At 44.7% G+C, this 144,179-nt stretch overlaps 1 protein-coding gene and 2 long non-coding RNA genes across 3 annotated transcripts in view; 1 reads left to right on the top strand and 2 right to left on the bottom strand.

Moving 5' to 3' along the window:
• Positions 1–28,119: 28,119 nt before the first annotated feature.
• Positions 28,120–119,832, bottom strand: NIPAL2 (NIPA like domain containing 2). Its single transcript, XM_084751330.1, has 11 exons — positions 119,362–119,832; positions 90,420–90,488; positions 88,695–88,866; positions 70,362–70,421; positions 55,606–55,727; positions 47,582–47,678; positions 38,651–38,786; positions 36,715–36,803; positions 31,702–31,765; positions 30,504–30,598; positions 28,120–28,982 (listed from the first exon to the last, which is right to left on the bottom strand). Exons 1-11 carry the CDS (start codon positions 119,509–119,511, stop codon positions 28,870–28,872), a joined length of 1,167 nt encoding a protein of 388 aa, XP_084607456.1. The 5' UTR covers positions 119,512–119,832; the 3' UTR covers positions 28,120–28,869.
• Positions 119,833–142,714: 22,882 nt separating this feature from the next.
• LOC311578633 overlaps positions 142,715–144,179 on the top strand; it is a 9,651-nt gene continuing 8,186 nt past the window's right edge. Inside the window, exons 1-2 of the long non-coding RNA XR_014772918.1 lie at positions 142,715–142,855; positions 142,977–143,057. This is a non-coding gene — a long non-coding RNA (uncharacterized lncRNA). The remainder of the gene's footprint in view (positions 142,856–142,976; positions 143,058–144,179) is intronic.
• LOC311578566 overlaps positions 143,552–144,179 on the bottom strand; it is a 1,271-nt gene continuing 643 nt past the window's right edge. The window contains exon 3 of the long non-coding RNA XR_014772898.1: positions 143,552–143,708. This is a non-coding gene — a long non-coding RNA (uncharacterized lncRNA). The remainder of the gene's footprint in view (positions 143,709–144,179) is intronic.

The raw sequence follows: 144,179 nt of genomic DNA, 5'->3' as shown, positions 1-144,179 counted from the left end.
ACCAACCAACCAACCAACCAACCAATCAGAAAACAAGCCTGGTTCATTGCTCCTGTGAATTCACTATCCCAGAGTACCAAAGGATTTGTTTTGATGTTTTCCTCTCCTACTGAGAGTGTTCCAAGGCCAGATGTTCTCAGCTTTGACTGCCCACTCCTAGGGATGTCGCTTTAACTCTAGTCAGGGTTACCGTCTGGACTTAGGGATGCCCAAGAGGCCCCAGGTTAAGAACCACTCTTCTGACTTTTAAAATGAGGCTCTGCCGTGATTCCCCAGAGATGTGCCCGTGAATTAAGAGGGAAGCAACAGGGCAGCCAGCCACAGACAGACACAGGCTGTCATCCGAGTCCCTGACTGAGATCCTGCTGGGGCCAACCAAGTGGCCAAACTCAATTCAAAGTCTTTCCAACCTCTCCCTGCCCCTCATCAAAAGTTTAAGTTGAACCAGACTCTGCCCTGGAGGACACCCGCATCCCCAGTCTGTGTGCATTCATTTAAGGACACTCCTAGCTGTAGTAGTCCAGTCTCATCACGGTCCCCTGGATGGGCCTTGCTCTGGACAAACTAGACTTTCTGGTCCTTCCACAGCCACTTGAAGCCTTGTGCCCTTGGTGACTTTGCACAGACCTGCTTTGTCTTCACAGTGTGCAGCTTCATCTCACCCTCTGAGCTTGACCTTAATGGTCTTATCTGCCGTTCCATAAAACACGGTGCTTTTCCAGACCATGGGAGTGCCTGCCTACACTCCCAGCACTTGGGAGGCTGAGGCCAGAGGATAAAGAAGTCAAGATTTCCCGGAGCTACTTAGTGAAATTCTGTCTCAAAACACAAAATCAAAACCAACGCCATTCTGATGCCTACATCATCCTCCAGCGCACGACAGCTTTCTTTCCAGGTGACGTCACGATGTGCAATAATTAATGCCTGCATGGTGTGCTTGCCTGACCTTTGCACTTAGCCTCAGGAAGGTGAGACCAGGTCTTTGGTCCTAGCCCAGCTTCTGTCACAGGTCTTAATTCACCACTTCTGTCTGGTACATTTTGTTGAGTTGAAACATTAATCAATCGGAGGGTGTTTATTTTAAAGTGTACCAACTTGAAGCCAGGTTGTAATGAACAAATGAGCCACTAGGTGGCACCAAGATATCATGAATAAGCATAGGCTGTGGTTTTTTTTTTTTTTTTTTTTTTAAATCCAATTAAAGTACAATTCTGTTGTGTAATATCCTTGTTATTAAGGGCATTTATGAGGTCTTAGATTAATCAATACTTCATATTTTAGAGCATAGACTCATTTGATCAGAGTCCTAACTGACAAGGTTTTGTTGCTTTTTTTGTTGTGTATTTGTGATGTGTATTTGTGGTGTGTTTGTGTGTGTGTGTGTGTGTGTGTGTGTGTGTGTGTGTGTGTGTGTGTGTGTCTGTAGCTGTCAGGGAGTTCCTGAAGTATACTTTGTTGGTTTTTGTTGTTGTGGTGGTTTTGTTTTTGTGTGGGTTGTGTGTGTGTATATGTGTATGTGTGTGTGTTTTTTGTTTTTTGAGACACCGTTTCTCTGTGTTCCAGCCCTGGCTGTCTTGGACTCACTCGTAGACCAGGCTGGCCTTGAACTCACAGATATCCACCCGCTTCTGCCTCCCAAGTGCTGGGATTACAAGTGTGCGCCACCACGCCCAGCTCTGAAGTGCACTTTGGGACACTCTAATGCCAGCTTGCCAGATGCCGAGCTGTACCCTGAGATGTCCAGCAAATTCTCAGGCCCAGGGACCTACCTGTGCCATTTGTGACTACTTCCCGTTGTATACCTACAGTGGTCATTCGGGAGCTAGGGTCAGGTCTATCACCTGGTCAGAAAATGACCAAGAGGAGTTCCCCGCTGGCCTCGGGCTGCACATCACTCACTCTTACCCAGCCTCCTTGCAGCTTCCGTTCACCTCGTTCTCTTTCCTTCCTGCTCAGTGGCTTCCCTCTGGGCTTTTTTCTCTGTTTCTCAGTAAAATGGGGGGGGGGGGCGGAATTGCAGAACAGTCTGGTTGGCACGTGCTCCTGGGATCAGCAGCCTCCGTGATGGGAAGTTAGACTCTCAGGTGCCATCCCCAGCCCTGGAGGAGACAGTATCTGAATCACTGAGTCCCCTGGCAGGAATATTCCGGGGCTGGTCACAGAATCCCAGGTGTCCAAACATTGCTATCACACCACCCAGCTATCATCACAGCTCCTGGGCACTTGCCAAAGGCACACATTTCTGAGGATCGGGCCCCCAGAGAGTCCCAGCTGCGCCAAGTCTGTGGGTGGCCTGCGGTTTCACTAGTTCCAGGGGTGATTTTGTGGGGTGGAGTCAGAATCACCAGGCTAGACCATCTTCTGAGTGTTTCCAACTTCTGGGATTCTGATATTTTTTGCCATTGACTAGTTTAACTGTCATTCTTTTCACTCTTGGGGTGTTAGAAATCAAGGCAAGGTTTTTGTTTGTTCTGAGGCTGAGGTTCTGGACCATTGTGTGCCTCCTCCCCACCCCCCAACGCTCAGTGAGCCTTGGTTTCTAGCTGCTGACTTTTGAAGATTCTGCTCTTTCCCCAGCATCATGCAGGTATCTGTTTTACGAAGCCATGTAGCTCCATGACTCCCCTCACTGGGGACTGAATAAGTTCTGGTGGACTGGGATGGCCAGATGTTAGGTGCTAGGGGACTCGGGACTGAGCTGCAGGGTCTAGACTCTCTGGTGTTGCTATTGAAAAAAAAAAGTCAGTGTCTGCTGTGTCTGGTCATATCAAATCTAGAGTCATGTTAATCATCCGTGGCACATCCCCAGAAGCACTCGTGGATGCTAAGAAAGGACTCTGGTCCACAGCCCTATGAATCTTGGCTGAGCATCTGCAGAGGTGCACATCTTCATGAGGTGAAAACCCCAGTGGGTAAGGCAGCAGCTGGCCAGAGGTGTAGATCACCTGGGGCATACAAGAAGGCAGAAGACCTCCAGGGCATCCTACCAGGCCATTGGTTAAGAAGTAGCAGAAGGCTCCAAACAGAGCAAAGATTTCCTGGGACGGGAGTCCTCAGACCTCACCTTCCAAGTTTCCCCGAGCCCACTCCTGGGAGGTCTGTCTGTGGGCCTCATCTTTGAAAGAGGAGAAGGTAGACTAGTCACTTATTCACCTGCCCTTTCTTCCACAGGGCAAGCTGTGCAGTAACCCCAGAAGCTGGCCTTGGCATGGGGCCAGCCAGTCTTGGGGTTGGAGTTTTCCTTTTCCAGCCACTCCACTCCCAGATGGCTGCGTGGCTCTGCTCTTCCTACTCTACCCAAAGGCTGCGGGAGAGGGTAGCTGTGAGCAGAGTCCTCCATGGTCCCAGGTAGAATGTAGGCACAACGTTAAGTCAGGAGGAAGTATCCATGACATACAAGAGTCCGCAAACCCAGCATGTGACCTCTTTTATGTAGCCCCCCTGTGGCTGCTCATCTTCCCTCACTCTCAGTGGGAGAACAAAAACATGTTCTGCCAGCTTGGTACGCGGAATTGTTCTGTACGGCTTCCAGTGACCTCATTCAGTCTCTGTTCTGTCAAAAGCAGAACACAGGGCGTGTGATACCCCCTTAGGGCTTCCTGTGCCATGTTCCATTTAGTGCAAGCCCACTCTGATCAAGGCCCCTAGATTCCTTTTATAGACGAGGAAACCGACAACGAGAGAGGCTCACTGACTAGCCAGCTAGCTGCTAAGGAACATAACTCAGACTGACCTAAGTCACATGCCCACCGCGAGCTTGTCCCACCCACCCTCTGCATCAGCGCCATGTTAGTGGTTCTGCGTCGTCGGGTACGCAGGGCTCAGAAGCACCACAGGAGAGTCAGACATAGCCTTGTTCCTAAGCAGCTCAAACTTTGGTGCCCTGTGAAGACAGTTCAGGAGTTGGGCACTCCGGCTGTCGGTGAAATCCGGCCTCGTTCATGCTGGTGTTTTTCTGGAAAGATGACTGTGGAGCCCTGATAGATTTATTTTTCTCGATTTCATTTTGCCCTGATATGCCGGTGATATTTATGACTTCAGCACCACCCACACCATTCATCTTGGCCTTGTTAGGCATGTGTGTGTGTGTGTGTGTGTGTGTGTGTGTGTGTGTGTGTGCGTGCGTGCGTGTATGAAAGGCCTATGATTACATCTCCCAGTTGGCCCGCTCACATTGAAAACACCAGCCGAAAGCAAGACAATAACGCACAGCCACCCAGATCCTGAGAGGAAGCAGGCTTTCTCCGTCTGAACCCAGGGTACTATGGAGCTGCAGCCTCTGCTCAGCCTGACCAGTGTGGGTCTTCCATGCTCACTGGAATCTTCTAATCTTACCCATAAGCCATTGGCCTGGCTCCCAGGCCTCTGAGGACATCAGTACTCACTTCCAGTGGGGATCAGGAGCAGTCTCCCGCTCATGTGACAGAACCCAGTCATTCATCACCAGCACTCCCCAGGGCAGAGTTCTGGTTCTCCCCTCCCCCCCCCCCATAGCCAGGGAGCATGTAGGGTACAGATTACTGGATGGCGAGATGTAGGGCTCTCACGTGGCCGGGGAAGAAGCTGGGTCCTGGAGAGCAGTCAGCATGCTCTCAAGTCACTCAGCCACGTAATGTAGCCTCTGTGTATGAGCAGGGCCTGAACCTGGCACACCGGGTACTCCTCAGGATCCTGCTGGGAAAGGATGCTCTGCCCCCAGAGGAAGGATTTCATACCCATAGTGAAAGCAAGTTGCCTGCTGTGCTAGACTGCTGTGTCTTTCCTTCCTTCCTCTTTGGGTCTTTCCAACTTTCTCCCGGTGGATCTACACTCAAGGGGCAGAACTTCCAAGGGCTTGCTTTGGGATGCCGGCAAGATCTAACAAGATGGGCTGCAAGTCCCGCCATTTCCTGACTGAAGGGCACTGGGGGAAGTCCCTCGAGCTCTCTGACCCTCAGTGTTCTTTTCAGCACAACGGAGGAGGTGGCGGTGCTGATACTCCCTCGTCCTCCCGCAGCAAGACTGAGATGGAGTAACAAACAAACACCTCAGTGCCTCATGTTTATATTTGCTGCATGCTTGCATGTGCCTGCCAGTGAGCTTTAGCTTATTTTATATGGGTTATTTATTTTAACCCCCAAAGCAATTCTGTAAACTGTATAATCTCTTATTTTGCAGAAAGGCTGCAAGAGATGTCTCACTGAGAAAGCTTACTGAGACAAGGTAACTGTCCAGGGCAACACAGCGAGAGAGTGACATCCAACACGTGTCTGTCATCATCCTGGACAGTATGCTCCTTCGGTAAAAGCTTGTCACATCCTACCATTTTCCCTTTATCTCTCCCAAATGTAACCTCTCATTATCTCTCTTGGGAAATGGAGGCTTAAGACACAAAGGCTAAGATAGATAGTTATTCTGAGATGTTATTGAGGAAAGAGGGGGGTTGAACATGGCCATTTGGAGGACCCCCCCATTTTCCTTAGTACTGCTGGCATGACAAAGTCCAGAGTCATCTCAGGAGAACAGGCAGTTCCCACATATGACCTCAGGGTGGCAGTGTGGACCAACAGTAACACCCCCAGAGTTTTACGGCAGGCCTTCAGCCCTGGAAAGGAAGAGGATGCTAGTAGCCCTGAAGGGATGGTCCTGGGTGCAAGTGCGCGGGGCACAGGTCCGCTTAGATTCAACTGATCTTTGAGGAGCTCTAGCTGCAGACTCCGGGAACCAGGAAGTGTATGATTGGTTGTTGCTCAGAGAAACGTTCTGTGCATGTGGGTGAGGTGGAGGGCGGGTTGGGGGAAGAAAGTAGGGTACTATTCTAGAGCTATAAAAATAAATGAAATTTTGAACTTGCTTTACTAAGAGCAAAGGAGACTGTCACGTCTTCCTAGATCCTCACACCTTCTTTACCTGTTCTCAAAGCAAAGACTCAGAGACCTGGACTTTAGGGATGCTCTAGTGATGAGCATAACCCATCACTCACAGCCAGTCCCTTCTCATCTGCCTGGTCCTTTCTTCCTCACAGGGCTGCCAGGTCTGTATTCTCTACAACGATCTCTCCCGACTAGAACCTCCTATGCATTTCCCATGTGACACAGAAAATGCCCGTTACACAAGTGCCCCTCTGCACTGAAATGGTGCCGAGGGCCGAGTCCTTGCGCTCAGCACCTACAACCTGTCAAGTGGGCAGAGCATTGTGTAGGCACCTGTTTGTTCAGTTTAACTGACTTACCAGAGAGAAAATGGACATGTTGTTACTACCTAGCTCAGGCCTAGCAGCATCCTGTGCCCTGGTGTTCTAGACATTACTTCATAGAGGAGGGGATGACAGATACACAGATGCCATGCCAGACAGACCTGAAGGCCGCGATGGCTCAACGTACCCATAGGAGTTGGGCGGCCTTCTCCCGTCTTGATACTACCACCATCCAGACGACACTGTTCAGAGGCTGCTGCCTGGTTGGCTCTGGCTGCTGTGACAAAATTCCACAGGTTGATACGTGGCTTAACAGACATTTGTTTCTCATCATTTTGGGGCCTGGAAGATTGAAGATCAAGGTGTTAGCACACTTGGCTCCTGGTGACAGCCCTCTTCCTACCTTCCATGCCCCCAAATGTAAGCTGTGCTGTGTCCTACTTGGAAGGAAATGGGAAAGCACACTTCCTGCAGCATGCCCGAAGACTCTGCTCTCCTTTCCTCTCCCTCATAGGCCTCACATCCTCATGACCTCACCTGGACCCAATTGTCCATCAAAGGCCTCGCTCCTCACGCTACCACATGAGGGTGTTTCGGGGCTTCAACACGTATGTATGTGTGCACGTGCGTGCGTGTGAAAGCTCACAGATGTGTAGTCAATAGCAACTTCAACTTTCACAGCATGCATTCAGTCACAGGCAGAGGTGATTTGTTTACAATTAAGTTACCCAAACTAGCCATGTCGACCAACCTCCTTTTTTTTTTTCTGAGAAAAGAACATGTGCGCAGGAGGGACCCCAGCAAACCGCAGTCCACACGTGTGCGTACGAATGTGCACCCTGCAGACCGTGCTCCAGCACAAGTATAAATAAACGTCCTGTAAAGAAGCACAAATGTAAAAGAAACTGTTATTTTCCCAGTCCAATTGTTGTCTTGTGGGGGTGGGGGGGAGGTTTACTGTCTCCTTCTGCTGGCCTAGGCCTAGACCTGGAAGCTTCTAGCCTCAGCACAATCTAACCCAGGCCTAGAATGTTTTCAGCCTCTGAGACTTAATGCTTAATAAGCTCACCTTTTTTTTTTTTTTTTATTACTGAGCTCTGGGCTGGCTGGTTCAACTCAGCTGTTCTGGCTCAAACTCCTCTCCCAGCTGACTTATTTAATCTGGCTTCTCTTTCAGCCTGGAATCGCTCTGCTTGGCCTCAAACTAACTCAGCAATCTGCTCTAACCTTCTGGCTTCTTCTCATTTCATGGTTGTTCCGTCTTCACCTGAGTTCTTTCTCTGTAACCCATCTCTCTATTACTGTCCTGGTAAAAACTGCCTCCTTTTTCCATAAAACTGCCTTTTAGGTAGGTAGCTTCCCTTTCCTCTCTCTTTTCCTGAGAGTTGGGCATATCCTATTCTGTCAAATCTTCTGATTTGTCATCTTTTATGTCATTCAGTTAGACATCATTTTCAAACATGGGTGCTTCTTTTACAAACGAGATTTGCCTTCATTTGGACCTAAGCTTATCTCTCTTCTTTTTACTTTTATTGAATGTCTATGATTTACACGTCATGCACCAAAATCCCTCTCCTCCCCCCAGTAAAATAAAACAAATAGACAAAAAAAAAATCTTGTCACAGAAGCTGTAGTGTATCACGCAGTATAGCCTTTTGTCCACATATGTTTACTTTCAAGTGTTCATTGCTACGAGTCATGGGTCTGGTTTGAGGCCTACACTATCGTTACCACATCCTCACTGGGACTGCTGTTGGATATCCCGTTGTTGCCGTGTGTCAAGGAGATTCTTAATCTTTGACTCTGCAGGTCTGGCCCCTTCATGTGTTCCAGCAGGTCGTACATAGGGTAGACGTTGGGGTGAGGTCCACTCAGAGCCCTGGATCAAGGCCTGCTCCCTTGTTCTCAGGGCAGGGCCTGCTCTCCCGCTCCCATGTCATCATGATGGGGCCTCATCACCCACTTCCATGTCCTTGAGGCAGGGACAGCTCTCCTGCTCCCACTAAGCTTTTCTTTATCTGATACTTGCTCTATACCAGGCTGGCCTTGAACTGTTTGCCTCTGTCTCCTGGACTAAAGGCATGCTTGTATTTCAGCCACGTCACATAGACATAGATTTTGAGATGTGATCTCTTGCCAGAACAGCCATGTTCTGAATGAACATTCCTCTACACACAGACCCTGCAAGCATACTATGGGTAAAAACCTGACACAAGTGAAGTAACCATCCTAGAAAATGAAATACTTGTATAGCTTTAAGACTCCTCCCCCCCCCCCCCCCCCCACACACACACACACTTCGGCTTAGTGAAGTGTTATGCTTAGGTTTGGGGAGAGAACTTGGGCATCAGTCAAGGCACTGATGACAAAGTAGAGATGCTAATGTTCTCACTGGCTCCAAGGACAATTGTGTTCTGGAGATGTGTGGTTCCTGGGAGGCGCTTCACAGGGAGCAGTGCAAGGCTTAGGATCCCTTTCTTTGGGGGAGCTTGCCTATTTATACAGTGCAGCACTAGGCCTCCATGGAAGGCTCTGCTGCCCGAGGTTAAGCCCAGCTCCAGGGGCTTACTTCATAATGTTCTGTCATGGTGGAGACTAGAGGTGATAGGTCTTTTTGGGAATTAAACCATTTGAATAAAGTGTAATAATAAATGTACCTTAAAGGAAAACAAAATAAGAAAAAGAAAAACAGTCTTGATTTGACGCCTTCAGAAGCTGCACTGCCCCTCTCCTGGGAAGCGTTAGTGAAGATCTGGGACACAGGGTGGCCCTTCTTCCCAGGCTGTGGGGACGAAGCTCAGGCGGCCATGGGCTTCCCTTGGAGCTCTTTATTTTGCTCCAGCAATTCAACCCGCATTGGTGAACAGCCACATGGCAGCGTGTGCCAGAGCGCCAAGCCGCCTTCTGTCTGTTTGTCCGGCTGCACAGGCTCAAGAGAAGCCTCCTGCCTTCCTTAGATGTGGACTCACACCTGTCCTGGGAAGCCCTCCTGAGCTCCCCCAGTGCAAGCTTCTTCTCTGCACTCCCAGCAGGCCTTGGAATGCACCCCTTGAGGATGCAAAGGGTGGGCCTAAAGTTCAGGTGGAAGTCTGAGTCACCACAGCTGCCTAGCACACTGTTGGTGCAAGTAATGTCTATCCGACACATGGATGAAAGGTCGGGGAGCTGAGGATGTGGTGGCGAAGACCCTGATGCAGCTTTTCTTCTTTCTTGTCTCAGCCCCACTTCAGCCAGCCCATCGCTCATTCCTTTAGAATACTTGTCCTTATGCTTGGGTGCGTGGGGGGTGGGGTGGGCGGAGAATGTGGTAGGAAGGGGTCTTGTGGTGTCTGGTCCAATCAGATGAGGCAGGTGAACAAGAGGTAGCTGCTGCTCCACCCAGTGTACCCCGTCTTCAGGCAATGATGTGATGTCACAAAAACCAGTCAAACCACTGGGCTCTAAGCTGGTTCCTGGTGATCTCACGGTACTCAACCCATTCCACACAGATGCAGTAGTGGCCTGGGTGATGGGCAGAAGTGATGGTGGAAATATACAAGGCTAGGTCAAAGAGCATTGCAACAAAACCAAACAATGAAAAGGACCCTGGGACCTTGGCACTTGTGGCGCAGGAGGCCAGTTGCCACACATGAGCACACTTCTCCCGTGGAAGATCCCACATGGACAGCAACAGAGACCAACAGCCAGCAAGCATAGTACCCACCTGCCAGTCATTTAAGTGAGCCGCCCTGAAGTGGCCCTGCAACCCCAGTCCAGCCTAGGTTTTGTGTGTGCGAGTGCTCATGGAAGACAGAGGACAATCTTGGGTGCCCTTTGCTAGGTGTCCAACTTGTTTTCTGAGACAGAGAGCCTCCCTCTTTCTCCCCTTTTCCTCCCTCCTATGAAGATTTTATATATGCAGATATACGGAGAGGGTAGATACAAATTGTGAAACTAGAAATTGGGCCACAAAAGGGGAAAAGTAGGTTTTAAGAGAACAAGGGAAGAAATAATAAACACAACACAACAAAACAAAACAAAACAAAAAAACACCCAGGGTCACAGAAGACACATGACGTGGAAGAAACAAAGAACCACAGACAGGTGAGGCACACTGAGAGCCCCCAATCAGTTATCAGCTCTGAAACTGTATAACGTACAAGTAAATGTATGAAGTGAGGGCATGGCCCCTCTACGGTACAGTTGAGGGGGAGGCTGTTATTGTAGATATGAGGGAGACGCCAGGCAGAAGCATCCAGAAGAGACCAGAACTGGGAGAGAAAGTAATAAACCAAACATGGCCGGCAGATTGGATTGGACCACGGAGGGGTGTGGGGTGAGAGAGGGGGATCAAGAGAGGGCGAGGGCTCGGAAAGCACGTGGCCAGAAAGGGCAGCTTTATGAGAAGGAGAAGCTGGAGGAGGGAGTCTGTGGGCTGAAGCCGGTTAGGGTAGGGGTGAGGTGAGAAGAGCCAGGATGCAGCACAGACTCTGTAACAGGTATTTGCAAAGCTGAGAGAGCCCAGAAACCAGCATGAGTTTTGGTATGCGAATGGGCATCACAGGTAGCCCTTTGTCCCTTCTGTCAGATAAGGAAGTGGCTCTTTTGGTAGGAGGGAAATGGGGCACCAGAATTTGGGGGGAATGGAGTGTCTTTTGGACCTGCCATTCCAGCCTTTTTTTTGTTGATGATAAGGGTCAACGTAATCTCTTATGAAACTGCTTCTTAGCAGAAATTAGGGTGTGGAGAGACAGGGTCCCGCAAACGGCCTGGGTCCCGGGGGTTACACCAGGTCCTCAGGCTTGGAAGGCAGTTTACTGTGTGAGCTGTCTCCAGCCCTCCAGCCCAGGCTCTGCAGCCTTTGTTCAGTTCATCCCTATAACTTCACCCCAAGTCAGAACTGCCCAGTCAACCTGGCCTTCACTTTCTGACCCACAGAAATGACACTGGCTAATTAGGGGGTTGTTGTTCAAGTTCCCACGTTTTGGGGGGTGGTTTGTTACGCAGCTTGAGTTAGCTGGTACAGACAGGGACTCAAGCGGTAGGACTGCAGTTGCCCAGCCTGAGAGTGCCACGTGGTCCGTGTGTATTAAAATCACTGTGCTCTGTGCCTTGTGCTGTTTCCAGCCCCTCTGCTTTGGTGGCATTGGCATTTGCTCCCCACTCGCGACCGTGGGCGCCATCAGCACAACAGCTACTGCTCTGGTTCAGGACCACACAGTCACAGGTGATTTCCTCATGAGACCTTGCAGAGGCTTCAGTATGACTATGGCTATTTTCTGTGGGGGGGGGGGGGGAAGGACCGAGAGAGATCAGTTTTTCTGCTTGGGAGCTGAAAGGGAGAGCTGACCGTGTTGAAAAAAAAAAAGTCGGTTATTTTTATTTAGATGTTGATTTCATTTTGTGTGTATGGATGTTTTGCCTGCCTGCATGTATGCACACCGCATGCATGCCTGGTGCCTTAAGACAAAAAAAAAAAGGGGACAGGATCCCCTAGGACTGAAGTCATAGGTGGCTGTGAGCTGTGCGATGCCATGTGGGTGGTGGGACTGAACCCAGCTTCTCTGGAGGGGCGGCCGGTGGTCTTAACAGCTAAGCCACAGCTAAGATCGCAAATCTTTTAAGAGGAATGTGTTGTTCTTACATTAATTTATGAAAGCCAGAGACTGTATCTTTTCCATTAATTAATTAATCATCCACCCATTACTTGACCATTCAGTTGACCATACATTCACTTACCCATCCACCTGTTAATTCATTGATTGATTGATTGATTGATTCACTCACTCACTCACTCAGCAGAGCATGTAGAAGCAACATGGTGCTAAACTCTGGGAGGTCACACCCGGATCCCCCTCTTTCAGAAAGCTGGCACTCTAATTGGAAAACGGACAATAAACAGATGTATAACATACTGATTTTTCAGTCAGAAGTAGTGTGAGGATTAAGGGAAGGCGAGTGCCAGCAGGTGACTGCCATCTTAGGACTGAGCCCAGGGCTTGCTGACCAGTGACAGCTGACAGAGGTGAAGGCTGAGTCCTGTGATTCCGTGGAGTAGGCATCAGTGCAGAGGCCCCTCCGGAGAGACAGCATGGAGTTGCCAAAATGGAGCAGACGGAGCAGCACAAATGAGCGGCAGAGCAGTGTGCTGTGGCCACAGGGCAGGCGGGAGATGAACGCTCTGGCCTTTACCTAGGGGAAGTGGGGTTTCTGAGGGCCAGTGGATCTTGCTACAAAGCATACTTTGCCTGGGTCTCCTTTCTCCTGTGGCTCCCTGACACATGCAGACAGGGATCTGAGTTCTCACGAGGGGCCCTCAGCCCTTCCCTTCCTAAGGGGGCTGCAGGTGTATTTATATTTTAGTCCCGGCTGGGGTTGCACATTAACATGAGTGAGGTATGATTCGGCTTACGGCCTCCCTGGCATGCCCTTGCCACAGGGCCACTTGGAGCCACCCACTGTGACTCTGCTTGCTTCTCCAGCAGAAACACTGACGTAGCTCTGTGCCCAAGCACACTGCCAGGGGACCCAGATGACCCCGTCTCCCCCAGTAGGCAGTGCTCCTCCCCACCTATCTGCCAATCCTTCCAGCCCACTTTCACTTCACTATCCTTTGGCTCAGCGTGAGCTCCACCCATCTCATCAGATATAGAAAGGCCTGGAATCTGGGAGGGGCTGTCATCAGCATCGAGGACGGAGGCCCAGCCAGCTGGCCAAATGTTTTGGACACGTGCATTTGGACACTGTTGTAGCTGCTTTCTGAGGTCCCTCCCTCTTTCATCTCCTCTGGTCACATTTCCTGTTCCTGTCATGGATCTGCTGCTCTTCAGGTGTCCTGACATACGAGCCTCCTCCTAGGCTCTTCCTGCATCTGCAGTCTCTGCAGGACCCTATTTGGTTCTTCAATTCAACATCACTGTCCGAGGCACAAACAGGTGCCATTTCTGAAAATAGCCCAAGGCACCTAACTTGTGATTTCTTAGACACATTGAGAAGGCTGACTCTGTGCTTATGACTTTCACATTACGTGTACGTATCTCCAGTGACATGGGCTACCCAAGCCTCTTTGAAAAGTCATTTGCAGGCTGGATTAATAATGTCCTGCTGCAGTGACATGGAATCCGTTATTTTCTTTACCCTGCAGAGCTCAACAGAGATACATTCGCAAGTGCTCTGCCCCTCCCCAGGCACATGGGACTCAGAAGCTGCACACTGGAGAACAAACAGGCCTCCCCTACGCCCCACCTCTGCTCTGCAGCTGCCTCTTTCTCCCCAGCGATGATGAGTCTTTATTGCAGTGATGGTCAGGGCTTGGTCCTGCGATGGCGGTGTTATTGAAAACAGATCTAGTAATGCATTATGCAGTTAGCCTGCCTGGCCAGAGATGGTTCGTCATAGTCATAAAGCTAAGCGGGGCCACTGGGGTCAGCTAATCTCTGCTTTTAGACATAACCACACCTACGTCATTGCAGAGAGATGGATTATTTTTCATTTGTTATTTCTTAAAGACTTTCAGAGGGCTGAGCTCAGAGTTCAGCCTCCTTCAGAAATCAGCTCTAGGGTTATAATGTTTCCATGGCTATGCCCAGTTTGTGTGTGTGTGTGTGTGTGTGTGTGTGTGTGTGTGTGTGTGTGTTCACACTTTAGGGTTTCCATGGTGCCTTCTGTCTGCCCCAACATGTCCCCTGCTGACCTTTTCAGGCAGGACTCAGACAATAGCAGTGGAAAGGGTGTACCAGCAGCAAACGGTGGGGGCTCCAGAGCTCAATGTCACTTATGTTTCCTGCTCTGTGATCTAAGGTGGGCTGTTGCCTCATTGGCCTTAGTTTCCTTGTCTGTGAAGGGGAAATAAGAGCTATGACTTTGCAGTTCTGCACGACTTGAGAGGCTGCATGCCATGTGGCTTGTCCATTGCAGGAGCTCTGGCTATGCCAGGGATGCTGGGAATATGGAGAAAGACAAGAGAGTGGAGGCACCAGGAACATTACAGCTCGAGTCTCTTGAGAAAAGACCGTGTGGTCTCTGTGGGCACTCGTAGATAGAGCTAGTCTCCAGGGTAGCCCCTTAGCACAGTGCAAGAGACTCTTGAGGACCTCAAGGCCACCTGGACTGCAGGGTACTGGGCTTATAGCCATTTGCATCTGGGATACTTAACTGCAGGGTTGGTGCTTCCCAGACCCTCGCTGTGGAGGACATGGGCACATGTCCCTGTCTTCTGTGGGATGCAATATATGTTGCCTGACTTGATGCAAAGCAACCTGTCCCTGGGCTGTTGGTTTCCATGGCAGCAGAGGGAAAAGGAACCAAGCAACCAGGAATTATACTGAAGGAAAAAAAAAAATAAGACCAGAGCTTATGATGGGTGAACTTAGTGACTGTTGAAGCTATGGGTACACAGAACTCAGAGATGCACTTACATAACACATGTTTACAAGCACACCATGCTTTCTTGTGACTTACAGATATTACATTATAAGTCAAATGCATATGGAGCTCTCACTTTAGCAATGTTCTCAGTATTGTATTGGTTGTGATAACCCAAGATCAATGATCTTCACTACTACTATTGAGATTTAATCTGTACATTCTGTGGTGTTTTGTCTGCCCCTGACTGGCTATTCCCCATCTTTCTCCCTCTACTGGCCCTGCTTTGCACTCTGAGATACAGCAATATTGAAACCAGGCCAATTAATTATCCTACAGTGAGCTTGCATGGAAGATTTTCACAGGGAAATGATGAGGAAGGCATGGTGATAGGCTGAGATAGGCCCAAAGCAGGGCCTTTGCACCAGCCAACCAGCCATAGTTAGTACAAAGTGAAAGTTCTTGAAGGAAACTAAAAGTGGATGCATACTTGACAACATTCCTTTCAGCCAAGAGCCATGTCCTGGTTTCTTCTGTTCTGCGAAGGCTGACAGAAGTACAGAAGCTGCTGAGGCCGAGTCTGCAGCCAGCAAAAGTTGGCTCACCACACCTAAAGAGAGCAGCTGTCTCTAAAGCACAGAAGACTCAGCACAGCCTGGGGAGAAGCTGGGGCCATCAGGGAGAGTCAGCACAGTCCATGGAAAAGCTGGGGCCATCAGGGAAGAGTCAGCACAGTCTGCGGAGAAGCTGGGGCCATCAGGGAGAGTCACCACAGTCTGGGGAGAAGCTGGGGCCATCAGGGAGAATCATCACAGTCTGCGGAGAAGCTGGGGCCATCAGGGAGAGTCAGCACAATCCGGGGGAGAAGCTGGGGCCAAGTCTAGAAGAGAGCTATGCTAAGCAATAGTCAAAACAGCTTTTCCTGGAAGAAGATGCCATCGGGGCTTTCAGAGCTGGAGAAGAGACATCAACGCTTGGTTTCAAAGCTTCAAAGGGCAGGCTGACTCCCCTGGTAGAGCTGGTGCAGCTAGTGGCTGTTAGTGGAATCTAATGCTCATTTGCTATTCCAAAAATGCTGGGCCCCTAAGAGTCACCCTCAGCTCCTCCGCTTGTACTCTATAAACCTAACAACAAAGCTTGGACGGCAGCACATCTGTTTACAACATGGCCGTCTGAATATTTTAAGCCTGTTGTTGAAAACTACTGCTCAGAGAAAATGGGTTCCTTTAAAAATGTTACCACTCATTGGCAGAGTCTCTGGTCACCCAAGAGCTCTGATGGAGACACATGAGATTAGCATTGCTTTCATGCCTCCAACACCGCAGCCGCTTTGCAGTCTACGGATTGGGGAGTAATTGTGAACTTTCAAGTCTTATTATTTAAACAAGCATTCCATGAGCCTGGAGCTAGATCTGGGTAAAGGAAAGCTGTTCAGAAAAGGCTTCATCATTCTAGATGCCATTAGGAATGCTTGTGGGGCTGTACAAGCTTGAATTCCACAGTGTCTACAGCAAAGCTGGGCACAGAGCACACATCCGTAACCCTAGCACTATACAGGTGGGGGCAGGCAGACCCCTGGGGCTCACTGGCCAGACAGTCTATACGATGACGAGCTCCAAAATTAGGGAGAGATCTTGTCTCAAAAATAACAGGGAGGGCATGCACGCACACATGTACATGCCATATGAATAAAAGAAAACAAGAAAGACGAACATTGTGGCTCGTGAAAAGAGGTCAAAATATCAGTATTAACAGGAGCTTGGAAGCAGTTGGTAGCCACTGTCATGGGTGAGTTTGAAGGTCCAACACTTCAGAAGAGAAAGGAGCTAGTTGTCCATGCCGTGGGAGTAGCAAGGAGCTCCAGTCAAAGCTGGGGAGGGAGCGCTTGCCTAGCACACAAGGCCCTGGGCTCAGCGCCTTAAAGCACCTCAAGGAAATGTGAAAAAGGACCAGTGAATGAAAAGAACAGGTTAGAACGGCAGCTGCAGCTTACTTGCTGTCATCTCTTGGTAAAACCCTGTGGGAGGAGCAGTTGCTTCCTGTGGACAAGCAAAGAAGTGTCTCCTGGAGACGGACTCTACTCCCGGTGAAGATGGGGGGTTACTGTTGAAAGGGCAGCAGCCTTACACGAGGACCATCACCTCAGGGGGCAATGCAGCCTCCAGATGAGAGACTGACTTCAAATTTGAAAGAAGTTCTGCTGTACACGAATTGCTACCAAATGGCACTTCAGGCTGCGGAGACATTCCCCAGGAGAGGAGGAATGTGGGGGCAGCCCACGTCGCCAGTATGGCTTTCTCCAGCCACCCACCACTCTGACCAGCTAGCAGCTAGTCCCATGGAGGCAGGACCTTCTGTCACCCCAAAGATTATAGCTCAGTGCAGGCGCAGGGTGCTGTTGGCATTTTTTTAGTAACAGAACACTATTAGTATTTTTTTTATTTATGTGTCTGTGTGAGTGTATTCTGCGTGGTGTGTGTGTGTGTGTGTGTGTGTGCCCTTAAAGGCCAGAGGAGGATGTCAAGAGTCCTTGGAACTGGAGTTACAAGCAGTTATAAGCTGCGTGACATAGGTGCTGAAAACTGACCTCTGGTCCTCTGGAAAAACAGCAAGTGCCCTTAACTGCTGACCCATTGCACTAGTTCTGCAACCCACTATTTTTAAAGCATGCTACCATCTTTTAGAGGTATTATATTACAGATGTAATAAACTATAGTGCAAATACAACTGCATGCACTGGGGAGCAAAACATAAAAACTGCTTGCTTTACTTCATTATTTGCATTGTTGCCACAGTCGGAATGGAGCCAGCAACATGTCAGAGGTAAGCCTGTATTGAACAGCTAGCAGCTAGCAGCTAGCAGGCACAAGGACACGGCAGGGACGATTACAGACAAGATGGCTGGTCTTAAGAGGCTGGTCATAGGGCAGGCAGGGATAGGAGGACACGGAGACAGTGAACACACAAGAGATTGAGCACACCAATTGTACCCCGAATGCACTGCGGGTGAGTATGGCTCTCTGCTGATGAGCATGAGGTTGAGTGTTTGCTGGGAAACTCACAGAGTCAGTGAGAGGACTGTAGGATTAGACTTAGGAAGGGGGCGAGCCCAATGGCTTCCTGAGGGCTGGCTTCTGGCTACACTGTGACGGGACAGGTAGGCTAGAAGTGCGTGTGGAATGTCACCACTGCTGGTGGCTAATGACACATCAAAAGCTGCCTCACACTCTGACTTCAGTGTTTTGGGAACGTTAATGCCAACTGCCCAGGGTTGGGAAGAAGGGGAGTTGTGTTTTCAGCTTGCACAATCGAAGGGAGCAGGGGGTCTTCTCTCTCCCTCACAGGTGTCCCATAGGGGACCCCCAACACTGCACCCAAGCACAGCCAACTGCTGAGTGCTCAAGGAGACAAAGGCTCTTCTGTTAATTTGCCACACCTACTGTGACAAATTAGGGCACTCAAAAACCAACATTTATCATCTTGTGGTTTTGAACCTAGAAGCTTAAAATCAGGGTAGCATTGAGGTTCCCCCTGCTGAGGGCTGAGGGGGTACCCTGCTCCTCGCCTCTCTGTCACCTCAGAGACTTCTTTGCTTGGTGCTTGGTGCTACTGCCTTATGTCTTCACATGGCCTTTGAGTATGTATGTCTATGGCCAAAGGTCTCCTTTCTGATGGTAAGTACAGCAGCCATGCCGGATGAGGGCCCACTCTAAAGCCCCACCTACACCAGAATCACCCCATTAAAGGCCTTACATAAGTTCCCATACAGAGGCACTGTGGGTTAGGGAGGGCGTGCGTGTATCCTTCCTGGGGATGCAGATCAACTCATCGAGTCCATTTCGGTGGCGCTGGTTGGCATTCTTGTGCCCTTGCTTTGTTTCTCCTCCTCACAAGGACAGGATGGCTTTCACACTGACGATTTTTTGAAAGATATTTATACCATTGTCGATTTTTAAATTATGAAAATTAAGTAAGTCTGCCTTGCTGCTTAAATCGTTCATTAAAAAAAAAATCGGCTAACAGGCTTGGGTTTGCTCTCAGCAATTTTCAGTTGATAAGTTGTAGTTCTAGTGTTCAGAGTGTCCCTGGCCACGGGGTAAATGTTTTTCCCATTATTACCTTCGTTGTTGTGGTACAAAAAAGCCAGTGAGGAAAGCGAGGCTGTTCTCACCGCTGTGGGAAGGGACAAGTGCCAATTTGCAACAAAGCCCTGTCACCCTTGGCCACCCAGGAATGGCTCGTTCATCACTCGGGCCTTCTGTCCAAGCATGTTTGACATCCCATGGGTTATAAGAAGGGACTTGCAGTCATGCATATGTGTGTTAGACCCGATGCCTGGGACACTGCTCGGTCCTTTTGGGTAGCTCTTCCTGCCTGGCCTGGGTATGTCAGAGGTTAACTCGGATGTCACGTGCCCACATTGTTGTGAAGGGAAAGGAAGTGTTGGTGCCAGGCACAGGTCCCAGGTTCCCTGGATCCTTTCACATTTGTGTCATCTCTCTCCTATGTCATATTCAGAAACTCTGAAATAATTAGCTGCTCTTTATAGATGGGACCAGTGGGAGGTCAGCAGGGGCATATAAGCATATAAGCAGTGGCCTGTCTGTCTCTGAATGGTGCTGGAAAAAGAGTAACTTGGGGTTGTAGCTAACAAAGCCCCAAGTAAACTTGTATAGAAGAAAAAACTCCAGAAAACCCAACCTGGCTTTCCGTGTTCTCGGAAGAGGGACTTTCTAGACCCTGACCAAGGAGACCCTGTGGAAAGAGCAAACAGGAAGTGCCAGGAAGCTATCTTTGTTTGGTGCCATCTTTACTTTCCCTTGTTGCAGTGGAAAATGAGTCCAGCTTCCACAAAACTCCTTACAGAACAGCAAACACAACTGGGGCAGTGCCAAGACCGTCGTTCCTCAGCTGTGGTTTGGATGAAGTTTCGCTCTGTGGAGACCTTGGAAGGCCAGGGGCTGAGCCCAGCAGGAAACAGGTGGTTTGCTTTAGACAAGGCCTGTAGCCTGGCTAGCCAGGCCACTATGCCTGCAGACAGATTGCTGTCCTTTCTACATATGTCCTATAGGCTGTCATGACCTGGGTAGCAGCAGTGTCCTAGGCTGGCCCTGTGAGTGCCCATCCCCCAGGGGCAACATGGCTGGACTGTCCAGCTCCCTAGAGGTGGTGGGGAATAAGCCTGTGGGAGTGATGACATAAGGAGAATGTTGTCTGGTCCTGAAGGCAGAGTTTTAGAGTTCCCAACGTGGCCTAGTTGCTTTCTAGTTGCTTCCAAAGGCTCGCCTTTATTTTCTTTCTTTCTTTCTTTCTTTCTTTCTTTCTTTCTTTCTTTCTTTCTTTTTTTTTTCCCCGAGACAGGGTTTCTCTGTGTAGCCTATGCTGTCCTGGACTCACTTTGTAGACCAGGCTGGCCTCGAACTCACAGCGATCCACTTGCCTCTGCCTCCCGAGTGCTGGGATTAAAGGTGTGCGCCACCACGCCCGGCCTCGCCTTTATTTTCTTGTCTGAATACTGCCTCCTCTGGTGTGTGAGTCCCACTGACCAGTTTGCACTATAATCTGAGACAATGGCCATTTTTTATGGTGCGTGAAACCACACTTAATTGTTGAAACCTTTTTGGCGTCCAGTAGTCCCCTCCTGGCTGGCAGGGGCCTGGAGTGGGTACTATAAACATGACCCTCAAGTGAGCGGCTGAGATACACAGACCTGTGGCCTCCCAGAGCTAGGCTAGGTTCCCACTAGCTCCCTAAAACATACGCTGTCCCTACCCGACCCTTGCAGTCTGCTTTTCCTGCCGATTCCCTTTGGCTGACAGCTCTGAACTCTAATGTTGCATTATCCCCACCCCTCCAAGCTCAGTTTGCTAACACCCTTGGCATGGCCGAGGTCCTCTCCTGACCCCTCCTCCCTTACGCTGTGTCACCATGGCCGAGGTCCTCTCCTGACCCCTCCTCCCTTACGCTGTGTCACCATGGACTCCTCATTCTGTGGCTGTCCCCGTGCGTCCCATGTTCTGGAGGGTAAGGCTCTGGTGGGCCCTGCACATCCCTCCCAGTGCGCATGAGTTTTGTCCTGAGGCCATCTCAGGAGTCCCCACCCAGCTGCAGCCCAGGCACACTTGCTCGGTTCTGGTAAGATGGGCTGCAAGCACACATGTTAGTTAAATGCCCACTTCTTGAGCACCCGTTGCGCCTTCCGATACACGCAGGGAATAATAGCTAAGGACGCAGGGAAGTTTCATTCAGTTTTGACAGGGAATCTGTGAAGATGCTGGCAATGTCCTCGTGGTTCGAATTCTGAGGTGTCTGCCATAGGAGCATCTAGTCCGTAGCTTGTGGCATTATTGTGAAGGCTGCAGCATCTTCAGAAGCAGGACTTGGCTGAGGGAAGTAGGCTACTGGGCACAGACCTCTCAACGTTGCACTTGCTGCTGGTCCCGGTCCTCCCCTTCCTTGCCTCCATGTCTACAGTACCATTACATTTCCACTGCCATGGGGGGCGCCACCCCCACCGCCGTGCCTCCCCCACTGTATTTACCACAACCTGTGAAATGGTGAGTCAGACCAACCTTCCCTTTTGGGTTGTTTCTGCCCTAGGTTCAATGACACCAATCAGAAAGGTGACTAATGAGGTCCTTTTTTTATTTTTATTTTTTATGTGGGGTGAATGCTATGGAGGCCAGAGGCGAATGAATATTAGGTTTCCCTTTCAGTCTTGAGGAGGTACATTGTCTGGCTGATCCTGGAGCTCACTGGTAGATGGAACTTAGGTCCTCATGCTTTGTTGGCCAGGCCACCTCTCAGCTGGTGAAGTCCTAATACAATGTCACGTTTACATAGCGTCCTTAGGCACAAAGCAAATGCCACCATTTTCTTCTCAAGTCTAGTCCAAAATCTTAAATGTGTACCAGACCAGGCCACTCTAGGCCTTTGGAGGCGCCTCCGCATGTTACTGGCTTCTGCGGAGCTTGCTTTGAGCTATTCAATCCGTCCATTTGGTGGGGTTTTCTCCTGTGTCCTGATGCTTCAAAGACCATGTTGCTCTGTATCTTCACTTTCTGGGTCACCACAACAAATTGTCACATGCTTGGGGGCCTTGATGCAGCAGAAATAAATATACTTTCTTCTGGAGAAATAAGTGCTGCTTAAGGGGCCAGCTGAGCAGAGCTCACTATGAAGTCCCTAATGTCAAGCTCCATGAATTCTCCCAGGTTTGGGTGGCTCCAGCCGTTCTTTGTTGTGACTTCAAGACTCTCATTTCTGCCTCCATTTTCAAATGACTAAGTCTGGGCTTTTTTCTATTGTTTTAAAGGATACCCACTGGCTTTAAGGGCCACCCAAGAAATCCGGGTTGATCTCCCTCTAAAGGACCTCTGTTATTAGCTCCAGGCAGATTCCTCAGTGGCCAAAGCTCCTGCGACACAAATGTCAGAACCAGAGTTCAGATTCCAAGACCCCATGTAAAGGCTGGGTTGTAATTTAGTAACTTGAGCAATTGGAAGGCAGAGATGAGGAATCCCCACAGCAAGCTACACAGCCAGGCTAGGCCAGTCCAGGAGTTTAGTTAAGAGACACTGTCTCAACAAATAGGGTAGAGTGTGACCAAGGACTCCTGATGTCAACCAGGGCCTTCCATGTGCACGTGTGCATCCATGTGCTTATACACATGTGGACTGGAACACAAACATATTATGGGAGGGAGGGAGGGAGGGAGGGAGAGAAAAAGGGAGAGGGAGAGAGAGAGAGAGAGAGAGAGAGAGAGAGAGAGAGAGAGAGAGAGAGAGAGAGAGAGTTAATAATGTTTTCCCAAGTAAGGCTGCACCCACGAGTTTTAGGGCCACAGAGAGGCCATCCATTTTGTGCCACTCACCTACTGGCATCCCTGTTCCTCCGAACATCACCTAACCTACAGTGACCCTTTTCTCCTTACAGCTCCCAGGTTATTTGTTCAAGTGCCCCAGGAAAGATACTTAGGACCTGTCATTGTGGCGATAGTGGTAAGAATATGGCAAGTTATATGTCTTGGGCTCAAGTCCAAGCTCTGCTACTTGACAGCTGAGCAATGCTGATCAAGTCACTCAATGCCTGTGCAGAGCTGGGACACAGCAGGAATGTGTAAGACTAGACCTAAGGACTGACTTCCTCTTGCTGTGCTATAAGCACAGGCATGGCCTCTCACAACCCCAAAAGGAAGATTTTCATGACTCCCTTAAATTTTATGCTCCAGATGCCACTTCTGCCTTACCTGACTCTAATCTCTGTGTTGTTGCTTCACCAGATTTTCTTTTTTTAAAAAATATTTTGTTAATTTGTTAATTTATTCATATTACATCTCAGTTGTTATCCCATCCCTTGTATCCTCCCATTCCTCCCTCCCATTTCCCCTTATGTCCCTCTCCTATGACTGTGATTGAGGGGGACCTCCTCCCCCTGTATATGCTCATAGGGTATTGAGTCTCTTCTTGGTGACCTGTTATCCTTCCTCTGAGTGCCACCAGGCCTCCCCATCAAGGGGACGTGGTCAAAAATGGGGCACCAGAGTTTGTATGAAAGTCAGACCTCCCGCTCCACTCAACGGTGGAGAATGTCCTGTCCCAGATTTTCTATTATGGAAAGTATAAGAAGATGTCCCCGTTGGATAAATTGTAAGGATAAAATGAGCAGCTCAAACAGAAGATGAAGCATAGTGCCCGTCACACACTACAGCGCACAACAGTGACTAATACCTGCTATTTCTGTGACTGTAGAGAAAGATCCCAAGATGCTGGTCTTCGTGTCTTATTCATTTTACATTTGTAAGGACCATAAGCTGTCAAGGTTGGAAAGCCACCAAGATGCCCCTTCATAGGTGAGGGAAGAAGCTGTGGTGCATCCAGAGTGGCACCTGGTTTAGTACTAAGCAGAGATAGATTACCAAGCCATGAAAAGATGCAGAAGGAAGATGGCGACTAAGGCATGAAAACAGCCAGGCTCAAAGGGCTGCATATTGTATGAGAAAAGCTGTATGAGGTTCCAGAGACAGCAAAACTTCCATGACAGTCAGAAGGCCAGAGGTTAAGTGAGGGGAAGGAAGAGTTGGAAGAGCACAGAAACTTTAGTGTCTTTGCTGTGGCACTGCAGTGGCGGATGAGTGCCACAGGATACACACCTCCCAGAGCACTGTTTTAGCTACGGTTTCCGTGGCTGTGATGCAACACCATGGCTATAAGCAACTTGGGGAGGAAAGGGCTTGTTTTGCTGTACTTCCATATCACAGTCCATCACTGAAGGAAGTCAGGGCAGGAACTGAGGCAGGGGCCACATGGGAGTGCTGCTTCCTGGCTCACTCAGCCTGCTTGCCCCCCTCACTCCCTTCCTTCCCCCTCTCTCTTTCTGTCCATCTTTTTCTTGTCGTCTCCTCCTCCTCCTCCTCCTCCTCCCCCTCCTCCTTCTCTCTTGTTTTTTGAGACAGGGTTTCTCTGTTGCCTTAGCTATTATGGAACTCACTCTGTAGACCAGGCTGGCCTCAAACTCACAAAGATCCACCTGCCTCTGCCTCCTTGAGTGCTGGGATTAAAGGTATGAGACACCATTCCCAGCCCCAGCCTGCTTTCTTATAACACCCAGGATTACCACCCCAGGGTGGCACCACCCACAATGGGCTGGGCACTTCCACATTAATCACTAATAAAGAGAATGCTCCACAGGCCTGTCTATAGGCCGGTGCTACTGAGATGTTCTTCAATTTCACCTCACAGGTAACCCTAGCTTGTAGCAAGATGACAAAGAAAAAAAAAAAAACAACAACAAAAACACCCAAACCAGAACAGGTACCCTAATGAAGATGAGGGGCAAGGCATGATAACAATGCAACATCAGTGTAAGTTCATTGATGGTACTAAACATGCCACTGTGAGGAAGAACGCTGATAAGAGGAGAGACTGTGCAACCATGGGGACTAGGATTATTTTGGAGATTTCTGCACTCTCTGCTCAGTGTCCAAGAAGCAAAATCAAAACTGCTCTAAAAAACCAGCAAGCCAAGCACACATTTAAAATAGTAGGCAATCAATTTTCATCTAGTGACTTCATGAGTATTTGCCAGTTTGAGCCATTTGGTATCTGTGTAAGTATAATCAGGCAGCTACCTTAAGCGTTGAGTCTCTAGATTAGGCATTCCCAGGCAGAATCATGTCCTCATAGGTGCATTGTGCTCAGAAGGCTTAGGTGAGGTGCTCTGGATGGAGGGCGGAGAGCCCAAACCTCAGAAAATGTCTCAGGTTCATTTTAAAAATTAGAACCATGAAAGGGAAGGTTCTGGAAGTGGGATGTGATGCTGGAAGGACTGTCTCATGTCTGCATAACAGCAGCTCAAATGTGCAAAGTGGCTTTGGTCCACACAAGCTGCTCTAACAGGACAGGTCAGCTGTGTCCCTCTGTACGCTTGCCAGATCCCTTGGAAGGAGATCTTTTCCCGGAACACAGAGAGTATTTTGGATCTTGCCTGGAACTCTGAACTTTCTAGCAAGGGCTTGCTTGGCTGGGTGCACCTTGAAAAACCCATTTATTTGCTATGGGGTTGATATTCCTCTTTCATGCTGTGGTTGGGACTTAGTAACTCCCAGTAAGGACCCAGATTGAAAGAGTTTTCCTAGTTGGGCCATAGCTCCTGTAACTGATTTGTTCTCCTGGCACAGGACAGAGTGTTGTGTGGCACCCTCAGGCTGGTAAGAAAAGGGACAGATGCAAGAATTCCTGGGCAGGGAGGGGGAGGCGCTTCCCTGCATTTACATTGCTAAAGCACTATTTAAAGCACTGTGTTCAACAGCCCCAGACTGGTCCGTGTTTGAGGCTGTGTATGTGTGGATTTTTATCTTTTTTTTTCTTCTAGATGGCTGTGATAAGAGCCAGACTGTTGATGAGTCTAACAATTAGAAGCAGTCTCAGAATTCCTGACACAATCATGGTAGGTTCAATTTTTAGCTCTTAGCCATACAAAATGTGTGGTGTTTAGCGATCTTACTAAAAGACTATCAAGCCATAAAAGACATGGAGTGCGTGTCAAGAAATGAGGAGTCAAGCTCCAAATTCTTCATATTATATGATCCCAGCTATACGACATTCTAGAAAGGCAAAACTTTGATGGTAAAAAGACTGGGTTGGGCAGAAGGAGGGATGGACAGGTGCCAGGCACGTGCATTAGGTTTGTGGTCACTTATTTAAGGACTGTCTTAACAACAAGCTCCAGAGTTTGTCTAAAGCAAATTGGACGGGTGCTGGGAAGGTTCATTTTACTAACTGTAAATTGGCATCCCAGAGGCAACCTTCAGAGTGGCTGAGCATGTACAGTCACTGTTCCTGGATATGCTGTGAGCCTGGAAAACAGAGAGTACATGGAGGGTTCTTGGCGTGAGGGACTTGGCTTGACGTCTCCATTCACTTGAGTCATGTCACCATCACAGTTGCTTTCTTTGGAGCCACTGAGACTCCAAATGGGACTTAGACATTGTCCCATTACTCTTGAGTAGCAGTGAGATTGTACTCATAAAAAACAAAAACAAAAACAAAAACAAAAACAAAAAAACAAAACAACAACAACAACAACAACAAACAACTGCCCCTTTTCTTTCTATTTCGATATAGAACAGAAACCCCAGGACTGCATATGGGACATGTGAACATGTATGTGTTATTATCATTGATGGTGGTGGTGGTGTGTGTGTGTGTGTGTATATGTGTTTAAAGAATATTCTGAATCACTACTTAAAGATCTTTTTATTGTGTCAGCTTTCAAGGGATGTTGGTAGTGTTAGAGTGTAGGGTAAGCAAGCATTTGAACAACGCAGTCAGATGGTAGTGACTTCGGCCTTCGTCAACTGCATGAGAGATACCTTCACAAAGTTACTATCACGGTGGTGCGTGAGACTGGAGAAATTATCTCAGCTTGTTTAGTGGTGTCCATAAAAGAGTCACTGCTTTCCAAAGAGACAAAGTTGGACTCTGAGAATAAATGTATAAGAAATTCATTTATTTCTTAGATAAACAAAATGATCTTAATGTAAATATCAACTATCTGATTTTTCACAAACCATGAAGTGTCAATTTTTTTTTAAAGCTATCTAAAGCTCAAGAAACAAGAAAAGGAATTGCGTAGCAAGGGCAAGAGTCCGGACCAGGGCTTGGCAAACTACAGACATGGGTTGGTTATTATTTTTTGCTTTGTTAATAACTGCTGATGTGCGTCCACTTTATTTGTTTACATATTGTCCATGGCTACATTTGTGCTATGATGGAACAGATGAGTAGGTGGGGACAGATACCATATGGACAACACAAAACCCCAAATGTTTACTTTGAAAGTTTTTGCTGAAAAAGTTTGCCAGCCTTTGGTCTAGACAAATAGTCAGATGAGCCAAATGTTGGCCAAGGGTTCCCATCTTACAAAGCCAGAAGGAATGGGTTAGCTTTGGTTGTCAGGCTCTAGACACTAAAGAGGAGAAAAACACAACCGATAAGCCAGTAGACTAAAACTTCTGTTTACCTTGGTTTGGTGTATCACAATTAGTAAAATTAGGTCTGAATATATTATATATGTAATCTTTATTTTGAAAGTATTTTTGCATTGCACAAGTGAATTTCATTTCTCAACACCTCAAATGCAAATGCTGGAGGGTATCCACATACTGTTGTTAAGTGTGTATCCGTGCAAAATTATACAGTGCTCAAAACGGGGCACTTATAGCTATGAATGTGGTCCTAAGTCAAGTAAAACTCTTTCTCCATTTTTTTTTTTAAAACAATGTCAAGATTTACTAGAATCCATTGTGTAAGGCACGGGGCACATAAATGAGTCTCCCAGAGCCAGCTTATGTACCCATTCAGTAAATTATAAGACTGGTGCATCTAGATTAATGGGACACTTTTCACAGTGACAAGAATTGTTAATAGGAGCTCAGAAGCCAGAGATGGGCTTCAGGTTATTCCAGTTTGGCCATTAAAAGACTAGAAATAGTTAAGATTAGTATCTCATTAGCTTCAAGCTTAGTGCCATGCACGAATGCAAGTGTCCTCAGTGACATTGGGCTGGCAAGGCTTGAGTGACCTGAGGTCTTAAAATGTCATTAAGGATGGGCCTTATTATTTGGTTACAATAAACACATTCCCTTTTCTCATTGTTTAAGTATCAGGCATAGCATGAGGAAAAGCATTACTCTAGATTCTGTGTGCAAACGCATGTTAGGAGACATGTGGTTAAGTGGCTGCAGTGAAGCCATATGAGGCACAGGCCGCCTATGCTCACACTCGACTGCTTGGCTATATCCTATGGATGGAGTCAAGTAGCTGAAACCCAGTTCTCTAATCATGCTTTTCCTTTTCTAGAAAATCTGGCAAAACTTCAGAGGACTTGGGAAGAGAAACAGTGTGTAGTATGAATATCCTAAGAAACTAAATGCCATTTTGAGACTTGTCTTGGAAGTTAAGACACAGAAACTCACCTGATAAAGTATGGGATCTGTAACAATTTAAGGCCTAAGGACATAAAGTTTTTCTTGAGATTGAATGTAAACATAATAGGATCATAAGGCTGGAGAAAATGCTTCCATTCTAGAGTTTTATTAAAAAAAACCAAATACATGTGCATTCTTTTTAACACTTTATAACTGTGTGTGTCATACTTACACAGGGGCTATGATGATATGTGTATTGTTTGAATTTTAGTGCATGTGCCAGAGGTGAGCACAGTCATATGACTTAAATGTTCCCATTTTTTAGGCTTAAAAAAATGCCAGTAGCAGGTCTTTGAGTTTTTAGTATATGCCATCACAGAATACCACTTGCAAACTCTATTTTTTTAAAGAGGCCCTTTATTTTCACAGGAAGATTTTTTAACAGAGTTGGTTTTCTGAAACAACGATTTGCCATGCTAACAGGGAACAAGGAGATGCCCGAGGATGAGCGCCAGCGAACCTCTCTTTAAAGACTAAGGTTGAGGCACTAGTGGGCGTGTTTGAAGCCGACCCGCTGACTCTGCGAGCCACATGGAGAAGCAGCCTATGCCTTCTATGGCCAAATCTCAAGTGCACATTTTTGTGTGACATTCCTGCTCAGGCAGCCAGGCTCTCACTAAGATCCAGCCAGTTAGATGATCGCTCGGGAGAGGCTCAGGGTGTGGGGAGCACTCTGAGCTACATTCCGTGAAAGCATTAGACTGTTAGAGATTAGGAAGGCCCTGATTGTCCACAGTGGGGAGGGGACTTCGAGTGTGCGCATATGTCAGCGTGAAATAGCTGCTGACACAAATTGAACATGTGCAATTTTTTAAAAAAGGTGGTATTGAATAACAGGCCAGCAGCCATCCCTCTCGGCACGCTAGGCTTCTTTCTTCTCTCCACTCTGGCTGTTTGTCGAGTCACTTCCACCAGGCAAGGTTCCATAGGATAAGCCATTTGAATCTGGTTGTATTTTGTCCAACATTTGTTTCCCTGTGGAGATAATAATCATAAAAGACCTTTTGAGCTCTTAAAGATAAAAACATCCTAATAATGTCTCTTCAGTTCTAGCCACATTTTACGTCTTTAAAAAAAAAACACTATGTGGTTACCCTCCCAGTGAAAAAGATAAAACGTCGAGGAAGAAAAGGCCCACAAAAACCCCACAGCATTTGTCATGTGGTCACACACTTGTCCACATGACGTCTGCCCACCCTGGACTGGGCATAGAAACAGGTTGGAGCAATCAGGAGAGCCACACAACTCAGCCACTCGTCTGCAGACCTTTCCCCACATCCATGTAACAACGGAGGAAAACAGGGACCAGAAGCTTCAAGAGCCACCGCAGCTCCTATACACGAGGCTCTGTGAAGTGGAAAATAGTTGAAAAAAATAAACATGATACCCCCTTTTATTTTCCAGCATTTTTATTTCTTTAAAAAAAAATCGGTTTTAAACAAGCCATAATGAGCACTGTTGCCACACGGCTCAGTTCTGCCACTGGGTACTTGCTCCTGACTCGGTGGCTCACATGGCAGAGGATACCAAAGTCATCTCTCTATCTTATAGAAACTTGAATGATTTTTGCTTTAAAGGCAAGATGCTAGCAGAATGGTGGACAAAACTAAACTATCTCTATCTAGTATTTTTCTCGGAAACCTATAGGTGACCCCAAGTCCCTAGCAGAGCTGGGAGTGGGTGGGTGGGGCTAGGACAGGAAGACAGGAAAGACAGGTCGCTTTTGCCTCTGGTGTGTACTGCGCATGCCCAAGGTGAGTTGTTTCTCAGTGGAACTGAGCATTGGGGAGACGATACCCGTTGGCCCAGTCTGCATGAATGAGGTGAGGAAGGAAAGCAGTGTTGACGTTCTGGTGACTGTGGTGATGTCACTATCGGCATCACAGTGAACACGCTGCCTCGTCTTCCTCAGGAGCAATGCTCCTCAGCATCCGAAACATCAGTCTGTAGGTGTAGGTGTAGGTCCGCAGGTGTACATGTGTAGGTGTGTAGGTGTAGGCCTGTAGGTGTCAGGGATCTGTCATTCCCCATGAGTCCATGTCTTTTGTCACTTCAAGAAAAGCCAGTGACGAGATCCTCCAAGCGATCCACATCAAGGAAGTATGGTCATTTCTTCAACAATCTCATTGTTTTGTACAGAAACGACATTGTATACATTATCAACATCATACCTCCCTGGGCTTCATAAATATACTTCTTGAGTAAAAATTATGTTTTCATGTTAACATTCAAAATAATGCCAATGATACCAATAAGGATACATTTTTATATTTAAAAATTACATTTATTTGTTTCTGTTTAAACACACAGAATGCACAGAGGTCAGAACACTTGTGGGAAGTTGGTTATCTCTTTCTATGATGTGAATCCCAGGGAATGAACTCATGTCATCAGGTTTGGTGGTAAGCACTTTTACCCACTGAACCATCTCAGGCCCAAGCATAATCTATTATAAATTAGAGAAAAAAAAAATCCATTCATATCTTTGTTTCTTACCAGGAATATTCCCAAAGTCAATAAAAGACTGTTGTAGATGTTCCTTTTCTCTATTTCTTGTCACCAAAAATACTCCAAGGAACGAGAGAAAGCACCTGTAAGGAACATGGGATGAAGAGCCCAGCAACCTGAAGCAGGCCGTGATGCTAAACAGCAGTGCTCCAACTTCCACATGATGACACAAATTCCACCCGTCTTGTATATCCCAATTTTTATTTTTTATGGTAAACTGCTTTGAACTAGTTTTCATTCTTACAGCCAGTAACAGTTATACCCAGAACCAAGACTTGGGAAGTTTCCAATAAATCTCTGCCCCAGGTTTTCACCATCTGGAGGCTAATTCGGGCTCTAAACCCTTTGGGTAGACACTAGGTCTCGTTTTCTATCCATGCATGCCCAGACCCATTACTGGCATGCAATATGAGTACAAAACAAGTTATTCTTTAATTTTCTAAGAAATCTCATTGTCCTTGGACATAAGAGTAGTCATAGTTTCCAGACCCCAGAAGTTTGGCCGCACCCAGATGTCTTATGAAATTGAATTTTCGAGATAGATGGTTTCCTATGTTGAAAATAGACTAGGCTCAAGTTTGCACAACAATGGTCGTGCTGAATAGCAGCTCAGGAAGCAGCTGAGCATTAATGGGGTGTGCTTGCAGCCAATGGAAGCGGCTATTCACTGACAACACATCATCAAGGTTTAGCTCTCTGTCTGCCAGCAATGTTAACTGGGACACCCATCAAGTCTCTAGAAGGGGCCAAACTGGGCACTTTAAGACAGAAAGTGCAGCTACCAACCTGAAGCTATTAAGTCTAAGGCTAGAGATTTACCACAGTCTTGGCCTTTTAATTTGGGTGATCCGAAAGGCATCCATGTTTCTCAAATTGAGATCAAACCTAAAAGTTCCCAAAGGAGAGACTGGCCTGATACCCTACTAAAAGGCTCTGGAGTAACCACAGGGGCCAATGGATTTGTTGTGATTTTTGTCTGGAACTGAAAATCTCCAATGTTTCAGAACTCTCAGTGGAGTGTACATAAGCTACAAAGGCAAGGACACAGAGCCTTGTGTAGGGTAGCAAGTTGAAAAATATGTTTCTTATAGTACGTTCCAATTTTCTATACTTCAGGCATGATGCCAAAAATCCTATACAAAATTAATAGAACTTCACATACCTTGCCTCTGAGACATTTACTCACCCAAAAAGATATATAAATACAGTGAGAAAAGCAGCACCAAGGAATTCCTGGTAAAATATAATGCCTATGTAAGAACAGAGAACAAGGTTAATTTTAGGGTAGGTGGACATTTATAATAGCAACACATTAAAAATTTTGTGTTAATGCATTTTTCTGTGTGATTTTGCTTCAAATGCACATTCAGTATTAATTTAAGACTCTGTATGAAATCAAAATGACTCTGAGATTCCATCTTACATCCATCAGAATGGCTAAGATAAAAAACTCAAGAGACAGCACATGCTGGCGAGGATGTGGAGAAAGGAGAACACTCCTTCATTGCTGGTGGGAGTGCAAACTTGTACAAGTTTCCAACAAACTTGGAAATCAATCTGGTGCTTTCTCAGAAAACTGGGAATAGGGCTTCCTCAAGACCCAGCTATTCCACCCTCGGAATATACCCAGAAGATGCTCCACCACACAATAAGGACATATGCTCAACCATGTTCATAGCAGCCTTATTTGTAATAGCCAGAACCTGGAAACAACCTGAATGTCCCTCAGTCAAAGAACGGATAAAGAAACTGTGGTACATTTACACTATGGAATACTACTCAGCTATTAAAAACAAGGAAATCCTGAAATTTATGGACAAATGGATGGAACTAGAAATGATCATCCTGAGTGAGTTAACCCAGAAGCAGAAAGACTCACATGGTATATACTCACTTATAATAGGACACTAGCTCAAAAGGCATGTTCCAATGAAAGTCTTCACTTACCAGGAGATTGGGATAGATGTGAGGACTTCCTATTGGGACTCTAGGTGAGGGAAATATGGGAAAATGGGGAAATAGAAGGATCCAGAGGGTCCTAGAAACCTACAAGAAGAACATCATGGTGGACAGATCTGGATCCAAGGGGGTCTGCTCAACCTACTGTACCAACCAAGGACAATACATGCAGCAAATATTAAACCCCTACTCAGATCTAGCCAATGGACAGGACATTCTCCACAGTTGTGGGACAGCAGGGACTGACTCTGACATGAACTCTGGTGCCCCATATTTGACCACTTCCCTTGGTGGGGAGGCCTGGTGGCACTCAGAGAAACAGGAAGGCTACCAAGATGAGACTTGATAGGCTGTGACCATATGGTGGGGGAGGAGGTCCCCTTCTGTCACAGACCTAAGGGAGGGGAATAGGGTGAAAGAGGGAGGGAAGGAGGAATGGGAAGATAAAAGTGAGGGGATAACAATTGAGATGTAATCTGAATAAATTAATAAAAATTTTCCATGGGCTTGTAGGCCATGTTATCAATGTTATAAAACCAACATCATTTTTGTAAGGAGAAATTTAATTTAGTCTATCTATGTATGTATTTGTGTATGTGTGCATGGCCATGTGTGTGCATATGCACCCGTGTGTGTAGAGGCCAGAGCATAACCTCAGAGTCTTTTCTCAGGAGCTATCCACCACCTTGTTTTTAGAGACAGGGTCTCTCACTGGCCTGAGCTTGTCAACTGGGCCAGGTGGGCTAGCTAGTGAGCCTCTGTCGTCACAGCTACAGCTGGCGTACTACTGCCTGAGCTGTCTTCCTAGCACTGTAAGCAGAAATGTCTTATTCTGTCCAGGTTTTCTCTAGGGAACATGCAAGGGAACAAATCTCCAGTGATCATTTTCTACCTATGGTTTTATTAGGAGTCAGTAAACCTCCCCTGAGAGTCTGGGTGGGTCCTGAGACCACTGGCATGGTGGGTCTACCCCAGACTGTCTGCTGCAGCTGTGCTATCCCTACGGCTGTGTCCTGTGTTCTGTAAGTCTGGCTAGGTGTCTATACGGGCACTAGAAAACTCTATGGCAACTTGGTGTTGCCCTAGCTGTGTTTTCCTTCAGGAGCTCCCTCCCACTTCCCTCTGGTTTTCTCCTGTAGGCCACTGGAAAAAAACACGTGTATCCTCTGCTCTGAGGAACTTCTCATCTCTCCCTGTTAGTCTCAATGATTTATTCATTTAAGTCATCCCAAAGACTCTGTAGAGCTTTTATTAAGTAGAAAGGTTTTAAATCATGGGACATCTGAAACTAGCCGTGTTGGGGGAGGTGGGAGTGGAAGTCTTGTTAGCTGGGCAGAGAACTTCCTGTCTTTTAGGAGGCACTGTGGTAGGTGCTGGAGGCCCCACGGTGAGCAGGAGCAGCCCTCACTCTTAAGAGCAGCTCGCTCAGTTCAACCTGACCTCTTCACTTACAGAATGAGCCACATCCACTTCTGCTAAAATTTTCATATGGTGAACATTTCCCAAGCACTCCCTGTACTGTAATGTACCTCTCTGTAGTCATTTTAAAGTTTTTGTTAATCTAGGTCAATGCACTGAAATGTTGATTTCTCTAAGGGCGTGTAAGCTGTAGCTACAGGCCTGCTCTGTAGTCCAGTAGGAATGAACTTCTCTGTGCACACCTCCCCCAGTGTTTTGAAACTTTTGTGTCATTAGCATGTGTTCCTGGAAATGGAATTTCTGTTTTAGAAAGCAGAGACTTTTTATTTGTATTTTAAAAATACATTAGAATATACATATTAGAACGTTTCCCATCCTAATTGTTCTTACGTGTAACGTTTGGCAGTGTTAATGTGTTACAGTGCTGCAGACCCCCCTCCGATGAGTCCTTCACTTAGAAAACTTGAAACTGTATTCTGATCAAACATTGCACTCTCCCCGTCTCTGGTCACCACGATGTTTTTTTTCTGTTTCTTGACACAAGTAGATGAGCTCACTTTTTCTTCTTTTCTTTCTTTCTTTCTTTTTTTCTTTCTTTCTCTCTGTGATTGACTTGATTCTCTTAATAATGCCCTCGTGTTTCAGCAACACTGGAGCAGGTGGCAGAAGTCTCTTGCTCTTTAAGGGTGACTAGTATTTTATTGTATGCACTAATTTTTTAAAATATCCACACAGGGCTAGAATTACTGGATTGTACAATAATTAAAATTCTTTTTGATTAACTGCATACTGTTTTCCATAATGGCTATATCACTTTGTATTTTTATTTATTCCATTTACCAATGGTACAGGAGTCAACATTCTAATGCCCTTGCTGATACTTGTTTTTGCTTTGTTGTTTATTTGTTTTTGATAGTGGCCACCCTAGGGGTGGAGAGATTGCTCAGTTAAGAGCATTATCTGCTCTTCTAGAGTTCAATTCTCAGCACCCACATGGTGTCTCACAACTGTCTATATTGTCATCCTATGGGATCTGATGCCTTTTCTGGTATGCAGACATACAAGTATACACCAATCTTTGGTTGGATGTGGTAGCACGTTCCTTTAGTCCCACTACTCAGGAGGCAGAGACAGGAAGATTTCTGAGAGTTTGAGGCCAATCTGGTCTACATAGTGACTTCTAGGACAGCCAGCATTATATAGAGAGACACTGTCCCAAAAACAAAACAAAAACCAAAACAAAGCAACAGTCATCATTCTGGCAGGTATGAAGTGCCATCTCATCTAATTTCCTTCGTGACTGCTGATGTTGAACATTTTCATTTGCTGGTTGGCAATTTTATATTTATATTTTCTTTGTAGAAACAGGTTCTTTGCCCATTTTAAAATCAGGTCACTTGTGGTTTTGTTGTTGACTTGTAGAACCAGAGTAGAAACTTTTAAGGTCGTTGACAAATACCATGGACTTCAGCTCCTGGAGGGCGGTCCTGCCCACACGGGCACCTGTGGCCGTGCAGCCTTGTCCACGCTGCTGCAGCAATAAAACCAAACACTACGTAGCTCAGTAGGAAGGAAATGCTGTCGTTCCAACCTGAAGCTATGTCTGTTGTTGTGGGAAGGGGAGGCCACCAAAAGCTTTACTGCCATTCTATAGACAACTTCAGATGAACTGCTCTCACCCTGAGAGAGTTCCGGCACTAACTCATCGGCTGCCTGGTGTTCTGAGCGTTATATCTAGCCCTCTTACCTGAAAGGCCTTATGCTCAGGGAGCTAATTATTTTTACACTTTTCTGTATATTGATTATTAGATGTATGTTATGCCTGTAACTTTTCATGCTTTGTTTTAGTTTTACGATAATTGTAGGCTGTACCTTACACAGCCTTTTCTCACTGTCACCAGAAAGCACCAGACACTAAGCAAGATAGATGCCTTGGGATATAATCTTTTCTTTAAGCATTCCTTTGAGGTTCAATTTTTTTTTTGAAACAGAAGTTGTATGAATTAATCCAAATTCCTGTCCACTGGTGGTCCATATCTGATCCCAGCACTCAGGATGCTTGAGTAAAGGCCAACCTAGGCTACATAGCAAATTCAAGACCAATGTGGACGATATAGCATTGGCCCTGATGAGAAAATGGCAAATACACCAATAAGCTACTGAGGCAGGACCTATCATTATCAAATGTATAAATGATTTACTTGAATCTATTGTATTTTGATTTGGATCAAGTTTTTTTTTTTTTTTTAAAGTTTGGACTTCTTAACATTATTATCTCTGCAATATAAAAAGTATTCAACAAAATACAAGAGCTGTAAGAGAGGAAATAGCAAATGTGGAAGTCTGTCAGGTCTTCCCTACAGTGGTAAATTAGGTCAGGAACCCCATTCTCTCATTAAAGTGATGAGGGGCACAGAGGGGATGAGTTCAAGGAATTGAGGGTGTTGGCCTGGAGGCAAGATGCAAGAGGATTTTCAGCTGCTTTGATTAGCAGGAGTTGCAAGCAGAAGGCAGGAAAAAGTAGAACAAAAGTATCTTGAACTCATAGGGAAACTGATTGAGCTCTGATGTAAGGAAACACTTTCTGGTCATTAGAACTCTCGGGTTAATGAGAGTCATCCCGGAACGGAACTGAGCTGCCTCAGGAAGCAGAGAGCACCCGGGAGCACGCGCATAAAGGAGATGACCATGGAGGAAACTAGATACTGGCTGAGGCTGGGGGCGCAGGCGCCACAGCTGCCTTGTTTCCCTTTTCGACTCTGAGAGGATCTTGTACTTGTGACGGGGATGGATTCACCTGCCGTGGAAAGTCGGGACTCACCTGCGATGATGGCACTGGTTGTAAAGAACACATGGTTGACTGGCACCACTGTGGTCATCGTGTAGAGTTTTGTGGCTTGATTCAGGAACCTATAGCAGATGGCATTTACTGAAGCTCCGGCTTGGCAGCACTCAGTAATAAGCTAACAATAACTTCAAGAACTGTATGCTCTGTAACTACGACTACAAAGGAAAGGAAGTGCAGTGAAAGGCCACTTCCAATCAGCAGTCATAGCTTAGACGCATCTGAGGTATGAGATCAGATGTCAGCTTTTATGGTCTGTTTAAACCAACAACAGTAACAATGAAAAGCAATTAATCATATTCCGAGGCCACAGAAGTTTGAGTTGGAAACGATTCAAGCTGCTGGACCAGTATCACACTGGGTTTGATTCATTAGGATAGAGCCTAGAATCTGTTAAATATCATATCTGGGAACATATAGCTATCCACTGACATGCCACGTGCCAAGAAAGGAGACCGAGAAGCAAAGGAATGCTTAATGTCTCAGAAGCAACGCTCGGCGCTCCAGCTGCAGAGCACATGTGCGAGCCGAGCTTCTCGCTGTGGCCACCACCAGGAACTCAGGTTCTCACACTGGCTCTGTTGCTCTGGCGGTGACAAAGCAGTGCTTTGCATGGATGTCACTTGGGAGGTTTCAAAAGGCACTGCTGTTAGGTAGGGCAAGTGACAAGTGACTTGATCGCTCTCCATCAGGAGCAACAGATGTCTAGGATAACTAAACCAAGGGGGCTTATGGATGTGTGTGTGTGTGTGTGTGTGTGTGTGTGTGTGTGTGTGTGTGTGTGTATGCGCGCGTGCGTGCATGCTCGGGTCTATGTGTGAATACACTTGTCTAAGCAATCCTCCTCAGGTAGTTAAATGGGAACACAGGTGGAGGACTACATTTTTCTTTTTATTTTGTGATGGTGGAGGGAGTTACGTAAGATTGACAGGATGCAGGCTTCCTTCAGCTGTGTCTGCCTTTAAATCCATGAAGCATGGTATAAGGACAATGAACTAATATCCTAAAAGGCACTGCTGCAATACCAATTAATTCAGACGACAGAAGTGGCGAAATAACAATATTCAAGTATGACAAACGCACTCAGTCTTAGAAAGTGACAGACAAAAGCCTGGATTTCTCCTGTTGCTCTCCTGCCACAGCCCCAGGTCCTACTTACAACACACAGGACTTAGACTTTGCTGCTGTCTGTAGGACAACTGCTCTCCCTGCCATCCCCCCTTCCCCCCCCCCCCCCCCGCCTCCTTCTGGGTGTGGGGCTGATGCTTCTGTGTAGCATTTTGGGGTGAACATTCTGGCTAACTGAAAAGAGCCTATCAGGCAGAGACAGGTTCAGTCACAACGTGCAAGCGGAGAGAGTGATAAAAGCAGCTGGAGGTGGGGGAGGGGGCCAGGAATTAACAATGTTCCATGTCACCAGTATTAGGACCCAAGAGAAACATGAAACAATCATCCTGAAATCCCATGGGTATAAAGGAGATTCTGGGGAAAGGGTTTTTGCTCCGGGCCAAACGTCTGGTTTTGTCCATCTCTGGGCAATTAATGAGCATGAGCTAAGAGGCGGAGGTGAAGGGTTCATGCATTTCTATATTTAGAGTGAGAGCCTGGATGTGGACCTGCCCCTTTGATTTATTGCTAATGACAACCTGTATACGATGGATATTAATTACAAGCAGAAGAGCATCAGGGAAGCATCAAGCACACTTAGCTGGATCACGGCCACACTTTAGAATGTACAAGACACAAAGGCAGTGCTTAGCACAAACTACTGGATGGGAAGAAGAAAGAGAGCAAGGCATGCTGGCTGTGGGTAAGCTGGAGGCCCCGTAGCGCGAGACCCACTGGACTTCACGTTAATTACCATCTAAACCACTGCACAGAGAAGGAATCGAGTTTGTGGACACTGACTTACTTGACTTGGAAAACACAAGAGGCTACCATGATGACAAGCATGATATAGAAGATGGCGGAAGTCAGCTGCATTCTCCCCGCCATGGAGAGAGTGACCATGCCTGAGACGGCTCTCACTGAGATCACAGTCAACGAGGCTGCAAGACAAAACACAAAGGAAGTACACATCTGAGACAGACATACAGATACATCTCTTAAGTTTGCTTGCCGGGGTGACAAATGTGCCATTACACTTTCAGAACAATGCTTGTGAGGGTGTAGGGACACAGACACATACATGAGTGCATGCGCCTGCACGCGCGCGCACACACACACACACACACACACACACTATTTCTCTTGGCTTTGCAGCTTATATGGCACCTTACAGGGTACCTTCCCCTGCAGGAGCACAGTGCTTGTGACACACACACACACACACACACACACACACACTTGGCCTGCCGGAGCATGGTGCTCACGTTCCAGCCTGAGTGTGGGAAGGATGCTATGGCTGCCTTGGAGGCAGTCATTACTACTGATGGGAAAGGCAGCAGGTTAGCGTGCCAATGCGGCCTTAAAGGGGAAACGACAAGCAGTAGTAAGAAGCTTAAAGCTAAATAGGTAAGAAGACAGGAAATAAAACACCACTCATGGAGCAGCTGGAGTCTCCTGAGGGTTGTGCTAAGATTGTGTTTAGGATGCCTAGACCTGGCCTTGTACTTTCTGACAGAGGCAATAAATACGAGGACCAGATCACGCCTTCATTTCTGACTGAATCGTAAGTATAATATTTACATAGCAGCATCTACTGATTTCATGCGCTGAGGAAAGATTCCACTGGGGACAAACTTTTCATAGGTTCCAGAGAACAATTAAGAAAAGCAGATTAAGGAGACCATCAATGCCGGTGGATCTGGACCCAGGGGGCCTGCACCAACCAAGGACACTGCAAGCAGAGACTAGACCCCTGGTTCAGATGTAGCTGATAAACAGTCCATTCTCCCCAAGGGGAAGTGGGGAAGGGCGGGGGGCTGCCTCTGACATGGACTCTGGGGCCCAGGATTTGATCACTGCCTCTTGGCAGAGAAGGCCCTGTGGGCACACAGAGGAAGAGGATGCAGGCCATCTACATGAGACCTGACAGGCTGTGGCCGGACAGTGGGGGAGGAGGACCCCACCTGTCGGAGGACTAGGGGAGGGGAATAGGGCAGAAGAGGGAGGGAGGGTGGGGGCAGGAAGATAAGAGTTAGGGGATTACAATCGCAATGTAATATGAATAAATTATAAATAAAAAGGAAAAAAAAAAGAAGAGAGAGAGAGAGAGAGAGGGAGAGAGAGATATTAGAAAGTGGACTGTCAGAGCAGTGTACTTTCTTCTATAGGATTCTATAGGAATCCTGTGCTTTCTATCTGTCTCGGATCCTTTGAAATTATGTTGCAAATATTTTCATACTTCAGCAGAAACCTATAGACCATCTTCCCACAGGGGCTGAGATTCAGTGGGCAAAGTGGAGCTGGGTTTGGATCCGCAGAACTGTGTGCATCTGAGACCACACTGCTAGGGATGGCGTAGGGAGAGACAGTGGGTTCTGGGGTTCCTGGCCAGCCACCCTCACTGAAACAGCGCACTTCAGGTTCAGTGAGACTGTCTCAGAAAGGCACAGAGACAACTGAGGAAGACTTCTCTGTACATGCCCACAGGAGCGAGGACATGCATGTCCACACACAGACATACCACACACACAAACATTGTACATGCATGTCCACACACAGACATACCGCACACACAAACATTACATGTATGTCCACACACAGACATACCACACACACAAACATCGCACATGCATGTCCACACACAGACATACCACACACACAAACATTGTACATGCATGTCCACACACAGACATACCACACACACAAACATTGCACATGCATGTCCACACACATACATACCACACACACACAAACATCGCACATGCATGTCCACACACATACATACCACACACACAAACACTGCACATACATGTCCACACACAGACATACCGCACACACAAACATTACATGTATGTCCACACACAGACATACCACACACACAAACATTGTACATGCATGTCCACACACAGACATACCACACACACAAACACTGTACATGCATGTCCACACACAGACATACCACACACACAAACATTGCACATGCATGTCCACACACATACATACCACACACACAAACATTGCACATGCATGTCCACACACAGACATACCACACAAATATTACACATGTATGTACACACACAGACATACCACACACACAAACATCGTACATGCATTTCCACACACAGACATACCACACACACAAACATTGTACATGCATGTCCACACACAGACATACCATACACACAAACATCGCACATGCATGTCCACACACAGACATACCACACAAACATTGTACATGCATGTCCACACACAGACATACCACACACACAAACATCGCACATGCATGTCCACACACAGACATACCACACAAACATTGTACATGCATGTCCACACACAGACATACCACACAAACACTGCACATGCATGTCCACACACAGACATACCACACAAACACTGCACATGCATGTCCACACACAGACATACCACACAAACATTACACATGTATGTACACACACAGACATACCACACACACACACACACTGCACATGCATGTCCACACACAGACATACCGCACACACAAATATTCACAAATAAGTTTTTGTTTGAAATCAAGTGAGTATAAGCCAAAAGCAATGTGAAAGAAAAGCACTCCGCTTCCACTGTTGTTCTATGTAGTCATGGTATATATCAGAATGTTTTCCTTTGTAGCATTTGAAAAGACCATACAAAAATATATAAGGAAAATGTTAAAAATAGGTAAAGAAGCTACATAATTTCATTTTTCACATTCTGAAGATACACTGAACTTGAAGAGTACTAGGGCACACTTCCAACTAAGTCATAATTATCAGAGGAGATGGGAGATAAATTCTAAACGCCTCTCCCGTCTCAGCAGAGAGGTCTTACAGCCTGGACCACGGCATCTTGAAGCGTCTTTGACTGGTCACATCAGACTGACTAACACAACTGTCAGATCTTAGCTCGTCTCCGATGCTAAGCTCTGCGGGGACGTGCTCGTTACTCAGCGGGTAAGCGTGGTGGTCAGCTCTTCAGGGACCCCGACTTCAGGGGCCCCGACTCCAGGGACCCCGACGACTGAAAGCGGAGCACGGTGAGGCCACAGCGCCGCGGTCTGCACAGCCGGGTCTGACAGAAGGCGCTAACGGAGAAGGACTTCATTGGCTTAGAACCTCAGAGCTACAGGCGGCCTTACAGGTCAGCTAATTTAACTCCCATATAATTTCAAATTAAACTCAAGAAAGAAAGAAAAGAAAAAGGAAAAAGGAAAACCCCAGAATTCTTTAGAAGCTACCAGCTTGTGTAAGTGATCGTGTTTGGAAGCGTGAACAATTGCTGTGCGTGTGACTCTGCTCAGCATGTACTTTCCTGGCTGGCGCCCAGCACTACAGAGTACTTGTTTTGGGGCTGATTCTGGGCCGGGGAAGGGTGGCTGATGAGAATAAGGTTGAATTTCAAAACTGTGACAGAGAATCAGTGTAATGTACACTAGAGACCTATGAATGCAAGGAAAGATGCCTGGAAAACACCAGTAAGACTATCAGTTGTGATCTATGACGTTGGAGTATAACAAAAATTTAAATTAAAATATCTATACAAGCTTACATGTTCACTTAAAAATTAGAAAATACAGAACAGCTTGGAGAAGAAAATAAAAATCAACTGTCATCGTAACACTTACCCTCACGTCATTTCTTATCATTTGGGCACATCATTATTTTACTTTTTTCAGGGAAGAATGTGTCACAACATGTGACTCACACAGTTCACACCACTTAGAAGCCTATTTTCCATCACCATTAAGCATTTTCAGTTCATGAAGCCTCCTAAAGCCTTTTGCTGGCTGTCAAGAATGCCTTTGCATAGGTATATAATTTATTTTGACAATTTCCTATTTTTGGATATTTAGACTGAATCATTTTTTTCTCTTACCATTAAAATGAGGCTGCAGTGAATTGTCTTGAGCATCAATCTGCCCATCATTCTGCCTGTTTCTGTGGAAAATATCCTGAAGGGGAATCATTGTGTTGACAGCCGCTGTGTGACGGCTTCTGACACAGCCTGACACACAGCCTCCTGGAGAATGGAGCCATGCTGTCGTACTGTTTCCGTCTTCACGATACATACTCTGATTGTTTCTTTCTATGTCTCTACTTTTCTTACTGACCGGCCACAAACGCACTCTCTCAATGGCTGCCACACACTTCCCCGGCTGCTCACTCCTCCTGCTCACTCCTGGTCTTGATATCTGGCTCCTCTCAGCTCTTCAGCCTACTCTCTGGATTCCTGGGTGACTACACACTAGGTCAACATCTCCTGGTCAAAGCCATCAATATTTCAGTTGTTAATTTTGCCTTGACAACTGGAGTATGCTAAAAATAGGGTGAGGTTTCTGGATTCCCCAGTCATTTGATCTGTGAGAGGACTGTGCATAGAGGCTTCAGGTTTTTTGTTTCTTTCTTTTTCTTTTTTCTTTTTTAATTTTTTTTTTAAAGAAAGGAGGTCACAGACTGTCACTAAGAATACTGTGCAACAGAACTCAAAACCTAACGATGCCAGAATAACACAGCCCACCATATTTATCCTGAGAGCTCACTGACATTCAAAAATTGCCAAGAAAATAAAACAAATGCTTTCAAAACACACATAAGGTCAATGTTTGAGGTGACCAATACATTTACTATGCTGATGTGATCATTAAAACAGTGTTAAAAATCCGTAAGACTAATAATACTCACTGTTGAACAATCCTGCCTACACTGATATGGACTGAACGCTACATTGACTTGATGACTAGTGTTTTTCTGGTGAGGAAAAGAATGATGAAGCTATATTTTTTTAGAACAATTTATTCAGCCTGTATCCTCTTCTCCACTTTCAAACACACATAAAATAGTTTTTCTTGAGAACCACAAGGTATTCCTTGAAAATCCTAAGACAATGTTAAAAATTGAGGCTACCAAATCTCATTAAAAATATTTATTATCTTTGATAGTAACTTGTTAAGTTGTTTGTACATTAGTAGAACTTGTATTAAACTACATTTTACATTCACTAGAAAAAATTGAAAAAGCCTTTCAGTATTTATTTGATTACTTTGTAATCTACTTAACTTCCTTCACATTTTGTTCTATGTGAAATAACAGACTGCAGCCTAGCTGTTTCATTCTACATGTCGTGTGTTGAGAACTAAAAGGAAAAGTTATGAGCAGGGATTAACTTCCTTTTCTCATTGCTGCTTCTTTTGTTGAAATTGTTTGTGTAAAGATGTGGTAGTCTAATGGTTAGTAGCCTAGTAATACTAATATTATTCAAATAAAAAATCTGAACTATAGGAAAAAAAAACAACAAAAAAAACCCCAGTGTTTAAAATCACAGCCCCCTAAATTTATATAGTTCTACACTGTCAATTTAGAATTAAAGACTCTAAAATTAGAAATATTTGAGGGATAGCACAGGAACACAGTACAGTAGAAGCTTCCTAAAATATATACATATATGAAGAAGATCTAAATGAAATCAACAAATAATGGGCGACAGAACCCCAATGGCCATTTCTTGTCATAAAAAAGCTTCCAGTCCTGGGATTGGGCTACATTTAATCGAGTTGTTGGCCAAAGGTGTCTCATGAGAATCCCCATGCAACCCAGGCTGTTGCCAGGCCATATGCTGCTCTCCACAAGTGGTGTTAAGGTGTCATTGCTGAGGACAGCACCCACATACCTTGTGAACATGGGAGAGGCCGAGCCGGTGCCTGCATAGAGCCTTCACCTCTCTGTTCTAGCATCTTTGGTACAGGAAGCTACTCTGCACACTACTGAATAAAACACAAATAGCTAGCCAGCCACAAACCCTTTCTCTACACAAGTGTCCTGCCTGCAAGGCATGCTGGGCAATGATGGCCCCAACCCTGGTCTGACTTAAGGCCACTCCACGGGATGGAACAGCTACCCAGCACTGCTTGGGTGACCAGATAACCCAGGGGCCTAGAGAAGCCAGATGCTACTGGTCTAAAAAAATCAAAGTAGCAATGAGTAAAATGGCTCCTAATGACATTCTACTCTCCTCATAGGTCAGTGCCTTGCTCAGTCATCATCAGAGAAGCTTCCTCCAGTAACAGATGGGAGCCAAAGCCAGACATCACACAGAGAGTGAGAGACCTTGGAACGCTTAGCCTGAAACAGGCCATCTCTATCCAATGCCTCCCCTCAGGGCTCAGAGGAGCAGGAGGAGTGTTAGGGCCAGAGGCGATGGACACCAAGTAAACAAGGCCCTCTAAGCCAACATGATCAAAACACCTCCAACTTTGCCTCGCGTGTGCTTTCTTGTTTTATTTTATTTTTCTGTGTACGGGTATTTTGCCTGTATGTACTACTGCGTACCACTTGCATGCCTGATGACTGTAAGATCAGGAGAATCCCCTGGAAATGGAGTTACAGATGGCTGTGAGCCACCACGTGGGTGCCGGGACTCAAACCGGGTCCTCAGGGAGAGCATCTAGTGCTCTTAACCACTGAGCCATCCCTCCAGCCCTGCCTGTGAGCTTTAAACCACGCACATGGAAGTACAGCGTACGCTACTTTCTCCATCTTATATAACACCATAAAATTTTCAAATCTGGCATGACTTTCATAACTATTTTGTTTTCCTGTAAAAGTCACTAGTGATCACTGTAAAATGCTCACTCATTAAGATGTGCACAGAGTGGCTGCCCTTTTCTCATTCCCTACTTTAATGAGAAAACTTTTGGTATTCCACTACCCAGTTCTTTAGCAGGAACGGATATTAAACTTTAATGTGCCTTTTGACATATACTGATTAAGTATAGAATATTTTCTTATCTATTCTTCCAGTATATTGCAGTACCATTGAAAAATAACACTGTATGAATTTAAGAATACAACGTGACAATTTGATGTTCACGTATGTAATGAAATGTTTATCATATTCAGGTTGTTCACGAATCCTTCATTTATATAGTTGTTCTTTCATGTGTATATGTGAGAATACTTAATACTCTCAGTAAGCTGTGAGTATGGAGTGCAGCATTGTTAATGCATCTGGCCAGGCTGACCGGGAGGGAGGGAGGGAGGCCCCTGTGCTAGTTCTGTGTGCTACTAATGGCAGGTATAGGGATCTGAGGAGGAGGCATTGGAAGGGCCCATTCTAGAAGCCAGCAGGTGCGTGTGTGAGCATGTGTGTGAGCGCATATGTGTGTGTGTGTGTGCGCACATGCGCATGAGTGTGTACGTGTGTGTGCATACCTGTGTCTGTGTCAATAACTGACATGGAGCTGCACCATGCACATGAACTGTATCTAATTCAGAACCATGTTGAAGTTTAATCCGGTGCATGTGTGAGCGTGTGTGTGTGTGTGTGTGTGTGTGTACGCGCGCGCATGTGTGTGTGCACACATGAGTGTGTACGTGTGTGTGCACACCTGTGTCTGTGTCAATAACTGACAAGGAGCTGCACCATGTACACGAACTATATCTAATTCAGAACCGTGCTGAAGTTTAATCCAAGAGTTTCTCTGAAGCCCAATTTGAAGATCTTTTTAAAAACTGGTTTCATTTACATTTATGTTCCTAGCTGATATATATGATCTTAATTCTGTTATGTTCCTATTTCAATTTCCCCTTTATTTTTAATATTTCTCTATCTGATTGACATTTTATCGTTTCTTGTTTGCTTTTATTCTTCCTATCTGGTAATTTGAAAAGAAACAAATACAAACCTGTTTGCTTGATGCCAGGACACCTGAAGATAGTGTTTTCTGCAGGGTTTATTTGTTTCTAAAAGTAACTATCATAAACACAAATCCTCCAATACAAAGAGGAGGGCTAAGTGATGAGGTGGGAAGACGAAACCGCAGCATCTTGCTAATGGGGTGAGGAGCAGTTTACCCCCACAGCATCAGGACAGTCTACCAAGTTGGGTCCATCTATGACAAAGAAGGGCTAAAGGAAGAGTTCTAAATAAAGTATGACAAGAAAATTCCTTGGGGCTCAGAGCTTAAGAGCACTGGCTGTTCTTCCAAAGGTCCCGAGTTCAACTCCCAGCAACCACATGGTGGCTCTCAACCATCAATAATGAGATCTGGTGCCCTCTTCTGGCACACAAGCATACATACAAGCAGAACACTTTATAAACAATAAATAAATAAATCTTAAAAAAAAGAAAAGAAAACTCCTAACAATGTGCAGGGAGCTCTCATAGGGTTGTTATGTAAGTATATGGAACAATCAAGAGAGATGGGGAAGAAAGAGGGAGAAAAGAATACATTAAAATACAGTTGGTTATCTAGGCTTCAGGTCTCAAACCTTCCCAGGAGCCACTGGGACAAAAGTAAACACAGACCGACAGAGACACAGCCTTTGGAAGCTCGTGCTTTCCATGCCTATGCTCCGTAGCAACCAGACCTAAGTTCAAAATGTCAACAGGATAGATCTGGTTCAGCAAGTCCTCATCCAAACTGAGTTCCCTTAGTTTCTGCCTTTTAATAATTTCAGTCATTCTCTTAAAAAAGTCCTCAAATTCTCAGGGAGAAAAAATTATCAACAGAAAAGAATCTTAAATATATTTTAAAAAGAATGAAATATGCATAAATTAAGAAATAAAATGCAAAGTGTAATTTGCATAACTTGAGGGTCCGAGTTTGAAAACAGAAACAGGGATCGAGAACTAGAGAAAAGGACAGCATGTCCGCACATCTTCCTTCCAACCTCCCTTCTGACTTAGCGTAGCTAAGAGACTCAGAGCACAGAGCAGACCTTACCAAGGAGTGCCACCAGTGTGAGCAGGATTCCAATGTGCTTCATTCCTTTCCTTTTATGGAAATACAGAAGGACGCAGAAAACTAGGATCTCTAAAATCTAAAAATGAAAAAGATAAAAAAAAAAAAGAGTAAGTTACTTGATATAGTCTACAGGATGCCCCAAGCATTGGTTTGGGTTTGCTATGGTTCTCGTGAGGGCTGGGGTGGCTGAGGTTCCCAGGGCTGACTATAAATGCAGGGCAGCATCAGGACCACCAGTCACCCAGACAGCTTGGATACCACCTACCCACCAATGACATCAAACCCTGCTCTCCAAGTCTCACCCCACTGTTTCCTGTCCCTGCGTGTGCTGAGCAGACGTGCGGTGCTAACTTTCTGCCAGGTCCTTCTGTGGCCACGCCCCACTGCAGAGGCTCCTAGCTCCCCTTGCCTTTACTCTCTGCCAGCCTCCTAGCATGGCTGCTGCTGTATTCCACTTTGTCTAACTCTTTCCCTGCCGTTCCAAACTCCTACCATTTGGCAGCGATGGTGGTTTGAATAGGTTTGGCCTCCATAGACTCATTTGTTTGAATGCTTGGTCCATAAGGAGTGGCATAATTAGGGGATGTAGCCTTTTTGGAGTAGGTGTGGCCCTGTTGGAGGAAGTGTGTCACTGTGGGGTGAGCTTTGAAGTCTAATATGCTCAAGCTATGCCCAGTGTGGCTCCCAGTCTCCTTCTACTGCCTGTGAATCAAGATGTAGAGCTCTCAGCTCCTTCTCCAGCACCATGTCTGCCTGTGTGCCGCCATGTTTCCTGCTGTGATGACAATGGACTAAACCTCTGAACTGTAGCTGTCCCCAACTACATATTTTCCTTTTGTAAGATTTGCTGTGGGCATGGTCTCTCTTCACAGCAACAAAACTCTAACTAAGACAGCAGCCTGGAAGAATTTCTTTAGAACTATGGATAAAAGAAGTGTAGTACATTAAACATTTTATTTAACTGCAAAGAACATGCATAAAAATGGGTGCAAATCATATTACGTTGAGAAATAAGTAAATCAGACACAGAAAAAAAATAAAAGAAACAACTTGCATGATATTTGTCCAGATTGATAGAGAGTGAATCTATAACTTAGATCCACTCATTCTTTTGCTTGAATTTCTTATAACTTTCTATCCCTTGTATATTAAAAACCAAATTTCTCCTGGGTAACAATGTTTAGCATCAGCCATAGACCTCATAGATAATCCATTCTGTGCCAACAATGATAGCCTTGCTCTCTCTCTCTCCTGTCCTTCCCTGCTTCCATCACTCCCGATAGCTGGTTGTTACTCTCAGATAGCTGTGCTATGCCCAGAATGTTCATCAAACTTTGTGTACAATGGCTCCTGCTAACTATTCAGCTCTCAGCTGAAATGTCACTTCCTTGAGAGGTTTCCCGTATAACTGTCCAAGAACTCTCTCTGCCTTCCCTCTAAGAGTTCCCTATGCCTTCCCTCCAAGTGCTCCCTCTGCCTTCCCTCTAAGTCCTCCCTCTGCCTTCCCCTCAAGTCCTCCCTATGCCTTCCCCTCAAGTCCTCCCTATGCCTTCCCTCCAAGAGCTCCCTATGCCTTCCCTGAAGTGCTCCCTATGCCTTCCCTCCAAGTCCTCCCTATGCCTTCCCTGCAAGTGCTCCTTATACCTTCCCTCCAAGTCCTCCCTATGCCTTTCCTCCAAGTCCTCCCTATGCCTTCCCTCCAAGTCCTCCCTATGCCTTCCCTCCAAGTCCTCCCTATGCCTTCCCTGCAAGAGCTTCCTATGCCTTTACTCCAAGTCCTCCCTATGCCTTCCCCTCAAGTGCTCCCTATGCCTTCTCCTTAAGTGCTCCCTATGCCTTCCCTCCAAGCCCTCCCTATGCCTTCCCTCCAAGTCCTCCCTATGCCTTTCCTCCAAGTCCTCCCTATGCCTTCCTTCCAAATGCTCCCTGTACCTCCCACTCAAGAGCTCCCTATGCCTTCCACTGAAGTGCTCCCCATGTCTTCCCCTCAAGTGCCCCCTATGTCTTCCCTTCAAGCCCTCCCTACGCCTTCCCTCCAAGAGCTCCCTATACTCTCCCTAGAGCTGCTTTGTGACCGTTGATGTCCCAGTCCCTTTCCCCTTTAACTGGCATCCAGTTCTCGCCTGATGTAAATACAGCAATGTATTCATTTCCAGGAGATGGAGGGCCCACCCATGGCACAGAGCAAGGAACTTTTGCCTCATGCCTGCTCTAAATTTTGGTGATGCAGAATATAGTTACAGTCAGTTCTAAAAATCATGCAGACCTATTCTATCTCTGTGGCTTCAGAATAAATAAAACATGAGTTCTCCTTATCCACAGAATGAGTATAGTGCACTGGGCTCCACCTGTGTCAAGAGGTCACACAGCTATCAGGGAAAATATTCAAGTAGTATGAAAAATGAAAAATGGCTATCCTTATTTCTCTGAGTCATTCAGCCAGCTGTGGCTTTGTGGGTTCTGCACCCCATGGGGAAGCCGCAATGCTGGCCGGCCTCTGTGAACTCAGTGTGCACTGCTCTTGGGATTCTCCTTACATCAACCACAGCCCTCCCAACATGCTTAGGAGGCAGGTACTGTGATTATCTTTCTGCTCTAGGTGAGGAAACTCAGGCTTGTGTATGTGGGGCACGTTAGAAGAACAGTGCCTCTGGAATGCGGAATGACGTCACCCTTCCCAAAGAGGCCATGTTCTAACTGCCCAGAGCCCTTGTCTGTGTTATGGCATGCTGCATTGGGGCTTTACAGCTGTGCCTGACACTATGGACCTGAAATGGGAGATGATCTGGACAATTCAAGCATGTGAGTCCCTGGAAGCAGAAGTCAGTGCAGCCAGAGACTGGCAATTGAGGGAAGTCTGAGCTGAGCTCTGCTGAGGACCTGTAGGAGCTGGCAAGTGACACATTTCTACTGGAGGCTCTGGCAGGCACACAGCCAGCCAGCACCCTGATCCTAGTTCGGGGTCCTGAGTTAGACTTCTGACCTGGTAACACATTTCTATTGTTTAATGCTGCTAAGTTTGCGGTGATTCAAGTTTTGGTTCCTAAAGTCTTTTCCAAGGAACTGTCTTCAAGATACATTTTTTTTCAGTTGGGTTTGGAGTTTCATTTCTACTCTCTCTCTCTCTCTCTCTCTCTCTCTCTCTCTCTCTCTCTCTCTCTCTCATATTGCTCCCCCTTTCTTTCTGTCTTGTGAGACAGTGTCTCTCTACATAACCTTGGCTGGCCTGGCCTAAAACTCATGTAGACTGACTCAGGGCTGACCTTGAACTCACAGAGATCCATCTGCTTCTGCCTCCAGAGTGCTGGGATTAAAGGTGTGCACCATCACTCCTGGCACTCAGGAGTTTCTTAATTGGTTCTTGAATCTAATTAGAATAACGGCACTACTTATCCTGTTTTGGTGCTAAAGGAGTCAATGGCAGTCTAGGAGGTGATGTGTTAAAAAAGACACTTTCACCAAATGGAGCCTAAGTTTATCTTTGTGTGTGTGTGTGTGTGTGTGTGTGTGTGTGTGTGTGTGTGTATGTGTGTGTTACACATGTGTCCTTGAGCATGAATGCCCATGAAAGTCAATGGAGACATTGGATCTCTTGGACCTGGAATTCCACATAGTCGTTTAATCACCTGATGTGGGTGCTAGGAACTGAAGTCTTTTGCAAGAGCAGTGTGTGCTCTAACCACTGAGCAATCTTTCCAGTCCCATTTGTTGTCTTTCTCGAAAGTTCAGTCGTTCAAATGACTCTGTCTTCAGAACAGGGTCTGTCAAGGCTCTCTGTGGATAGATTTGATCCCTGGCAGTCAGATGTCCCGACCCTGCATAGGCAATTCAGGGAAGTGCTAATGTGTGCCCTTCAGAGAAAGGCAGCCTTGCTTGGAGTTCTGACTCTCTCACTTTGTATTTATTGACTTTGCCCAAGTTACTGGACCTCTCTCTGGACCTGAGTTTCCTCTTCTGGGAGGTGAAGAAGACAATGTGCCCACTGATAGGACTGCTGCATAGGTGAAGTGTAGAGCGAAGCCAGAGTTGCACAGGCTCCACTGCGCAGCCGTGCTGCAGGCACAGAGCTGTTTGCATCTAGACAATAAAGCAAAGGGATCTAATGCAAGTGGCGCTTCATAAAAACACAGCTTTCTTCCTCCAGGATCACAGCACCAGATGGTGGGTGTTGAATCAGCTCTGTCAAAACTGCAGACTTAATAATCAGCACTGGGGCACGGAATTACTCCAAATGATAGGTTTGGCCCCTGCTGGTGCTGATTTGAGGAAAGAAAATGAGCACTGTGTAGATTCTCATGTGAAGGATTTTATGTTCAGAACAGAGGTTTCAATTTGAATAGTTTATTGGAAAGTCTGGGTGGGCAAAACAGCCACCACTAACTAAGCCTGCCAAAGAGCATGATGTAGCTGAGGCTTAGGGCAGTGCCTCCTCTGTGGGCTGCAGAGAACATGTTAACAGGTGTGGCTGCTCCAGGAGACGCTCTACAGCTCCTTGGTCAAACAGGGCACGTGGGACTAAGGAAACCAAACCCATGTCCTTCCTTAAGGACAGTAGCACTCAGCCCACCGACACAGGTGACAGATTCCTCAGGGGGTTGTGTTACGCAGTACCTTTCCAAATTACTCTGAGACCCCTTCAGCCTTGACTTTTGGCACGTTTCGCTGAAGAGGACTATTCCTCTGTGGCAGAGGGGCCTGGAAAAAAAGCTGGGCCACTGGGTGGGCAGACAGCTCTTCCTTCTCCCCGGACCAGCAGGTACCAGGCCTGTGCAGGAAAGGGTATGGCAAGGCTTCCACTTAGCAGAGAATTGGACCTAACATGGGCACCCGTGGGCCATGTAAACACGTAACCGAGAGATGAACTGGTTATATAATTTTACAATTGCTTGGTGGAAAATGCAAACTGATTAAGGACTTTTTGAATATTTTTATCCATTTGATATGTAGTTCTGATCAGCTCTGAAAAGCAATTCAGATGCTGTTTATATACTTGGTGCAATACAGAAACAGATGAATGACTTGTCCAAAAGCAGTCTCTTTTGGGGTGGTGTTGAGACAGGGTCTTTCTCTGTATCCCAGTGTGGCCCTGAACATTCGACCCTTCTGCCTAGGCTTCCTGAGTGCTTTGATTACAGCCACGTGCCATCACACCTAGCTCAAAGAATAGTCTTAATGTAATTATTGCCTTTGTAAAAACAAAACAAAAAACAAACAACAATGAAAAATATCCAAAGCATCATCAAATCTCCCACATCTGAAAATTTAACACTGATTATTTAGATGCTCAGAGGTACTGACATAGAAATGAGCCCCCTAGAGTTCTTAGCGATGCAGTTACAAAATGGATTAGATTCCAAACCAATAAAATTGATCCATTCCCCGAATGGCTAAAGTGCTGCTGCTCAAGTATAACTTACTAAAGACTCATTTTATGCTCTGGTACAAATACCTGAAAGTAGTTAAAATTTTCTGTGTGGAACTTATTTTGAAGTAGCTTTCATTATTATAATATGGTTTTTGGAAGCAGAGGTCTCTCCTAGGATGATACGCTTTTGTCTGTAAGAATTCCTATTACCAAGGTTACAGTGTATGCTGTATTATACTATATTGAATGGGTATGTAAACACACGAGTTTAAGAGCTTTGGGGACATTTAGTTGTGAGTGGGTAAGGATCAGAAGTGACACTAGGAGAACTTAGGGGTGTGCAGGGGACTATAATCAAAATATATTGTATGCACTATGCAATTCTCAAAGATTAAAGATATTATATAAGAGAGTTAGCTTTAGAAAATAGCAAAATGTAATTAAATTTAGAGGATTTTTATTCATCTACAAGGTTCAATAACTTGTTTGTGGGCAGAGGCTACATCTCAGTAGTGGTATACTTGCCTAGGGTGTACTAAGCAAGCCTGGTTTCAATCTCCAGGACCATGAAGAAAAGAAATGCAAAGATTTAAAGAGGCAGTTTTGTCTGTTTTAGATGTAGTCTCTGGTATGAAAAACAATACAAGACACATCATCATTAAACCATGCAATTTATTCCAGGAAAGAAGGCTTGCTGCATCTTTAATCTCCAGAGGACCCAACTCAGGCTATTAATTTTCTGGTCACAGGCTATGTCACTCTTTTGTTAACTAGACGAAGCATTTGTTTTGCCTGTAGGCAAAAAGTCGTAACGTGTTGGTCAGATTTCAAGCCTGCACTACCATGAAATATTCAATAAAGTATAAAGAACAGAAGTAAACGAGAGATTAAAGCTTCTTCTAGTGCTTAGAGTTGATTGATGAAAGCTGTGGTAGCTAAAAGACTCTGATGATGGACAAGCAGGAAAATAAATGGGGCACAATGAAGGCGCTGAGCATCAGAGGCCCCAGGAAGGCGCTGAGCATCAGAGGCCCCAGCAAGGGCTATGGAGGAGTTGGGAAGTGACAGAGCCAGGGTAGAAATGACAGACATGAGACCGGAAGCCTGGATATTGACACACCCCAAACAGGTGCTTCTTAAGGCAGGGCACTGACCGATTAACCAACAACTCTCCTGTGGCAGGGCACTCCTTATACACCAGATGGGATGAAAAAGAGGAGGATGGGAGCCGAGAGAGTGAGTGGGTGACTTGGAAGGCTACAGGATGGCTTGTTAACGGTGTGTAGTACATGAATGCATAAAACACAAAAAAATTAACTATTTTTCTATAGGGTAAGGAGAGGAATAAAGATGGAGACAGTGAGAATATTTATAGACATTTGTATTCCAGGAGTCAGGATTATGTCAGAGATAGTGAGACAGAGAACTCTTGTCATGTAGACTGCTGTGACGTGAGTCTGAGTTATTCCTAGGGGCAAAGGTCACCTGTAAACCTGTAAATGTCAGCACTGTGTTTTTAATAGCAAGTCTGTAGAGTAGGGCAATCTAATTTAACACCAGAGAACTAGATCAGGTGCCTCTTGAGGTCACTTCTAACTCTAAGAAGTTTTAGAATTAGTACGAGTCTGTAGGCTTTATTCTTCATGATCAGATTTACAAGTTTTTGCCAAACTAATTCTTAAGTAAATGCTAAGTTAGACAATTGCAGTTTTTCCTACTACTTGCCATTTCTAGAATGTTCTTTTTCTCCAGTCTTAGCTGCATTCTGTAGCAAGTTACATATCTACTATTTAGATCCAGTTATTTCTTCATACTTACCAGATGCAGCCACTATATCAAATAAAACATCCCAGTTGACGTCTTCAAGCACCCATGACAGCAGCTCACTCCTTCCTTCCTTCCTTCCTTCCTTCCTTCCTTCCTTCCTTCCTTCCACACATCCCTTGGGTCTGTATCACTGCTGTTACTTTGGCCTCAGTGAGGACTTTTGGGGAAGGTGCTTCAGCAAGCAGTGACTTGGTATCACAAATCATCACTGTTGGGAAACCCTGCTGCTAAGGCGGCAGTTTATTATGACTGCAAAGCCGTGAATTTGGTGCAAAATGGGGGACTCCCTTTGTCAGTGAGGCTTCCTCTTCTCTGCCTGGGGATCTTGGACCCCCCACAAATTCTACCTGAGGAATGTGACACAGTCCTTAGGGAAATTACAGGTCCAACTCCCTTTCTCCTGATAAGAACCTATCAGCAAGCAGCTGGGATTCCTGGAGTGCCTCTCCATGTAAATGAGGCATCTCAGTACCTTAGCCCCAACCCCCCACCAGCCAATGACAGCTGCCCACCTTGAATATCCCTATCCCACCCCAAAGTTCTATATAGCCCTCATTCATCCCAAATAAAAGTGATCTGCTTCCCAAAAGCTGGTTCTAGAAGTCATCATTTCCATCCATGCCCCCGGGGCTTGTGGACTCCCCATCCCTGCTCCATTTGTTCTCATTCCCAGGGGGCAGGGCGGGTTACAGAACACATACTCTTACATTTTAGCAAATCACTGTGTGGAGAAGAAAGCTTTTCTAACACTGTAGCTACCAGCGGTCTAGAGATTATGCTTCAGAAACAGTAAAATATTTAGAACTCTTACCACATAGACCAGGAACTGCCAGCCAACAAAGTAATACTGTACTGTTCTTGCTGAGATAGCCTGGGTGATATTTGGAGCAAAATTCACCAATAAATATGTTCCTGCAAATGCCAGTGTCATACCTTTGAATAAGAAAGAAAAGACAGATCAAACTGAAAAAAAAAATGATTAAAGTTTTTCTTTTTTCCTCTTTCCAGTTGGGATAGGGTCTTGCTGGGTAGTCCTAGCTGGTTTGGAACTCATTCTGTAAAACAGGCTGGTTGGCTTTGAACTAACAGCCCCTCTTCCTGTCTCAGTCTCTCAAAGACTGGGATGGCAGGTTTGCATCATCAGCATGGCTACCTTAAAGCTTTTCTTGAAACAGCCATTACCATATTTTTTGGACCATAAGTTTTTAGAGCAGTAAAACAAGAAAAAAATATGAACCAAATTAGTACTAGTATAATAAAATTTTATTAAAATATAACAAAATACAGTAATATTAAACAGCGTTAACTCAATAGGAAGAAAGACTTAGAGACCGAAGCACTTTTCCAGTTTCCTCGGCTGGCACACTGACAACATTGGTAAGTGTAAGTGACCTCTTTGTTGATGCCTGATGGACAGCAATCAGACCATAAGGTGCACCCTAATCCCTCCCCCCTTTTGGGGAGAAAGTGTGTCTTATGGTTCAAAAAATATGGTACCTAGAGGGGTATGTTACTTGTTAAAATGCAGGCAGTTCCTGACTCCTTACTCCAACTGGTCCAATTAAAATACAAGTTACCAAACTGTCCCTAAAGAGCACCACATCCTTGAAGGACAACAAAATCCAGGGAGGGGAGAGAGCAGGACATAACTTCAGACTGTCTCTGTTGCTGCAGGAAGTTTCCCCAAAGACAGAGATGATGAAAACAAGCACATATGTAGAGGCAAGTGCTTCCTCATCGGCCTGCTTCCACAGCATGAGGTACAAGTGGACCTACATAGACGTAGATCCATCTAGATTTACACGGAAGTGCTGAGACCAGAAGATAGGGAGGTGCACTCATGATGACCAGCTCTCCGTGCATTCACCCCGGAGCCTGTGAGCTAGGGACGTCCAGACTTTGAAATTCTGCAATGTCACTTAATCACTGTCTGTGATGACAGTCCTTCAGAAGTAACTGTGGTGAGAGGGACCTCACTGTAGTGTTCTAATAAGCTAACCCTGGGATTCGAGATCCCAGATTACGTCATAAGCCTGACTTCAGCATTACTCAGAACCATGGAGGGAAGAGATGTGCGTGGGAAGGCAGCCACAGCAGGGGTGGAGGGAGAGCATGCCTCTCTGACAAGTACTGAAAACTGCCTGTTTATACGTAATTAGGAGCCTGAGAAAATTTTTATCAAAGTAGCCCATTTCAGACACTACACTTGAAAAGACCCCTTCTTTCACCACTGAGCATATCTCTATTGTGGATATAATTTACAAACAGCCTTGAAATCCAGCTGGAACAGTCTGGTATGTCTGTAAAATCTCACAGTTTGAGGTGCTGATTTCCTACCCCTCTTAACTACATGGTCTGGGCTTTGAACTCAGTTTATGAGAACAAACAGTGTTTAAATGTTGCATAAGCTCGACAAGAACCCATTCAGGACACTATAAAGCTACAAGTACGTTTCCTCTCATTTAACCTATAATATACTGTGAAGACAAGACCATACACATACTTTTCTTTTAGAGCTATTTCTTTTTTAAAGCATGTTTAAATTTTTATTTATTTTCACTTAGTGTGCATTAGTGTTTTGCCTGCATGTATGTCTGCGTAATGGGTGTTGAATTCCCTGGAACTGGAGTTACAGACAGATGTGAGCTGCCATGTGGGTGCTGGGAATTGACACCGGGTCCTCTGAAGAGCAGCCAGTGCTCTAACTGCTGAGCCATCACCACCCTCTGTAGAGCTTTCTTTCTTTCTTTTTCTTTCTTTCTTTCTTTCTTTCTTTCTTTCTTTCTTTCTTTCTTTCTTTCTTTCTTTCTCTCGGTTTTCTAAGACAGAGTTTCTCTGTATAGCCTTGGTTGTCCTGGACTCACTTTTTAGACCAGGCTGGCCTCGAACTCACAGAGATCCACCTGCCTCTGTCTCCCGAGTGCTGGGATTACAGGCCTGTGCCACTGAGCCCAGCTTCTAATGCCAACTTAAAAAAATATACATTATTAAACACTGCAGTAAAAGTAAAATAATAAAAACACATAAATGAACTTGAGGAAGATATTGGTCAGTCATGTTCTTTCTTTGGAAAACAAAAGATTACTTCAAATTAGGTTCCTAGGAGGAAGGGATTTGAAAAAAAATGAGTTTTCTGAACCTGATATAATAAAGTAGCATAAATCCACTGGGCACACTTTAAAATGTCTCAGCGGTTTCCAAGTGCTCCACTTTTGTGGAGTTCAAATTCATATTGGCTTTTAAGTCCCTTTACCAAGATTTCTCTTCTCAAGTTTCCTAATGTGGTGTAATTTGGAGTTGGTGACATGCACATCTGGTACAAAATTCCAGAGGGTCATATATAGGGTCAGCCAAAAGCCAAGTGTCCCATTGGCTGCTGATGGCCCTGCTCCAAGTCAGGCACTGAGACTTCTTTCTAGGCTTCCTCTTCAGGGATATGTGTGTGTGTGTGTGTGTGTGTGTGTGTGTGTGTGTGTGTGTGTGTGTGTTTTGTTGTTTTCATATAAACAGCATATTATAGACCTTGCTTTGAATTCTACTTTCTCTTACTTACATAGCATTGTGAAGAGGATGTAAGGCAAGCTCCTTCTTTTAAATCTGCTGAGTATTCCATCATTTCAAGGCAGTTTTATTTGATTTCATTTTCCACACTCTTTCTCATCTGCTGCTAAATTTCTGTATCAAGGCACTTATCTCTTTTTGTTGCATTTCAAAACAACACTGTTGTGGTTAATTTAGAAGTGTGGCCTAATAAATGTTTATTATTAGGCTAATTACTACTACGGTGGTATTGTCTAACCTGCTAGCACTCAATGGAAACATAGACACCTGATGTGTTACCCGGAGGAGACATCACCCCCTAAGTTATCCTCCATAGCTCCCCGTCTCCATCCCAGTCCATCTGCTTCTAATAACTTGTACTGGGGATACCTCCCATCCATAATCCCAAAATGCTCTCTACATATGAATTAACCCATCATATCCTTTAGACCTGGCAAGGGTGGCTTTCTAAGAGGCCAGTCACGGCAGCTGAATGTGCTAGAAACTCAGACAACCTGGAGTAGATGCATTTCAGAACATTCGCTGCCTACTGTGGGTCATTTGAGTTCACCCTAAAAATTCATTTACAATTGTATTTCTCTTAGGATGGCCCAGAGACAATGAGGGTGGCTGTAAGGAGCTCTAATACAGCATGACAATGGAAGGTATGGGCAGGAAGGAATGGCTGGACTCTTGCCTGCTTAGGGAAGATCTCCCCTACTGATTTTTAAAACAAAACAGAAGGAAGGAAGCAACCTAATAAACAGAGCAGAGTCACACTGGGCCTCCAGGCACAGCTAGTTCTGAGAACTGATTTATATGAGATCTGGGTATCAGAGGCGACAAAAAACCCCACTGTGTCTGGATGCTGGATGATACCCAATTCAAGGGACGGCCCATCCTCCTTCCTCATGCCTTACCCTACAGCAATGCTGTTTTCTCATTAAATCATAGTCAGTTCTCTTGACAGGCATATAGGGAGAGGGCAGGACGAGAGAAAGATGGCAAATTTCCATGATGTCTATCTTCTTCTTCTTCTTCTTCAATTTCCTGATCTGAGAGAAAAGCCTGGTGGTTTAAAACCGAGGTCTTCTGGGGCCTATAGGGAGCCCTGCTGATGGAGTGCCCTGGATGACTCTACAACAGCTGTGGGCTGGGCAGGAAGGCCCTCCAAAGACTTAACAAAAACCAAACCCAAGTCTCTGTCTGCTTCATGAAGGGTATTTCTTTCTGTGTGCTTGCGTTCTCTCTCTCTCTCTCTCTCTCTCTCTCTCTCTCTCTCTCTCTCTCTCTCTCTCTCTCTCTCTGTCTCTCTGTCTCTCTGTCTCTCTCTGTCTCTCTCCCTCTCTCTCTCCCTCCCCCCCCCATGTGTGTGTGAATTTTCTCATCTGTAATAAAAGCCTTTCCACATTGGCAAAAAAAAAAAATTCAGTTCTCTTACAAATTCACAGTGGCCTCTTTCCCATGCAGCTTGTTATAATATACAAATAATGATGATATATTTTCCTGTAAACTTGTACAATGTATAAAACAGGTATACAAGCTAATCCTTGCTTTTTACAGTAGGAGACCAACTGTCCTGAAAGGAAGGAGGGTACTCTTTATAAAGCCCAACTTAATTATTTTATAGAAAAGAATGGCTGACATTAAAGTAACATTGTGATCAATATGGAAATGTGGTGATACTAAAAACATTAATAAAAGGGACTGGGAAGATGGTTCATTGGGTAGAGTGTGTGTTGCTCAAATATGAGAGCTGAATTCAAACTTCTGGTGGCCACATACAAAGCTGAGTGTGGCTGTGTACACAGCTTTAACCCCTGGTCTGTGGGGGATGGAGCCAGGAGAGAAGGGTGGGGCATTTGGGAGCCCACCACGTCCCAGGTTCAGGGAAATGCTGTGCCAGGGAATAAGATGGAGTAGTAGAGCACGGTGTTTGATATTCTTCTGAGGCCTCTGCATGCATGTATTTACGCACACATGCACAGACCACACGTATATGCCACACACACTACATTATACACACAAGCAGCATAAACACAGCTCTAAATGCTTTTTACATTATCAACTTAATGCTTATTTTAAAAATCTGTGAAAATGATTATAGTAGTTCTCCCTTGTCCGTGGGGATACAGTCTAAGGCCTCCCCGTGCCTAGAGTCTCTGAAAGTACCAACTTTCGTTTGTACTATCCATTTGCTATGATAAAGCTTAATTCACAAATAGGCACAATAAATGCTGAACAATAACTAACAACAAAAGAGAACAATAAAAGCAATAAACTTTAACAAGTTACTTAAAACTTAAAAATTGCTTAACTTCTGCAATTTTCTACTTAACATTTTTGGACTGTAGTTGACTGTGAGTCACTAAATTCTCACAGTTAGCAAATATATGTATAAGGGCAAATTGTTTACTATTATTTAAGTACATTATTACAAATAATATATTATAAATTAAATATTATAGATAAATCCTCTAGTATATAACACATAATATATACAATGTATAGTCTTTATTACTACTTACATTTGACAAATAAGGCAGACTCCTCTTAGCACACCTGTAATCCCAGCACTCGGGAGGCAGAGGCAGAGGCAGGCGGATCACTGTGAGTTCGAGGCCAGCCTGGTCTACAAAATGAGTCTCGGAAAACAAAAACAAACAAAAACATCTGACAAATGAAGAAAATGAATCAGAAAAGGAGTAACTATTCCAGCCAGTGAGCTGAAAGCTTGTTTGGAGCCCAGACAATCTATTTCCTTTACTATTAACATTGAAATGCCCATGAATGCCCTTACTGGTAGGGGTTCTGAGTGGAAAGCATACACTCGTCAGAACACCTGAGGGGACTCTAATGCTGTACAGAGCACACCGTGAGACAGACGGAGCTCTCTGCTCCTGGCAGAGGGCCCTAGGATCCTTGACTAGTTTCAGGCTATTTTTAACTCTAAATTTCCTTTAGGAGAGCATTTCCAAATGGGTGTTCCTTAGAACAAGTTTAAAGAGACTTATTCCCCACTAACAAACATTTCTAAGACATCAAATATATTTGGGAAGTTCTTGAGTGGTTCTTTTTCTGGGAGACCGCTCAGATGTGCCAACAGGTTGATGTTTACTATGAATCACCGAGTAGACAGCAAAGCTGCCTTAGTTTCTAGATACATTTGACCATTAACATTGCTCTGAAGTAGTATTTTGGGGGGAAATTTATATTTGGGAGGTGCTTGACATTTAATGGGCCTGATGTGAAAATTGCAGGTTATGTCTCAGGAGGCTACTGGTCTGCTACAGGTCTCCCAGAGATGCTCACAGATGGGAACAAAGCATGAGTGAAACGGAAGGACCGGGAAGTCCAGGTGTGCTTGCTCCCTGGCTTCTTGATGGACCACATGAAGACGGACGCGTCAGTCTGCAGCTGATAGTCCTGTTCCTTACTTTAGCCTTCTAACTTCTGAGAGCCTTCCGTTTTAAATTTTTCAGCTAACCTGACTCCAAGCAATTCTTTTGGGCACTGCACTTATCTCTTGATTGATGAGAATCCAAGGATTACTTTCTTGGAATACTGGAATAATGAACTGGACTCAATACTGGAGGAGCAATCTAGTCCTGCTCCCTCAGGCTCAAGTGGTAAGTACTCCAGGGCTCATTGTCAGAAAGGCTCCCAATCCCGAGGCTGCCCTGAAATCATCTGTCCTTTCAACTAGAATGACACTTCACTTGGCTGGATTCCTACTGAAGACAAATGAACTCGACCATGCTGGTCTTGGAGCAGGGGGTGAGAAGGAGGAAAACCAGTGGTCTTGGTCTCAAGCATTGGTAGGTACTTGAAGTAATCCAGTTGCTGCTCTCTGAGGAGTGCTGCTGAGTTTACTATAATTTGTATTTTGATGATGATATTATCTGGCCCTAAATTAATGTGGTTCTTGCAGACTGAGGGAGAAGAGGAAAACACTGTAACTTTTGGCTGGGTGAAAGGAAAGAGAGGAGTCTTTTTTTTTAAAGGAAAAATAATCATTAAAATAATTTAAAATTATTAATCCACTAAGAATCAGAGCAGGGGCCAAAGCCTGTCAGTGAGTTAATAATGGTTGGCGAGTCCTTTCAGACAAGGCTTTTGTGAGGTCATTTTCTGAGGCTAGTGGTGAAAAGCTTCATGGCCAGAGAGCAACACTTGGCAATGAATTAGTTCAGCTTGTTTCCACATGGCCTCAAATCTCCAATTGCTCCATCAGGAAGAACAAACTTTCATTTGTTTGAAGCAGGGGAAAATAAATGCTATTCCTTCTCACATTTTGACAATTTAATTTTTAGCATGCACATATGCTAACCTTTAAAGCACCACTAGCTACTCTTTGCCCTGTTTGGTTTTTAGTTCCTGTAAAGGGGGGGGGGGGTCCACATTCTTAGCTTTTAACAGGAAGAGCCACATTTTCTCAAGACATTAGGAATGAAGGCATAAGGAAAGTACGCACACTACTGCGAGGCAGGGAAAGGCCTTCCTTGGACGTCCCCAGTGTAAAGTGACCTATTACACCCTAGCAAGTAATATTCTCATGACATTGCTTACTGAAGGAAGGGTAGAGAACGCATGGCCTGGCCCACTTTCCTGTCTGTAACTTTAAGGAACTGATCATTTTCAACTGTGGCCTGAAATGATGGTAACAGCGACCTTCTCTACTCAAGAAGCCTTCAGGGAGAAAGGCAAACACAGACTAGAGCTGCGGAAGGCTTCCTCTGAGGAACTGTAGGTGTCGCAGTGCTTGTTGTAGTTATCAAAGTAATGACTGACATTTTTTTGAGTACTTATTGTGTGACAAGCCCTGTTCTAAGAATATTAATACATGCATTCTTTAATTCTGTGGGGTAGGTAATAGAATCTTACTTTTAAAGATGAGGAACTTAGCTTGCAGGACTTACTTAAATCACCTCACACATCATATGGCTTTAGAGGCACATCCTAGACTAAAGGCCCTGTTTGTCAGGCTTAGAATGGAGCTCTGTCATCTGCCAATGACGTCACCCTGAGAAAGTTACCTATCCACTCTCAGATCCAGATTTTGCTTCTAGAAATTAGTTATTCTCACTTTTTGTTGTTGTTTCTTTTTCGAGGCTCTGTGTAGCCCTGGCTGTTCTGGACTCACTTTGTAGGCCAGGTTGGCCTCGAACTCACAGCAATTTTCCTTCCTCTGTTGAGATTAAAGGTGTGTGCCACCATGCCCAGCCCATATTCTCACATTTAAACAATATATTCCATGTAAAACACAACACAGAACCTGGTGAAAAAAAATGTTTAGAGCTGCCAGCTGCTACTCACACACCCACCAAAAGGCCATGGAAGCTAATATGTGGCTTTGTTTCGTTTTGTTTCTAGAATTCGAACATTTTTAAATTTGCTTATCACTTTACATCATGGATGTAGCACCATCCCTCCTCTCCTCCCAGTCTCACCTTCCCTCTCCCCCCCTTTCCCCTTCTCCTATTCCTCATAAAAGGGACACCCTCCCCCACTTCTCATCCACCCTAGCTCATCAAGTCTCATCAGGACTGAGCACATCTTCTTCCCCTGTGGCCTGGCAAGACAGCCCTGCCAGGGGGAAATGATCAAAAAGCTGGCCACAGAGTCCACGTCAGAGACAGCCCTGTTCCCATTACTAGAGGACCCATATGAAGTCTGAGCTGCCCATTGGCTACATCTGTAGCCCAGGTCCAGTGCATGCATGATCTTGATTGGTGCTTTAGTCTCAGCAGGCCCCTCTGGGCCCCGGTTAGCTGGATCTGTTGGTATTCTTGTGGAGCTCCTGTCACTTTAGGTCCTTTTTTCTCCCCCTCCCTCCCCCGCCCCACTTTTTCACAGGACTCCCTCTGTATTGCCCAAAATGTAGATGTGAGTCTCAGCATCTGGTTTCAACTGCTGCTGGATGGAGCCTCTCAGAGGACAACTCTGCTAGGCTCCTATCTGCAAGCATAGCAGAGTATTATCAATAGTGCTAGGGGTGAGCTGCCTCCCGAGGGCTGGGTCTTGGGTTGGGTCTGACACTGGTTGGATATTCCCTCAATCTCTGCTCTATCTTTATCCCTGCACGTCTTGTAGGCAGGGTAAACTTTGAGTTGAAGTTTTTGTGGTTTTGGTGTTCCCCTCCTTCTACTAAGACTCTTATCTAGCTGAAGTGAGTGCTCTTCAGTCTCTATGAGCCCTGCTCATAGGAGTCTCTGCTAGAGTCCCTCTCATGTCCTCCCAGGAGCCTGCTCCGACTTAGGCCTCCAGCTTGTCACAGAGATGGCCCTGCCCATGATTTCTCTTTCTCTACAGGCCTTCTGTCTTCCCATCCCCGTTCTCCCGAGGTCTGATCTCCATCCTTACATCTTTCCATGCTCCCTCTCCTATCTTGTTCCCTTTCTTCAACCACTATCTCTGTCTATTCTATTTCTCCTTCTGAGTGAGTTTTCAGTGTCCTTCCTTGGATCCTCCTTGTTACTTATCTTCTTTGGGTCTGTGCATTATAGCATGTTAATCCTGTACATGGCTAAAATCCACTTATAAATGAATACATACTATGTCTGTCTTTCTGGGACTGGGTTACCTCACTCAGGATGATCTTTACTACTTCCATCCATTTGCCTGCAAATTTCACAATTTCCTTGTTTTTAACAGGTGAGTAGTATTCTATTGTGTAAATGAACCACAGTTTCTTTATCTATTCTTTGGTTGTGGGACATCTAGGTTGTTTCCAGGTTCTGGTTATTGCAAATAGTGCTGCTATGAACACAGTTGAACAAATGCCCTTGTTGTATGGTGGGGGCATCTTTTGGATCTATACCCAGCAGTGGTATAGCTTGGTCTTGAGGTAGAGCTAGTCCCAATTTTCTGAGACATCCAGTTAGACCAACATCATTTGTTGAAGATACTGTCTTTTTTCCACTGTATAGTCTTGGCTCCTTTGTAAAAAATCAAGTGTTCATGGGTATGTGGGTTTATTTCTGGGTCTTCAATTTGATTCTATTGATCCACCAGTCTATCCCTATGCCACTACCATGGAATTTTTTTTTCTTTTCTTTTCTTTCTTTTTTTTTTTTTTTTTACTATTGCTCTGTAGTACAGCTTGAAGTCAGGGATGGAGATACCTCAAGAAGTTCTTTTATTGTTTTTTGGCTATTCTGGGTTTTTTGTTTTTCCATATGAAGTTTAAAATTGCTCTTTTAAGGTCTGTAAAAAATTGTGTTGGTATTTTGATGGGTATTTCTTTGAATCTGTAGATTGCTTTTGGTAAGATGGCCATTTTTACCATGTTAACTCTACTGATCCATGGGCATGGGAGATCTTGAAGTTCTTGTCATACAGGACCTTGACTCACTTGGTTAGAGTTACACCAAGATATTTTATATTATTTGTGAATGGTGCAGTTTACCTAATTTCTTTCTCAGCCCATTTGTGATGCAGTGATATTCTGCTGGTCTCCTCAAAACAGCTAGTAGATCTGTAGCAAAGGCTGGATTTGTATGTCTGCTGAGTGCAGAGTCCTCTTTAGAGTGGCCGGGAAAGGTCGGAGGAACATGAATGGGCCATTTTTGGAGCAGTGGGTTTCTTGCCGAGCAGATGCTGTGCTTGTGGATGTCAGATTCAGCTGGGCTCTGCTATTTTGGACTCTGGGACCCTGTACGCTAGTACTGTTCAGTCAATCTCTCCTGGGGACCAGTAGGGTCGACCATGGATTGGAGGTTGGTGCAACCCCTCAGGGCAACAGGAGAAATCTGACATCTGATTATTGGAGAGGAGCAACCTTAGAACTGTGGACCTGTGTTCGAGTGGGCTGCAAGTGCTGGGCAGGCCAGAGGTGCTGGGTGGGTGTGGGTTAGAAACACTGGGCAGGCCAGAGGTGCTGGGTGGGTGGGAGTTAGAAACACTGGACAGGAGGGAAGCATTGGGCAGGTGCAGGGGAAGATGCTTTCGGTGGGCTGGAGGTGCTGGCCAGTCAGGAAGTGCCAGGCGAGGGCTGCAAACCTTCTCCAGCTCCCAGAATATTCCCTTATGCCTGGGAAACACTAAAGCTGGTGTTTGGAGTCAGCTGTCAGGCTACTCACTGCGTATGTAGTTTCTGACCACTTGCCACTCAGATATGGTGCACCCTTGTTTCCACCATCTTGGAAGTCTGTTTGTTTTGTTGTTTTCTTGATGTATGGTGCTGTAGGCGTTCTCATCCTTTGTGTTACATTTTTAGTATTACCTTTCGGAAATCTCTTGGGAATGATTGTGACCATAGTGATCATGTCAGTTATAGTGAAAGATATTTGTATTTCTCAACACTACACTGTTGTATTGAGTCCACGGGAGGAAGACTGATCTTTCAGTTCATCTTATATTTTTAGTTTTACCTTAGATATTAAGATACAATGAAGTCATTAAGTATTCTGATGTTTCTATTTTTACCATTCCCCATAGTTAGGACTTTCACTTGCTTTCTCCCTAATTCTTTAGGAAGCAGCTGCAGTACAGGCATAAAGAGGAACTTGCTTTACTTTTTTACTATTTTTTTAATAAGGGGGAGGAGGTCCCCCTCAGTCACAGTCATAGGGAAGGGGAATGAGGTGAAAGTGGGAGGGAGGGAGGAATGGAAGGATGCACGGGATGGGATAGCAACTGAGATGTAATAGGAATGATTTTATTTTTCAAAAAAAATTAAAAATTTTCTTTACTCTATGCTTGTAAACATCTTGGCTGCATGTATATCTGTGCCCTATAAAATGGTATCAGATACCCTGGCACTGGATGGCTGTGGATGGTTGTAAGTCACTATACGGGTGCTGGCACTTGAATCAGGGTCCTCTTAGCTGCTGAGCCCTGTGTCTAGCGCCACCTTCCCCACTCTATGTTCACACTCCTTGGGTTGGCTAGTTAGTTCCTGAATGCCCTCCTCTATAGCCTTTATCCGGTCTACGCCAGTCTATACCAGTCCTATCTAGCTGATAGGGCAACTCAAATGTCACTTCTGTTATTGTTTTGAGCCAGAGCCAGGGCTCTTTTCAAGGTGAGGTGATTTTGCCCTCAGGACACATTCAGTTATGTCCAAAGGTAGCTCTTGCTCTATTGTGGTTGAGGGAGTAAGAGGCATCTAGTGGATAAAAGGCTGGCAGTCCCACAGTGCAGAGGGCAGACCTGACAGTGAAGATTTGCCCATCGCATGTGTCAGAAGGCCTGAGCTCAGAAACAGTGTTCGAAAAGCCCACACCAGTATATTGCATATTATTATTTTTATTTAAAATATACTTATTGACTTATTTTATCATGAAGGTTATAGTCACTTGCAGTCAGGGGTTGTGGTGCATAGCTTTAGCTGTCAACTTGACACAGTGTAGACTCCCCAGGGAGAGAGTCATGGCGAGGCACTGTCTAGATCGGGTTAGCCTGGGGCATGTCTGCGGGCCTGTCCTAATTATACTGGGAGGACTTGCGCTCGTGCGAGAGTGGAGAGAGTGGCAGGTGGGCACCGAGGTGTGCTCTCACTCTCTGCTTTGGCTGTGGACATGAGCAGCTGCTTCACGTTCCTGCCGCTGTGGCCTCCATGCAGCAACGAACTGTAGCATGGTCTGTGACCCAAGGAAACTGCCCCCCTTATCAGTCAGAGCACAGAAAGAAAACTAGATAGAGAGAGAATTATTCAACCATCATTATCTCTTTATTCCTATTAGTCAAGCCACTTTTACTAGTTATAGTCAAGATAGGAAATCCTCTATTGCTTATATGATCTTATTAAATTGGGTAAATTTAGTCGGTAACCACCTATTAACTACCAAAGATGGCAGGTGTCAGATGAAAGGATTTGTAGTTTCCTTGTGACAGTTGACAAATAAGAAAAATAATATAAAACCAAACTTCTTAGCTTTTAAAAGCCAGGCATTGGTTGTTCTTATTTCTGATTTCCTATGATTTTTCCAAATGGTTCTATAAATGACAACATATAAAAAGGACATATAAAAATAATATGTTGGAAAAGATACAATCTCATATGAATGCATTTAGAAAAACGATTTAGCCATGAAAAATTTGACAATGTTGACTAAAGATTATACCAGAAGAATTAAACCAAAGAAGAAAGGAAAAAGCGAGGACACTTTCAAGATGTTATACTCCAGGGAGACTGGATCAGGGGTCAAGGGAGAAATGCTCAACATACCAAGACTGATGTCAAAATCAGAGCTCATATTAAAAAACAAAAACAAACCTCCCTGTAAGAGGGTAGGTGTTCTTTCTTTTAAATGCACAAAGTATCTGTTTCTATTATATATCAGCAGAAGTAAAGCAGGCTTTGTCAAGGAGACACCGACCTCTATAATTCTCATAAATAATGTTCTTAACAAAAGCAAAAAGGTACAATGAATATAAGAGAGCCTTGATACATAATATAAATCTTTATTATAAACAGTAAAGTCACTGTTAATTTCCATTGATAACTATATTTCCAAAGAAAGAAACTTACTTTGGTTTTATTTTTAAATGTTTATTTATGAGTGGTATATGCCTATGTGGTGACTGCATGGTGGGGGATCAAAGGTCAACATGTGTTTGTCTTCCTGTAGGCTCTCTCCTTTATTTTTCAGATTATAATATAATCACAACATTTCTCTTATCCCTTTCCTTCCTCCAAACCCTTTGATATACTCTTTCCTGCTTTCTTTCAAATTCATGGTCTCTCAGTCTTTCTCTCTCTCTCTCTCTCTCTCTCTCTCTCTCTCTCTCTCTCTCTCTCTCTGTCTCTTCCTTCTTTTTTTTCTTCTTTTTAAGATTTATTTATTACATATACAGTGTTCTGCCTGCTCACTAGAAGAGGGCAGCAGATCTCATTATAGATGGTTGTGAGCCACCATGTGGTTGCTGGGAATTGAACCCAGGACCTCTGGAAGAGCAGACAGCGCTCTTAACCTCTGAGCCATCTCTCCAGCCCTCACAGTCTCCTTTTTCATTTGTGTTTTTCATGCATATATGTGTACGTAGACACATGTATTTCTAAATAGAAGCCACTCAGCCCGTAGACTGTTAGTCATATGCATGCCTTCGGGGCTGATGACTGGGTATGGGATAATGAGTTGGTGCGCTCTTCCCAGGAAAGCCTGTCTCTCTAGCTCACAGCACTCCTTAGTGGCCTGTGGGTCTTCGTGTGGGGTCGAGGCCTTGTGGTGCTTCCTGCCTACTTTGGTGTGTTTATTGATGTCACCCTTGTTCAGCTCATGTTTGGGCAGTCGTGTCGGTGAGACTTCCTGAGTGCTGCTTCTGACATTCACAGCAAACTCCCCGACCCTCTAGATCTGTTTTCTTCCCCACAATGCTTCCTGAGCCTAGGTGTGGAATCTTTTATTTTTCAAGAGGGCACTTCACTGAACTTGGGGGTTTCTGTTCAGCTAGACTGCCTGGCCAGGAAGCCCCCAGGAGCCACCTCTCTATGTCCACAGCTTCCACAGCACCAAGGTTACAGTGACATGCCACCATGTCATGATTTCCTATGAATTTTGGGGATCCAAATCCAGGTCCCTATGCTTGCATAGAAAACAGTACTGACTAAGCCATCTTCCTAGAAGCTCTAAATAAAAATTTAAAGAGAAAATTTCTATTTTACCTCTGGAAGGTGCTAAATACAATAGGTACTCATTTGGTGGAACTAATGCTTTGTGTCTTTTACTTTTAGGCAGTATAAATAGAATAATATAGCAAATATAAACTTTCAAGTAGAGCAGTCTAATAGGTAACACAGGTGTTTTCCATGAACCTTATTATGCTCATATCATGACATTAGCAACAACAATATTGCAAAATAATAATATTGCAAAATTACTCTAGCCAATACCCCAAGCAGCAGGCATGCTGCAAATGGAAGCTCTGGGTGAGAAGAGGCAGTGGCTTCCATACAAAATGCTCATCCCTAAATGAGATTTGCATCTATTTCATTAATTTTTCTGTTCAGAATGTAATTTTATAGGTAGCATGTATTTATTGATCAAGAGGTGCTATAATTACATGAATTAAATGGCTACTCACCTAGTAAATCCGAGGCTCTCAAATTTTCTTTTAGAAATATAACAGAAATCATGGCACTGCCTACAAAGAAAATTGCCATTAGTAACGGTTCCAATATAAAAAAAACCCATGCATTATTCAGTGCAGTTTGAAAGAAATTACAGATTTTATGTCTTTGCCTCACCCCCTGTGTCCTGAGTAGAGACACTTGGCAGTTATGGCTATAAAAACGATTTTATTCCATGATGAAAGAAGGCGCACAGGAACTGACCATGGAACATGAACATGGGCTAGTGCTTGGTATCCAGGGAGGGCTTCCTAAGTTTACTTAGTGAATGTGTGGGAAAGAAGGGAGGGATGGAGGAAAGAAGAAAGGGGCTGGAAGGACAGGAGGGAAAAGGAGAGAAAGTAGAAGGCAGAAAGTGCAGGAAACGATAGAAAGTAAGGAAAAGCTGGGAGGAAGGTAAAGAAAGCCGAGAATGATTTAAAATCTATACATTTAAAATATAGCCCATAGGTCCTGCTCATCAACTCCCAGCATCCCCTCCAATGCCTCCAGGCCCAGGGCTCCTCCTGGCTTGTCCTCCTTCATCCCGCACACCCAGCAGCCTGCTGGACCCAAGTCTGCACTGCACTCTGCCCTCTTCATCACCTGTGACTGTCGCAGCAGCTCAGGCTTATGCCTCGGCCGACAGCCGACTAGCACCTGCCTTCACGTCTCACTTCTCCCGCTTTCTCCACACTACCACCAGAGGAGTATTTCTAAACTACGAAGCTCATGTAAATTTGCAGCTTTAAATGTCTAATGGTTTCTTGTTGTTTGCAGGGCAAAGACCCGAGCTGCTGACCGAGGCTTTCGTTGACAGCTGTGATTTCTCCCCTGCCTCACGCCTCACACTTGCCCTCCGTTTCTATTCTATCCTGTGCTCATCCTTTCTAAAATACAGAGTAATCCCAGATCCGCCATGTGCTTCTATGTTAAGGACTTTTATCTTGGGACAGAGTCTGTACGTAGGTTTTTTGAGACTTGTTTTCTTGTCTTCATCCTTTTATCCTGTGTTATGTCTTACTCTCCCAAGAATGACTCACACTGCTGGGCTCTCACCGCTGAGCCAGGGTCTGCTGCTGTGGCCTCAGGGTCAGGGAGTAATTTGACATATGAGTTGTTCCCTCTGTAGGCTCATTCCTTAATGAATTCAGGCACTGGAGAACTCAAAATAGCAATCATAAAAAAGATACATAGTGCAATACGGATTTTAATACTTAGCTGAGTTTTTAGGTCCTATTATCCAGAAGAAACTCTAAGACACTGTGTCCTCTGGAGAAATAGTGGACGCAGCAGTTTGCTATGTCATTAATTCTTCACAGAGACCATTTTAATGTCTGTGTAATGACCCTTTATGTGGATGCCACAGTGACATTTGAATATGACTATGCCTGGTATTCTGGTGACTTATTTAAAACAAAATAACAATTTTACATCCAAGGTTTTCACTTTAAATCAGTTGGATCTTCATATGATTCCTTCCCCCATTTGCATTAATCTTTTCTCTTGTATAATCTTCCTGGGAAGGTTATGTATTTGAATGGAAGTTTTGCAGAGAATAAACCAGGTGGGAGAAACGTTTACCAAGTCTATTTTCAATTGGGCAGTTTGGTTCTAAAACATTAAAGAAAGATTTTCTATAAACAAATATGAACAAATTAAGTCTATTAAATTAACAATTGAGTTTAATACAGGTATAAAAATGTACTTAAAATTTCTGTGCTAAGACAGAAATAGCTCAAGAAAGCCACCAGTTTACTGTGTTCTGAGCCTTAGAAAGGCATGAAGACCAACACCCTTACAAACCGCATCCTATCACTGGTTTCTTACAAAACTGGACAAATAAAGATTTCAACTGGAAAAGGATAGATGAATAGTAAAAAAAAAAAAAAAAATGAGTACGGTATCGCTGCGCTAACACACACCAGTATATCTTATTACAGCAATCCTGGTGATGGCGGTTTCACAGCCAAGGGTTGCGGGAAGATGGCCAACTCCGCTCTCAAAGCATGAGGGAATGGAGCACAGCAGGGACACCTAGCTAGCCCTACTTGTCACACGCGTGACACGAAGCTACAGCGGCTCATGCATGTGCCCTCCGATCTACTCTTCTGACAACACTGGTGTTCCGGCTAAGCCAGCGCGGGCGGGCATGCGCACTTCCTCCCCAGCCCAAGGCTCTTACCGTACACACTGCTTCCCTTGAGGTCAGAAAGGACAGATTTCCTTTTCCTTTGTTGCTAAGCCACAGCTTCATAAATAATCTAACTTTCATATGGAAGTGGGGGGAAATGTCACGTGGGAAATCATTTCATTGCTTCAAGCCAAAAGGATATGACTGCAATAAAGACTTAAAATATATGACATGCGCTGAGCTGTATCAGCTGCCACAAAAGTTATCAGTTTTGTGAAACAAATATGCCCCTCTTCCTCTTTAAAAGAATTTAGAACTCCAAAGCACTTCTAAACTTATCCATTTATCCAGCGGTATCTTTTCTGTTTTAAGGGAACGTGAAAAATTTCTATCAAGGTGGTGTATATGTGTGTGTGTGCGCGTGCGTGCATGCACGTACGCATACTACGCTTGCTTGTGCATATAGAGACCAGAGGGGATGATGTTGGGTGCCTTCCTCTATGATTCCCCACCATATTATTTAAAATGTTCACCTTATTTTAAATTGTGTGTGTGTGTGTGTGTGTGTGTGTGTGTGTGTGATTTTATGTGGCTATGTGCACATGAGTGCAGATGCCTGCAGAGCTCACAGGTGCCAGATCCCTTGAAGCTGCAGTTACAGGTTATTGTTAGCTGGCTGGTGCGGGTGCTGGGAAACCACTCAGGTCCTCTGCTCTCACTGCTGAGCCAGGCGGTAAGCCCTCCACCCTAGCTTTTGGGGTGCAGTCTAACTGAGCCTGGAGCTTGTCATTTTAACTAGACCAGTAGTCAGTGAGCCCCTGGGATCTGCTGGTGCGGAGAAACAGATGTGCACCACCACATCCACCACTGCCTTGCTTCTAGTGGGTGCTAGAGATCTGACCATCTCCTCTGCCCCTCTACCAAGTCTTTACACAGAATAAGATATTTATTTAGTTAAGTAATAAAATACTGTGCTACTGTGATGTGCCTACTTGCATATGCAATATAGGAGAAATAGGAGCTGTAGTGAGCAAACTGGCAGTGTCTGGGCAACAGCTAATGACATGACTGCAGAGTAATATTTTTTAAAATGAGCAAAAATAGGCTAAGGTATTCCCACACACCTCTAATCAGAGGCCTGCCCAGCTCAACTACTCCTAGTTGATGTTTTACCAACAACCATTGCCTAATGAACAACTAGCTTAGGGCCCAATTTACTGCCAGAGTAAAATGTAATAATCAAAATGTGAAAGATTATAGAGATCACAGTTTTTAAAAAGCATCCACACAGCATATCTGCAGGTCTGTGCCAGGCGTAACTAAACTACAGCTACGACCGAGGCCTTCCTTCAGCATGCACGCGTAGGGTTGGAGGCTTGCTTGGCCAGAGGCTCACGGCTTCTTTGCTACTTGACCCTCCAAGACAGAGAATGTTTATAGAGGCTGCTGATTAATTACTAGGTACCTTGCCAGGAAAAAAAGAAAGGGTGCAAGGAAAACCAGGAGAAAAGTATGTTTTCTAGGCACCCAGTAGTTCAGAGACTAACGATGCCCCTCATTCAGACATGGGATCTTCCAGGCAAAACTCAGTGGGAAATGTTTACAGAACCTGCCACCTCTTTCCTCCCAGCCACTCAGAGACCATCTTATCATGGGGCCGGATCTGAGCTGTGCTGTCTTCAGCTCCTCATTTCATTGTCCTTAAGGCAATTCTCAGTTAGAAAGTGTGAGGCTGGCTCATGAAGACGCAGTGCAGTAAGGAATATTGTAATTAGCCTAAGAGACTTCCCTGCTCTTTGGTTGTTCAAAATGTCACTGAAGGTGAAAAGTAGAAGTCCCCTTGGGGAACTCTGGGCAACTCAAGGCTGCAGGTGATGGTGGTGGCTGAGCTGTGGTGACCATGGGCCCAGGCTGTGGAGATGGTGGTGGGTGAGGGGTGGGTTGTCTGTGATGAGGAGCAGTAGTGGCCATGAGAAACTACACAAGATGCACGGAATAGTCCAGCCGTGATTCAACCTCACTAACCGCAAGTCCTACACTACCAAACTGGATTTTTAAAGAATAGTTTGTGTGACATAGTCTAATTTTTAAACACAGGGAATTCAGTTTATGTCCTTTAAAAGCACTGTTTGAGCCAAACATCATGAAACACCGGTCAGTTCTAGTAACAGGCACCACTGAAGGAAAACTCTGACCTAGTCTACAAGTGAGAATTTCACCAATTTCACTTCACATTCAACTTACTGTTTTAACATCTATGATAGTAGGAAATCTGTATGTCAATACTAACAGAAAGCAGAAAGCAAAAGCAATAATAAAACTTCCTTTGTTAAAGATATCTGAAACTCCATGCATGAAAAGAACACATTTACATAATAATGTTACAAACAGACCCTAACAAGTCAGTGTCTGGCCTGTGGTTTCTGGCCACTATGTGGTGGCTTTATTGCACTGCTAGAAAGCAAACCACCAAAACACTTCCCTGTCAGCCACAATCAGGCCTCACTCCCGTGGACACAGTGAGCGTGCTCGCAGGCTCAGGCAGCGCTAACCATACTGAGGATGATCTATAATGATCATCCCTCACTAGTTGTAGGATGTTTAGAAAGAAAGAATGTCAATTGCAATGTATTTGAAGCTTGGAGAATATGACAGATTGAAAAACGATTTCTTATGCAGAGAAAAGTTGTCCTACCATCTATCCTGGCAAGGATGAAAGTGTCAAGAAACTCATTTTGAGGAAAATAGTCCTCTTTTATTTATTGAGGATTACAAAAACATAACCACTGTTCAATGGTAATTTGCACAATTCCAGATGAGGACATTTACCTGGATTAAGAACATAATCCTTTCTTTCCTACATTTTTCTTGGCATGCATTAATAATTAGACCTGAAAAGTCTCCCCTCGCCAAAAAAAAAAAAAAGGTAAAAATACCACCACTGACAATATTAATTCTGTATTATAAATTTAATAGCCTATTACTTCATCATCAGCAATTTGTCTAGAAATACTTTGTGGCATTCTCAAAAAAGTAAAGATGGGTGGAAAACATGTTTCAAATAAAGCTTTAGAATTCAGCAATGCTTTCTGCATGAGAGTGTATGAGTAGACATAAAATTAAAATGTCAGAGCTTTAGTCCACACGGTTTATATAAGCTGGGTTTTGGACAAATGTGCTGAAGAAAAAAAATGCAAGCCACGCGGAAAAGACATATTTTCTGCATATTTCAAGTACTAACCCAATATCCACGTGAAATGTTGTCACAGGCATCCATCACAGATATCTTCGGGCAGCAATGAGTTGCTCACATCAGCAACAGGCTTGTTTCCCCAGAGGACGGGGACTCTGTGGCATCAGGGTTTCTGTAAGACTACACCTTACCCGCTCACTGGCCTGCCCATGCTACCTCCCATTTGTTTCTAATAAAGGCCTTGGAGACCAAACTTTCTGCTTGAATGACTTCTCTGGAATTCCGAAAGACCCCAGTAGGGCTGCAGGCTGCACCCTGACAGCCCTCTAATGGACTGCAGACACAGTTCAGTCAGGGCTTCCTAACAGCTCCTAAGAAACACACAGAACAAAAAGAGATCCCACGTCACAGGTCATGGGTTCCGATGGGTTCCAACAGCAGCTCCTTAGGGCATCACGGATGGGACCAGGCACAGGTCTGACTCTCGCTATGCTCTCAGTGTATTAGCTCTCACCTTGATCCTAATCAGCTGGGCAACAAGGTGACTGGTTTTAATTTCTGAGGAAGTTATTCTGGGCCAATTGAGAGCTTGCTGCTACTAACTGCTTTGTTCAATACAAAATTCCAAGTATTTGATTTCATACGAGTACCTCTCAATTCTGTCTGTCTCTTACTTCTTTCTATTCACCTTAGCCATGGTTAAGGATGGTGTTAAGTTTATGTGTCTCACACAGCACCTGGTGTGGTGGATACTTAGTCAGTATACAGTTCCTACCTTTAACTGTGCATCTTGCAAAGCACCGTCAATATTTAGTTTGTTAAAATATCTCCCCTTTGGGCTTCAACTCAGTGGGCTCATAAGCATGGACCTGGAAAGTACATTGGTGCTTCCGACTCACTGCCTGTCTGCAGCCTGGGGTCAGCTTCCTCCCACAGCCCCTGCCCACTGCCTGTCTGCAGCCTGGGGTCAGCCTCCTCCCACAGCCCCTGCCCACTGCCTTTGGATGAACTGAGTTTATACTGAGTGAGGCTCCCCAGGCTCCCCAGGAATCTCTTTATTTCCACATAGCCTCAATTTCTGGGCTATAGATAACTTCCTTTTTTTTTTTTTAACCCTCTCTAAATCTACATATAGCGTAGAACTTAGATGAAGGAATAAAATGGACACAATTTAGTGTGAGGCCGTATATTGTAGGTGCATGGATGGTCTCATTATTCTCTCTGGGATAGGTTTAGGAATTTCCAAGCACTCACAGGAGGGAATATTCTCAAGTACCTTTCAGTGAACTGATTAGCTATTGCACAACATCAGGAACTGAAATCTTAGGCTGGAGAAATGGCAGTCAAGAGTACATACATGGCAGTCAAGAGGACCTGAGTTTTGTTCCCAGCACCCATGTCGGTGCATCTATGTGTTTGCACATATGTGCATGTGTGTGCTTGCAAACACCTGTAACCCCAGCTTCAGGGTGTCTCATGTCTCTGGCCTCTGTAGGCACATGCACTCACATGTGCATACCCGTACCCCCTATAAATTAAAATAAATCTTAAAATTAAAAATAAAAGAATCAATATTTTTTTTAAAAAAACTGATGACCATCTCATCAGTTCATCATCAAATCTAGACCAATATGGCCGGCTGAGTTTCTTGTGTTAGGCTCTCTCGGATGATAAGCAATGAGACTCAGTCACCAGTCTCTTGGGTCTTAGTTGAATGGTGAAGCAGACACTTGGGCCATTGTGAACATGCAGAGCACTGTTGAAGAGCAAGTCTAGGTCAGGCCATTGCTCACAACTCTGCAGTTGTGTAGGTTGTACAATGTGCAAAGACTCCATATATATTCCCCAGGATGCTCATAAAAATTTTCAGATAGACAGAAATAAAGTATCATATGAAGGGGCTATCTTTTTCTAATTCATAAAATTCCACCATATAATTGAGAAGTATGTCTTATTGAGTGCAAAGAAAGTAGAGAACTGGATTTCTTAACTCCTAAAAGACAGGAAAGGCCTCCTGAGGAAGAAGGGTTACCCCAGAGAAGAAGGATTAAAACTAACTCCATAGCATAGAATTTCTTTCTTTTCTTTTCCTTCCTTCCTTCCTTCCTTCCTTCCTTCCTTCCTCCCTCCCTCCTTCTCTCAGATGTCATTTTTTAAAGACTCCCCCTACCTTTTCTTTGAGACAAGGTCTCTCCCTTGCCTAGAACTCACCAAGTAGGCAAGACTGGCCATCCGGACCCAGGGATCCACCTGTCTCTCCAGTAACTGCATTACAAATGCACCACTCTGCTGGGCTTGCTTGCCCACTTCCTTCCTTCCTTCCTTCCTTCCTTCCTTCCTTCCTTCCTTCCTAAGTCAGGCTCAGTGGGACTGAACTCATCTCCTGATTGAGCTACTGTGCCAACTACCATCTAACATGTCCTTTTGGGGGATTTCTTTTTTAAAATTTCTTTTAAAAAATACACAATCAAGTCATAGTTGGAGATGAAAATTAGTCTTTCAGCCTTAATAGTTAATAGGCAACAGAACTGCTATGAAGAGAAAGCAGGAAGAGGCAAGCCATGCTTTTGGAGAGCAATGCTTTTATCACCACAAACTCCCTCCCATCTTCCCTCCCCCTCCTCTTCCCACCAAAATTTTTTTGTCTTTCTTTTTTTTTCTGTCTTTTTAAATATACAAGAGGCTTACAGAACACCAAATAGATTAGATCAGAAAAGAAACTCCTCCCACAACATAATAATCAAATCAATAAATGTACAGAACAAAGAAAGAATATTAAAAGCTGCAAGGGAAAAAGGCCAAGTTACATATAAAGGCAGACTATCAGCATCACACCTTACTTCTCAATAGAGACTATGAAAGTCAGAAGGGCCTAGGAAGAGGTCTTACAGACACTAAGAGACCACAGATGTCAGCCTCAACTACTATACCCAGCAAAGATTTTAATCATCATAGATGGAGAAAACAAGATATTCCATCACCAAAACAAATTAAACAATATCTATCTACAAATCCAGCCCTATAGAAGATACTAGAAGGAAAACTCCAACCCAAGGATGCTAACTATACCCAGGAAAACACAGGAAATAAAATAACCACATATCATCAGAACCAAAAGAAGGGAAATGCACACACACCACATATATACACTCTACCATCACCAACATCAAAATGACAGGACTTAAGCCATCATTGGCTATTAATATCTCTCAACATCAATGGATTCAATTCCCCAATAAAAAGATAAAGGCTAACAGAATGGCTGTGAAAACAGGATGCATCATTCTTCACCATATAAGAAACACACATCAGCAACAAAGATAGACATTATCTCAGAGTGAAGGGCTGGAAAAAAGGTTTTCCAAGCAAAAGGATTTAAGAAGCAAGCTGGAGTAGTCATTCTAGTATCTAATAAAACAGACATTCAACCAAAATCAAACAAAAGAGATGGGGAAGGACACTTCATACTCATCAAAGGAAAATTCCACCAAGATGATGTCTCAATTCTATGTCCCAACTTCAAGGGCACCCACATACATAAAAGAAACATTACTAAAGCTTAAACCACACAGTAATAGTGGGAGACTTCAGCACCCCACTCTCACCAATGGACAAATAATCGAGACAGAAACTAAACAGAGAAATAATGAAACTAACAGACACCATGAATAAAATGAACTCAGCCGACTTCTACAGAACCTTTCACCCAAACACAAAAGAATATACATTCTTCTCAGCACCTCACAGAACCTTTTTGAAAACTGACCATACACTTGGTCTCAAAGCAAGTCTCAACAGATACAAGAAAATGGAAATAATCTCTTGTATCTTATCAGACTTCCATGAATTAGAGCTCGATTTCAACAACAACAGAAACATAAGAAAACCTACAAACTCATGGAAGCCGAACAACTCTCTACTCAATGACCACTAGGTCAGGGAAGAAATAAAGAAAGAAATTAAAGACTTCCCAGAATTCAATGAAAATGAAGGCACAACACACCCAAACTTATAAAACATAATGAAAGCAATTCTAAGAGGAAAGTTCATAACACTAAGAGCTTTCATAAAAAATTGGAGAGCTCCTATACTAGCAACTTAACTACCCACCTAAAAGCTCTAGAACAAAAAGAAGCAAACACACACAAGAGGAATAGACAGCAGGAAATAATCAAACTCAGGGCTGAAATCAATAACTTAGAAACAAAGAGAACAATACAAAGAATCAATGAAACCAACAGCTGGTTCTTTGAGAAAATCAACAAGACAGACAAACCCATAGCCAAAGCAACTAAAAGGCAGAGACAATATCCAAATTAACAAAATCAGAAATGAAAAGGGGGCATAACAACAGACACTGAGGAAATCCAAAGAATCATTAGGTCATTTCAAAAACATGTATTCCACAAAATCAGATAATCTAAAAGAAATGAATGATTTTCTTCATAGATTTCACTTACTGAAGTTAAATCAAGATCAGGCAAACAGTTTTAAAAGTCCTATAACCTCTAGGGTAACAGAAGCAGTCACTAAAAGTCTCCCAGAAAAGCCCAGTGCCAGATTGCTTTAGTGCAGAATTCTACAAGACTTTCAAAGAAGAGGTAATACCCAAATTACAAACTATTCCACAAAATAGAAACAGAAAGAACATTGCTAAACTTATTTTATGAAGCCACAGTTACCCTGATACCTAAACCACACAAAGACTCATCCTAAGAAAGAGAATTTCAGACCAATTTCTCTCATGAATATTGATGCAAAAATATTGAATAAAATACTTGCAAACCAAATCCAAAAAACACATCAAAAATATCATCCACCATGATTAAACAGGCTTCATCCCAGGGATGCAGGGTTGGTTCAATACATGAAAATCCATCAGTGTAATCTACCATATAAACAAACTTAAAAAATCACATGATCACCTCATTAGATGCAGAAAAAGCCTTTAATAAAATCCAACACCCCTTCATGATAAAAATCTTAGAGAGCTCAGGCATACAACGCCCATGCTAAAGCATAATAAAGGTAATATACAGCAAGCCAATAGCCAGTATCAATTTAAATGGAGAGAATCTCAAAGCAATCCCACTGAAATCAGGGACAAGACAGGGCTGCCTACTTTCTCCATATCTCTTCAATATAGTACTTGAAGTTCTAGCTAGAGCAATAAGACAACTAAAGGAGATCAAGGAATAAAATTGGAAAGGAAGAAGTTAAAGTATCCCTATTCATAGACGAATTGGTAATATATACATAAGTGACCCTCAAACTTCTACCAGAGAACTCCTACAGCTGGTAAATACCTTCAGCAAAGTGGCTGGATACAAAATTAACTTAAACAATCATTAGCTCTCCTGTATACAAATAACAAATGGGTAGAGAAAGAAATTAGGTAAACAACACCCTTCATAATAGCCACAAATAATATAAAATATCTCGGTGTAACTCTAACCAAGCAAGTGAAAGACCTGTATGACAAGAACCTCAAGTCTGTGAAGAAAGAAACTGAAGAACATATCAGAAGATGGAAAGATGTTTCATGCTCATGGGTCAGTAGGATTAACATAGTGAAAATGGCAATCTTACCAAAAGCAACCTATAGATTCAATGCAATTCCCATCAAAATACCAACACAGACATTGAAAGAACAATTCTAGCCAGGCATGGTGGAACACGCCTTTAATCGCAGCACTTGGAAGGCAGAGGCAGGCGTATAGCTGTGAGTTCGAGGCCAGCCTGGTCTACAAAGTGAGTCCAGGACAGCATAGGCTATACAGGGAAACTTTGTCTGAAAAAAAAAAAAAAGAACAATTCTAAACTTCATCTGGACTAACAAACAAACAAACTAGAATAGCTAAAACAATCCTATACAATAAAAGAACTTCTTGAGGTATCTTCATCCCTGACGTCAAGGTGTACTACAGAACAACAGTAATAAAAATGGATTTTATTGGCATAGAAACAGACTAGTTGATCAATGGAATTCAATTGAAGACCCAGAAATAAAACCCACACACCTATGGATACTTGAATTTTTACAAAGAAGTTAAAACCATACAATGGAAAAAAGAAAGCATTTCAACAAATGATGCTGGTCTAACTGGATGTCTACATGCAGAAAACGCAAATAGATCCATATTTATAATTCTGCACAAAACTAAAGTCCAAGTGGATCAAAGGCCTCAACATAAAACTAGAAACACTAAGTCTTTTAGAAACAAAAGTGGCAATCAATCTTGATTATTGGCACAGGAGAAAATTTCCTGAAGAGAACACCAACATCTCAGGCCCTAAGATCAGCAATTAATAATGGGACCTCTTAAAACTGAAAAGCTTCTGTAAGGCAAAGGACACTGTGAACAGAACAAAATGGCAGCCTATAGATTGGGAAAAATCTTCACCAACCTTGCATCTGACAAACGGCTAATACCCAAACTATATAAAGAACTAAAGAAATGTGGCTGGAGAGATGGCTCAGTGGTTAAGAGCACTGACTGCTCTTCCAGAGGTCCTGAGTTCAACTCCCAGCAACCACATGGTGGCTCACAACCATCTATAATGTGATCTAACATGCACTGTATACATAATAAATAAATATTAAAAAAAGAAAAAAAAAGAACTAAAGAAATTAAACACTAACAAACCAAATAATCCAACTAAAGTGGGTACATAGCTAAACATAAAATCCTCAACCGAGGAAACTGGAATAACTGAGAAGCACCCAAAGAAATGCTCAACATCTTTAGCTATCAGGAAAATGCAAATCAAAACGACTCTACGATTCCATCTTACACTCATCAGAATGACTAAGATCAAAATCTTAAGTGACAGCACATGTTGGGAGGATGTGGAGAAAGGGGAACACTCCTCCGTTGCTGGTGGGAGTGGAAACTGTACAACCACTTTGGAAATCAATCCGGCGCTTTCTCAGAAAACTGGGAATAGCTCTACCTCAAGACTCATATACCCAAATGATGTTCTACCATACAACAAGGACAAATATTCAACTATGTTCACAGGAGCTTTATTGGTAATAGCCACAATCTGGAATTAACCCAGAAGTTCCTCAATCTAAGAATGGATAAAGAAAATGTGATACATTTATTCAATGGAATACTACTCAAGGAAACATGGAAACCATGAAATTTGCTGGCAAATGGATGGAAATAGAAAATATCATCCTGAGTGAGGTAACTGAGACCCAGAAAGACACACTTGGTATGCACTCACTTATAATAGGATATTAGCCATATAGCAAAGGGTAACCATACCACAATTTACAGGCCCAAAGAAGCTAAGTAACAAGGAGGACCCAAGGGAGGAGTTAGGATCTCACTCAGAATGGGAAATAGAATAGACCGCAGAAGTGGCTGAAAAGAGGGAGCAGGATAGGAGAGGGGGTGCTGAGGGAAATGAGGATGGGGATGAGATGTGGGGAGAGTAGAGGCAGAAGGACAGAGGACTTGCAGAGAGAAGAGAAACCATAAGAGGGGAAATCTCTGAGGCAAGCTGGAGACCTAAGATAGGGTGGGCTTCTGGGAGGATGTGGGGGTGTCTCTAACTGAGACACCCTGTAGCAGGGGTCATAGAGACTGAAAAGGACACTCTCTCACCAGATAGGACTCCTAGTGGAGGGAGAGGAACACCAGCCCATCCACAAAAAACTTCAACCCAAAATTTACCCTGTCTAGAAGATGTGCATGGTTAAAGATAGAACACAGATTGAGGGAATGTCCAACCAATGTCTGGCCCAACCTGAGACCCACACCAAAGGAGAGAGCCAACCTCTGACACTATTAACAACACTCTGCTATGCTTGTAGACCAAAGCCTAGAATAACTGTTCTCTGAGAGGCTCCACCCAGCAATGGGTTGAAATAGATGCTGAGACTCACAGCGAAACATTGGGCAGAGTGTGGAGAGCCTCATAGAAGAGTGGGGGGAAGGATGGAAGGACATGGAGGGGACAGGAGCTCCACAAGAGACCAACAGAGCCAACCAACCTGGGTCCAGGGGCATTAGGGAGACTGGAGCACCAACCAAGGACCATGCATGCACGAGACTTAGGCCCCTACACATTTGTGTCTCGTGGGCAGTTTGGTCTTCATGTGGGTCCCCTAGTAAGGGGAACAAGGGCTATCTCTGACAAGCACTGTGTTGCATGCTTTTTGATCACTTCCCTATGGCAGGGCTGCCTTGCCAGGTCACTGAGGAAGAGGATGCACTTAGTCCTGATGTGACTTGATGTACTGGAGTGAGCTGGTGGGCAGGGGCTTCCCCCTTTTCTGAGGATTAGGGGAGAGGAGATGGGGGCATAGTGGAGTAGGGAGGGAGAGTAGGACTAGGAGGAGAGGAGGGAGGGGGTTATGATTAGGATATATAGTGAATAAACACATTTTTAAAAATTAGCTTTTATTTCTCATTTTTTGTCTTATTCCCTGAGAATTACTAACAATATACTTCGATCATATTCGTTCCCTGCCTCCACCCAGACACATCCCACCTCTCACCACGCCCAAGCTTTTGTGTCCTCTGTTTTAAAATAGCCCATCACCTCTAATTTGTGCTCATATTCTAGTGGTATGGGCTATCCACTGGAGCATCGTGGACCCACCAGAGGGCACACACTTAAAGAAAACGGACTCTCTTATATGGGAACCATTAACTGCCAACAGCACCTCAGCTGTGGGTGGGAGCCCGAGCTTCCCTCACTCCACGCTGGAATGCTGATGGGCTGATCTTGTGCAGGTCTTGTGTAGGTGGCCACAGGTGCTACGAATTCATGAGTGGGACAGTACTATCTTGTCTGGAAGACACCAGTTGACACTGGTCTACTCTGGCTCTCTCTAACCTCTGGCTCTTAGAATCTTTCTGCTCTCTCTTACAAGATGGCCCCTGAGCTTTGTGGAAGAACGTCTTCTATTTATTAAGAAGCAGTCTTGGTGGCTAGCAATGGCTACATAGCTCAGGCTGGCCTTGAGTTAGTGGCAGTCCTCCACTGCAGCCTCCTGAGTGCCACATGACAGGTGTGCACTGCTGTACAGGGCCCCGTATCTGTTTTACAAAACGTGCTTTGTCTCGGTTTGTTATTTGAAATTCTGGAATTTTACAACATGTTCACAAGGAAAATGTGGAGGAGTTGAAGGGTAATTGCTGCTTCATGGGTGAACAAATGAGCTGAGAGGATTCTAACTTTCTGTTCCCTGCAAATTATCCACTGCATGGATAAGAACAATGAAGCATTCCTGAAATCGGCCATCCGATTTTAGAGCAAGGAACAAACTCCATTATAAAGAATACTGCACTTTGCTCCTATGTAATAATAATAATAATTACAAGCACCATGACAATAGCTAGTGCTGCATGTCAGATGGTGTTTTTAGGAGGTTAAGTCACTTAGGTCTTCAGTCACCTCTGAAATAGCAACTATTTTTACTGCTATTTTACAGATTCCTGATCTGAGGCATAAAAATGGTTTAAATTATATGCATGAGGCTACAGACTGGCCAAGGGCAAGAGAGAGATCCAAGCTGGCAGTGTGTCCCAGAGCTGTGCTCATGACTGCCCCACTGGCTGGCTTACTGGAGCACTAGTCAGTCCAGCCTCTGATGAAATTAGAAGCCCATGGCAGACACCAAAACAAACAGATGTCTAGAATTAATTACACTGCAGCACAGCTAGCATTCTAGTCAGAATAAGCCTTAGGAACCAAGTTGCCTATGGAGAATGAAAGTGGCAAAGGCCTGGGCACACAGCTCTTCCCCACTGCTAAATCTACTGCTTAGCATAGAGGGTTATTCAGGCTGAGTCTTGGGGTCTTTGTGAGCATCACCTAAAGGGTTTCCTGTAGAAACTATTGCTTTTTTTTAGGTGTTTCTTATAAAGGTGCCTGAGGCCCCTATGGCTCCTGTGGCTCCTGGGTTTTGGAGGCTTCTTTGCTGATCTTCCTTTGAAGATACACAATCACTTATGCCCCATGGAACTTTCTGTCTCTCAAACTTCAGATACCTGTGTGATTGTGAAACTCTTTCTAATACTTTCTATTACATTCATTTATTTGTATATGTATGGCAGTCAGAGGACAGCTTGCGGGAGTCAGCTCTTTCCTTCTAGGGACGGGATTATAAATGCACCACCATGCTGACACACATACACACACACACACACACACACACACACACACACACACACATACACACGCACGCACGCACACACACACACACACACACACACTCACACACATGCATGCACAGATACATATACATGCACACACATACACACCACACAAACACACATACCACACAAACATAAATATATACCACAAGATACACACACACAAATGTAAAAGTAAAAGAGAGAAGAAAAATAATAAAGTATGTAACATCCATGCAAAGTCCTAGCGTATGCCATCTTTTTCCAGATTCAAAGGGAAGTTTCATTCCTTTCTTAAAGTTCCCACAGAGAAAAGGTGAAGAACTTCAGATGAGAAAAGTCTGGAATTGTCTTCCTGTCTGCAGACACAGCCGTTTGTTTTGAGAACTGTTCCTCTCCCGCACCTGAAGTCTCTTGCATCGTGGGCTGTTGTTCAGGGGAAATCTTGCTTCCCCGGCAGCCCCACCGTCCACACACTTGCCCTGCAGCTCTGAGAGCTGTGGAACAGTGCTATGAGTATATATTGCTGTGTGTAAAGATTGTAGAGGAAGAAATGATTTGTATCTGAGGCTGTAAACTTCCTTCTTTAGATAGTTTTAAATGGTCAGAAAGGAGTTAGCTAAAAATGTTCTCCATTAGAAACATAGAGACAAAGAGCAGTGGCCTGCATCATTACGCTGAGCTCAGCCAACCAGGCAGAGGGAGCACAAGAGAGTGAGGGCCCTGGGAAGGGGAGACAGGAAGTGGCCAGGTAGAAAGGTAAGTTCCTAGCTTTTCTTTGTTTTGCTTTTGTTTTTTCAGACAAGGTTTCTTTGTATAGCTCTGGCTGTCCTGGAACTCACTCTGTAGACCAGGCTAGCCTCAAACTCAGAGAGATCTGGCTACCTCTGCCTCCCGAGTGCTGGGATTAAAAGTGTGCACCTCCACTGTCCAGATCAAGTTCCTAGTTATTAATGAGAGCTTTGAGCAAGCCTAATGACACGAGCAGATTTACAGCTTCCTTGACTGCCTTGGAAGGGTATCACTACCCACTCTGGCAACCGGGGAATTCTCATATTAGCCACCCCTACTACAACAATTCTGCAAGAGCCAGGAGCACATGAGGAAAACAGAGTCATACAATGTGGTGTGCATAGCCTTCCTCTGGGTGTCTACTAGTGCTGCCCACATACTCTTTCCTCAGACACCTCATGGAAAGAGAGCAGAAAACAAAGAAACAAGAGTGAAGGTAATGAGATTCACAACCAGAGGAGAAGTGCTGCCCTTCAGAAAACCTGAAAGACCTACACCCCATGTGGACAATCCAATAAGAGCTCCTACCTGCGACTCCTCAGATATTGAGAAGAAAAAAGTTGGAGATATCTACGGATGCCTGATACTCAATAAAATAGAGGGCACACCCAACTTACTTATTTTATTGGGATGTTAAAAATGGTAAATGACTGTATAACTTGCCTTCTAGGGCAGTATCAGAATACGGGATTTCTTGTATGTGTGTGTTATGTGTGGTGTACGCCTGTGTGTACACATGTGTGTGCCTGCTGTACCCGGTGTGTATGTGTAGAGGCCTGAGGACAGTGCAGGTGTCTTTCTCTATTGCTGCCCGAGACCTAGACCCTCACTGGCCCTGGTGCTCATGATTCCAGCTGGCCAGCGAGTCCCTGGGACCACTGTTCCTGTTCCACCTGTGTTGCGCTACAGGCAGGTGCTACTCTGCCTTGCTTTTAATGTGTGCTGGGCATCCAAACTCAGGCTCTCAGGCTGTGAGGCAGGCATGCACATTTACCCACAGAACCATCTCGTCAGGCCTCAATATGGGGGCCAACAGTGTCTAGAAAGTGAAATAGTGTTCTTTATTTCTATATATTCACCACAATATAACTTTACTATACTATATTTTATTTACTATAATACAACCTTACTGTACTATATTTTATTTATTTACTATATATTTATTATAATATAACCTTTAAAAAATTGAGAAGTTATAAAAAGGAGAGACTTCCAAAATAAAGCAGAATCCTGTCTGTATGTGTGTTACTTCAGCTTAGGCCACATTTTCCTGAGAGTGCCACATCCTGTTTTGGAGGAACACGGCACGTGGGCTGTGTCAAGACATGACATGTTCCATCTAGTCATTCACAGTGACTACCAAGTTGCTTCTATTTCAATGAAGATTCTAAATTCAGAGGATTTAGAAATATGCTGTTGCCATAGCAGCAGATAAAGAATAAACTTCAAATGGTGTTTATTACTTTCTAACGGGGCTTACAGATTATCCTCCTTGCTAGCAGTGATTTTTTTTCTTAAAAAAAAAAACTCATTTTACTCATCTCTAAATGTACTTCGTGATACGAATTTTGAAAGTGGATAATTGTGACATTACTATAAAACTGCACATTCTCATGGTGATGCTGAATAATTCATACTTAATTTTTAATGTCAAAGAAAGGCTAAACTCTGGCTTCAAGATCAGACAGCAGTGATCCAACTACATGTATGGTCAGTTTAACATAGAAACAAAATATAATTTGCACTATGAATGTTTTAAAATAATCCATTAGTGATCAAAACACAGTGTAACATTTAAAGTGAAAATATTTAACTTATTAAGACTCAAATGTTGAGAACGTAGCCTTTAAGTGTAAATGGAACAGCTATAGAATGCATGTCTGCATATGGTTAGTGTGGTGGTGTGGCAGGGCACAACAGAGACTAGAACTGTAATCTATATTAACATGCTCAGAAAACCAGCAATAAGACATCCTTCTGTGTTACATTTTAAAATCAATTATTCTAATTTATGAACACGTTATTAATGGCCTACCTGTAACTGACATACATCCCAATGGTGCGATCAGAGTGATGGGGGCGACTCCATAGGCTGCGAAATTGCCTGTCTCTCCTATGGCCATCAGCAAGACTCCACTCCACCAAAGCGCGCTCTTAAAGTATGGCTTTGGGTGCTCTTTCTGGGCCAAATGAAGATGAGAATATTTCTGGAAGCAAATCAGAATATAAGTAGAAAACATTTCCATCCAGTTAAAGCTTGCTGTCAAGTTTTATTTAATTTTTGAGGCAGATTCTCACCATGTAGCCCTGGTTGGCCTGGCACACGTTATGTAGACCAGGCTGGCCTCAAATTTTCAGAGACCCCTCTGCCTCTGCCTCCTAAGTGCTGGGATTAAGGGTGTGCACCACCACGCCCCACCTGCTTTATTTGTGGACTACTATGGCTTTCTGTTTGTCCTAAGTATATTGATAGGAGAAACCATTCATATTTCTATAGCATTCTACAGCCTGGAGGGTCTTTTCCATAAGAACACTGCCTTTCCCCCTTACAACAATCTGTAAAATAATGTCATCATTACTATCTGACAGTACGTATCATGGAGACAAGGCACTTTTAGAGCACTGTACGAAACAGCTCTTTCACAATTTAAAATAGGCCGAGATCCCAACAGAAACATTAACAAAATAAAGGCAGTGAAGTGTCAAAGAGAGTGCTTTTAGAAGGGATTCAGATGCATGGGTTGAAATATTTACCACAATTAGCACAGCAAGATGCAAGTTGCCAGGAATTGTGGCAGACTCATTCATATCTGGTTTTGAATATTTTTTTGTATGTGAAATATAAGTCCAAAGTGCTAGGGGTATAGTTCAGTGGGCAAGCACTTCATGAACCTGCTCGTGGCCCTGTGTTTCATCCCTACCACTGCAAAACAAAGCAAATTTATGCATTCCTGAGGAACACATAAAGTACATACATCCCCTAGATTTTATAACTGAGCTTGTTTCCTTATTAGACTAGTGGACTGGTTCATATTATCTTAAAAAATAATTAGAGGTCTAAAAGAAAACATGGAACATTAAAAAACTTGAAGTCTCATGGCTGGAGATGTAGCTGAGTGGCAGAGCTCTTACCCAGTGTGCACTGGGTCCTCCTTTTAATCCCCAGAACCAGGAAACAGCAGCAGTAACAACAAAACTATAACAGGAACACCTTTCTAAGTGTGGCACAAAGTACGTGGGCCAAAGTTTTAGTGTATTAAAATTTGTATGAAGTATGGGCAAAATTAAAATACATCAGAGTAGAAGAAAATATTTTCTTTTTTTGAAAATATTTTCAACATATAGTACGACAAGTATTCAAGGAGATGTTTTGATATTCAGGCTTATTTTAATTCAGTAGCTTTAAGGACTTTGTTGGCTTGATTCTGTTTCAAACTGGCTTATTAAATGATTTAAATTTTAGATTGAGTTTATGGTTTGTTTTAAAATTCATATTTCATTCAGTTTTTAGTTTGGCACCAGCAGTTCTTTCAGGTTTATAATTCATGTTTCAGTTGAAGTTCCCACTGTAGATTCTATATTCTTCAGGACCTCCAGTCTACTGTCAGGTCACAGAGTGCAGGGTTTTTAAAAAATACTATTTTTTCTTCTTTTTTTTTTAATGGGTGAAAGGGCTTCAGAAGGAAAAGTACCCTAGCCCACGACAGGTGTACAGCATTCTCAGACTTAACTATACTCAGAAAAGGAGAATTTTTCTTACCTGGATATTTAGGGAAATGCTGATAACCAGGTTTCCTAAAATAGCCAGCAAAGCTCCAAAAAGGTGAATCTGTAAGAGAAAATATTTTCTTTAAATGGCATTAGTACTTGCAAGACACTTGGCGTCAGGGTGGGGTGGGGTGGGTGGAGCGATGCTTATGTGTTTATTGACTTTGCTTCACATACACTGCCACGCCTGCCCTGGGAGTAATACTTGGTGGAAGTGAGAATACTGGCATTTAGAAATAACTGGGGCGGGGCCAGTGAGATGGTCAGTGGGTAAGAGTGAGTGCTGCACATTCTAATACTCTGGATTGGATTCAGGGATGCCACAGCAAAAAGAGATACCCAGCTCCAGAAAACTGCCCATGCACATATGTCTACATGTATGCACCTGTGTACACACACACATATACTACACACACACACACACAGAAATAATAAATAAAATAAAAAACAGTAATTAGGTCATAGCCAGCTGTGGTGGTTCGCACCTGTAATCTAAGCATGGAGGAGGCAGAGGTGGGAGGGGGAGGCACGAGGGACTTGAGGTCAGCCTGGGCTACATAGGGAGATCCTGTCTTGGAGAGGAAGTAACTTAGTCTTTTATTAGATTTTCTGGGCATTTGCCTGCCCCAGCCTCTAAAGCAAACAGCCACAAGGCTCTGGGTTTTCCATGCAGGGGCTTTTTGACTTACCGTTCTATTAATTTTCTTTCCTCCTAGTATACTCAGAAGAACTGTGGCATGAACAGATTACAGGACTTGAAGTCAAATGAAATCTGAGGCACAGGTTTGTTATTTTCCAATTTGGATATCTTGACAAGTTATCTTACTTTCCTGGCCTCAGTAAAAAGGAAGGAAGATGTTTTCAGGAACCCTTAACCTCTACCGTGTCCCACTAGACACTCTGCATTTGCCACCACTTCTCCGTTTACCGTCTACCGTGTTTCTCTGCAGTTGACCTCATCACCAATGCCCCCTCTGCCCGCTTCTACCCCTGCCCCCACCTGCACCAGCACAAAGCTCTGCTTCTGGTAACCGGCACACCCCGCTCTCAGGTGTGCTCATGACACAGGACTCTCCTAGGTGGCGGTGTTCCCATCAGCCCTCTCCACTTAGGCTTTACCCTCCTGGCCTGCCGAGGTCTAGGCAGTTCACACAGCCTTAACTTAGACCCTTCATGGTAAATGCTCACTTCTTTTTAACATCATCACGTGTGCCATGAGGCTCTACAAGAGAAGGCAAATTCTCTGAGATGGGAGAACCAAGTTCTATGTCTGAGTATTCTAAATAATCTACCCCTCAAAACTGAGGATTAGTAAATACTTGAAAAGTATATTAACAGTTTAAATAAGAACCATAACAGTCAAAAAGAAGTTCTTCATATTGTTCAAATATTTATCATAAGTAAATTATGACTTATTTGATAACTATAAACGATTCATCTGTGGACTGTTGAGATGGCTCCACAGCTAGAGCAACTGCTGTGCATGCCCGAGGACTCGAGTTCTGACCTCAGCGCCCATGGAAAAGCTAGGGTAGTGTGCCTGGAACCCTCGCATGGGTACTGTGTGCCTGGAACCCTCGCATGGGTACTGTGTGCCTGGAACCCTCGCATGGCGGCAGAGATAAGTGGTCCTGGAACTTGCTGGCCGGCCAGCCTACACAAGTCAGGTACAGCCCAGGCTCAGGGGGGAAACCTTCTCTCAAACAAGCAAGCAAGCAAGCAAGGAAGGTGGAGGGTCAGGGATATGGTCACTGGATACAGGTGCTAACTAGCCACACCTGATGGCCTGACTTCAATTTCTGGAACTAGATAAAAAACCAAATGCAGGGGTTTGTATCTGTAACCCCAGCACTCACTCCTACCCTGCGATGGGAAGTGGAGGCAGGAGAACTGACTGCAACCTTGTGGGCTGGCTCATCTAAGCTGCAGCCACAAGAAGAGCCTCTGCTTGATTACGGGAGAAGGCAAGAAGAAGAAACTCCCAAAATTTGTTTGTTCTTGTTTTCTCCTTCTCCTCTCTCTCCTTCTCCTCTCCTCCCTCTCTCTCTCTCTCTCTCTCTCTCTCTCTCTCTCTCTCTCTGTCTCTTCTCTATCTGTCTCTCTCTCTGTCACTCTGCTTTTGTCTGTCTCTCTGTCTCTCCCCCTCTCTGTCTCTTCCTCTGTGTCTCTGTCTTTGTCTCTCTGTGTCTGTGTCTATCTGTCTGTCTCTCTCTGTGTGTCTCTCTCTCTGTCTGTCTCTCCGTCTCAGTCTCCCTCCCTCCCTCCCTCTCTTTCTCTCTCTCTCTCTCTCTCTCTCTCTCTCTCTCTCTCTCTCTCTCTCTCTCTCTCTCACATACACACACACACACACACACACAGACACACACACTAGGGAAGACAGCTAAGGTCAACCTCTGGCCTCCACGTGCACATGCACTCACATGCATCTGTACTTGCACATGGACATGTAAACATGCATATACTTCATACACACTCACACATACACACAGATGTATTTGATACTCTCATCTAGGCACAAATGCATTACATCTATAAGTAGAAACTAGCAATGGTGCAGGGAGCTTCTCTCCTTATTCCACAGAATGCAACTTCCAGCCAGCTTTAAATTCCAAAGAGCTTACTTGGATTTCAAGTGAACATCACAACCACAAGACCTCCTTTTTAGATGCAAAGTGTCTTTGAAGTTTTAGAGCTCTGTTATCCAGGCTGAAGTAAAAATTCTGTATTTAAAAAAATGAATCAGGAAAGTCGAAGACTCATTTTACAGTTGGTATAATGTGGCCTTTAATCAGTTAAGATTTTGTTTTTAATAAAGGCACTTGGCAATAACTTTTCTCACTATTGCTCATGGGGAATGCTTGTATCACAGAACAATGTACTAGTTCCATGCTTTTTACTTACAATCTAATGCATTTGGCAATAATTAGGAAAACAAAGAACCAAAAGAAAGTTGGCAATGAATGTATAATTATGAAAATCCTTCATAGCTATAAAAGTAAATTGCTGAAGAGAAATGACTGACTCCAAAATCCTTTAAATCATTTCATGAGCCACTCAAAGGACATCAAGCCGGTTGTTTTAAAATCAGTGGCCAGATTTGGCAAGGGTTTTTTTTGGATGTGACACCAAAATATCCTACAATAGAATACAAACACACAGGTTGGACTTCATCAAGATAGAAACCTAATTTCTGTCTGCCTTCCTTCCTTTCTGCCTGCCTGCCTGTCTGTCTGTCTTTGTTTTGCTTTTGTGGTGCTGGTGACCAGCCCTGTTTGCTTTCATCTGCTACGCAAACACTTCTACAGAGCTATATGCCCAGCCTCCAGATTACAACCTTCAGTGCCTCAGAAGACTCTATCAACAGATTGAAGAGGCAAACAACAGAATAAGAGGAAATATTTATAAGTTCTTATCTGAGTTGGGCTGGGTATCTAGGCAACTGCACTAAAAACTCCATCAATTCAACAATAAGACAATAAATGGACAAGCTGGGAGCAGGTTTTCCCAAAGAAGTCTACAAATCAAAACCACAATGCCATACCACTGCACACCAAGTAAGACGGCTGCAAGGAAAAATGAGACAACAGCAAATGTTAGCAAGGATGAGATAAAGGAGACCCCCATGTACCGCTCGGAGGAAGGCAAAATGAAACAATTACTTTGGAGCACACTTTGACAACTTTTTAAAAACATGGAATTTCCATTTGTTACAGTAAGGGAAACAGAAATATGATTACTCAAAAACTTGTAGAAATGTCCACTGCAGCACTTTTGATAATAATCAAAAGTGGAAATGACCCACATTTTGCTTACTGATAAGTGAATGAGAAAAATGCCATGTGATCATACAATGAGTGGTTACACAGGCATAAAAAGACTCTACTGAAAATACGCTGAAGAATCCAGTTGAAAGGCCAGACGTGATACAACTTCTCTTATATAGCAGTGGTTGGCTTAAGGAGGGGAGTGAGGAAGCTCAGGGCTGACAACATGGTTCTTTATCATGTTTTCTGATGGTTGTATAGCTTGGCAAATATGCTACAAGTCAATGGATCATTCATTTTATATGGCTAAATTATATGGTATGTAAATTGTATTTCAATAAATATAGTGTTATATTTTTGATATAATTTATGTGTATAAATTGCAGATTTTTTGCCCAAGGAAATAAAATGTTACAGATGTTTCTATCTTTTCTCCCTCCGAGACATTGAAGACTTTTATTAAAATTTTAAAAATTTATTTTTATCCACTTATTTACTAGTGTGTGTACTTGCATATAAGTCATGATATCCATGTAGAGGCCAGAAAACAACTGTGGGGTTGGTTTTCTTCTACCGTGTGGGATGCAGGGACTGCACTCAGGGCCAGGCTCAGCAGGCACTCTTACCCACTGAGCCACCTGGCCTGACCTGAAGACAGTCTTTCTGAGGGTGAAATGAATGTATTTCTCTCATTCCTAGACTTAAGTTTTATTTGTTTATTCAGTTTTTACCTTTTCCATCATCTTCCTTTGGATTTTTGCTAGCCTTTCCTCTTCCTTCTAATCTAATAAACCATACAGGCATAGCTACAAATTCCCTCCTATTTTTAGCTTTCTACATAGTTTTCCCCATTAGCATAATTCCATTCTAATTTTTCTGATATGAGGTTTATCCTGAGCCATATATATTTTTTCAAGAGAATTTATTAATTCTTTAGTAAAGCACAAAATATTGAATAATTGAAAAAATTAATATACTAATATCTCTATAAAATATGATTTTTTTGTTATATCAGGATCATTTATAGTAGACTAATTCTTTTAAAAAATTTTTACATAGTAATTTTATTGATTATTTTGGAATTACACATCATGAACCCAGATCACACTCACTTTCCAGTCTTCCCAGTTCTACGCCCAACTCTTGTGATCCCCCCACACCCCAAAAAAGAAGAAAAATAAAACCTAAAAATGTCCAATGTGTGTTGCTCATATACTCACTAGAGCATGTTCAAGCTCCCCATGGCCAGACCTAAAAGAAAACCGAGTCCTTCCTCACCCTCACCCCGCCCCTCTGCCCCAGAAGCCCTCACTGTGGAGAGCTTCACCTCAGCATCCTTATTACAATTTTTAAGAGTTCTCTATGATGCTGAGCCTTATATTTTAAGGAAATGTGTTTAAAATTTTTAACTGACTGGGGTGTTGCTTATTGTATGGTCACTGCTTTCTGATTTACAGAGTTGTGATCAGGAAATGTGCTGTACTGGGGCTGGCATTTGCTGGATGAGACCCGAAAGTGTATGTATTACTTATCTATTTCCACTCATCTGTGTTCCAGCTCTTACTATCATTTGCTAGGGGATTAATATTAAAAAATCTACCACAACATGGGTTTATCTTGTCTTTCCTTTACAATCTACTGAGTTTTGCTTTATCGTTAAGTATAGCTCAGGATTGTTTTACTTTCCCACTTAGTTGTTCTTTTTATCATTATAAATTAACTCTTTTCCTTAGAGTCTATTTTCTCCAATATTAGTAGATTGCAGCTACTTGCTTTTGATATGCCCACCTCCACTGTCACCTCCCCCTCAGCACTCCTGTGTCACTCCTTAAGATTGTAAGCTGACAGGATTCTCTGTATCTGTTGTGTAAAGTATGTATACAAACTATAAAATTACCAAATCTAGTTAATTAACATATGAAACATACACACATCTTGGTGGTGAGGACATTTTTCAATAACACACTATATAAGTAGCAATAGTCATGTTACTTAATAGATCTCTTGAATTTATTCTTTTGATGTAACCAAAATTATATACTGGATGAGGTTTTGTTCTTTTCTTATTTCTCCTCTGATTAGAACGTTCCTAATTCTACTCCCCACCTTCCATTTTGAGTCAAGGCCTTATGCAGTACAGGCTGGCCTTGAAGTCACTGTCACAGCTGATGACGTAGTACAGGCTGGCCTTGAAGTCACTGTCGCAGCTGACGATGCAGTACAGGCTGGCCTTGAAGTCACTGTCGCAGCTGATGATGTAGTACAGGCTGGCCTTGAAGTCACTGTCGCAGCTGATGATGTAGTACAGGCTGGCCTTGAAGTCACTGTCGCAGCTGATGATGTAGTACAGGCTGGCCTTGAAGTCACTGTTGCAGCTGATGATGCAGTAGAGGCTGGCCTTGAAGCCACTGTTGCAGCTGATGATGCAGTAGAGGCTGGCCTTGAAGTCACTGTCACAGCTGATGATGTAGTACAGGCTGGCCTTGAAGCCACTGTCGCAGCTGATGATGCAGTAGAGGCTGGCCTTGAAGTCACTGTCACAGCTGATGATGTAGTACAGGCTGGCCTTGAAGTCACTGTTGCAGCTGATGATGTAGTATAGGCTGGCCTTGAAGTCACTGTTGCAGCTGATGATGCAGTACAGGCTGGCCTTGAAGTCACTGTTGCAGCTGATGATGATGTAGTACAGGCTGGCCTTGAAGTCACTGTCACAGCTGATGATGCAGTAGAGGCTGGCCTTGAAGTCACTGTCACAGCTGATGATGCAGTAGAGGCTGGCCTTGAAGTCACTGTCACAGCTGATGATGTAGTACAGGCTGGCCTTGAAGTCACTGTTGCAGCTGATGATGTAGTATAGGCTGGCCTTGAAGTCACTGTTGCAGCTGATGATGCAGTACAGGCTGGCCTTGAAGTCACTGTTGCAGCTGATGATGATGTAGTACAGGCTGGCCTTGAAGTCACTGTTACAGCTGATGATGTAGTACAGGCTGGCCTTGAAGTCACTGTTGCAGCTGATGATGCAGTACAGGCTGGCCTTGAAGTCACTGTTGCAGCTGATGATGCAGTACAGGCTGGCCTTGAAGTCACTGTTGTAGCTGATAATGACTTCATGTGACATTCTCTTTCTCCCCCTTCACCTCCTGAGTACTGGAAGAACAGCAGGGCCCACCACACCCAGTTATGCAGTGCCCAGGGCTGAACTCAAGGCTTCATGCATGCCAGGCAAACAGTCTACTCACTAAAATTACATCCTGTCTTATTTCTACCTCTTTAGCAATTAGAATCAATTAAAAATACATCTTGAAATAACTGTAGATTCCTATAGTAGGTTGCAAAGAATTCTACAGGTAAGACCAATGCACCCATATGTTAACATCCTACACAACTAGAAAAAAATATCCAATATGAACAAATTGGCCTTTATTCAGTTATGTATGCACTTACTTGTGTGTTCTGTGGCCATCACAATGAAATATTCATTAGTTCCAACACCATCAGACCCCTTCTGTTATCCTTTACAGAGATAAAACTTTTCTTCTGCCTGAGCCTCACCCACAGCAATCACAAAGGCTTCGCCATGTTAATGTTATTGCACAGATGTTGTGCAACTGGAACCATAACATGCATATACATTTGAAATTGGCTCTTGTTCATTGAATACAATGTCAACTTTTGCCCAAGGACGTCATATCAATAGTTAACTTGGAATTGTTGAGCAGTGCTATGTGCTGTGTGCACCTCACAGTTTGTTTCACCACTCACTTGTTGAATGACATTTGTATAGTTTCCAGTTTAGAGCTGTTATAAATAAAGCTTCTATGAATGTTCATGTATAAATTCTTCATGAAAATAAGTCTTAATTTCTCTGGGATAAATGCCCAAAAATGTAATTGCTGGGTTGTGCGAAGTCCATTTTTAGCTTGGCCAGAAGCTGCCAGACTGCTTTCCAGAGTGGCAATGTCTGAGTAATCTGCGTCTCCACAAAGTCATCATGTGGTCTTGACACACACTCTACACCTCATCAATACGCTCATCCTCTGTAGCATTAACGCTTGCGCTTATTTTAACTGTCATCTGTTTTCTGCTACCTTAGATGTTGCTGGCTACTATGATAGGATGTTATCCAGTATATCGCTCAATTAGTCATTATGATTACATTTTAAATAAAATCTATTTTTAGAAGTTTTAGGTTCCCAAAGAAAATTGAGCAGAAACCACCAAGATCTCCTATGTGGCCCTACTCAAGTAACGTGTATTTGCTCTCATCATCAATGCTCTTTACAAACCCAAACGATACATTTGTTACATGTCACAAATCTATATTAACATATCATTATTAGCTGCATTCATAATTTATGTGAAGACTAACTCTCTTTTTTGTTGTTGCTAACTAACCTTCCATGGATTTCAACAAATGTATAGTGTGCTCGACTATGGTCCTGTTTTTTAAAAATCGCTCTGAGAGGCCAGATACTACAGCCTGATAAAAGTAGGCCACCACCCTATAGCTCTCTCCCTGAGACATGAAGAAGCTGTTCTGCGTTGTGAATTTTGTGCTCATAATTTATGGCTTTAACCAGTATCCAGCTCCTCCATCCTTCTTGTCAGATAGGCTATTCCAAACATGACTGCATGATATAAAACATCCGGCCAGCTCCCTCTACCAATCTACCACAAGTTGGACCTCTCCCAAATGGCTCTTTTCTCTGTCTCCTTTACCCATCATCCTGCCCATGATGATGTCATTCTTATTTTAATCTATTCTTATAAGGAGGCCCCTCTTCATGTTTTTTAGGGGAGCCTCTCCCCTTTAAGGCTCATTATGCTGCTTCTGATATATTATTCTGTTTCCTTTCATAATTTTATGCTGCTTCAGGGCCTGATCATAGTCTAGACACTTCCTCCTAACAACAATTACGTCTCAGCTCCATTCAGAACCAACAACCACACCACTTTATATGACAACACATGTCCACCATTATAGAATCTACCAGGTAGTCTCACTAACCTAGGATCCCTCTCTGCTTGCTTTGGTCCCTCCCATCCTTCCTATGCTCCATTCTTCTCTCTTGGGATGGAGATGTTTACTCAGCACTACTGTATATTTGAAGTATGCAATCTGCATCTTCATTTGCAAGGGCTCACCGATCACCTTGAGTCTCAGAGCAGACCTTAAATTTGAACTTTTGAATGACGTTACAACCGTTAAGACTTGGGAGACTCTGAGAGATGAGCTAAATTCTCTTGGTATTATGGCATACACATCTCTAGACACCAGACGAGGAGTGCTGTGTTTTAAAGTGCTGTGCTTGCTGTTAAGTTGGCAAGGGATGGGTTTGTGATGGTAAATTTTGATAGACAACTAGATTACCTTAAGAAAATCCCAAGGTGCTTGGAAAGATGGCTCAGGGGTTAAAAGCAATTTCTGCTCTCCCAGAGGATCTGGGTTTGATTCCCAGCACCAACAGGGCAGCTCACAGCTACCTGTAACTCCACTTACAGAGGATCCAAGAGGGCCTCTGTGGGCATCAGGTACCCATGTGTGTGCATGGACATATATACATATATGCAAGCAAAACATTCATACATATTTGGAAAGAAAGGAAGAAAGGGGGAGACAGAGAGAGAGAGAGAGAGAGAGAGAGAGAGAGAGAGAGAGAGACAGACAGACAGACAGACAGACAGACAGACAGACAGACAGACAGACAGACCGATGACCTAGGGTATTAGTTGGGGCATACATCTGAGTGTGTCTGTAAGGATTAACTGGGGGAAAGATCTGTGTTGAACATGGGTGCGTTTTAGTTAGGGATTTATTGCTTGCAGAGGCATCATGATCACTGCTACTCTTATAAAGGAAACCATTTAATCAGAGCTAGCTTACTGTTCAGAGGTTTAGCCCATTATCATCATGGCAGGAAGGACAGCAGTGTACAAGTAGACATGGTGCTGGAGAAGAAGCAGAAAGGTCTGCATCTGGATTAGCAGGCAGCAGAAGAGGCAGTGGGCCACTGGGCCTGGCTTGAGCTTCTGAGACCTCAAAACCAATCCCCTATGACACACTTCCTCCAGCAACGCCACTCCCATAGGGTGGTCCCATCCCAGGTATCCATGGGATGGTACCTGAATTGAAGAAAAAGGAAAAAAGGAGAAAGTCAACTGACTGTGGCATTCTCTTTTCTCTACTTCTTGATCTGCTGAGATATGAGCAAGTATCCTCCTGCCAAAATAGACCGCCAGCTGACCTCGCTGCAGTACAGTCCCATGAGGATGGACTATATCCTCTGACGTGTAAGCCAAAATAAACCTTCTCTTTTATGAAACATGGCAGGGATTTTGTCACGGTGTCAAGAAAAGTAACTAATTCCATATCTGTGGGCAACTAGTTCCAAGGCCTCTGTGCTGCTCAAGTATCTTAAATACATTATTTGAGTATAATACATACATCCTCCTGTTAACTTTAAGCAATACCTAGTTTACTTACAATATTGTTCTGGCATGGCTCTTCCCTTCAGGATACTATAATAATCCCACAGCCATCTTAGAGCAGAGATTACTTTGACTCAGTAGTCAAGACAATGCAGTAAGCAGACCAACAGTTGACAGCTAGCTCTGATAGGCTAGTAGTAGTGAAATTGACACTCCCTAGTGTCGCGAGACCATCACCACTGCTATCACTCCATTCTGCCTGTCTGCCCCAGGCTGAGAGATAAATGTTACAGTATATAAGAAGCAAAAGTTTAATTGAGAGGATTCCATATCTCAACTTTCATGGGGGACATCTCCTATGGTGGGACTTTGCACTGATGTAGCTCTTTTTGGATCCCCCATAGTCTGTAAGTAACCTTTTGTCCATGTTGCTGTAAGAAAGCCCAGAAGCCCCTAGTGTAGTGAGAATTTTTGTTTCTTAAAAAACCCAGTTATGTTATATGAATTGTTTTTGTTTAATCCAAGGTGTAGGGATATGGGGCTGCTTTAGATTGTCCACAGACATGAACTATGATTGCCTCATGCTTTAGGAGGGGTGTGATTTTGCCAGCTGCAGATAGTTTAACTCTAGAGACTCTGGAGAGGGTATAAATGTAAGGGCTTGTGGCAGCTGCGGCTACCCCTGCTGCTGGTGGTTCCTGTTGCTGTGTTTGCTGCTTATTGCTGGATTGCTGGATATTCTGACACTGAAGACTGGGCTTGCTCCTAGGAACCTGATGCTTCTAATCAGCAGAAGGTAGTCTAAAGAGGTCTACACCCCCCTTTCCTCTAACCTTTCTCTCCTGCCTAGTGCTGGGGAAGGAATTAGGGTGGAGTAAGGGTTGGGAGGGTGGTAGATATAAGAACCCAATCAGGTAGCCCCCAAAAGTTTGCCTGCACACTGGTTAACCAAAATGAACTTGGTGGAGTTGTTACTTTTTTCTGCTGTAGTGCCTATCAGGGAGAATGGATATTTGTTCACATCTCCCCAGGAAAAATTAACACAATCTCTAATACGATGAAAACGCTACACACCTACCTGCTCTACAGTATCATTTAGGGATTGATAAAGAAAAAAATCTATATGTATTTAGTATAGACTTGAATTTTACAAAACATTTTTGACTCATGGTTAACTGGTTCTGTGAATACAGAAACTATTCATTCAAAGAGCTTACTGTTCTTATGCAAACACATTTATAATAAAATTTAATTGATACATTAAGAGCATTAAGGGATCAACAGAAATTAAAAATAAAGTAGACAGCCATCAGTATAACCCCAATAAAGGTTTTGTGAATGTAAAAAAAAAAAAAGAAAGAAAAAAAAGAAACAAACCCCCCAAACAAATTACCTTCGATCCGTGCTTGCTCATTCCAATCCCATCCAACCCTTGAAACGCTTCAAACCCTTTACTGTCTCGCTTCCACTTCCCTGAGCGTCATGGAGATGGAGACACACAGTGGATCCCTTCCCACGTTGGCTTCCACGCCCTGCACAGTGGATCCCTTCCCACGTTGGCTTCCACGCCCTGCAGTGCTATCTTAGGTCATATTTTACAGGACTGAATGCATTCCCATTGTTTGAACGCACCACAGTTTATTTAGCCGTTCACTTACTAAAGGGAGCCTTTGTTGCTTACGTTTTAGGCAGCTATGAACAAAAGCTGCTATGAATGTCATCACACAGGTTTTTGTGTGGATATGTTTTCAGCTCCTTTGAGTAGATGCCAAAGAATATGATGCCAGACACATGGGAAGAATGTATTTGGTTTTTAAGAAGCTGCCTCGCTGCCTTGGGAACGGCTGTGCCATTCCTCAGTAGCTGCGACTGAGCATTTCTAGTCATTGTTAATTTCACTTAGCACTTATCCATCCATGCTTCCCACTTCTCTGCCCATCGCTCTACCTTTTCTAAAACACAGTAGATTTGAGAGGGAAAGGCAGAGAGATCTCTGTGAGTTCAAGGCCAGCCCGGTCTACAAAGGGACTCCAGGACAGCCAGGACTACACAGAGAAACCCTGTCTTGAAAAAACTGAAGAAAAAAAAAAAGTAGATTTGAGATAGAACTCACATTGCGTAATGGCCAGTTTTGAAAGCACGCCTTTCGGTGGTTCTCAGTTGAGTCCCTATGATCTCACCTCAGGTATTTCTGCCTCCCCAAGGGGAATTCTCCATCCATGAGCAGCCATCTCCCATTCCTCCCTCCCTCAAGCTCCTGGCAACCAATCTACTTTCTATGTCTGTCTCAATTTACTTGTTCTAAGAAAAACAAAAACAAAAACCCTTACACAGATGCATACATAAATTATACAGTCTTTTGTGCTTGCGTTCTTCATTTAGTATAGTGATTTCAAAGTTTATTAAGTTACAGTGCGTACCAGCATTTAACATGAATCGTTTCTTTTTAAGGCTTTGTGATAGTTCAGTGTACAGATATACCATGTTTTATTTATCTGTCTATTAGCTGGTAAACATATGGATTGTCTCCACTTTTTGGATGGTATGTTCTCCAATCTGTGTTGAAACTTGGTGTCCTTTCTGGAGAAAGTACCAGTAGTTTTTAAAATAAAATTAAAAAAAATTTTATTTCTCGGCAATTGTGCAAATATATTCGTTAATCTGCCCTGCTGAGTTTAGATGGTTGGTTGACAATTACTTCATTAAACATTCTGAGATGTCATTTTTATTGAGATGCTGAGATGTCTTCTGTTATTAGTTGCACTGTTACCACAACTTTCCATATATGATTTTCTTTATGCTGCCTTAATGTAAGGATTTGTTAGGTTATCACAAACTCTTCCTTTGACTGCTGTTCATCTGCTCTTTTCACTCCATCACTGTATTTTCTCAGCATCTCTTATTTTCCAACTGTTCACTGCTGTGCACTGAATTCTGGGTAATTTCCTCAAATTGGTCTTCTAGTTTACCTGTAGAAGGGTCTCAAAGGATATGTATATGAAACGCCCAGTTTGCAGGAAGGCAAAAGTATGTTCCAGAACTCAGATTTTTAATGATTAAGAGAGTCCATAAGTGTGCAATAAATGCCTAGTTGCTGGCTTTCAATATCTTACTATACTGAAAGGACAAGAAATGTATCGGTAAAGGTAAATATCAGAAGCAGCTTGCTGATAACACTAAACGTAAGTTTATATTACTATTTTCCCAAGATTTTTCTCTAACTTAAATTTATTGCATCCCAATTAAATTCATTTCATACACACCTGAGAACAGCAATAGCAAATATTAATTGCCCTCCCGACCACTGTGACAGAAACACCTGACAGGAGCAACATAAGGGGGGAGGGGTTGATTTTGCCTCACAGCATCAGGGCGCTTCAGCTCACCATGTTGGAGAAGGTATGGATGGGTGACCCCATCATGGCAAGAGTGTGGCAGAGAGCCAGACACAACTGGAGGCACATGGGGCAGTGCAGGGCTATCCCTCATGACCTTTATCTTCCAGCCAGACTCCACATCCCAAAGGCCCTACAACTTCTCCAAACAGTACTCCAGTTGGGGACACTTGAGCCTGTGGGGCACATTTCACATTTGAACCATAATTTAGAGTAAGTCCCCAATAGTGGTTGCCATGGCTTCATGGTGAGTGTCTCCCAAAGGTCGTGCGTTACACGTGTTGGTCCCCAGAGTGGCAATATCTGGAAGGAGGGCCTTGTGGAAGGCCTTAGGTCACAGTGAGGCTCTGATTCCTCCACCCTTCTCTCTCTTACTTTCTGGCCATGCAAGGATCGGTTTGTTCCATCATGTGCACACACCTTGCCATCTGGCACCCTGACAGAGGTCTAAGAGGCAGTGGGTTTGCCCAACCCAGACTGGATCTTCTAAGACTATGAGCAAGAATAAACTTTCTCTTTTATAAGTTAATTACCTTGTGGATTTGGTTAGAGTTAAAAAGCTGACCAACACTCATGTTTAGTTTTGGGGGGAAGAAAGGATTCAAATTACAATGATTCAAAAAGGACCAGTTTTAGTGACCTTCAAGGTCATGCAGGAACTCATTTGTAATAACCACGTGCAAATACTGTTTAATTCTGACTAGATTAATTCTGATAAATGTGAGTTAATGACTATGAAATCCTCAGCTCCAATTGGAAATTTCTTTTTTTTTTCTTTTTTTTTTTTGTGAATAGGCCCTGATAACATTTTCATTCAAATAGATTAAGGATTTAAAGATCTGTAGTATTTGGTATTTCACTGGTTTCCTTGTATTTAGAACTAGCGGAGGCCGAGGCACCCACCCATTCTCTTCTACTCTGCTTTGTCCTTGCTGGCTTACGGAAACTAGTTGTAAAGAGATCAGAGAAGCAGCACAGTTGAGTGATTTATGCAAAGGAAGCCAGGTTAGGTCTCTGAGCTACCTTTCTAGGACTACCACAGGTAACCTTTTGGCTGCTGAAGTCTATGCTTCATATTTTCTTTTATATTAGCAGAAATTTTGCTTCTTTAGTTAAGAGAAAAATGAAACAAAACAAAATAAGTCTTAGGGGAAAAGGTCAACTCATGTCTTAGTAACAGAGTTATAAGCACGGGCCAGAAACACAGGAAGCCCTGACTTTTAATGGTGCTGTGTTGTCACCATTTTGGCTTTATTTTTGCCATTTCCAGGATGTCTTGGCAAATAGACGGTGGCAGATATAGCAAACAATTCATTAAGAATGAAATTCAAAATATCAGCACTGATAAACATTACTGTGTTTTAACTTTATTTGAAATAACAATCCTATAGCCTACTTTTTTTTTTTTTCCGGAGCCAGAATGTTTTTTTAAATATTTTACAGTGACCTGAATTCTGGTGTTACCTGTAATCACTAAGTGGGCCAGTCTGTCCAGATGGAGATGGAATGCGATAACATAGGAATGTATAGAGTTAGTAAAAACTGTCCCAGCCCTGACTTTGAACTCAGCCATATTCTTGGCTCCATCTTCAAAACATACTCAGAATCAGACCAATATGGAGCTGGTGTGTGACTGAAAAGGACCACAGATCCAGAGCTGATTTTGACCACAGTTAAGAGTTATAGTCAACTCCTGATTGTAATAATGCTGTCTCTCATTCTAAGCAGTAAAATATGCCTGACCTGGACACGTGACGTACTTTTGCTATGATAGGCCACACTGTGTGATTTAGGCCAAGGAATCACTGCAGGGGAACACAGAAGGCCCGTAAATAGGTAGACACCCAGCCTAGCTACAAAATAGCTAGAAGGGATCACGGACCAGCCAGATTCTTAAAGACACATCTATACACTCGTGAGCAGTTAAAAGGGGGAAGATTCTGTGTGCCACCGAGTTTTGAACTGTTTTCTGTATTTATGCACACAGAGAAGAATCAGTTAGACACTTCACATAGTTAACAATGAAGGAATTTCTAGGTGAGGGACATGTGGTATTTATCGCATTATTTCTTTTTACTGTTTCATAGTTTGAGGAATTTCAAACTAAAACAAACAAACAAAAAACCCCTGCTTTGCAGGCTCAATGAATTAAGAATATGGGTTCACTTAAAAATACGAGTTTAAAGGGGGAGATAACAAGAAAAGAAATAAAAAGGAAGCTTGTAGAACCAAGAAAAGATGTTAAAGGGAAAAATAAAACCACTGCCCAGCTTCAAACCACATGTAGACACAGCTTGAGGAAAACACATGATGTGGAGGGAAAGGACGTGAAACGAAAGCGATCTGAGAGAAGATGGGAAGATGGGAGACAGACAGCTCACGGAAGCTGGCGTCAGGTGTTACTCATTGAGCCAGATGTCTATTTGGGATCTATTTAGCAACTTCTAAATATTAGACCCTATGTGGGATGTAAAGTCGCCCAGGATGTCCAGAGGGAGCGGAGAAGGCAACAATACGACACAGCACACCTGCGAAGTGTGTGCAGCATGTTCTGTGGCAGCACAACTCTGCCTAGGCTGCACAGCTCTAGAGTCCAGAAGCCAAAGTCAAATTTGTTGAGATAAAACCAAGGAGTTGGGAGAGCTCTGCTCCCACTGGATGCTCCAGAGGGGAACTCACTCACTGTCTCTTCCAGCTACTTCAGGCTCTGTATTCACACTGTCTGCTACTCCTCCGTGTGTGTCAACCTCCCAATCAAGGGCATACTCCCAAACAACCTAATTTTTTTTTTTTTGCACTAGGGCCCACTTCTTTTTTCATTAATTTATTTAATCACTTTACAGCCCAACCACAGCCACCTTCCTCTTCTCCTTCCAGTCCCACCCTTACATCCTCCCATTTCCCCTTCCCCATTTTCCCCCATTTCCCCTTCCCCTTCTCTTCAGAGAAGGGAAGCTCTCACTGCCCCGCCATGGGTACCAGCAGACCCTGGCACTTAAATCAGGATTGAGCACATCCTTTCTCACTGAGGCCAGACAAGGCATCCCAGCTAGGGGGAAACGACCCAAAGGCAGGCAACAAAGGAGCCCCTACTCCAATTGTTAGGAGACCAACATGGTGACCAAGCTGCTCATGTGCTACATATGTGTAGGGGGCCTAGGTTGAGCCCATGCAGGCTCTTTTGGTTGGTGGTTCAGTGTCTGTGAGCCCCCGTGGGCCCTGGTTAATTGACTCTGTAGGTCTTCTTGTGGTGTCCTTGACCCATCCGGCTCCTACAATCCTTCCTCCCACTCTTCCATAAGACTCCCTGAGTGTGGCCTATTGTTTAGCTGTGGGTCTGTGCATCTGTTTCCATCAGCTGCTGGGTGAAGCCTCTCAGAAGACAGTTATGCTAGGCTCCTGTCTGCAAGCATCGTAGAGTATCATTAATAGTGTCAGGGATGGCTCTCTTTTATGGGATGGGTCTCAAGTTGGGCCAGCCATTGGCTGGCCAATGCCTTAATCTTGGCTCCATCTTTATCCCTACACTTCTTGTGGACAGGACAAATTTTGGGTTTTATGGGTGGGTTGGTGTCCCTCTCCCTCCACCTGGCTAAAGGAGGTGGCCACTTCAGGCTCCATATCTCCTGTTGCTAGGAATCTCCGCTAGGGTCATCCCATTGATTCCTGGGACCCTCCCCCATCCCAGAGATGTCCCCTCACCCCGATTTCCAACCCCACCTCTTATAAGTCCCATAAATTCCCTATAGGGCCACAGGCTAGGGAACAAACCTTCAACACGTGAACCTTTGGGGACGTTATCACAAGTGCAGAGGACACACAGTAGGTGGGAGACCAGGACAGAAGAGTAACCAAGAGACAGCTTTCAGGGGCTCAAGCAAGAAATAGGATAAATGAGGAGATTAATTGCAACAGGGTCATGCATAAATAATATCCATAGCAGCAAATACTGGCAACAGTCTGGAACCTGTGATATATTTTAGATTACTGGATGGATTAGACTGTTCTAATCCATATTAACCTCCTTGACTCTTGAGATAATAGAGTTGTCAGTAGTACTGACTTGAAATAGGGCTAAAACTATGATCTTATATGTGAAAAAGAAGAAAAACCTTTAGTCAGAAATATAATTTTAATTTGTTATCTTAGTTATTGCACACTAAGATATTCGCTATATGCTATAGGTTATTGCATTCCTATTCTAAATAGGTCTCATGAGACTGCATCCAAATCTGGTGACTATAAACACCATCAGAAAAGGTCAGGGTTACATAACACTGTGGATCATTGCTACACGCAGTTCTGTGCCAATTTCTAATCAACCTTAAAACCTCTGCAGACAACCCCAACATAAGTGCTTTCCCATACAATTAAGAACTATTATGGTTTGTCTTTTACTAGAGAGCACATTTATTCCCACAAGTGTACATTCCTCACTAATTAACAAACAACCCCCACAAACTCAGTCAAGGATTAGCTGTGGTTTACTAGGACGCCATCCTGCTCTTCACTTCTGAGAAACTGAAGCTTCAGGGGAGCAATGCATGGAAAAAGGAGAGAGAGAGAGGCAGGGGGTGGGGGGAGACAGAGACAGAGGAGAGAGAGACAGAGACAGAGAGACAGAGAGAGGGAGAGAGACAGAGACAGACAGACAGACAGACAGAGGTGAGAAAAGGTGAGATTCTAGTTCAGGCAGGAAACTTTAAACTGAGTTCTATACAAAGCAAGTTAGTTCTGCTGGCATCAGGAAGGGACTTAGCAACCCCTGACAGCCACACTGACCACACAGGGTGCTGCTCCTGTTCCTTCCTAGATCAATAGTCATGATTTTGAAACCTATAATTCTTGGGAAAGAATCGGGACTACATGCTGCCTTTTGCAGGCCCAGCCCAGATGGTGGCTGTGACAACTGCCCTGAAGCTGACTGCTGTGAGCCTTCTCTCCCCTGGGTTTCCAGACCACAGGGTTCTTTGGGGAACAGTGCCTGCCTTGAGCTCCAGCAGCAGTTTACCACCACTTTCCCTGAACATGGAGCTCTGTTGACTCTAGCAGATGCTAGCCATGGGCGACTTTCAGGCAGATGCTAGGCACTGGTGAGTTTCAGGCAGAGGCTAGCCATGGGCGAGTTTCAGGCAGATGCTAGGCACTGGTGAGTTTCGGGCAGATGCTAGCCACTGGTGACTTTCAGGCAGATGCTAGCCACGGGTGAGTTTCCGCCTGAGCTTGTGGAGGGAACATGATGTTGCCTCACACTATCTGATCTCTGCCAAAGCCTCCTGAGGCCCTTGCATCCATCAGACCAAATCTTTCTGAAGCTAAGGCTGGAATCAAGTTTAAGTGTTCTATATGCCTTGGATACTGTGACATGGGCTCTTCCCTGCCTCTAAAAGGCCAGTTCTCAAAGCCAGACTAATCTCTCCTACTCCAGCTCCTATTCTAGCAAAATTCTTCTATCCCACTGGTCCAGTAGCCATGTCATAACAAACCTCATAGTCAACATGCATATGACACCCATAGGATGTATTAATAGTAACTGTTAAATGGCTCAAAAGACTTGTAAGTGGCTGTGCGTATAAATCTCTTCATGAACGTGGCAGCTAATCAAAACATGCTATGTGTTTGAATCTTACCCACAATGCACTACTCATCTCTCTACCACTATGACTCAGGAGGCCTCTGCCAAAGGTGTCTAATGATATTCCCTGTCTGCTCCGATTCACTTAGTCGTAGCCACACACAGTACCATATTAGTTCTGGAGGTTTCATGCACATCGTCAGAGAAGATAAACAAAAGATCACTCCTTCAAATGCTGTCCAAGCAACTTTCAACCTTTTTATTAGGAATTTACAATTTCTACAAGTAATGTTATGGTTTATGGGTAGAAAGTGAAACGATTAAATAGGGGAGATTAACACCTATCACTTCACATTCTTATCACCCTTACGCTAAGGAAATTTGAAATTTACTCTTTGCTATTTCAAATGTGTGATGCATTATTAGCTATATTTACCCCTGTGTGGCAGGGTTCCTCCTCCTGAGACTGTACTCTGTGGCCATCGTCCCCGCAGCCCTCCCACGCCCAGACAATCGGCACTCTGCGCTGTGCTTTAGGAGTTGAGTTGTTTTAGATCCCACACATAAGTGAGAGCATGTGGTGTTTGTCTTTCTATGGCTGTCTTATTTCACTGAGCATAATGCTCTGTGGCAGAATTTCTTTCCCTTTTAAGGCTTAATAGTATTCCACTGTGTATCTATACCATATTTTCTTTAACTAGTCATCTGCCAGTGGACACTAACGCTGGCTCCCTGTCACAATGAACTTGGGGGGCAGTGTAGGTATCTCTCTCTTCAACATACTACTTTCAATCTCTTGGGTAATTATCAAGGAGTGGGATTGTTGGATCATATGGTCATGCTATTTTTAGAGGACTTTTTCTTGTTTGTCAAGTATATCTAAGCAGTTTTATCCTTTTTTTCTGTCTCCCTTTCCCCCCCTCCCACAAACAAGTTCAAGCATGTCACAAAAGTACAACTGTACTTTAAGAACACACTGCTCAGGGCTAATGTTAGATTTCATGCTAATTTCATGCTAAGAACATGTCTTCTGACCTTGCTATCCTTGCCCTCAGCTGTCTGCTCATAATTTTTATTGGGTGGACTGATCATTTAATTTGGGCCCTCACTGTTGATTGATTTACATAGCTTTTCTCATCATCTTCATCATCAACATCATCATCATTATTATTAATCAACAATAAAGATAGAATGTATTTGGCAGAGAGCAAATAAGCTTAGAACTTTGAAATGTCATAACCTGGAGATGCTATAGTAAAAATGATTCAAAAAATGAATCCTACAGCCTAAGCTTTTACAGAGATTACTTTTGGGTCCCAGCCACATAGACAAGGACACTGCATGGGGAGGGCTACTCCTGGTGAGCCAGGGTACAGGAGGGAAGAGATGGATGAGCTGAGGGGCACATCAGGCTGCTCCTGTGTCCACATGGCGGGGTCTTCTACTCGGAACACTCAGTATCTTCTCTTGGTTACAGAACCCCTGTTTCATGGAGAACCCAACCTTCTCAAGGAGACATATGCCTTTCAGGCCCAGCACCTCTGGCTCGATGCTTGATGCTTGATATGGGACAGAGCAGGAACCTCATCTAGTCAGATGTGAGCTCCTGTCTTCTCAGTAAGTCTCCCCCCACCCCCGGGAGTGCTCAGTAAGTCTCTCCCCCAACCCCTAGAGTTCTCAATAAGTCTTTCCCCCCACCCCCGGAATGCTTTGAGACAAGTGGATCCCTGGTGTTCACTGGGCAGCCAGTCTAGCCAAATTGGTGAGCCCCAGACAGAGTGAGAGAGCCTGTCTCTAATGCAGCTGCTAATGATGATGATGATGATGTGAGTAATGAGGGAAGACTCATCATCAACCTCTGGCTCCCACATGCATGCACACACACATGCACATACATGAACACATACGAATAAAAAAAAAATTAAAAATCCAAAGCTAAAATTAGCATGAAATCTAACATTAGCCCTGAGCAAGCCTTCTCAGGCTGAGGGTGCTGGTCCTCTCACAGTCACAGTACATGAGCTTTGATCACCCTCCCTGCCACCAACACCCCCATTAGCTGTACACCCATCCTCCCCAAAGTAAATGTCAAAAGACATGGGAAGAACCCTTGCCTTAACACTTTAAGACACCAAGTGTTACAGTTAGCAAATCTCTGCAGTTAGGAAATGGAGATGAATACGAGACTACATCAAATGTAAGACAGGTACTCTGCAGAGATACATAGTGACTGTATGCTAATCAAAGTGAAATGTTGCCTTATTTCCATATGTTTTGAGTCCTATTTTATGACTTTTCCTACAGCACTAACATTAGCTGTGCCTATGTTTGACATTTCACTACTTGGCATGTGTTATTTTAGTCTAATAACAGCCATGGAGGATAGGCGCATCATCATCATTTGAGTAGAGCATGCGGAGAAGCAGGGCCATGAAGAAGCCACCACCACACGCAGTGAAGTGGTTGTGCTGTAAAAGCTACCCAAACCAGCCACAAAGGGTCAGCGCTAGGAATGCCATCTCTACAAGAATGTGCTCCCAGGGGCCAGTTAATGATCACCAGTGGTTTAGAGAGACATGAGCAATATCCTCCATCCTTCCAAACAACAACAAACAACAACAACAAAACAAACCGACCAACCACTGGCCTGGCTTTGTGGCAATCACTCTTTGGCTCTTCCTGTAAGGTTACCACGCAGGTAAACCTTAGGTGCGGAGGTGTGGATCCTAGCATTTAAATGCTGTTTCCCACCCCATCTTTTATATCTTCTATCCTATTTTAATCAACTTCTCCCCTCTTCCTCTTATAAAAGTGATTTTGAAGAAAGGGGCCACGTAAATCTATAACTTGGCAAAAATTCTTATAGCCTAGATTTGCAGTGAGGCAATACAAATACTATAATTAGTGTGAGCTGGGCATGCTAGGGTGCCAGGTAGATTTAAATGCAAACATCTGGTCTGCCAGCTCACAAAGCACTGCAACTCTAACAAAAGGCCTTCCTTCCCCTTTCCCTTTTTAAACAAAAGCGTCAATAAAACTGTTTGATGCTTTGTATATTTGCTGCTTAAAAAAAAGAGACTGATAAAGGAAAAACGCCATATTAAATGTATAAAATAAGTTTAAAAACCTGTAAGTATAAACCGAACTACATTTTTTTTAAAAAAAAAAAAAGGATTTTTCTTAGGAAGAATATAGAAATGACCAGCTGTCTCCACCCAGGCCTTTTGAGTATTTGAACATTTAGCATGTTTCTTTCTTCTGGGGAGTATGCAACCTCTGGCAGAAGAAGAAACTGGTGATAGCAAAGCTAAGTCAATGAGGGCAATGCTAACCTCACTGCAGGCTTGCTTTCTTAAGGACAGTGGGACAAGCCATATCCAGCTCTCCTGTCTCATTTACCCTTAACACTGCACTCTTTCCAGGCTCCATCTCTAGCATGGCCTTTAGACACGTACTGAAAATGGCTTTGCTGCTGAGCCCACCTACTTGCTGTACCATCGTGGAACAGGTTATTCAGCATAAGGTCACTTACATGAGCACTGGGGATGATGTGAACCTCACACGTTTGTTGTGGGGCTCGAAGGAGACAACAGCTACAAAGTGTCACACAGTAAATATGTAACAAAAGTCGGTCTCTCACTTTGCCTCTTCCTTGCCAAGTGGTTTCAATTTCCTTTAAACCTGTTGACCTTAAAAATTCAAGCTATAGCCTGGCAACCTACCTGTAATCCCAGCACTCAGGGAGGCAGAGGCAGGTGGATCTTTGTGAGTTCAAGGCCAGCCTATCTACAAAGCCTGGACAGCCAGAGCTACCGAGGACCCCCTCCCCCCAATGCACCAAAAACCCAAGCCATTGCAAATGTAAAGTTCAAACAAAGGACATTAAAAATCCTATGTAGAACAACCGTTTTAACCATGTCCTTGTGAATTTCAGCAATCTAAGATCAAAAATCCTCCTTTGCCATGCGCCTGCCTTCCTCCTTTGCTGTTCACGCCCTCATCTTTCTATGATGGTTCTTTATTCAACACACAGTAGGAGTGGATCTGAAGATCCCAAACCTCATCTCAGCAGCAAGGAAATTGCAGCTTGAGGAGATGAAGTGATTCACTCAAGTGTAATCAGCTGTTTCACAGTGATCAAGGGCAACTGGCTCAATCACTGGCTGGAAACCAGATGCTTACGGTTGTCAGCAGCTGAGAGAAAGGGGGAGCAAAAGGGGGGGTCAAGGTGGCGAGTGCACTGTGGTCCTATGCGGAAGAAATACTAGAACCTGGATTTGTTCTTTAATTTTTGTTGCATGTATGTTTTATGTGTGGTGTGCTTGTATATACTTATTCCTGCGTACGTGCGTGCGTGTGTGCCTGCCCGTGTGTTATGCATGTAAAGGCCAGAGATTGATGTCGGGTGTCTCTCTTGATCATTTTCCACCTTATATATGGACTCATCATGTCTTGCTCAAGCCTAGAGCTTGCCGATTTAGCTAGTCTCCTTTTCCTGCTTGCTCTGGGGAATCTCAGCTTCCAGAGTGCTGGCATCCTACAAGGCCACCTTAACCAGCAGCATTTATGTTCTGGGCACCCATTGTCCAGTCCTCCTGTTTGCATGGCAAGTGTCCTTAGGCCTGACTATGAACTTCTAATGCTTGAGGACATGACGGAAACTTAAAATGTTATAGCTAATTTCATTTTTAAAATGAATTCCTTGAAACACAATCTTAATTCTTTTTTTTTTTTTTTTTTGGTTTTTCGAGACTGGGTTTCTCTGTGTAGCCTTGGCTGTCCTGGACTCCCTTTGTAGACCAGGCTGGCCTTGAACTCACATCGATCCTCCTGCCTCTGCCTCCCGAGTGCTGGGATTAAAGGCGTGTGCCACAATCTTAATTCTTAATTTAAAGTGGCAACATGTTGCCACTTAAATGCATCAATAACGTTAGAGGAATATGGTAGCTCAGACAATTCAACAAATGTCTTCAAAACTTAACTAAAAAGGCTTTCTATGATGGAAGAAAATTCTGCTCTAAGCTTTAAAAAAGAATATCTGAATCATATCTTCAAATATTTTACTAAAGGGGCTTCTTTAGGGTTCTCAGGATTGACTTTCGATAAACCTTTGGTTTTTATTTATATAAGTAAAATGGAAGTGTGTATATATGTATGAATAAATGGTGTATTTTAAATATGACTTTTAGATAAGAAACATCATACTATGATATAGTTTTAATCTTAAAACCATTTCAATCTCAGTTTTTAGACATATATAACGTGTGTGTGTGTGTGTGTGTGTGTGTGTGTGTGTGTGTGTGTGTGTGAACCTGCATGAATATATGCACCATATGAATGCAGGAGCCCACGGAGGCCAGAAGAGGCTAGCAGATCTTGTCTGGAACTAAAGTTATAAGCCAAAGCTTGTGAGCCATCCTGTAGGTGCTGGGGATTGAACCCATGTCTCTGAAAAAGTAAGTAGTAAATGCTCTCAACTGCTGAGCCATCACTCTAGCCCCAGCTAATCTCATCTTTAAAGGTTTGCAATGTATTAGATACTTTAAATCTTCTTTGAAAGTCAAACATGACAAATCCTACTTACGCAACAAAGTTAATCCACACCTGGCCAGTTTCAGGCCTCTGCCTCCTGTTATATCCTAATTTAGATTTAAAAAAACCTATTTATTCTTTGTGAGTTTCACATCATGCACCCCAGTCCTGCTCACCTCCCTGTCCCTTCATCTCTACCCTTTGTCCTTGCAACCTTCCACCTCCCTCCCAAAACACACACACACACACACACACATACACACACACACACACACACAAGCAAGCAACAAAGCATAGAAAACATCTCATCTTGGAAGCTTCAGTGTGTCACTGCCTATAGTATATTCCTCTGTCCACACATCTTCACTTGCAAGTGTTCATTTCAACAAGTCATTGATCTGGTTCCAGACCTCTGGCTTCTGTGACATCGTCAATACTGGATCCTCTTTGGGTCTCCTCCCAGTTATCTTGTTGTTACTCTCTGTCATAGGGATCCTGCAGCTTTGTATCAGCAGGACTGGCCCTTTCAAGCATCCCAACAGTTTGAAGATGATATAGATTTTGGGGTGGGCCAATTCAAAAGCCTGGGTGGTAGTTGAGCTGGTCAGTATGCGGGTTCTCCCTTATCCACACCACCAGGGCCAGCTCTCCAGCACTGTTCCACCTAGGCCACTCAACGCGGCCATCAGCAGGAGGCAGAGTCGGCTCTCCCACTCTCATGCACTCAAGGCTGGCTCACCTGCACCCATGCCTCCAAAGCCAGCTCCACCGTGCTGCCCAGTCAAGGCTCCCAAGTGCTGCAGACTGTGAGGGGCTGGGACAGCTCTCCTGCTCTCACACCCTCGGGGCTGGCTCCCCAGTGCCTTCACCATCAGGGTGAGCTTCATTGTGTTGCCCAGGTGAGGCACAGGGGCCCATTTCCTCAAGTGCCACAGACAGTTAGGGGCAGAGCTACCTCTCCTGCATACTGCAGGTGGCGAGGGCTGAGGGGTTGAGGAAGGCATCACCGCCTCACCTGCACTATTTCACGGCAAACGAATGGCAGAGTCGGCTCTTCCATGCTCTCACTCTTGGGGCCCTCTTAGCTGTGCCTCCTCCACCAGGGTCAGCTCTACTATGCTGCTCAGGAGAGGCATAGGGCTTGCTCTCCCGAGTGCTGCAGCTATCAAGGGGGCAGGGACAGCTCACCAGCTCTTATGACCTCAGGGCCAGCTCTCCTTATTGCCACAGGTAGTGAGAGGTGAGGTGGGGAGGGCATCAAGCCCACACCAATACCACCTCATGGCAGAGTGGTGGGACCAGCTCTCCCACTCTCTTGCCCGCTGGCCTATTTACCTGTGCCCCCTAGAACAGGGACAGCCCTATTGCACTGTCTAGGTGAGGTACAGGGCCCACACTCGGCTGAGTGCTGCAGCTGGTAAGAGATGCAGTCAGTGTGGGGTGGGGCCAGTTCTGCATAGCCCCTGGACATCCATGTGGTCCCTGGCAGCTGCCCCAACCAGGAACATCTCCAAGCATCAAGCCATGTGATCTGGCCCCGACTGATATAAGAACACTACCGCCACCAACAAAGTATCTCTTGGCCCATTGACAGAAAGGTTTTTGTTTGTTTGTTTAACTTAATCTGATTTGCCTTTTGGGCTAATTGCTCAAAAAACGTCAATGGTTCCTGACTGTCCGATAGATTAGACCTTAACTTCCTTATTCCTTGTTTAAGGCAATCTAAGACCAGATTCAAGGTCCTAAGCCCTATTTTCCATTTTTTCATAACCACTGCACCCACCATTGGACTAGACTGTAGACATGGAAATTTCTAGAAAACAGGTCTGTTCCTTGTTACCAAGGTCTCTCTTTCCTGGATGTCCTCCTCCTGTACATTCCTATCCCAAAGTCCCACTCATCCTTTAAGGGGCCAACTGAAACATCAGTGGCCACAACAGCATCCCTGGCCTGATGTCCAGCTGAACGCTAACTGGCTCTGGACTTCATGATAGCACCTGGCCACTGTTTTTAGAGTTACATACATCTTCCTAGTTACCTAATAGTGCTCCTGAAAGAAAGGTTTATGTCTTGGACCACACTGAATATTCCCACCATGCTTTGTTCACCACAGTGAGCTCGGTAAACATCTTAGAAACATTATTAGCTTTCTGGACTAAAAATGTGGGCTCAACATTACCACATGGGCAGAACGCCATCACTCTAACCCTGTGTAACAGGGCATTTTTTTTTTCCTAAGTAAGCGGGACACGTTCTCAATGCAAACTATAGTGGTTTCTTAGACACCCTCCCAGGGTCATTACTGTTTGTTCTGAGGCTTTCTGCTCCTGGTATTTTTATGTCTGTCGAAGACAGGACCACTTTTAAGTGGCCACTGTCACACGAAAGCTCCTGAGGGGCATCAGGACTTTTCAACAGAGGAAGGCTGACTGATAAGAATTGATGGCATTTACTGTGAAAGCAGAGAGCTAAGCTGAGCAACCAACAGAAAGAAACTGTGGAAGCGTTTCTGATATGACAAAACAGAGGGACACATCAAAAAGCCAGTCCTGGCCTGTTGGTTGCTCCCAGTGCTGGGGGTGACTGTGGGGCTTGGGACTCAGCTCACCCCCATATTCAGCCATCTCTCTGTTCAGTTAAGGTGAAAGAGGGAAAGCTAGATTCCATTTTACTTTTACTGTCCTTGACAGTATTAGTGGCACTGGATAAAATGTTCGTTGAATGGGTTTTAAATATCAATTTGTACTTTTCCCTGAAACAAAAGTAATTGCCCTTTCAGCAGCAAGCAAATGGATAAAATACTACGGCTTCTAAGATGGCCTGACTCTGCACGCAGATGGAAACGCCGGCATAGTCCTATCCCTACCACCGAGATCTAGGATGTCAGCTTAGGAGTTCTAATTAGCATCTTCTGGATACGCCCTTCTGACGTACAATGTGTGCTATCAAGGGCAAGTCAAGCCTTGCAAACATTTATGTCACATGATAATATGTACTTGGGAGAGCCAAGACAATCAAGAATTCCAGGAAACGTTAAAGAAATCTAAGCATAAACGCTCTTCTGGGAAAACAAGGCCTTCCTGTTTCAGATGATGCCATGGCTGCTCACATCTACTGGCTCTAATATTTTACCAAGAGCACAACAGCCATTCTTAAACTTTTATTGGAAATGTGTCTAACCCACAAGCTTAACATATACTAAAGAAGTCGATGAAAAGAAAATCTGTTCTTTGTAATTCAATGGTGGAAGCAAGGAGAAATGGGAAGGGTCCCCACCACCATTCCCGATTTTATTATCTTTTGTGACAAAACACAGACTTAAGGCAATAATGCCTCCTATATCGAAAATTAATAAGGTGGGACTAAGCTTAGTTATATAAATCTCTTCCAAGTTCAGAAACTAACATTCAGGCTACTTGCCAAGCATAAAAGGGCTCTAACCCTTTGATTGAAGTTAAAGCCTCCCACTTAGGACAACAGTAACAAATTGTATGGATGCATTCTTGTAAAAGAAAAAGATCCATGGCTCTGTTAATGCACAAGAACAAAGTAACAGGCTTAGGGAAACTAGAGCAAGCTCGAAGCTCCTCCATCAAAGCTCACTTGCCTCACTTGGAAGACAGGGAGGCAGGACTGGGTAGAGCTTTTCCCTTCCCTGATCTTGAGGTCATCCAAAACAAAAACAAAACACCTCTAATCCTCTTTGACACTCTTAAATGTTTAGTGCCAGCATAAAACCGTGTTGTGTAGGCTGACAATATTTTCCCAAAGGAGAGTGGTGAATAACTGCTGTCTGTGCTTCTCAGAGGGAAGGGTGATGCTGAGACCTTGGGGACACAACTCTGCATAGAGTCGACATTGGGAGTCCTTAATGAGTTTCTGTTTCTGAGAAGGATATCGCTTTTTTTTTTTTGCTTTTTTTTTTTTTTTTTTTGTGACTGTGAAAGGAACCTGGAGTGAAAATCCACCCCCACAGCCTTCAGATCCTTCCAGAAGGGGAGGGAAGCTATGGGAGGTGAAGTTCTTAAGGGCCCAGAGGCCCAAAAGTGAGGCCGGGGAAGCAGCCTAGGGGTCTGCTGTTCCGCTGAGTAGGGCGGGAAGGGAGATAGACGTGTGGCGGCGTCACGTGGCAGCCATGCCCACTCCAGCGGCCGCTGTCACGGGGGGGGGGGGGCGGCTGGCAGGGAGGCGCCCAGGCCTGGAGCCTCCGCGGGGCCTGCGTGGAGCTGGCGGCCTTACCTGGTTTCTGCGGTACCAGGCGCTCGACAGCGAGCCATTGCCCGGGCCTGGCGCCCAGTACGTGAAGTTCCGAGACAGCTCATCCAGGACGGCAGAGGCGTCGTCCTCGGGCCCGGTGGGCGCCGGCGCGGCCATGAGGACTGGCTCCATGCGCTGCGGCTGGGGCGCGGCACCTCCCGCCTGGCCGCTCCTCCCGCAGCCGCAGCCACTTCCTGCCGGGCTACAGCGGCCGCCACCTGGCTCCCGCCGCGCAGGTGCGGTCGGGCTCGGCTTAGCTGCTCGGCTTCTTCCCAGGCCAGGGTGGCTACACCTGCTGGCACAGGAATGAGATCATCTCCTTTGCCTCTGAGATCTACTGAGCGCATAGCAACGTTTGTCCGAGTGCGTGGAGAAAAGGAGCCTTAAAATGGTCCACATAGGGAAAAAAAAAGAAAAGGTCCGGGTCGCTCCCTCTCCCCAATATTACGAGCGGCGTGGAAATTAAGAGTCCAGCAACTGACAGATCCTTAGGAACTATTCTTAGACTAGAAAAGGGGGATACCCTGTGGCAGCTGAGGGACCCCAATGTGTATGTGGTGACTTGATGGACTTTCTGACAGATCGGTCCCAAAGAATTGCTTAAAAGTTGCCGCCCGCTATATATAAAGATTTAGGTTAGGACAGAAATGTTAAGAACAACCTTAAGAACTCATACCTGATGTTCTAGTCTGACCTGTTTTTTACGCTCTGTTTCAGTACAAATGATCTTTGCCATATCTCTCACTTGGCGCGTTCTATGGTTTTACGCTATTGCCTGAAGTGTCTGCACTGAGAGTTCTTTTCTTTTCAGGGCACTGAGATTCTTAAGCAATGAGCTTTATCTTCCAAGAGAGATAGGAGAGAGAGGACACAGGAGACAGGAGAGGAGGGAAGGGGATGGAGGGGAGGGGAGGGGAGGGGAGAAGGAGGGAGGGAGAGGGAGGGAGGGAGAGGGAGGGAGGGAGAGAGAGAGGGGCGGGGGGTGGGGGTGGGGAGAAAGAATCCTGCCTAGCTAGGTCCCGGAAGAAGGCTGTGATGGTTTCTTAGGCAAACTATGTAAATGAAGAAGAAAGTGTGAATAAGTCATTTCAAATTCAGCAAAAACAAGCAAGTCATCTCTACAGTTGTGTTTCTTGCTTGAGTAACCGAAATGTGTGTCAACAACTAATAATTGTAGCTAACTATGCTCAATTAAAGAAGCTAATTTATTTCAAATAAATGCCTCAAAGAAAAATATCGAGTTGCTATATTTCACTATTTTCATAAGCATATGGTGCTGCTGACTTGACCCCATGGCCTCTTGCGCGTCCACGCTAGCCCTGAGCCACAAGTCTTCCATGTGCTTCTATGACCTCACTTCCGCTGTTCTGCTCTGCCAGAACATACACCTTTATTAGAAAGTGTTTTTCAGAATCTCCAGCCTCCACACCCATCATCTTTCCCTTTGACCTCATTGGCTAGGAATAGGTCACATGCCCAGTTTTACCTGCAAGTGATTCTTGGGCGTTTCCATCTGGAGTGTGGGATGTGAGCTCATCCAGGAAGAAAAGAACAAGGCAGAGGGGAACCAGCAGAGCTGGTGCGATCACTCTTTAGCATTTTCTGTCAGCCAGATTGTATGTAGGCATGTAGGCTCTCACAAGCAAAATACTAAACAGACCAGCTTTAGTTTGCTTTCCGCAGTGACAGTGACATTCACAGGTTTTGTGCCTGTGCTGTGAGACCTTTATGATCAGGCCCAATGACATGCTACGCACGGCTCATGCCACTTTATTTCTTAAATTAGAAGATCGGTTTTGTTTTCTTTAGATTTGGATAAAACCTCCAATTTTGTAGAAAGATAGCACTTGGTGGAGAAAATGTGTGATGTGTAGCCTATGCTATGTTGTTTAGTTGATCGATAGGTTCCAAGATACGAGCGCCATCACTGTTGCTGTCCTAGTGGATGTGGGTGGTTGAAACAAGCAATTCGTGACCAGAGTTCCTTCCCACAGAGTTCACAGGAGGCGGCAGGGATGCGTGTGAACTATTTTGGTCCCAGCTGTGTAGGTGGAGCTTCTGAGATTGTGCCTGCTTTTGATGGCCTCTGCCTCTCTCAGGGCTTCTTGGGGGCGGGGCAGATTTCATCTCACCCAGTCCTTGGTGCTGCTCTCTGGAGGCTGACTTACTGTTTACTCTGGTACCACACCCACCATTTGAAGCTGGGCTTCACTCAGCGCTTGAAGAGTGGGTTCCACTTGGCCCCTCCTTATTTGGGATCGTTTAACTTTAAAAGCATGGTCTTTAGCAAGACTCAGTTAACACTAGTTTGTTTGGGAGTTGGGGGTTGGTTTTGTTATCATTATTTTTACAATAAGCATCTCGCAATTGGTAAAGGGAGGCTCCAAGGTAAGATCAGACCCAGCACCTCACTTTCGGTATGCAAGTGAACTACAGACTGGAAACTTTAAAGAGGACATCAGAACTTTCATGCTGATGACTCTGCTTATTCGCTGTGTGACATTGACCCACTAACTTCATTCCTCTGAGCTGTTCAGTCCTTTACATACAAGGGAGACAATGAGGAACAGGAGAAACGGCTCAGTGGTTAAGAGCACAGCCTACTCTTACAGAGGACATAGGTTCAATTCCCAGCACCGACAAAGCAGCTCACAACCATCTGTAATTCCAGCCCCAGGGAATCTGAAGCCCTCTTCTGCTCTTCTATGGCACCACATGCACACGACACACAGACATACATGTAGGCAAAACACTCATACATATAAAATAAAAAGAAAGAAAATTGCAAAAAACAAATTTAAAAAGGAGATTGTAAGTGCTTAAAACAGAAAATATCCAACAAATGCTGAAGTATTCAGTTAATGTTGGGTTTTAGTACCTATAACCTTCAAATAGGGAAAACAAAACTTCTTAAACAAACACAAAAGCACAGACTATAGAGGAAAATTACACAAATTTAATTACAACAGAACTTTTATATATCAATAGACAGTATAGGATACAAAAAGAAGGCCAGGAACTGAGAACTCTTATCTATCACACCTACAACTGACAAAAACATTTCATAGCCAGAATATACAAGCAGCTTTTATAGACAAATAAGGGAAAAATAGCAGATGCGCCAGTGGAAAAATAGACAAAAATATTTTTAAAAATTCTTTCTCTCTTTCTTTCTTTCTTTCTTTCTTTCTTTCTTTCTTTCTTTCTTTCGAGACAAGGTTTCTCTGTGTAGCCTTGGCAGACCTGGCCTAGCTTTGTAGACCAGGCTGGCCTCGAACTTACAGAGAGCCACGTGCCTCTGCCTCCCGGAGTGCTGGGATTAAAGGTAGACATTTCAAAAAATTATATATCATACACTACATTTACAAAATGGGATTTTATTCAGCCATGTAGAAAATGAAATTAAGTCATTTGTAGGTACATGGAATCAAATTATCATGTTAAGTAAAATAAGCCAGAGGTAGAAAGGCAACTATGGCATGTTTTTCTCTCAGATATGGAGTGTGTGTGTGTGTGTGTGTGTGTGTATGTGTATGTGTGTGTGTGTGTTCATGACACTTATGGGTGGGTGCTTGTTTTAAGAGTTTTATTGCTGGGAAGAGACACCATGACCAAGGCAATGCTTATGAAGGAAAATATACAACTGGGGTGGCCTACGGTTTCAGAGGTTCAATCCATTATCATCACGGCAGAAAGCAAAGCAGGCAGACATGGCGCTGGAGGAGCCTAGAGTTCTACATCTTGATCTGAAGGAATGCCGCACTCGGCTGAACATAGGAGACCTCAAAGCCAGGCATCCACAGTGTCACACTTCCTCTAACAAGGCTACACCTCCTCCAATACAGCCACACCTCCTAATAGTGCCACTTACTATGGCCAACCATTCAAACACATGAATCTATGGAGGCTTTTACCTATTCAGTCTCCCACATTCCACTCCCTGGTCCCCACAGGCTTATAGCCATGACATAATGCAAAAAAAAAAAAAATGCATTTAGTCCAACTTCAAAAGTCCCCATAGTCTATCACAGTCTCAGCAATTATTTCAAAGTCCAAAGGTCAAAGTCTCTTCTGAGATTCATGCAATCTCTTAACTGTAATCCCCTATAAAATCAAAACCAGAAACAAGATCACATACTTCCAACATATCATGGCACAGAACATGCATGACTGATCCAAAATGGAGGAAAGGGAGGAACGAGTGGACTAAAGCAAGAGTGAAAACCGGCTGGGCAAACTCTAAAAATCATGTCTGCTGTCAAAATGCTCTTCAGATCTCCAACTCCTTTCAGCTTTGTTGACTGCAGCACACTTCTGTCTCTCGGGCTGGTTCCACGCCTGTTAGCAGCAATCCTAGGCGGTACCCCATGGCGCTGGCATCTCTAACCTCTTGTGGTCTCCAAGGCAACGCAGGCTTCACCTTTGCAACTTCACACAATGGCCTCTCAGGGCCTCTCATGCCTGGCCTCAGTGGCTTTCCTTAGTCATGGAGGGAGATCTACCCTTGATTCTAAAGCTAGAACCACATGGCCGAAGCTGCCAAGTTCTGCCACTTGCTGGGGCTAGAACATCCCCCCCCCCAACCCCACCCCCCCTCCCGCCCTGCATTCAATTACAACTTCACCGGCTTTCCGTTTTCCACAGGTTCCTTCACCATCTATGCTTGGCTGTCTTGGGATTTGATCTGTAGACCAGGGTGACCTTGAACTCAGAGATCTATCTGAGTTCTGAGTGCTACGATTAAAGGGTCCTCCTGCTGAATTAAAGGCATGTACTACCCTATCTGGACCTAAGCTTTCCTTTATTTCCTTTTCATTATAGAACTTTATAAGCGTTGCCTCAAAATTCTGGATTTAAGGTGCGTGTTGATCCAGATCAAAAGTGTATTATCCCACCTCAAGATCTAGATCATAAGCCTGTCCATCCAAATCAAACGCATGTTGTTTTCCTGCCACAAGATCTGGATTAAGTGTATCCTCCATTTTGTACTGTAGTTCGTTCTAGATATAGTCTGGTTGACAGCCAAGAATACCCATCAGAACCCACCCCTCATCACCTTGACACACAATCATATCTCCTTATGTCCAAACGAAAACAATATCCAGGTTATAATAATGCCCAACGTGATATAACTATCCCTTGTACAACCACAAATGCGCTGTAAAATTAGAATAGGTAGCAACGCACCTTGGAGAACTTCCTTTAATCAGACGGAAGCTTAGCTGGGTGGGATTTTTGCCCCAGGGTCACCATTCCCTTAGTTCCATTTAATATATTTAATCTGCTTATCTCCCTGATTCTACATCTTGATCTAAAGGCAAACAAGAGGAGACCGGAATTCCACACTGGGAAGAGTGAGCATAGGAGACCTCAAAGCCCCACATCCACAGTGACACACTTCCTCCACATCCACACTGACACACTTCCTCCACATCCACACTGACACACTTCCTCCACAATCACAGTGACATGCTTCCTCCACATCCACCCTGACACACTTCCTCCACATCCACACTGACACACTTCTTCCACATCCATACTGACACACTTCCTCCACATCCACACTGACACACTTCCTCCACATCCACCCTGACACACTTCCTCCACATCCACAGTGACACACTTCCTCCACATCCACAGTGACACGCTTCCTCCACATCCACACTGACACGCTTCCTCCACATCCACACTGACACGCTTCCTCCACATCCACACTGACACGCTTCCTCCACATCCACAGTGACACGCTTCCTCCACATCCACACTGACACACTTCCTCCACATCCACACTGACACGCTTCCTCCACATCCACACTGACACACTTCCTCCACATCCACCCTGACACACTTCCTCCACATCCACCCTGACACACTTCCTCCACATCCACCCTGACACACTTCCTCCACATCCACACTGACACACTTCCTCCACATCCACACTGACACACTTCCTCCACATCCACACAGACACACTTCCTCCACATCCACCCTGACACACTTCCTCCACATCCACACTGACACACTTCCTCCACATCCACAGTGACACACTTCCTCCACATCCACACTGACACGCTTCCTCCACATCCACACTGACACACTTCCTCCACATCCACACTGACACACTTCCTCCACATCCACAGTGACACGCTTCCTCCACATCCACACTGACACACTTCCTCCACATCCACAGTGACACGCTTCCTCCACATCCACACTGACACGCTTCCTCCACATCCACACTGACACGCTTCCTCCACATCCACACTGACACACTTCCTCCACATCCACACTGACACACTTCCTCCACATCCACCGTGACACGCTTCCTCCACATCCACACTGACACACTTCCTCCACATCCACACTGACACGCTTCCTCCACATCCACACTGACACACTTCCTCCACATCCACAGTGACACACTTCCTCCACATCCACACTGACACACTTCCTCCACATCCACACTGACACACTTCCTCCACATCCACACTGACACACTTCCTCCACATCCACACTGACACACTTCCTCCACATCCACACTGACACACTTCCTCCACATCCACAGTGACACTCTTCCTCCACATCCACACTGACACACTTCCTCCACATCCACACTGACACACTTCCTCCACATCCACACTGACACGCTTCCTCCACATCCACACTGACACACTTCCTCCACATTCACACTGACACGCTTCCTCCACATCCACAGTAACACACTTCCTCCACATCCACACTGACACGCTTCCTCCACATCCACACTGACACGCTTCCTCCACATTCACACTGACACGCTTCCTCCACATCCACAGTGACACACTTCCTCCACATCCACCCTGACACACTTCCTCCACATCCACCCTGACACACTTCCTCCACATCCACAGTGACACACTTCCTCCACATCCACCCTGACACACTTCCTCCACATCCACCCTGACACACTTCCTCCACATCCACCCTGACACACTTCCTCCACATCCACACTGACACACTTCCTCCACATCCACAGTGACACACTTCCTCCACATCCACAGTGACACACTTCCTCCACATCCACACTGACACACTTCCTCCACATCCACACTGACACGCTTCCTCCACATCCACACTGACACGCTTCCTCCACATCCACACTGACAGGCTTCCTCCACATCCACACTGACACGCTTCCTCCACATCCACACTGGCACGCTTCCTCCACATCCACACTGACACGCTTCCTCCACATCCACACTGACACACTTCCTCCACATCCACACTGACACGCTTCCTCCACATCCACAGTGACACGCTTCCTCCACATCCACACTGACACGCTTCCTCCACATCCACACTGACACGCTTCCTCCACATCCACACTGACACGCTTCCTCCACATCCACCCTGACACACTTCCTCCACATCCACACTGACACACTTCCTCCACATCCACACTGACACACTTCCTCCACATCCACCCTGACACACTTCCTCCACATCCACACTGACACACTTCCTCCACATCCACAGTGACACACTTCCTCCACATCCACACTGACACGCTTCCTCCACATCCACACTGACACGCTTCCTCCACATCCACACTGACACACTTCCTCCACATCCACAGTGACACGCTTCCTCCACATCCACACTGACACGCTTCCTCCACATCCACAGTGACACGCTTCCTCCACATCCACACTGACACGCTTCCTCCACATCCACACTGACACGCTTCCTCCACATCCACACTGACACACTTCCTCCACATCCACACTGACACACTTCCTCCACATCCACCGTGACACGCTTCCTCCACATCCACACTGACACACTTCCTCCACATCCACAGTGACATGCTTCCTCCACATCCACACTGACACACTTCCTCCACATCCACAGTGACACACTTCCTCCACATCCACACTGACACACTTCCTCCACATTCACACTGACACGCTTCCTCCACATCCACAGTAACACACTTCCTCCACATCCACACTGACACGCTTCCTCCACATCCACACTGACACGCTTCCTCCACATTCACACTGACACGCTTCCTCCACATCCACAGTGACACACTTCCTCCACATCCACCCTGACATACTTCCTCCACATCCACCCTGACACACTTCCTCCACATCCACAGTGACACACTTCCTCCACATCCACCCTGACACACTTCCTCCACATCCACCCTGACACACTTCCTCCACATCCACCCTGACACACTTCCTCCACATCCACACTGACACACTTCCTCCACATCCACAGTGACACACTTCCTCCACATCCACAGTGACACACTTCCTCCACATCCACAGTGACACACTTCCTCCACATCCACACTGACACGCTTCCTCCACATCCACACTGACACGCTTCCTCCACATCCACACTGACACGCTTCCTCCACATCCACACTGACACGCTTCCTCCACATCCACACTGACACGCTTCCTCCACATCCACACTGACACGCTTCCTCCACATCCACACTGACACGCTTCCTCCACATCCACAGTGACACGCTTCCTCCACATCCACACTGACACGCTTCCTCCACATCCACACTGACACGCTTCCTCCACATCCACACTGACACGCTTCCTCCACATCCACACTGACACGCTTCCTCCACATCCACACTGACACGCTTCCTCCACATCCACACTGACACACTTCCTCCACATCCACACTGACACACTTCCTCCACATCCACACTGACACACTTCCTCCACATCCACACTGACACACTTCCTCCACATCCACACTGACACGCTTCCTCCACATCCACACTGACACGCTTCCTCCACATCCACACTGACACACTTCCTCCACATCCACACTGACACACTTCCTCTAAATCCACAGTGACACGCTTCCTCCACATCCATACTGACACGCTTCCTCCACATCCACACTGACACACTTCCTTCCTCCACATCCACACTGACACACTTCCTCCACATCCACAGTGACATGCTTCCTCCACATCCATATTGACACACTTCCTCCACATCCACACTGACACACTTTCTCCACATCCACCCTGACACACTTCCTCCACATCCACACTGACACACTTCCTCCACATCCACAGTGACATGCTTCCTCCACATCCACACTGACACACTTCCTCCACATCCACACTGACACACTTCCTCCACATCCACCCTGACACACTTCCTCCACATCCACACTGACACACTTCCTCCACATCCACACTGACACACTTCCTCCACATCCACACTGACACGCTTCCTCCACATCCACACTGACACACTTCCTCCACATCCACACTGACACACTTCCTCTACATCCACAGTGACACGCTTCCTCCACATCCATACTGACACGCTTCCTCCACATCCACACTGACACACTTCCTTCCTCCACATCCACACTGACACACTTCCTCCACATCCACAGTGACATGCTTCCTCCACATCCATATTGACACACTTCCTCCACATCCACACTGACACACTTCCTCCACATCCACCCTGACACACTTCCTCCACATCCACACTGACACACTTCCTCCACATCCACAGTGACATGCTTCCTCCACATCCACACTGACACACTTCCTCCACATCCACACTGACACACTTCCTCCACATCCACCCTGACACACTTCCTCCACATCCACACTGACACACTTCCTCCACATCCACACTGACACACTTCCTCCACATCCACACTGACACACTTCCTCCACATCCACACTGACACACTTCCTCCACATCCACATGACACACTTCCTCCACATCCACAGTGACACACTTCCTCCACATCCACAGTGACACACTTCCTCCACATCCACACTGACACACTTCCTCCACATCCACAGTGACACACTTCCTCCACATCCACACTGACACACTTCCTCCACATCCACACTGACACACTTCCTCCACATCCACACTGACACACTTCCTCCACATCCACACTGACCCGTCTCCTCCAGTAAGGCCAAACCTCCTAATAGTGCCACTTGCTATGGCCAAGCATTCAAACACATGAGTCTATGTGGGCTATACCTAATCAAACCACGACAGTGCCCAAAGACATCAGAAGAGAGCCTCCAATCCTTCAAGCCAGAGTCGCAGGCAACTGTGAGCCACTTAAAATGGCTACCGAGAACTCTGCAAAAGCGGCGAAAACCACGGAACCATTTCTCCATCACATATACCGAATCATATAAAAAGTGGCATAGTATTTATATGTAACTCACACAATCCTCCCACATCATTTACGTCACTTTTACATCAGCTCCCAGTACAAAGTGACAGTTCTCTACGTGGCTGTACACTATGTTGTTTCGGGGAACAGTGGCAGTGAAAAGTCTGGACTCCACAGAGAAACCCTGTCTCGAAAAACCAAAAAAAAAAAAAAAAAAAAAGAAAAGAAAAGTCTGGACTCGCTCTGCACATAAGCCCAGATATTTTGAACCCACAGCAGGGTGAATAGGAGTCTGTGGCACCTGCAGATATAAAAAGCTAATAGTGTAACCCAAAATAGAGTGAACAGAAACCCAGGCAATTGGGGTTCTTGCATGATGGAGTTTCCATGGGGAAGCACAGAGTCCCTTAGGTAGGGTGGCAGCACTGGTGGACACTATGAAAGAACAGCTAGACGCCAAGGGTGGTATATAATGGAGAAACACCAGAAACGACAAGTTAAGAGAGGGCTATGGTCCAAGAGAAGACACAGAGAAAGCCGGGAGATAAGGTAAGTTGTTAAAGGCGACTGTTGCCGCACGGCAGGAGGGAAGAAGGGTAAGTGTGAGATATGTTCTGGCTGGGGTGTGTGGGTGCAAAGGCTGCACCGTTGGCTAGGGAGAAGAAGAGAAAAGAAAAGGGCAGTTTAGAAGGGAAGAATGCGTTTAGCTTGAGTTTGATACTCATGCATTTAGGGGCTTTAGAACATTCAAGTAGAAAAGGATGTGCAAAGGAAGAGTGAGGTCAGAGCCAAAGAGATCAACGGGGGAGTCACCCACACGCAGGTGTCTGAAACTAGCCAGAGAGCAGCAGTTTTCAAACTTCTGTAAAGGGCTCTATAACAAATATGTTAGTGCTTCTGGGCCACATGCTCTGTGTCACTATTATTCAATTGTGCCACTGCAATGTGAAATCAGCCAAGGACATGTAAACAAAGAGATGAGACCGTGTTCCAATAAAACTTTATTTACAAACGCAGACGGCTGCTGGTTTTGTCCCCTGGGCCCCAGATTGCCAACTCTTTCTTTGGAGAGAAAAAGGCAAACACAAAACACAAGGCCAACAAAGACCGCTGGAGAGGTAAACAGATATTTCACTAGTGTTTATGCCTTGTGAGTGGCAGGATCTCAACTCAAAGAGAAATTAAGCAAGCTATAATTAAAGGCTGAAAAGGCGGGGGGGGGGGGGAGCTTGGCTGTGGGTGTAGAAACCTAATTGTGGGGTTTAGGCTTCATCTTCAGGTCAGCTTTGCACTGGCGTGACCACAGCCACCAGCAGCTTTCTGGTGTCCACCTTAGAAGCCTGGGTTCAGAAAGATGAAGGGAGCAGACACATTGGACAATTAGTTCCGGGTCTTCATGCCTTCATATGACATGATATTTGCATTGTCCCATTTCTTGCTCAGTGGCCACGACTGCTCCCACTACTGCTATGGGCCTTGTGGCTTACTGTGGCCAGTGGAAATGTGACAGAGAGCTAGTTCTGGGCCGAGACCTTCAGATGCATCTTTTTCTTGTCTCCTTGTCCTGTGCCCCATCCATGTCTCTCCCTGGTAAAAAAAAAAAAACAACAACAACAAAAAAAAAAAACAAAAAAACAAAACACTGTTAGGAGATAATAAAGAAAGCCATGAAGAAGACTTCAATAGAACTATGTCTGTCCTGAAGATTCTTAGTCAAGGAAAAAATAATACAGGCAGTTAAAAGTCTCTGTAATTTGGAGGTTGAATGGTATACAATACAACTAATTAAGGGCATTTTCACCCAACTTTGGATAGAAAAATCTAGTTAAAAAATCTCATTGACCTGATGAAGGTCATGTCATTTACCCAACACCAGTCAGTGAGGGCAAAGAGATTTAGTACAATTGGTCCATTTGGGTCATGACCTCACTCTCTTCAAGAAAATGGGAGTGCTGCAATGTAAGGAGAAGGGATGCTCAGCCGACCAAGCAGTCAATACTGTAGAAAGCCTGCGAAGAGTAGCACCATGGTAACTCGGGCAGGAGGCAGATCGAAAATCACGGGTGTGTTGAATAATGCCGTATACGGCAAAGAGGGCACTGAGACAATAAATGAAGTGAGTTTATTGGTTTTGGAAACCATGGGGGCTGATGACGATCCCTCGCTGAGCAGTTCCAATTGACTATTGGGTTGACAGATTACAGATAACTATTAAATGCCAAAAAACCCCCTATAATTAATTGAAAAAGACTGGTTTTTTATCTGGAACCAGATAGGGAAAAACTGACGGTTTTATTTATCTGAGCATCACGTTGAGGGGGAGACTTCTGCGAAGGGGAATGTTGGGGTCAGGCCACCCTTGAGGCAGATTCTGAATGGACAAGCTCAGGCCTGGTGTGACGTTTGGGAAGCAGGCATGAAGACCAGATCCAAACAGTGTGGAACTTAAAGCAGGAGGATTTGGGGAGAGAACTGCCCAGGAGAGGGGAGAAAGGTCACGGGAGGATGAACTGACAAGAACTTCTGGTCTCCTTCCTGCTGCATGAAGAACAGAGCCAGCTTTGAACAAGAACAAGTGTATTCGTCAGAAAACAGCTAATGTGGTGCCTCATCCTCTCGGGGCTCTGACCTTTTCTTGGCTCCTTTCAGGGCCTCTTTCCTCACCTTACTGTTCCCATGCCATCCACCTGCTTTTATTATCTTCTCACTAGGGAGAGATTCCCAAAGCTGCACCCCATCCCAACAAGCCTGGCTGTGTCGAGTGGATGCCCACCCTCATCCCTCTCTCCCCTGTGGGTCCCTGTTGTGTCCCTGCTCCCCCCCCCCCTCCACCTCAGCAGGCAAGCCCTATCTCATTTCTCATTTCTTCACTCACTGTTTTGAAGAGGCATCTGAGGATGCATCTGTGGCAGGATATTAACGTAGTAGCTCTTCCCCTGGGGTTGTTTGCTTCCTAAGTAAGTTCTCTTGGCAGAAATTGAGAAACTGGGTACATGAAAGGGGGGGGGGCTGGAAGAATCACCCCTCACATCTTAACACAGAGTAGGTTTGTTACTGATAAGGGTATTCCTGAACTGGGGAAAATATCCAGGGAAAGTGAGATAAGAAGTTTAATTTTAGAAATAGGATATTTCATTTGTAGCGATAAGAGATTTTGATCACCGTTGCTCATTGGAAGGGCCCTCAAGCGAGGAGTACAGGGCCTGACTAATTGCTGTTTCTACTTTTCTTTTCTTTTCTTTTCTTTTTTCAGGGCCGGGGGGTAGAATTTGGTCTGCAATCACATGTGTACTCAAATGTGTCCTTCAGGTTTCTGTGGCCATTCATATTGGATAAAACTTATTTTTCTAGAAAGAACTTTTCCCCACATCCTCTCCCCACTCTCCCCATTAGCATTATTATTGTCGTTATCGCCGTCAGCAGCTAAGATTCAGGGAATACCCGCTGCTCCCAGAAAAGATCGTGGAAATCATGAAAGAACCCGCATCTGTCATTTGCTTTAAGTGGCTTAACTTCAGTTTAGGAGAGAGAACACACATATAAAAAGATAAATATGTGTGAACTAAACATCTAAACGCTGAAGAAACAGAGCGACGGCCACGGATTCTGGTGTAAGGCGCGTGCACTGGAATAGCCTTCAAGGTCGTGGCTCTTGAAGGGCGTGGGAGAAGAGTGTGGCCAAAGTGAGTGTGGGCGTGGAAGACAGTATGACAGGACAGTGCAAATGTGTGTGCAAGGACAGAGAGCTAACGTCCAGGAGACGCACGCTCCGCTCCACCCAGCTGCTTGATGCCTGGAGAGCAGCCTCCGGGAACAGCTTGAGGTCCAGATTGTTAATTAGAATTTTTTTTTTCTGTGTAGTTTTCCAGGATCAGCATGGAGTGTCATATGCGTCTCTGGCAGGCTTCCTAACTCCGTCTAGCCAGCCGAGCACCACCACGCTGCTCCACCAACTCACATGCGTTCCTCCTGCAAAGCCTGTCTCTGGATTTGCATGCGCTTAAAACACGGAAAAACAAGAAAAGAATAAAATAAAATAAAATAAAATCCCCTCGGTCTTCTTGAAGGGAGGTGATGTTGATTTTCTCGATTGCGTCCTCCATCTGCATCCGCAGGCCTGGAGTGTCTCACCTGAGAAAGACCACAGGACAGCAGTTCGCGCTGCAGGTCCCCCACTCAGGGCTGAGGCCTTTGTGGGTCCTTCCCGCGTGCCTGCGTGTGCTGAGGACAGGGGGGAGAGGAGCTCATGTATGATGAGCTTCGCCTCCTCCCAGCCAAAAGCACAGCTGCCCACCCTGTGCCCTCCCATGTGCTTCCTGAATTTCCCCAGCTCTTCCTGCCGGCTTCATCCACAAAACCTGCACAGTGAGAAGCGACGTGTCCCAGCTACCCAGCTGCGTGCACTGCCCGCCCCAGCTTTAGTTCTGTCACCTGCCACCTATGTGGCTTTGGACCTTCACTGTGTGGGCCTTGTTTTCTCATCGCTGAGAAGAGAGGTTTGGACTAGATAGACGGCCTTTCAGAAAGTTTGCAGCTGCAAAAATGTCCTCTTTACCTTTACCTTGAACAACTTCTCTCTCCCCTGGCTACTTAGGGACAGAGAGAAGGCTCTAGAAGGATCCACAGTTCAACAAGCTGCAGCAAGACTGTTGCATCCCTGGAAACGCAGTCCAGCGGCTTAGCTGGAACACATGGGATACAGGCGGCTCTGGATTACAGCTTGTGACCCATCCCTGACCACTGTGTGGTCTTGGATAAGTGATTTTACTTTCCCGAACTCCAGTTTTCTCCTCTTTAAGAGGACTGATATAAGGTTTCTTGCTTTGTTACCTGACGGTGAGAATTCCACAAGACAAAGGGTTAAAAGTACTTTGCCACCTCTGGCCAGGAGCAAATACCTAACACACTTCATTACTATAGAAAATAAACCTTCCACGTTATCTTTTTCTTTTTTTTTTTTTTTAAACAAAATACCCGACGTATTTGTATTGTAGTTTTTAAAGTCCAGTCTGTGCAACCAGAGACCCATCACTTTTAGGTTTCTGAAGAGGCACCAAGTCATGGCAGGGTTATGACATGTTGACTGCTTAGCTCTTGAGGCAGGAAATGAAGGGACAGAGGAAGAGGAGAGGGTCCCGCCCTTCCTTTAAGGAGCATGCCCTAATTGGGACAGATCAGGAAGACCATCCCTCTAAAGGGAGTTTGTCTAGTGGTTGAGCATTGCGATTTGTGAAAGAGGATGTGAATTTCATGGTCGATTTCTGTTGTAAACATACCTTTAATGTTTTACTTTGCCTCATACACTGTCAGATTACACTGACTAACTTGATTGCTTGATTGGCAGCTGCCATACACCTCACACACAGTGGCAGCTGCCTGGGAGCCAAACTGTCCCAGGTTAGGTAAGAGACCCAGCTGGGATCAGATCGCTGCTATTGTCTCTGAGGTTCCAGGGTGTGGTAGCACTATGAATAGTGCTTTTGCTCTTGTTGTGTGTGTGTGTGTGTGTGTGTGTGTGTGTGTGTGTGTGTGTTGGGGGATGGGAGCAATAGGTATTGTAGTGCTATCATGTCTGTGGAGACCTCTGTGCAGAAGCTCTTCAAGGATTCCTCCTGTCATCGCGAGAACCAAGGTTGATTTAGACAACCTCCCAACTACACCTGTAGTTCAGTCCTGGATCCCCCACGGCACCGTCCTTCAGCTGTAGGAATTGCTGTAGGAATTACTGCAACGGCACTAGTTGCTGCTCAAGCCAGGGTTTCTGCTTTTGGACACCGACTCACGGCTGCGCCTGACACCTTACGGCTGCGCTACAGCAGTTGCTCCAGCCACAACAGCTTTAGGTGTGCCAGCCTGCAGGCCCTCCAAAGGATGCCCTCGCAGGCACGCTGGATGTCCCTGAAGCTGTCTTCAATCAGGTCACGAGGGAGTGCCTCCACATCACGTGATGGCAGAGGCAGGCAGGCCTAGGGATTCCACAGACTGTCTTGATTAAGCAGAAGGTTTGTGGTTCACAAAGTGATACATATGTGCGACTGGCTTATAAGAAGCCTCTTTTCTCTCCTCTAGTCAGCCACTGGGGATACCTCGCTCCTGTGTGCTGCAGCCAAGGCTCTGCTAAGGCATCATCTTCGTGTCTTATTGTCTACTTATGGTATTTATCATTGGCAGGCACAGCGGGTTGACCCAGGCTTGGAGAGACGGCTCGGTGGTTAAGAGTACGTACAGCTCTCCCAGAGGTCTCGAGTCCAGTTTTCAGCACCCACAGTGGGCGGCTCACAACCACCTTTAACTGCAGCTTCAAATGCTCTGACTCATTCTTCTGGCCTCTGTACCTACCCACACACACAGAATTAGGAATTAAAAATTAAACTTAAAAAAAAAACAACCCAAAATATTTTTAAAAAGTGACCTGATCTGATAGCATGAAGTACAGACAGCCTCCAGGTCTGCCGCTCCCCTGCTATGCTCCCAACAGCAGTTGAAGGCTGTTGAAGAGATAGAGCCAGAGTGTCTGGGGGGCCCAAGACTGCAGAGCTGCTGAGACAGCAAGAGGCTGCAGAGAGAGAGCTGAGCCTGCAGAAGACAAGGACCTGTGAAGAGCCGAGCGTGAGGAAGGCGAAGGGTTGTGAAGAGCTGAGCCTCTGAACGAGGGAGCTGAAAGGCCAGCAGCTGGAACAGTTCCAGAGAACTGCTGAGAGTGACCGGGAGTGCCTGAGAGCCCAGAGACCTGACACTCAAAGCTCAGCGCTGGAGATCTCAGAGCGGACAGTTCCAGCATCCAGGCCCGGAGCTGCTGACGCTAAGAAAGCTGCAGTTTGCTGACTCACGATTGATTCCATCCCAGTGGAACAAAAGCACCCTGAATCTAAAGACCAACTTGGTTCCTTTTAAAGGGTCACCTCACAATAGCACTTGGGGACTAAGCCTTTAGCACCTAAACTTTTGAAGGATACTCAAGATCCAAGCTACAGCACATAATAACACATAGGGGCTCCTTACCTTTGTGTCTTCACCAGTGGTGACAGTTGGGAAAGGACACTCTCCTGTTGAGTCATATGGCTAGACAGGAAGGTTGATGAGGGCTAGGTCACCTCTACCTGGTTTATCCTGTCGCCCAGTGTCTAGCACAATGCCTGGCACACGGCAGTACCAGAAAGCCTTTCCGAGTGGTGCAAGACAGAGCTGGTCCCAAATCACCCCCACCTTCAGCAGAAATGGTATAGTGTTCAAGATTTCAGGCTTGTTCCATCTGCTGGCTTAATGGATCCACCCATTCAGCGCTGTCTATACCTACCCTTTCCTAAGTGTAGGCCGGGGCAGTACATTAGGGATATAATGTAAGTCACAAGCCAAAGTCACAACTGCAGTTACATGGGAAAGGCAATAGGAAGCAGGTAAAAATAATCTTAATAATTGCTTTTATTTTTACCTACCATACCTAGGATGTTGTCATTTCAACATGTAACATATGAAAAGTACTTATGAATTTTCCATTCTACCTTTGAAATAGGATGTGAACATCCCAGTTGAGACCAGTACATTACAAGTGCCCAGCAGCCATTTGCCACGTCCATCCAGTGGTTGCTTTATGGGAAAGCAAAACAATAAGGCAAGCTGATGCCTCCTCTCAAAGCCACCCTCCAAGGCCAGGCCCAGCGCTCTCTGCCTGTGTGAAGGCTCCAATCTTCTCACAGTGGTTAGCCTGAGAAAGAGCTTCCGGTTCCATGGGACACATGGCGTTTCCCAAGCAGGTGACAGTTTTTACTTTATCTCTTAAACTCCCACCTTAGAAGCAACACCAAAGACATATTCGTTCTTCAAGACTCACGTTACCACAGGGGATCAGCAACTCCCAACGCATCTGAGCTTGTGAGTTGAAGTGGAGAGCATTTGTCCTTGTGTTTTCCCATCATGCTTTTGGGTATCTTTATCCACTGTGCTCTTGTTTAGATACTACCCTCTATGAAATTTCATTTGCTCACTCAGTTCAGTGAGAGCTTACTTCATATAACAGAGTTATGAGAGCAATTATGCACAGGAAGGATGCGCTTTCCACTGTGGGAACCTTAAAGCTGAGTGAGATTGGAGGAGGAACAAGCAGGGTCTCAGAACATATTGAATAGGGGAATAAATAGTTGGTCCTTGGAAGGGTCATAGGTGAGTGACTAAGCTAGCATGGGGTGGCAACACAGAAGTGTGTGTGTGTGTGTGTGTGTGTGTGGTGTGTATGGTGTGTGTGGTGTGTGTGGTGTGTGTGTGGTATGTGGGTGTGTGTGGTGTGTGCGTAGTGTATGTGGTGTGTGGTATGTGTGTGTGTGTGGTGTGTATGGTGTGTGTGTGTGGTGTGTGTGGTGTGTGTGGTGTGTATGGTGTGTGTGTGTGTGGTGTGTGTGGTGTGTGTGTGTGTGGTGTGTGTGGTGTGTGTGTGTGTGTGGTGTGTATGGTGTGTGTGGTGTGTGTGGTGTGTGGTGTGTGTGGTGTGTGTGGTGTGTATGGTGTGTATGGTGTGTGTGTGTGTGTGTGTGGTGTGTGTGTGGTATTTGTGTGTGTGTGGTATGTGTGTGTATGTGTGTGTGTGGTGTGTATGGTGTGTGTGTGTGTGTGGTGTGTATGGTGTGTGTGTGTATGTGTGTGTGTGGTGTGTGTGTGTGTGGTGTGTATGTGTGTGGTGTGTGTGTGGCGTGTATGTGTCTGTGTGTGTGTGTGTGTGTGGTGTGTGTGTGTGTGGTGTGTGTGTGTGTGTGTGTGGTGTGTGTGGTGTGTGTGTGTGTGTGTGTGTGGTGTGTGTGTGTGTGTGGTGTGTGTGTGTGTGGTGTGTGTGTGGCGTGTATGTGTCTGTGTGTGTATGTGTGTGTGGTGTGTGTGTGTGTGTGTGTGTGGTGTGTATGTGTGTGGTGTGTGTGTGGTGTGTATGTGTCTGTGTGTGTGGTGTGTGTGTGTGTGGTGTGTGTGTGTGTGTGTGTGTGTGGTGTGTGTGTGTGTGGTGTGTGTGTGTGTGTGTGTGTGTGGTGTGTGTGTGTGTGTGTGTGTGTGGTGTGTGTGTGTGTGTGTGTGTGTGTGGTGTGTGTGTGTGTGTGTGTGTGTGGTGTGTGTGTGTGTGTGTGTGTGTGTGTGGTGTGTGTGTGTGTGGTGTGTGTGGTGTGTGTGTGTGTGTGTGTGTGTGTAAGTAACATGCTTCTAATGTGAGAGCTGAAGTCTGCAGGCTGGGATGTGGGTTGTTGGGACCTGGGACGGGGAGTGGGAAACAGCATCCTAGGCTAGAGGGGAGCAAGCACATGTCTCAGACGGGAGTCTGTAAATCACGTCATCCAGCTGGAGTTTGGGAGAGCACACATGTGACTTGGGCACGGCGGTGATGAGGGATAATTATGGTTAACACTTTGTCCTTTATTGAAATCCTGTAAGAAAGATGCTGGAAATTCCCGCTCTGACTCTGATTTTTTACCTGCATTCTTAGTCTGCCTGTAGAGCTGTTTACGGGGCACTTCCTGTTTCAATTTAAATTCAACACGTTCAACATCTCTTAGCCTTTCCCTCCTTATTAAATATCTCAACATATTTCTCTGTCCTAATTACCCCATCTCAGATAATAAAACAGCAAAGTTTCGGTTTCTCAGTTAAGCCATCTTTCCACATCTTTACCTACTGAACCCAAGTTGTCACTAAGTCTTACTCATTTTTAAACTAAGTATTTGGATGCTTGTGGTCCAGGCACTTTCTGCCTTCCCTGAAGCTAATCCATCACTTATTTTTATAATAACTTTAAATTTTCACCAGCGCTATCAAATTCTAAGTGGTATAATTTATACTCTGTTGAAATATCAGTTTGGAACAAATCAGATGTTTAAAAAATTGTATCAGATGATGAAGTAGGAAAATAGTTTCAGGGCTTCAGAGAAGCTGTGAGTAATTTTTATTGGAAAACCACAGTTCTTAGACTTGTACTTATTCTTAGATTCTTCTGTCTACTTACCTTGTAAAATGAACACCAACCTTCCCTTAAAGCCTTAAGGCTTTATTGCCTGCACAGAGAACTTGTCAAAAGGGCTTTTCTTTGCTCCCCGCACCCCCATTTTTCAAGGCAGGGTTTCTCTGTGTAGCCTTGGCTGTCCTAGACTTACTTTGTAGACCAGGCTGGCCTTGAACTCACAGCAATCTGACTGCTTCGACCTCCCAAGTGCTGGGATTAAAGGCGTGCGCCACCACACCCAGCTAGGGCTTTTCATTTCATTGTCTAATTGTGTCCTTCCTTTTAAAAATAAATTCTTCCTAGAATGTGTTCCCTGCAAGTGCAGTCATTTTAACTTGCCCTTGGTTACTGAGGAGCTTACTTCACCTGGGGAGGCAACTCATTCTAACCTCACCCTCAACACTGGACATGGAAAAGTAAAAATACAAGAAGCACATTGTATTCAGTGTCTGGGAATAAATGCTAATTTCCCCCCTGTTGTATTTTGTCATATTTTAAACAAAATAATTTACTGGCTGGAAATTCTGCTTCAATCGATAAGTATTTATTGAGATTCATACACCGTGTTTAGCCTGAAACTACTTGGTGGAAGTATGATGCCTCTGTTTTCATGAGCTACACATCAGGGCACGCAGTGTGACAATGGGACAGAGCACTTAAGCCAATATTAAGTGAAAAAATTTGCATTTATATGAAGTTACAAGAAATGTGAGAGAAATATTGTCTCCTGAGCCCACAACTTTATTGGAAACACAACTGTAGCATTTGATCATTAGTTTCACTGTCAAGAAAAGAGTGAGGCAATGTTGGCTGGCGAGGCTGGGCTGGTAGCTATGAGGACCACCAAACAAGTCACCATCGCTGCTTTCCCAGGTGGCTTCTTGTGATGCTAGTTTATTTGTCACCTTGTTTAAGGTATTGAGTTGTTTGCACGATGCTGTCAAGTTACACTGAACCAGTAGACTGTAAGTGATGCCAATTACCCTTCATGATGTAGGCATGGCCTTCAGAGCACTCTGCCTTCAGATTCAAAATTACAACATCAACTTTGGTCAGAGTGGCCAGCCTTCTATCTTGCCCCACATGTTTTACATGTAAGATCTCCTGAGCTGTGTAAGCCAGTTCCTTAAATTAATCTGCAGTGGTTTGAATAAGAAATGCCCTCATAGGCTCTAGGGTATTTGAACACTTGGTTCCTACTAGGTGACAATACTTGGGGAGGCTTAAGAGGTGCAGGCTAGCTGGAGGAAGTACGTTGATGGGGTGAGCTTTGAGGGTTTATAGCCTTGTCACTTCTGGTTTGTACTCAGCTTCCTGTTTACAGTTGAAGATATGAGCTCTCAGCTTCCTGCTTCTGCTGCCATGCTTGCTTCTGCCAGCCATTTCCAGGCCATGTTAGACTCTTGTCCCTGAGCCATAAGCCAAATTAAACTCACCCTTCTGAGTTGCTATGGTGTTTTTTTTTCGCAGCAGCAGAAAAGTTAAGAAAGACATGTCCAATATACATGAACACACCCACATATACATATATGCGAATACACATACGCATACCGACACTCACCCACTCCTTACTTGGTTCTGTTTCAACAAAGCACCTACATAAAAATTATTTCCCATTTCAGAAATAACCTAGGCATTTAAAAACATAATTATGCAATATCACCCCCCCCACACACACATAAATGTTAACAGCCCACTTAACAGTACCTTTTCTAGCAATGTTTTAAGATGTGGCAAAGCATTTTCAAGGATCCTGTGGCAGAAGAAAGATCAAGTGTGCGTCTCAGATGAAAAAGAAGTGAGCTTCATGAGGAATGAGAAATGGGACAGGATCAAGAAGTTGAGGGAACTTAAGGACTCAAGAGAAGGGGATAGCAAGAAAAGAAAACAGGGAGAGAGAGAGAAGCTTGGCCTACTAATTACAAAGTTTAGGATAATGGACTCTGTCTCTAAGTATCCTTACATTGAAAAGATGTTTTAAAGGGAAAAGAGGGCTGGGGAGGAAGGTTGGTGAAAGCAATGGGGTAACATCTAAAACGACTTGAGAATTAAAAAAGTGTAAAAGCGACTTTAATTCTCCAGATGTAATTGTCTTCTCAGAGGCTTGCTGCCTCTGTCTTTCAGCCTAGGCCTACTCCTGGAAGCTTCTAGCCTCCATACAATCTAATCAAGGCCTAAAATGTTTTTAGCCTCTGAGACTTACTGCTGAGTAGACTCGCCCTTTCTAGCCCTTTCTGAACTCTTGCTGGCTGGATCAACTTAGCTGTTCTGGCTCAAAACTCCAAGTTGGCTGATTCAAACTGGATTCTCCCAGCTTCTGACAGAATTGCTCTGGCCTCACCCTGACTTTGACAGTATGTTCTCATCTGCCTCATCATTCTCTGGCTTGTTCTGCCTTCACCTGTGCCTAGTTTCTTCTCTCTCTACAACCTATCTCTGCACGACTCTCTCGGTAAAGCTGCCTCTGAACGGGCATCAACCAAACTGCCACCAGCTCAACTCCACCGCGATGCCTCTCTACTGACTCCCCCACTGCCTTTCACCTGACCGACCGACTCACTGAATTCCACACCACGGAAACTCAGTTCAACTGATCTCACTGTGAACTGACTTAACTCCCAGCTGACCGACTCTCTCTCCCTTCTCTGCTCTCAAGTAGACTCTGTCTCATGTCTTTTATTGTGAGAGTTGGGTGTATCCTTTCTCTGACTCAGTCTGTCAAATATTTCTCTGATTCCTTACTTTGTATGCCCCTCAATTAGATGTCACTTTCAAACATGGCTGCTTCCTTCTACCAACTAACTTTACCTACACTGTTAAGGATTAAAGGTGAGTTCTAAGGGCCTGGCTATATTCCAGCCGGAGGAGTCAAAGGGGCTAGGGGTGTCTGCATTCCAGCTGGATCACACAGACCTAAGTTTTCCAATGTGATCCCTTGCCAGAGCAGCTATGTTGCTGGATTAAAATTTCTTTACCCCCTGCCCCCCCCCCCAAAAAAAAAGAAAAAAGAAAGAAAAGAAAGAAAAGAAAAGAAGCAAGAATATTTAAGGCAGAAATCTGCCTTAAAATGTGAGTTTCTATGGAATGTTGCAAAATGGTACAGGTTGTTTGGTTCCATCAGGAAATGACTGTAGTTTGTCTGCAGCAAGAGTTCTAGAAGGAATAGAGTCGATTTCCGTGTCTGCTTTAACAGCTTAACAGGCCCCTTCTCTGAATTGGCAATAGAAAACCACTGGGAAGGGGGAAAATCTTCTGATTAATTAGACATAATTAGGTTGTCAGCTCATATATCATTTTGTCCTGCCTCTTCTGGATGTTTTGCAGGTTAATTAGTTCATGTTTGTAAAATAAGCTCCAAGTGCCATGTATCATTGACACAAAATTTGATGTTTAGTGTGATGAACGTAATTAAGTCATGTTAACTTCATACGAACTTTCCCTACAGGATAACGCCTGTTCTGGAAGGATCTGAGGATGGACATCAAGGTTCTTGAAACTAGCATTTCATCGAGAAAACCTTCCAAGGGTAGGTATTTTGCGCAGTCTGTGATACACATCTGAGAGCACAGGGCTGACTTAAAGCGCCGGGTTAGAATTGTGGCTTCCATTGATGACTAAAGGTTCTGTGGTAGTCAGGTGAACCCAGGGTCAACTGGAGAGTAAACAAAGCTTTTCTTTTGAACACAAATATATTTGTCAGCTATGAGATTCATTTCCTTAAAATTCAGAAATGGGTTCAAATATCCTCGAGCAACAGCTTTTTAGCAAGTTTTTCTTAAATAGACAATTGATTATTGATTCGGGAAGAAGGTTCAAATATGTAATCTGTACTCTCCTAATTGGTGACATCTGAAAAGGGAACTGAATTAGCTCTAGGGAAATGATTTTCAAACATTTGGGTCAGCAATTACTGAAGAACCCGAGACTGTCTATATGCTATATTTCATTTCTTAATTGAAATCATAAGATTATTCTATAGTAAAATGGATAAGATGCTTTTAATGAAAATATCAGGGAGAAAGAAGTGTGACATTGTTTTATATTTTATAAGGTTCTTTAATGTCTAGCTTAATGAGAAGCAGCTGCAGCCCCAGCCCAGCTTCTGCAGCCAATCTTATGGGAGACGTTGTTTTGGTTGAAGTAGTTGAAGAAAATTTTGCCTCACACAAATCTGTAACTGGAACAGAGAGGAGTATTGTAAAAGCATTTAAAGGATAATTTTGATTATCCATTTTAGATTTGACACAAAAGCTCTGAAAGCAGCAGTTTTCCTAAAGTTTTTGAAGCCATGCACATAACCTTTTGCCATCCTGAGCATTGAAAAGCCTTGCTCTATCATGCACTGATGTCTAGCACTGAGCATTTAAAAGCCTTGCTCTATCATGCACTGAGCATTTGGAAACTATCGATCCCCTAAGTTATGCAGAACTTCCAAATGCTGACACGTATCAGGACCAAGTAATCACTTTCATTATTATCATCACGGATTTCATCATAAATTCTTTAGGTATTGGTGTACTGTCAAGTTTCCCAGATTCTCATTTTCATTTGAAAGCTGGAATTTTATTATTGGCAATAAATACTTGGGATTGTGTTCTGTGAAGTGATAGTTTCATTTTGTTCACTTTAGAGAAAGGATCTGCCAAAT

The sequence above is a fragment of the Acomys minous genome, assembly GCF_964271855.1.
Source record: "Acomys minous genome assembly, chromosome: 12".
Taxonomy (NCBI): Eukaryota; Metazoa; Chordata; class Mammalia; order Rodentia; family Muridae; genus Acomys; species Acomys minous.
This window is presented reverse-complemented; position numbering and strand designations above follow the sequence as displayed.

Coding starts and splice junctions, on each gene's coding strand:
- NIPAL2 (XM_084751330.1), bottom strand. CDS start 119,511: ATGGAGCCAGTCCTCATGGCCGCGCCGGCGCCCACCGGGCCCGAGGAC. Junction 38,787..47,581: donor CACACTGGTGGCACTCCTTG/GTAAGGTCTGCT, acceptor TTTGTCTTGCAG/CCTCGTTGACTGTGATCTCA. Junction 28,983..30,503: donor TGACTTTGGGAATATTCCTG/GTAAGAAACAAA, acceptor TTATCTCCACAG/GGAAACAAATGTTGGACAAA.